Source organism: Eretmochelys imbricata, chromosome 21 (genome assembly GCF_965152235.1).
Source record: "Eretmochelys imbricata isolate rEreImb1 chromosome 21, rEreImb1.hap1, whole genome shotgun sequence".
NCBI classification, from domain to species: Eukaryota; Metazoa; Chordata; order Testudines; family Cheloniidae; genus Eretmochelys; species Eretmochelys imbricata.
The window spans coordinates 17,128,413-17,269,934 of NC_135592.1; the positions used below are offsets into that span (position 1 = coordinate 17,128,413).

Consider the following 141,522-nt stretch of genomic DNA (forward strand, 5'->3'; position numbering starts at 1 on the left):
TGGAGTGCATAACTCCTACTGGAATCAGGGCGGTTAGGTGCTTTTGAAAATGTCACTAAGCACCTCTATACATTTTGAGGTGCTTAAATCCCTTTTGCAATCCAGCCATTGGAGCCTCACATCTCCCCTCTGCCAGCAGGCCTCCAAGCGTCATTTCCTTAGCTTCCACATGGAGAAGCAGAGGCACAGAGAAGTTGTGACTTGGACACAATGGCAAAGGACAGCGCTGGCGGAGCTGGGAACAGATGCCAGGAGCCTGGTGATAAGTGCTACCCGCTGGGCCACACTCCCTCCATTACAGAGCACCATCAGCCTTGGGAGGATACGGGAGGAGTTCCACTTTTTGGAAGGGCCAGTGACAGCCAGTGCTGAATGGAAGCATGGCTTTATTCCACAGCCCCATGAGGCAGTGAGGGCCACTGGCTTTGTATGGTACCTTGGTCATGTCCCCTCACTGCTCCAGGCTATGTTTTCTCTGTCTGTACCATGCGGCATCTCTAATTTAGCCCCTTCCTGTTGGAGGATCACCAAGTGCTTCATAAGTGCCAATACATTAAACTTCGCAGTGAGAAGTTTCAGAGGAGCAGCCGTGTTAGTCTGTATCCGCTAAAAGGAGAGGACTTGTGGCACCTTAGAGACTAACAAATTTATTTGAGCATAACCCTTCGTGAGCTACAGCTCACTTCATTGGACGCATTCCTTAATTTGACTCAGTGATAACTAGGTCTAACAAGTACACTATGATTTTAAGCAATTAATGTCTCATTTCAATTATATATGTTAACAAGGTATAAATAGGGTCCAATTTTCTTGCACAGTAATGGCTGACGTAGCCATGGCACTGTTAAAACCATTTTTGCCATAACCATTGTATTGTCCGCTCAGGAATGGGGATTACAAAGACTCAGTGTTGGCCCCTCTCTGCTCCCATCGGAGTTAATGGTAAAACACCCATCGAGTTCAACCGCTGAGCACTTCTGAGAAATCTCACCCTGTGGCCTTTTGAAGTTACAGACTCATCGACTTCAAAATCAGAGGGGCCCAAGGTGATCATTTAGTCTGACCTCCCGCCCATCGAAGGCCTCAGAACCTCACCTACCAGCTCCCGTAATAGACCCCTAACCTCTGGCTGAAATCATGCTCAAATCATGTGCTCAAATCATGATTTAAAGATGTCAAGTTACAGAGAATCCACCATTGATACTAGTTTAAACCTGCAAGTGACCCATGCCCCACACTGCAGAGGAAGGTGGAAAAACTCCAGGGTCTCTGCCAATCTGACCTGGGGGAAAATTCCTTCCTGACCCCAAATATGGTGGCAAGTTAGACCCTGAGCATGTGAGCAAGACCCAGCAGCCACACACCTGGGAAAGAATCCTCTGTAGTAAATCAGAGCCCTCCCCATCTTGTGTCCTGTGTCTGGCCGCTGGAGATATTTGCTGCTAGAGTCGCAGATTGGTTACATGCCATTGTAGGCAGTCTCATCACACCATCCCCTCCAGACACTTATCAAGCTCATTCTTGTGTGGTGGAAAAATTAAGCACGTGTTGTGTTTGGATCAGAACCAAGCCTGAGGCTCCTTTAGTGATTACAAGCGCAGAGGGGGTAACAGCTCTAAGTAGCTGCCCTGGGGTATACAGAAAATACAGGAGCTTATATTGCTGAAAACCTCAGTTTGTCAAACCCACTTCCTTCAACAGCATTTTCCTTATTTGGCATATAGTGCAAGTTTCAACAGTAGCTTTGCCTTAGTTGGAGTTTAGCAAAAACAAGTTTTTCCTGTGATTGACAGGTGTTTTCTCTGCGGTTAATGGGTTTTTTTCTAACTTCTAGCGGTTATGGTTACATTCCTTAAGCTGTGCTGTTTGCAATTGCCTCTTAATGGAATTTTCCACACTTTTTATGCTTCATATACACAGTTAGCTTGACCAAAGTTTTAGGCCTACTTGGGAAGTTTGGGCCAGTTTGGGTCCACTGAATTTTCCTCCACATTCCCCCCTTTTGGTGCCTTTTTGGCACCACAAATTGGCCTTAACCTTCTATAGCCATGAGCCTGTTAATTTTTTCTTTTTGTCCTTTTTTCACCCAAACTGTGCTTCACATTTTATTTACAATCAATAGTGCCACCTGCTTCCTTGCGCCGAGGTTGGCAGGTCTAGTGCTGGACAGGCAGTGGGAGATACATCTGTTACAGCAACAAGAACATAACCCTATGCTGAACAGCAGTAAAAGCAACAGCATTCCCATGGTGATAATATGATGCTGTTGGGGTTGTGTCACGGAGTATGGGGGAGTCCAGGCCCTGCACCCCTCTTCCTGGGATTCACTGAGACTCTCAGCCAGCCAGTAAAACGGAAGGACAACAGGACAATAGGAACACAGTCTAAAACAGAGCTTGTGGGTACAACCAGGACCCCTCAGTCAAGTCCTTCTGGGGGAGCAGGGAGCTTAGACCCCAGCCCTGGGGTTCTCTGCATTCCACTACCCAGCCCCAAACTGACTAACACCCCCAGCAGGCTCCCTCCTGCAGCCTCCGTTCACATTCCTGGGCAGAGGTGTTACCTCCCCCTCCCCCTCCTGGCTCAGGTTACAGGCTCTCAGGTCTCCCACTGAAACTCCCCTGCCACATTCCCAGGTCAACACTCCCCCCTTCCTGCTGCGTCACAGGTTGTTGTTTAGCTTAGTCACAAAACACAATACATTCGTCTGGGTACAGGCAGTATAAAAGGCATTCTTTTTGGCTTGATATATATTTTGGAGCATGTAAATTTGTCCCTATAATTTGGAACCTTTAATAGGAGTGAAAACAAATGCTGGAATTGGTTAGGTACTAAAGCAGTCCAGTTAAAGGGTATCTGGAACCTAAGGGCTAATTGTAGCATTTTATCCACAAGCCAATGAATGATATGATTGCCTGCAACTGTGGTGAGATTAAAATGTACATTATTTAAGGTAGTGGTCTTAACATGCACACAGCCATAATTAGCTTGGAAAAGTAGATGTCCTGTCAGGGTAGTCCCGTGTCCCATACCCTCCCAACAAAAGTTGTCATGAACAGTGACAACGTTTCCTAGTTATAGTTTATGTACACACTGAAGTTGAGGAGGTTCTAACGGCCAGAGTGTCCATTGGCTTTCAATCCCTACCGAAATGTTGGGCGTTACTCCAGGAGCACTGAGTACGAATCGGTTGGGCATACCAGGTTGTTCAAGTTCCCAAATGTCTTGGTGAATTATTCAATTCCACATGCATCCTCCTCATGCACCTGGCAGGATTCGGTAGGTGGGAGCCCCTACCCCTCCAACCAGCCCGTATGCTTGGAAGGAGCACTGTGAACCTCTGCATCTCCATTCAGAAAATCTCCAAGCATGTTGTCACGGCCACAGATTAGATGGAACTCCTGAGGTGTTTGTATGGGTAGTAGGCTACGCCTGATGTGCAAGATCCCTCTGAATGGCCATGAGCTGGTGATTCAGAAAACCCTGAACCTCCAAACAAGCCGGATCCCACTGCAATGCCTTTCCAGCATTGGTGATACCCAGTACCATCTCTGTTACTAGCTTTTGGATCATTGAACTAAGGGCGGAGATAATGTTTAATTTACCAACACTAGCCTGAACCTGTGCTAGCTCTGCTCCAGCAATAAGGCCCATGGCTTTTTTAACTGTCCTAATTTTTTCTTATGTTGCTGACCTTTATAGAGATTCCAGATTGCAGCTACGCTATTTGCACCATCCCATAGGTGTCCAGCCAAGTCTCTCTTCTTTTTAGGGGAAACCCAGGTCCATTGCTGTGCCAACCTAATGGCAGCTTCCTTTGAACAATTAGGATATATAGAGGTAATCTGAAAACCAGATAAGGGTAGTGTAAATTTTATAGTCCCTAGTGTAGCATTAATTACAGTCCATCGAAACTCCAACCCATCTTTCTTTGTTGAAGTATTGTACCACATTTGATGTCTGAACACCCTCATATACTCTTGAGAGGCCTTAACATCAATATCATAGGACGGGGTGTACTGCAACATGGTACAGTTTAAATTATTAGTTACTAGGACGTTTTCAGTACAGGTAATTTTTTTTCAGCAGCAGAACAAACTTTTTGGGTATTTGTTTGATTATTTACCAGTTGGGAGACCAAATAACAGTAAGGGCCTCCTTTACCTATTATGCTACAAACTCTGGGAATGGCCATTATGTCTGTTGTGCTATGGGCCCCATCAATTTTAATCTCTGACTTTTGGGGCTCGGTTGCAGTGATATCATATATTTCAATTTCTACCAACCCATTTGTTTTTTACTTTATTATTTGCTTATATGAACTATTTTGAACTTTAAAAAATATTTTTTTAACAAAACTTTAGTAAATTACTAAGATGTGAAGGCCTGAGCCATTGGATTTCATTAGAATATACAGTATTATTTGTATTAGGGTAAATTTTAGGAGTTGTCACGGTTCCTTCCCCACTCTGAACTCTAGGGTACAGATGCGGGGACCTGCATGAAAATCTCCTAAGCTTATTTTTACCAGCTTAGGTTAAAACTTCCCCAAGGTACAAACTATTTTACCTTTTGCCCTTGGACTTTATCACTGCCACCACCAAACATCTAACACCGGTTACCGTTTGGAAATGTCTTTCCCCCCAAAATCCTCCCAAACGTTACACCCCCTTTCCTGGGGAAGGCTTGATAAAAATCCTCACCAATTTGCATAGGTGACCACAGTCCCAAACCCTTGGATCTTAAGAACAATGAAAAAGCATTCAGTTTCTTAAAAGAAGAATTTTAATAGAAGAAAAAGTAAAAAGAATCACCTCTGTAAAATCAGGATGGTAGATACCTTACAGGGTAATTAGATTCAAAATATCGAGAACCCCTCTAGGCAAAACCTTAAGTTACAAAAAGACACAAAAAGCAGGAATATCCATTCCATTCAGCACAGCTTATTTTGTCAGCCATTTAAAGAAATCAGAATTTAACGCATCTCTAGCTAGATTACTTACTAAGTTCTAAGACTCCATTCCTGTTCTGTCCCCGGCAAAAGCATCACACAGAGACAGAGCTTTGTTTTTTCCTCCCCCCAGCTTTTGAAAGTATCTTGTCTCCTCATTGGTCATTTTGATCAGGTGCCAGCGAGGTTACCTTTAGCTTCTTAACCCTTTACAGGTTAAAGGGTTTTTCCTCTGGCCAGGAAGGATTTTAAAGGTGTTTACCCTTCCCTTTATATTTATGACACACCCCATAAACCACAGATATGGTGAAATGCTGGCTGGGACTTCTTCCTGGAGCTCTAGGAGAAAACAGAGTTAATAAGACACATCCACCTCTAAATATACTACCAAGTATATAAAGACTAACAATATTTTCCATGTCTCAAGGACGATTTTAACCAGTTGATTCTGGGAAACTTTCACGGGAGAGTGCATCAGCCACTTTGTTAGAAGCTCCTGAGATGTGTTGGATGTCGAAATCAAAATCTTGGAGAGCTAAACTCCACCGAAGAAGTTTTTTGTTATTTTCTGTGGCGGTATGAAGCCACTTCAGTGCAGCATGGTCGGTTTGCAGGTGGAAACGCCGTCCCCAAACATATGGGCGTAGCTTTTCCAGAGCGTAGACAATGGCGTAACATTCTTTTTCACTGACTGACCAGTTGCTTTGCCTCTCAGACAGCTTCTTGCTGAGAAACACGACAGGGTGGAATTCTTGATCTGGTCCTTCCTGCATTAAAACTGCTCCCACACCACGCTCGGACGCATCTGTGGTTACTAGGAACGGTTTGTCAAGTCTGGGGCCCTTAGTACAGGGTCAGACATGAGTGTCGCTTTAAGCTGGTTAAAGGCCTTCTGAAACTCTTCGGTCCACTGAACGGCATTTGGCTGTTTCTTTCTGGTTAGGTCTGTCAGTGGGGCAGCGATTTGGCTGTATTGCGGTCCAAATCGTCTGTAATATCCAGCCAAGCCTAAGAAGGATTGAACCTGTTTCTTTGACTTTGGGACAGGCCATTTTTGGATAGCATCCACTTTGGCCTGTAGGGGGTTTATAGTTCCTTGACCCACCTGGCGTCCAAGGTAAGTCACCTATTTGACACTTCTTAGCCTTAACAGTTAGTCCTGTCTCCTTTATGCACTCGAAGACTTTTAGTAGATGCTCCAGGTGTTCTGCCCATGAATCCGAAAATATGGCCACATTGTGAAGGTAGGTGATTGCATATTCTCCTAATATGGGAGAGGGGCTTTGACCTGGTCTTGGGGTTTTCCCACTTTTTGGCATACCTCACAAGACCGGACATAGGTAGAAACATCCTTGCCCATTCCCTCCCAGTGGAATGACCTCCCCAAACTGTCATTGGTCCTGTTCACCCCAGCATGGCCACTAGGATGATCGTGGGCTAAGCTCAAAAGCTTTTCCCGGTACTTAGTTGGAACTACCAACTGTCTCTGAGGATGCCAGTCTTCCTGGTGTCTACCAGAAAGAGTTTCCTTGTATAAAAGTCCTCTTTCTGAAACAAACCTGGATCGATTAGAAGAGCTGAGAGGCGGTGGGTTGCTCCATTTCGCCATCCAAACTCCCTGGAGGCTTTCATCTAATTCCTGTTTGGCCTGGAACTGTTCGCTTGATGCTGGAGACATCAGTTCCTCATAGGATTGTGGACATAGGCTTGGTCCCTCTGGAAGCGATGTAGGGGATGGGGCTGTTTCCGTTGACTGTGAACCGCTCTCCGCTGGGGCACTATGTTGGGGTTCAGGCTCCGAGTGAGCCTCTTGTGTAGGGTTATCAGCTGCTGCCAGTTCAGGTTCGGTGGGGCCCTCTGGTGTTGAGGTTGCGAGCATTGGATTCAGTGCTGGCAAAGGGTCTGGTGCTGGTTGTTCCACCGGTTCCGGTTCCAGTTCTGGCTCTGTCTGGGTCTCTGGGACTGGATCCACTACTGCTGTTGCAGACATTGGCCTGGGGTCCGGGTCCACCACCTCTGACCGGGTCCTGATAGAAGTTTCCAGAACAGAGCTAGGCCTCACGGCTTGTTTAGCCTGGCTGCGGGTGACCATTCCCACCCTCTTGGCCCGCTTCACATGATTGGCCAAGTCTTCCCCCCACAGCATGGGGATGGGATAATCATCATAGACTGCAAAAGTCCATGTTCCTGACCAGCCCTGGTACTGGACAGGCAACTTGGCTGTAGGCAAATCGAAAGAGTTGGACTTGAAGGGTTGAATCATCACTTGGATCTCTGGGTTGATTAAATTGGGGTCCACTAAGGAAGCATGGATAGCTGACACTTGTGCTCTGGTGTCCCTCCATGCGGTGACCTTCTTCCCACCCACACTCACAGTTTTCCTCCGCTCCAAGGGTATCTGGGAGGTATCTGGGCCTGAGGACCTCTGGTGTGATTCCGGTGCAATGAACTGTAATCTGTTGGGGTTCTTGGGGCAGTTCGCCTTTACATGCCCCAGCTCGTTACATTTAAAACACTGTCCAGCTGACAGGTCACTGGGGCGAGGTGGGTTGCTGGAGAATGGGGTGGTGGGACGATAAGGTGTCTGGAGGGTTCTTTGGGAGGGCAGTGCATTTTGATGGTACTTGTTAGTAAGCACAGAGCCCAGCCCCTGGAAAAAAAAACCCACCACACCACTTAACTTCACATTTCCAAGCGCGGTCCCCACAATTTTCTCCCTGCCAATTAACAATACGTTGTCTTTTCCACTAGGACCAATTTTTAATGTCTTTTGTAGTCAGGAATTTCTGGACTTTGGTGGTAGAGCGAGTGGAACAGCCGTGGTTTAGCATTATGCAGGGGAGTGGTTACTAGCACATCACCCTGTAATGGTTTGGTTCTTTTAGCAAAGTCTAAATGCACAGTAGTTCTGTCAGTGGATAAGGAAGAGGTTACTGGTTTTTCACCTTGTCTTTCACTCCTGCTGTCCGGAAGGAGCAACAATGCCAGAAGGAAAGATAGACCGATCATCATTCGGAGAGCCATTACAGTGAGAAACATGGGCAGGTAGCCAATTCTCGGCACTTCACAGAGGTGTTGATAATTAACAGGACTTGATAAAGGACTTTCAGCATGGGGCCAGGGCGGTTTCTTGCTGATTGACCTTTATGTAGATCCAGTCTCCTGGTTTCAGCGAGTGGAAGAGATGCTGTATATAAAAAGACCTAACACATTTTATTAGTGCCTGACAATAATTAAGCATTGTGCCATCCATTAAATGACTGTCCATCTAAGCCAGGACCAGTAGGGGCGCAGCCAGTAGTCGCATTGGGTGCCCTGTCAGAACTTCATGAGGGCTGAGTCCAGTCTTTCGATTGGGAGTGGCCCTCATATTCATTAATGCTAATGGGAGGGCATTTGGCCACTTTAAATTTGTTTTAGCACAGATATTGGCCAGTTAATTTTTCAAAATCCCATTTTGATGTTTTATTGTCCCGGCAGACTGTGGGTGGTGGGGGCAGTGGAGATTGTGTTGGATCTGTAAAGCTGCCATTACTTGTTATAATTTGTCCAATAACATTAGGTCCACTATTAATGTTGCTACTCACAGGTGTGCCAAATTGTGGTACAAAATCGTTAAACAAAGTTTTACCACAGTTTTGGCATCTGCCTTTTTACAGGGAAAGGCCTCAACCCAGTTGGAAAATACATCAACTAAACTAACACACTTATAATTACAACATTTAGACATTTAAATAAAATCAAATTGAATATTTACAAAAGGTTCCCAGGAAGCGGGATGTGCTGCCTGCCTAACCTTGACAGCTTGACCAACACTGTGTTGCTGGCAGATTACACGCTGTTGCCAGTATTGCTTAAAATATTCCTTTCTTTACAAATACCCTTGCTGATTGCAGGCAAAACTGAGGAATTGCTCCCCATATTTTTATAGGCAGGTCAGGTTTTAATGGTTCTATCTTTATTATTTAGGTGATTTACATTAACACAGACATTTTTGGCTTGCTTTTGGATTCAAAGTTATCAGCTGCTTAGAGAATTTGTCTTAAAAGGACACAATTAACTTTTAACTTTTGCTTTTAAACACACATTGGTTTGAAAAGGAAAACACGACTCATTTTGGCTCCCCTCTGGCAAAGTGACCGTTGATTACACAGAGCCACCTTAAGACTTAGTTTGAGGTACTGACAACACCTCTTATATGCTATTTGTTACCAAAACAGATATAAAATCTTTTTCCATTTTCCTGCCCTGCTGCAGCCCCAACTTTGGTCTTTATTTAAAAGCCTTTTAAATCTTGTAAAGTATTAAGTCACCTTAAGGAGTAAATGCTAAATACCAAAATTAAACAACACTCGTTTCTTTTGTCTGGCAAAAGTATTTTTTGGTTTTACAATTTTAAAACAACACCAATTAATTTTAAACTTAAAAAACAAAGATTGTACACACCAGGAGTGTTTTTTTTAGCTAATTTGCCTAACTTGTTTATAGTTAAATGGTTTTACTTAAATAACCTTTTGCCTGGATTATTTACAGAAATTCTTCCAGAAAAATTTGCCCTCTCTTCAAAGGAATGGCTGCAAAGAAACCAAAAGTTTTCTTTTCATAAAACCTTCTTGTAACATTTGTACAGAGTTTCACTGCGTAATTTTCTCCAGTAACTACAGGGTTAACTTCTCACTTTCTTTCTTTTAACTTGCTCAAACTGCGGTTGCCTGTGTGTCTGGGCAGGATCCTTTTTTGTTGTTGCATTATTTCTTCCCATGGGCACAGGCATTGTTTCACTACCAATTTATCGAGGAGAGTGGGCTTTTTGACTAACCCCCCTTTTATTGATTTATACCCACGTATTTACATACACACACATTTATTTTTTATATCTAGATGCATTTTATTTAAGCATTAAGGACCTTAATGCTTTATGTCCGGACTTAATACAACCTTTCCCTTATTTGAGGCGGTAACAACCCCTCAGCACAGAGGCTTTGCAGGAAAGGATGGTAGCAGGATTAGGGACAACGGGAAAGCTAGGGAGTCCAGCAGCATTAACAGCGCGGTAAAATGAGGGCGTTACACTCAGTGACCGTAGGAATAATGACTCCTTGCTGAATGCAGGAGGTAAGAACAGGCTGGGTTTTCCCTTGGCCTGTTTTGATAGAGGGTACTGCTGCACCTCGGGAAGGAGTCTTGCTGGGTTTAGGCGAATCTTAATGGGTTGGGCAGACCCAATGCACCCAACCTGGTTGGCATGATCGGCTCACAAGGCGGGCGACACCTTAGCCAGCAGCTCCTGTTGCAACGAGGAAGGGCTGGGGTCGGTCTTCTCCTGTAAACTGCCAGGACCTCATTGTGAGCGGGATCAGGCACGTCCAGATACACACCATTTGGGGTACAGCAGATTATATAATTTAATTTACACAGCAAGTAAAGGTTAGCAGGTGAACAAGGGCTTAGGAGGAAAGCATGCCGGTCAAACAAGGGATCGATAGAAACAGACAGAGGTGAAGAGACGGGGTGGGGAATAAGAATATTGTCCACCCCTACCGCTTTCGGATCGACCAGGGTGGTAGGTATATTTACTGTATCCAATGACCCATTTGCTTGCAATAGTAACACACGCCATCACTGGGTCCCTAGGGGAGGTGGACAGTGGGGACCTAGGTTTGGCCTTCCCCTTCTCCCCCTGCAATGGGCAGCTATTACAGGGTCCCTGTATGGTCTGGAGCTGGAAGGTAGTTTTAATGTGGCTGTGAGAGTATTTGGGTTTTATTTCAATTTTTATTTTTACTTTGTTTACAGGTGCTAATTTTTGCTCCAGTAGGCTGTCCTTGGGCAGGCTGAGAATTTTTATTTATCAGCTTTTTTCTGATTTTATTTAACCCTTTTTTTGGTTCTGGCCTGGATTTTGCTTGGGCCACTGAGCTTTTCCACAAAGGCAACTCAGTGTTTGCCTAGGCATGACCCCTCATAGAAGCTGGTTTAAATTTGCCCATGTGGGGTTATAACAGTTTATAACAAATTAAAAAAAAATAATTGCAAATTAACAGGGTCCTCTCTTATTTTTGGAAAATCTGTAAGTAAATTATACAGTTTCCGTAGGAGACCAAGGCGCATGGGCAGACACCGAGGTCTTATGACCCGAAGCACCAATGCCCGGGAATTGGCGCAAGGGGAACATTTTCTCAGTACGGGGAGTCACTGTCTGAGGGGTGAACGTAAGGGGCTTCTGTTGCTTAATATTTTTTGCTGACTTATTTGGATTTAAATTCTATGCCAATTTTCTTTTTCTCTCTTTTAATTCTGTTGTAAGTTTCTCCTGGGAGACGCCTTATTTGAGATTCATTGTGCTGGGGGTTTTTTTGTTTGTTTTTTCTTCTCTTTTTTCATGCCTAACACTGACATTGGCCAGAAGCGCACTTCTCAGGTGCACAATCTTGTCAATCTTGTCAAGGTCAAAGCTGTCCGTCTAAGGGAAACCATAACTTTAAATTATCCCTATCCCTGGTATACCAATTTCAATTTTTCCAGAAACTTGCAAGTGAACTAGTGTGTGCCTTTTGACTCACCGGCCCCCATTTATACCTGGCGAGAGGGGAATCCCCTTGGATCCCCCGGCCCCCAGTGCTGCACCTGGCGAGAGAGGAAGCCCCTTGGATCCCCCGGCCCCCAGTACTTAACTCAATTCACTCGTCACAGTCACACACGGAAGGTTTGTTTAGGGCCTCCACGACTGTTCTACAGCCCCCCCTTTAGCAAAGAGCAGCGGCTGGCGCCGCATACTCTGTCGCTTCGGGCGAGGTGCTCAGACCAGTCAGTGGCTTTGCAAACCGCCTTCAGGCGGGAACCAGAGACGGGGAGGAAAGAGTGTATGGAAACAGACCGTCCGAGGATGGAAAGAATGGGATCACACACTCCTAGACCCAGACAGGCCCCTCTCTCGCTGGGTGCTGGGGGATGGAGGGGGGAACTGATCAGGGGGGCCCACCGATCAGTGCAGAACACCCGCTATTTTTCCCCCATGGGTGCTCCAGCCCCGGAGCAGCCCGGAGTCGGCCCCACTGCACAGAGCTGCTGAGGATGCCGCTCCCGGCTGCTGAGCAGGCTGCGGCAGAACTGGAGGGAATCACAGAACAGGCCAAGCGGGCTGCTGGTGCTGCGGGAGGGGGAGAGACTGCTGTGCTGTGCGGAGCTGGGGGATGTTCCCATCCCCTGGGGACTGATGGGGTGGTGTCCCCCTCCCCCAGAATTGATGTTCAGGCTGCTGTCTGAACTTAAAGACTGCATGCTGACACTCTTCCCAACACTGTCTCTCACACACCCCCAACACACACACACACTGTTCTCACATCCTCCCCATCCGTCCAGGTGAAAAGCGGCTGGCAATCTAGTAGGATGCCCATGGCATGATGGGATTGAGAAACCTGCATCATGTGATGCCGTCCCTCCCCAACGAGGCATTTCAAACCTTTCCCAAGGCACCCTGCAGCCAGTTGCACAGTGGGATAGCTACCAACAGTGCACTGTTCTGGGTCGATGCAAGAGCTGCTACTGTGGATGGGCTTTGCCGACACAAGGAGCATAGTGTGGACGTGTAACAGAGGTTTAATTAAAGCGGTGTAACTTTTCTCAACAAAACTCTACAGTGTAGAAAAGGCCTTAGGGACATCAGCACATGTCCACCCCTCAGAATGCCATTGGTAACTAACTGACGTATGTGCTAATGAACTAGAGGCAAAAGGAGTAATAACCTGTGGGAGAAGGGCACCCCAGCATTAGTAGGGTGATGAGCTACCAATTAGGAAAAGAGGAGAAACTCCTAGTGATCATGCCTTAGGCAGAATGGCATCAGCATAACACAGTATAAAGCCTGCGTGCAGCTCTTGGGACGTGTGAGGATGACGACCATGCTGATGGAAACGAGGAAGGTGATACTAAAGACAATGATGTTAGTAGTTGCTCTCTGGATTCTTTTCTGGCCTGCCTAATTATACTTCTACACTTGCCTGACCAGAGCTTCTGCTCCTTTCTATTTTCCTCACTTCCAATTTTAAAGGATGCCTTTTTGCCTCGCACCGCTTCTTTTACTCTGCAGTTTAGCCAAGGTGGCAGTTTTTCGGTCCTCTTACTATTCTTTTTAATTGGGGAGATACATACAATTTGAGCCTCTATTATGATGTTTTTTAAAAGTTTCCATGCAGCTTGCCGGCATTTCACTCTTGGGACTTTTCCTTTGACTTTCTCGGGAAGATTAAGACCATGCCGTCACCAGCACAAGCAGCTGGAACTCAGGACCCCCACTGCAACTATTTTCATACATCCCTGGTCATTAAATCAGAAACCAAGGGCCCAGGCCTGCTTCTATTCAAGTCAGCAGGAGTTTTGCCATGACTGTGCTGGGGCCCAACCGGAAGAGAAGGGAGCTGGGTGCTGGAGGATGGTTTCCATGCCAGCTGCAGCAGCAATCTGTGTGCAGGATGCATTCAGTTGCTCTGCACGCCTCTGCTACAGAAGAGCTGGGTTCGAAGCAGTGCATTTCAGGGGACTCAGCGCTATCGCTCCTACTCTCCCAGGCCACCAGACAAACGTCAAGGGCGAGCACCTGTGACTGGGGAGAGCCATGTCTGACATGCACCCCACATGGCGGCTAAAGCCAGGCTTGAGCCAGGACACTCCTGATCTGCCACACGTGGAGAACGCCCTCAGACCTTCAGGAGGAGTGAGCTGTGGGCAGGGAGGGCCGGGAACGGCTTGCACAGAGCTGAACGCTGCGTTAGGGCTGGTGGGACAGCATCATGTTAAAAAGCATGTGCACATGTGTGAGTGCTTTAAAATTAAAGGAGCAAAGGATCCATCTCTCATTATGCGCACGAATAGCCCCTAGCACGGAGGCCCTGAGCTCAGCTCGGGGCACGGCCGTAACACACTCCTCAGGATTGTGCGGTGAGGGACAATCTGGAACAAGCACCCAAGAGGACCAAGAATGACAAAAGCCGGGCTGCAGCAGCTTAAAGCGCTCTTGCTCTGAGACTTGTCATCAAACGAAGTGGAGCGGAGGACAGCTGTGGCCGCGAGTTACACTGATTAACACCAGAGACTAATGCCATACTCAGCTCTCTGCCTGCAGCCTGGGCTCCCTCCTGCAGGTCAGCGTGAGCGGCATGGGAGTGCTCAGCGCCTGGCAGCAACAGGACCTAACTGCAGAGCCAGTTTAGCCACGTCACAGGCCTCAGGAACCAGGCTGCCGTTGACCGCAAGGCAAGTGCGCCCAGGCCAGCGTGCTGTGGCCGCCGATAGAAACGGAATCTTCCTGGGCGAGTTCTTTGGAGAAGACAGACTCATCTTCCAGCTCAGCAACCCCCCTTTGTTCCCCACTGGGACCTCATTAACCCAGAGCGCAGGAACTGAGCTCATTCACACCTAGTGTTCACTGAACTGACTCATTCTCCTGCCTTCCACCCCACCAGGGAACAGCAGCACCGTTTATGTTCCCTCGGGAGGTCAGTGCTGCTGAACTCCCTCCTGGGGAACAAACATCTGATTTGCCATGGAAGTGAAGCAATACACTCTCCATGATACCACCTGAGCAGCACAGGATAATCCCAGGGTGAAATCAGATGCATATAGAAACAGACTAATAGCCAGAACGTAGCAATATTATAGTATAGCATTTCAAGAGCTCCCCAGACAGGCATCATGGCTCAGTGGCTGGGGCGTGGCACCTAGATCAGGTGGTACATAATGAGACCCTAACAAAGATGCAGTGTATGCTAGCACAGGAGTTCTTTTGCCAGTATAATTACACTACCTCTCCAAACGACATAAACTCTCCTGTCCAAAGGTAGAAGCTGCTATACGCTGTGTCCCCCCAAAAATGGAGATTTTGCCAGTGCAGGTATGTCACTTCAGGGGCATGATGTTTTCACAGTCCTGACCCACAGCTAAGCTGACAAAATGCTGCCATGTAGAAATGACCTGTCTCATTGATTTCTGCCGTACACGCTTCGGGGCAGGGCCTGTCTCGTACCAGCCTGCAGACTTTGTACCAATGGCACCAGTTTGGCTGGCGGCTATATACAGTTACAGTGGCACAGAGATGCCTTTTACCAGGAGATTCTGTTCTATGCCGGTTCGCATGCCATGATCATCACTGGAGTATGTCTGACCGCCTTCCAGCTGTGCACTAAGCAACGTGGCCAACATCTGTCACACCGTTCGCTCTCTGATCCGCCCCCTGGGGCAGTATGTGCTGTGGGGCCATGTTTTGGGGGGATTTTAGGAGGGGATGTTCCGTTTTTAAATAGCCACATTAACACAGAACTAGAGCAGAGGTGGCAGGTCAGAGAACCATGCTTCACACTTGGATCAGAAGGTGGGAAGGTTTGGGGAGGCCCTTCACTCCCAGAGTTTTGTTCCACAGCCTTGGACCAGCCTCCAAGGAAATGGTGTCTCCTGCAGAGAGACAGATTCAAGTTTCAGGCCAGAGGGAGCCATGAGATGATCCATTCTGACTCACCTCTCACAGGGCACCCTTCGCTGGCCTGCAGAGCATTACACTGGGCTGGAGCCGTGGAGCTCGGAGACTCCCAGGTCAGACAGGACCCTTGTGATCCTCTAAATCGACCGCGGTTGTCATCGTAGAGTTCAGGCTCTTACAGCTACCTGGGCCCAGGCCACGGAGCCCCATGCAGAGAAGGGCAGAGGCCTGTTCTCTGGGGAGCAGAGGTAGAGAACAGCGGACAGGTGAGATGTGCTCAGGGGAGCCCGTGTTGCTGAGACGTGCTGCACGGTTCTGGACTAGCTGGAGTTTCGTCAACGCTAAAGGCTTCCTGCCCAGGTGTAGCATGTTGCTGTACCCCAGCCAAGAGGAGATAGCTGATACAGCTTATTCCCTTTCCCCTGCAGGGGTTCCCAAACTTCAGCGCACCCCAACCCCCTTCTGACAACCAAAAATTACTACAGGGCCCCAGGAGGAGAGACTGAAGCTTGAGCCCACACAGCAAAGCTCAAAAGGCTTCAGCCCCAGGCAGAGGGCCTGTAACCTGAGCCCACCCCCCTCATAGGTGCTAACTTCCCCTCTAGCCGGGAGGGGTTTGACCCCCACCCATGCCCCCAAGCTCCAAGCCCCAACCCCCCACCCTGCCTCTTTCCACCCTGCCCCCACTCCACACCCTGCCTCTTCCCCACCTCCCACGAGCACACCTTGACCCCACTCCTTCCCCTCCCTCCTGGAGCCTTGTACTTGCCCCCAAACAGCGGTTCACAGCGGGCAGGAGGCGCTGGGAGGGAGGGGAAGGAGGTAGTCAGCAGGGCCACCAGCAGGTGAGAGGCGCTGGGGGGCGGGGGAGGAGGGGAGTTTGGCTGCTGAGCACCCGCTCATTTTTCTCACGAGCCCCGGAGTGCCAGGCCTGAAGCCCCCAAGCAATGGGGCTTGAGCTTCAGCTCTGGCTCTGGGCCCCAGAAAGTCTAAACCAGCCCTGGTGACCCCCTTCAAATGGGTGTCACGACCCCTGTTTGAGAACCGCTGCTTTACAGGAAGTTATAGTGACCTAGCCACCTTTCTCCTGCTCTGACTATACCCACGGCAGGGGGTGTCTATCTGACTGCAGGGTAGAGCTAAAGCACAAACATGGGAGTAGACACAGCTATGTGTGCACACACGTACAGCACCTTGCACACTGGAGGGGTCTTGATCTCAAGTGGGGTCGGTGGGTGCGACTATAATAAATTCACACTAATCTACCCCTGTAAATGATATTGAAAGCAATCCACCAACACTACCCCGGAGCTATCCAACAGACAGAGGCCAGGGCCCAGGCTGATACTTCTCGCAGAGCCTCCAGAAACCCAGCGTCACCCCACCCACCCCAACGAACTGGACAAGGAAACGTTCTTGTCCCTCACTCGTTTTTATTCACATTTGGTAATGAAGCTGCTATAGAATTAGGGGCAAATCTAAAGCTACAGCACATACCAGAGACCAAAATTCTTGTCAAGGCTGGACGAAGTGAGTGAGGGGAGGGGCAGGCTGGGGGAGCTCCTCGTTTACCTCGCTAGCACCTGCCCCAAAGAGCTGACGGTGTGTTCTGCACTCGTACCAGGCCTGGCACATGGGGCTCCTGGGCGCTACCATAACACACGAGAAGAACCAGATCATACGGCCTCTCCCGCAAGGGCAGGGCCAGGCCCTTGATTTATTGCTAACATCACGGTGCAATAACGCCTAAAGAATCACATTTTAAAGCTTGACGGGACGGTGACAATCAGCAGATTGAGCTCCTGCAGAGCGCAGCCCCGGGAGCCCACCACCTATTGCTGCATCCAGCCCCCCGCCTCTGCTCGAGCCAGGCTGGGCATGAGAATCGACAGCCCTGGCCCCACGGAACTTCCTGTCTAGCACCAAGACAGCCCAGCCAGGCTGAGGCAGCAGCTTACCCCATACAACAGGATGTGCTTGGTTCTCAGCCAGTCAGTCCCACCCTGCTGGCTTCTTCACCGCGTCTGGGAGGCCGGGTGTCTACAGAGCCATCTGGGGACGGCACAGTCTGGGGTTAAGAGCTAATCCAGCGTGTGCAATATTACACGCCCAGCAGCCATGGGGACTGAACCTGGGACCTCTGGCCCTACAGGCAGTAGAGGCTCATGCTTGAGTGATGAGGCCCAGCTCACCCTCTCTACGTGCCGCCCAGGCACATGAGAAAGGGCCCGGAGCAGGCATGGGCACATGTAGCTAGGACGGAGAGCGTCAGACCTTCTCAATGTCTTCCTCGTCCCAGCCCCATCAGCCCCTACCGCGCTCCTCCCTTGCCACCCGCAGCTTCCATCCTGGCCGTGTCTGTGGAGCACCTTGGCTAGAGACAGCACCCCGTCCGCCTCAGGAACTTCCTCAGCCCGGCCTGACACTGGCTGGAGAGGCTGAAGCAGATGATGGGATTGACGCAGCGGTTGGCGTAGGCCAGCAGGGTGGTCAGGTTGGACGCCAGGTACATGGGGCCTGTGGTGAGCAACTCGCCATCCTTCATGAGGAAAACCACCAGCCAGTAGGGGACCCACATAACCACAAAGGTCACCACGGTGACCAGAGCCACAACCGTGGCACGCCTGTTAACCTGGAGGCTGGAGGCTGTGTGGACGGCCAGCCCCCTCCTAACCCACAAGGTGAAGATGATGCTGGAGTAGCAGAGGATCATCACTAGCATGGGGGGAAGGAACGCCATGCCCCCCAGGAGCCTGAAGTAAAGAGACAGCTGCTGCTTGGGCATTTGGTTCACGCAGTACGTCTCCCCCTCCTTCTCCACTGTTGTGTAGTGAATCCACAAGGGGATGGAGAAGAGGAAGCTGAGTGCCCATATAAACACGCAGGCCCAGCCGATGAGCCGCTGGGACACAGCCAGGGTGCGCGTGGGGTGGATCACCGCCATGTAGCGCAGCAGGGAGACTGCCAACAGGCTGTAGAAATCAGCAAAGATGATGGAGAGGGACAGGCTGTTGTAGGTGACGCACACCACGTAGCCCAAGCGCCAGGTCTCAAAGAGCACGTTGCCGAACATCACTGGGACATTGTAGAGGAAGAAGAGGAGGTCCAGGAGAGCAATATTGACCTGCAGGGGCCCAGTCAAGCGGGAGAGGTGGCTGGCACCGGTTCTCATGAGGTCTGGGATCAGGACCAGGAGCAGCAGGACATTCCCAGGCATGCCCAGCAGGAAAATGAGAAAGTAGATGGAAGCAAAGAGCCTCCTGGATTGGAGGAGGAAGAGGTCACTTAGCACAGAGCTGGAGCTGTTCCCTGCACTGGAGTTGGAGGTCATAGCAACGCTGATGTGCCTTGTCAAGCGGAGATCAGCTGCAGCAGGCCCTGTCATAGAATTATAGAATCTCAGGGTTGGAAGGGACCTCAGAAGGTCATCTAGTCCAACCTCCTGCTCAAAGCAGGACCAATCCCCAATTTTTTGCCTCAGATCCCTAAATAGCCCCCTCAAGGATTGAACTCACAACCCCGGGTTTAGCAGGCCAAGGCTCAAACCACTGAGCCATCCCTCCCTGTCGCTCTGTTCTGGAAATCAAAGGGCAAAGTTAGCTGGGCATTCGGCACCTCTGGGCTCCTCTTCACCTGCAGCACAATGGGTGCAGCTGTGATGCATTAGTGAAGACGCTACTGCTCTCCCATGGATGGCACTGTTTACATCGGGACGAGGTCGGTATAACTATCGCGCCGGGGGGTGGGGGGGGATTTTCCACACACATCCCCCAGCCATGTGGTTATACCGCCATACGTCTGTAGTGTAGACCAGGCCTCAGAGAAAGCAGCTGCGCTAAGGTACAGTGCTCAGAGAACTGTCCGCAGCACTGCTCCCAAGAGGAAAATACGGGGGGTTGGTGCACGGAAGCTGGATGAGTAACAAGTTCACAGAGCAGCCTGAGAAATTCTGACCCCCAGAAACAAAACTTCCAGCTTCCTGGGGACAAAACCACTAGAAAGCCAGGCACAGAGGGAACAAAGCTCCCTGATGGGAAAGCCCTGTAGGATCCCAGAGCAAATACTAATCCCCCACGGTTTCTCCAGCGGGGATCTGTGACTGCTCAGGGAACAGAACCCAGGCCTCCTGCTTAGCTGGAGAGCAAGGCAGCCTCTCAGCTGACACCCCGGGAGCTGTAGTTCCAGGCCAGCGGTGGATTCATAGCACTAAGAGCCCAGTAAAGGCAAGAGCAGCTGGATAATTTCAAAGAGGCAGATTTAATTAGAGTGACCACTAGAGAAACGTACTGGGGGTCGGGGAGTGGCCTCGGAGAACAAAATACTCAAAGCACGGCAGGAAAGTGGGAGAAGGCGCAGGAGCCCAGTGTCCACGGCTGAGGGACGGTGGCTCTAGCTGTGAGTCCAGGAGGCCAGAGACCCTCAGGTTCTGCTGCGCTCGGGAAAGCACCCAGAAGCTCTTTGGAGCAGGGCCGGTTTTGCCTGGGGCCTTGTCCAACACCAACCCTGTTGTTGCGGTTAGTGGTTATTTCTCCCCGCTAACCTCCACGTGTGACTGTCTGAAGGGTAGACAGGCTCCCCGAACTCCAGCACCCTCCCATGGGCAGGCGGCTTTGCTCACCAAGAAAGAAGGACAGAATGGGGAGCAGGAAACTTCCCTCAGGACAGGGGGTTGGTTCAGCCAGCGAGCTATGGTCTGCGGCTGCAGCACAGGAGCTGAACGCTCTAGTTAGATGGCAGCTTCTCGTTTGGTCACCGGGCAGATTCCCCCACGTCTCACTGGAATCACGCTTTGCATGAGTCCAGACACTCGTTCTCCTCCACTACATGTTGGCCTTGCCCGACGGGCCTGATCCTGCTCCCACCGAAGTCAGGAACTGAACTTCCGTGGTGCAGGAGCAGGCCCGATGTCGGAGTTCCCAGCACACCCCATCCTGCCTGCATTCGAAACACAGCTCTGCAAACCCGCTCCTCTGTGCGTGGCTCCTTCTGCAGTGTGGAGAGGTTCCCAGCTCCCTGGCCTGTGAGCTGGGAGCCTGTGGTGTGTCCAAGCCAAAAGGACTCGCCTCTCCAGCACACGTGGGTGCCCCTTGCAGGGAACAGCTGGATGAAGCTGCAGTCCCAGGCAGCTGCTCTTGTCTTGACCTTGTCACTTTCCTGAGCAAACCCCTGCTAACTAATGAGAGACAATTTATAAACTCAGCCAGAAAACGCTCAGGAGGCGGCAACACCCCTGCTCTGCCCAGGGCTGCCCATCACAGTCCCTCTGGCTGAGCAAACAGTGCAGAGATCAGCCACAACGCACAGACGGTCAGCCTGGCGGAGAGACTGCCTGCAAACTGTGGTGAGCAAGGGGGCTCTGCCTACTTCTGCCACTTGTTCTGAATAACCGAGAAGCAGGCTGAAATCGACCCCCTGGATCCAGCCACCACTGAGCTTCCGGGGAGTTTGGATCCAGATTGGAACCCACAGTCCAGCCCAACGCGCAGCACTTGCTGTTCCGGAGGACATAGCGTCACCACGGGGGGCTGACGGGGAAGGGGCCACATGAGGCACACACTGAAGCTGGGTAACAAATTTTCAGTGAACATAAATATTGCCCAAAAGTGTATTGTTCAAAAATCCAGGGCAAATCTGGGGAATACATTCAACCCCCCCTCCCTTTTTTTTTTTTTTTTTTTTGCATTTTGGCCACTGACCCGAAAAGTCAGTTGTTCACTCGGTGGTCCCACAACTGTGGTCTGCATCCTGGGCTGTGATACAGCGAGCTTGCCCGGAGCAGTGCTGAGAGGCCGCTGTGCTCACAGAACCAGTCACACCCACTGCGCTCACCCCAAAGACTTTCCATTGGTTCTTTCTTGCTCAGTTAGTTCCCCTGCTGTAGAAGGAAGCTCGTTCACACTGAATGTACTTGCTCCTTTCCGAATATGAAGCCATAACGAGCCAGGAGCCAAAGAAACCTCAGCCTTTACTGCAGGTGTAGGTTTATAAGTGGTTGCTCTAGCAGATCACAGCCCTTCAGTGGGACCCAGCCGGTGCTGAATACAAACTCTGACAGGAGGCAATCTGAGTGGGACCTGGCCTAAGCAACTACAACTCCATTGACTTCACACCAGCACCACCTGCTTGGGCCAAATGGGAACTGGGCCCAGCTATTTCCATACAGGATCGGGACAGAGCTTAGCCTATTTAAAGGAAGAGCAGGGATTTCTAAAGCTTCCCGTTCACGCAGGGAGGTGCAACTCAAAAATCTGATGCAAGAGCTGGGCTCAGTCAAGTGACTAAGTACTAAGGGTCCATGCTGGCATACCGGAGTCCTGGTAAGTCCATGGCTGGTGGCTGTTTGTCCTGTCGTCACAACACTGGCTTTTTCAGGTCCATTACGTGTAGTTTTGGAAGTTGTTCCAAATACTTTGCCCTTCTGTAGAGCTCTCCACCTGCAGGTCTCAAAGCATTTTATAAAGACAAACAACCTCAGCATCCCCAAATGGGAGATATTCTGCCACTCTTAAAGATGGGGAAATGGAGACAAAGGGAAAGTTAATTTCCTCAAGTTCACATGAGTCAGGGCATAACCCAGCAGTCTAAACTCCCATTTTCCCTGATCCAACCACTGGACCATACCCCTCTCCCAGTACCAGGAATGGGAGCCAGGACTGCTGGCTCTGGATTCACTCCTGCTGCTACCACAACAGGGAGAAAGACTTTTGTGTTAAATGGCCGCATTTTTTTTTTATACTTCTTTCTTATGTATAAAGAGCAACTTTATTGTTATTCCTGCTTTTTAATACACTAAAAACAGAACAAATCAAACAATCTGATCACTTTCTCCCCCATTGTTTTGCCAGAGGACCCCTCAGAGAATCTGAGAACTAGCAAGACTGGGACATTGCATGGGCCTAGAGCCAGAGCAGTGGAGAGAAGGGATTTTTATTCAGGCTGTTTAACACTCCAGCATTAACAGTTTTCAATCCAAACCCATGCCCAGTCAGTGGAGATCCGAGGATGCTGAGCTCCAGTTCTCTGCTTCTCCAAGCAGACCTCCAGCAGCAGCAGGGACAAGATTTGGTATTTCTAAGTTTAAAACAACCACAGCCTGAGCAGGGAGAGCTCGGAGGCCTTCTCCCTCCAACACAAAGAGCAGCCGCGAAGCGCAGGCTCTGCCGGACCAGGGCGTGTGGTCATGTCTCTGTTCCAGTAACAGAGCTCCTTGCAGGGCTGGAAACGCACACAGGTTTTGCATGCAGGAGCTAATTTTTGCCTTTACCTGCCAAAGCCCCAGTCTGAGGCTGTTGGTTCAAACGGCGTGTGGCGGAGACAGAAACTCGGAAACATGGCAGGGTCCCCCAACACCAAATAATCACATCCCTGAATCCTCAATCACCACCTTTCTTCCGAGCTGCTTTCCACCCCCTGAGAGCAGGTGTCACTGGTTAAATCTGCTAAATTCCAGCCAGAAAGATTTACTGGCAGACCGCCTGTTTCATTAAGATGGTGTTTGCGTTCACCAAGGCCCTAAAGACATCATTAAAGCCTCCAAACACCGTCCATCTTTAGCATGGATCATCAAGAGGCCCCAAAGCGCTTATTAAAAGCTCTCACCTCCACAGCCAGGAAGGGCGAGCAGCCTGATGTTGTGGAAGGTGTTACTTGTACTGCCTGGCTCATGGGAAGCATTTTCACAAGTCCAGGCTGCTTGGATTGATTTATGGGTGTGCAGAGCCCGGGAGCAGCTGTGGGGAAGGAAGGGAATAGATTGCAAGGATTTGCTGCCCACCCCATGCCAATTGCCAGGTGGGACGCAGGCACAACTTGCTGCGGAGAATGGAACAAACACCAGCCTGGAGTGCTGTTCCCAATCACGGCACTGCCCAACGGGGCAAGAGGCAGCAGAGAGACTGGCTGGGATGGGGATGCACAGAGCAGAACACGCCCGCTCCTATGGCCAGTGCAAGGTCTGTGTCAAAGTAATGCAGATGGCAAGGTTTGATAAGCAAGCGCTGTGGTCACATCAGCAGGAAATAAACACCTGGCTTTGAAGTCCCTTTGTCCAATACAAGGCCTCATTTTCGGTCTCACTGAATTAAGGCCAGCAGGGACTATGCTGAAGGTCCTGTCGGACCTCCCGCATGGCACAGGCCAGAGCCAGTCACCCAGCCGCTCCTGCACTGGAGGGAATTGTTCTCCCCTACAGATGGGATCGCCGTTTGGGTAGTCTAGCGACTTGTTGAACAAGTGTGTCTCCCCAAGCTCCGTTTACAGACTCCAAGCAACTGACCCCATCCCTGCCTACACCGCTCCTGCAGTTAATCACCCTTGAGAAGTTATGTCTTCTTTCCCATTTGATGTTAACTTCATCTGGGAGTGGAAGCCCCTGGATCCTGCTAGGCTCTGGGGTGCTCAGTTACAGACCCTGAATCACAGGTAACGTCTCCCTGGGTATCACTGGCCAGAAGAGTCATCTCTTAACCGACTCGAAATTAGACTGAGCTCCCACGCCTCCTGAAGTGCCTGCTGGGAGACCCCATCCCCAGCCTTGCTGGGTGCCAGAGCAGCTCAGTGAATGCTGAGAAAACAAGAATGAGATTGCTAACATTTGTACAGCACCTAGCACAATGGGGTCCTGCTCCACAACCACCGGAACTCAGATCCAGGGGCCGGTTGGGTCTGAGCTCAGGTGGCTAGCCTCCGCCACTGCCTACTAGCACAGGTCTGTCTACTTGGGCTGGGAGGCAGCTACCACAATACGAACAGGTTCTGAAAGAGCCCATAGGTGTCTAGTGCACACAGTACAGGACCACCGGTGCCTTAGGGCAGGGACAGTCTTTTTGTTCACCTACACGGGGGATCCCGTCCCTGAGCAGGTCTCCTAGGTGCGACAGTAACAAACAAATGGCAGTTCAGCAGCAGACCACACCAGTTTCCATGCTGACCACGCCTCTTGTGGAACTGGCTTTCTACAGCGCACAGGGACGTGGTTCGTACAGTGGCTGCACAAAGCCCTGGGCCCTTCTGTCAATAGGTTTTCAAAACACGAAAGTAGCTTTTCCTTTCAAAAGCCCTGGGGAGTTGCCCAGGGACAAGCTGCCCTGGGGAGTCGTGCAGTGGGCTCCTGAGTTAGACCCTGGAAGGGGAGGGGCGGAATGGATCAGTTCTGGCCTCTACACTCACCCAATAGCCACCTGCTTTGGTCTGAGCCCTCATCAGACTCCCAACAATTCCCCAAGGCCTCCAGACTAGTGGCCTTGGCCCGCAGCGCTGTGATGCAGCAGGGAGGGGGGAGTGTTGACCTGGGAATGTGGCAGGGGAGTTTCAATGGGAGACCTGAGAGCCGGTAACCTGAGCCAGGAGGAGGAGGTAACACCTCTGCCCAGGAATGTGGACAAAGGCTGCAGGAGGGAGCCTGCTGGGGGGGTTTAGTTTCAGTTTGGGGCTGGGTGGTGGAACGCAGGGAACCCCAGGGCTGGGGTCTAAGCTCCCTGCTCCCCCAGAAGGACTTGACTTGTACCCACAAGCTCTGTTTGAGACTGTGTTCCTATTGTTCAATAAACCTTCTGTTTTACTGCTGGCTGAGAGTCTCAGTGAATCCCAGGAAGAGGGGTGCAGGGCCTGGACTCCCCCACACTCCATGACAGGCACAGCCTCCCAATGCCCTGCTCCCAGGCTGCCTGCCTCAAGGGCAAGACCTCACTGCTTTTATGCAGCTCCCCTTACGGATGGACGCCAGACATGGAAGCCTGCCTCTCTCTGCAGGGCAGAAGGATCATGTGAGCAAAGGAAGGGGAGTTTTTCTGCCACTGGTAAGACAGAGAATCAACAGGACTAATCAACTGTACATTTTATTGACATCAGTGCATTCCCAGAGAAGTGCATTAACCAGGGAAGTGGCCACCGGAATAACAGACTTACTGGAGCCATTAAGAGGGGCACACGGCAAATAAATTGGTTAGTCTCTAAGGTGCCACAAGTCCTCCTTTTCTTTTTGCGAATACAGACTAACACGGCTGTTACTCTGAAACCTATCCCCTGACAGTGTGTTACAGGGGCTAGTCACGTTCAGAAATCAACCTGGAGCTGGTGGGGGAGCTGGGCCTGGGAGAAAGCAGCTAGTGTTTGTTACAGTGCCCAGGGGTCTGCTAAGGTGTGTCGCTGGGCCAGGTGGGAGAGGGCACTTTAGAAGAGTCTAGCAGGAGCCAGCCCCTCCTGCTCCCACAGTAAGGCAGTCCACAGAGCAGGTCACATAAATTCCATTTGATTTTTATTTCTAACCCAAATATTGCAAATATACAGAAAAATCCCAGTACAAAGTCATTCCCCAGCCCTGACTTCTCTCTCACCAACAGATGTTGGTCCGATAAAAGACCCCCTCCGCACCGTGTCTCTCTAGTATAAAGTTATACCCCAGCCAGGTTTGTTTACAGAACACTCCACACACCTTCATCCCGTCCCGTGTGCCTTCCCTGGACCTGGGCCCCGAGGTACTCTCCATGGGAGGGCAGGGGCTCTGGCTTCAGTTACATGGGGACATAGCACGGGCTGGCTACCTGGCACAGCATCCCTGTGTTGATCTGCCCTACAGCCACGCTGGTAAACCAAGGGTACGGGGGCAGCATTGGGCTTAATGCCACATGACAGCAGCATCCCCAGGGAAGTGCTCCGGCAGCAACCATTCAGCAGGGACAGAGCTGCAGCATTATCAGTGCGCTTTGCTCAGGGAGAGGAAGGCTGCTATTGCATGACACAGTGAGGCCACTGGCACGTGGGAAACGCACCATCGCCCACCAGAAAAATGTAATTTGTCTCTCCCCAGGGCTGCCTTCACCCCGTTGGAGCACGAGCTTCCTGGGGGGCAGGTGCTCTCTGCGCCAATGTACCACGTGCGTAATGAACAGCAAGGCTGATGGGTTTGGGGGCAGGAAATAGGGAAGGGGGTGTGCAAAAGAGAACCACAGTGTTTACCAGCTTCCTCGACAGCCTGTAGATGAGAATGCTCCTTCAGAACAGGCTGGTCTCAAAAGCATGAGAATTCGTAGCCAGAATTTTCCATTCATGCAGCCGACCAGCTTATCCCCCAAATGCTCTGCTTCCGTTTCCCCTCGAAGGCTGGCACCTGGAGCGCTAAGAGCCATGGCCATCTGATTCTGCCCCAGATGTCTGTGCTGAGACAGTCTGCTGGAGACTCCCAGAGACACAGCACCCACCTCTCATTTATTCTTCAGCCTTTGTTCCCAGCTGGCGAGGAACATGGACCTGAACCTTCTCCTGGAGCTTTGGCCAGCTGCGGCTATTTGGCTGCTAGTCAAATTCTAAGGGAAAAAGCTCCCCAAAAACTCATTCTTTAAAAAGAAATTTTGCTAAACCAAGTCTGGGAGCCAGAAACGCTCCAGGCAAACAGGCTAAGCTACTTCTTTCCTATTCTACACGACCGGACGGATACGGGGGGACGAGGGTAGAGTTGGGCAATGTGTTGCCCAGGAAAATGCACCCAGATCTGCCTTCACCACCGAGCAGCCTCTCTCTTAGCCAGACAGCATCCGCTCCCTTACAACAGGCTACTCCAAAACATAGCACAGCTTCGGAGAGCAGCCTTCCAGCTGTACCCAGGGAAACAGCGCTTTCTAGTGGCCACAGGAATGGCATGGCTCTGCCTGTAAGTTTTTAAAGGAAAGCCCCAGGGTAACAAGAGTTCGGTAGCTTAGAGCCAGATTTCTGTGAAGGTATTTAAGGGCTGCTCCACTCCTTGTTGCAACACCTAACTGACTTAGGAGCTTAAGTCCTATTGTCTTTCAGTGAAACTCAGGAGCCTAAGAGTACATCTACACTACAGTGTAAGCTCAGGGTTCGAATTCAGGCTCAAGCTTAACCCCCCTTTCGTCTACACACAAATCACGCTAACCCAGGGTTTGGACCCAGGATCCCACAGTGGTGGAGTATGAGAGCCGGAGTCAAGCTGGGACCCAGGGTTCAAACCCTATTACTTTGCAGTATAGACACAGCCCCCCTGGGCTCACGCTCCGGGAGTCTGCCAAAAGCACCCACTATCCTGCGGGCCAAATTTATTTTGTTCCTTGGACAGTCATGTTTTCGCACGCTGCACCACGAACACAGAGCTCCAGTGGCCACGGTTAAGGAAGGAACTGGGAAGCCTGGGATGAGGGTGGCTGGACTCAGGCCTGCATACTGCAGTAGATGCTGGAGCTCAGGCTGGGACCCAGGGTTCAAGACTTTGTGGGGTCACAAATGAGTGTAGACACTCCAGCCCTACGTCTGCCAGACAGACCCCAAGCTCCCTGGAAAACATTATGCTCCTAAGTCAGCTGGTGCTGCAACGCTGAGCAGAGCAATGCCTAAGGCCCTGCCAAGGCTGGGACTTAGCAACAAGAAGAGTTGCAATAAATGGGTTTAACATGGCCAAGAAGAGCCAAGTCGAGGGGAAGCTGCGAATGGGACAGGGACCTGGACAATTCTAGACAAGCCCTGGCTCAGTTCAAATAAGCCAAGTTTGAAAAATACCAGTCCTTGAGACTCCTGTCTCCTGCGGGCCTGGGGTCGAACGGTGCTCCTTGCATCTTGGCCTATGCTGGGGCCTAACAATGCACCGGATGAATGGCAGCTCACTGGGACCCAGCCCTGGAGAACAAACACCAGTCATATCTGTCAGACTGTTCTATACATTCACTTTTTATCACCCAGCCCTCCAAGTGCAAAGGCCAACCAGACACCCCCTCCGCGATCAGCGGGGCAGCATCTATTGCAGAGGACAACTGGACGTTTAAAAAGGGACATGGACACACTGCGCAGTGTACTCGGCCGAGTGGAACTGCACCTAGAGCAGCAGCTTACAGTTTGTCAGGCGACATCACACCCGAGCGCGGTACCGCTGGGAAGGGCAGGGCACTGAAGATCCTGTTTGTAATTGCCAGAGTGCCTGCAAGCCACCGCCAGGCCTGGCCACATCAACAGCAGCTCTAGGAGCTACCAAAGAGCTGGTTTCCTATCGCTTTGGGGCGGGGCGGGACAGGCAGATGTTCGAAAAGTAGGAGCCTCTCTCTTCCGCCCCCTTAAACGAAGCCCTGGGGCTCTTCGCCAGAGCACTGACATTTCAGTGCACAGATCCACCTGGAACACGCTTCCCACCGCCCTGAAGAACACACCAGCACGCAGGAGATTTATTCCTACCAAGTTTTCTGCTGCACTTATTCCTAGAACTGAAAACAACCCCTTTCCTTCCCCTGCTGCTACCGCCGGTGTTTGCAGACACAGTGCTTTCCCAGTTCAGTGCTTTGGTTCCACAAGGGCCAGTCACAGCAGTTACTCCTGGGGCGGAGATGAACTCAACTTTACGCGCTGCGTTGGTTTCATCCAATCACTCCTCTGATGAAGAAATCCGAGGCACCCGCCCCCCTCGTTTTGGCACGTGGCCCTGCGGGGCGCTGGCTCAGCGACATGCTGTCCTGGCGGGAATCCCGAGGCCTGCCCACGCTAGGTGAAGTGGTGGTGGTAGGCCAGTGCCGGCAGCAGCTCTGCCCAGGCCACGCCGAGGCAGAGATGAGCCCCGAGGGGTGACGCTGGAGTTAAGAGCCTTCTCTCTGCAGCAGGGTGAATTGCACCTTTGTAATGCTTAGTGCTTAGGGAAATGCTGGTTTCACCTTCCTATTTAGTCTTCCTTAAAAACCAAAAAGCTGGAAAGAAATCTCATTACAATAAAGACAAATTAAGCCCGCCCCGCCCGCCCCCACCGGCTCTGGACAGTCTCAAGGGAAGCGGCTGGAGCACGGAGCTCCTCGGAAAGGGACCCAGGCAGCCAGCGCGGAGAAGCGTGGGCTGGAGGAGGCGGTTGCTGTTCTGCAGATCTGTGGCGGCGTCCAAACCCACTTGTCCCAGTGCCAGCGAACAGCGGCGTGCCCCTACTCCAGGAGGTCCTGAGGAGAGAACACGAGTGCTCAGCCCTCAGGGCAGACAGCGCCAGAGCCTCCCCCATCTCAGCCTGATCCCAGCCCAGGACCACTCCCCTCCTGCCCTGGGAACAGGAGAGAATGGGACACCCCGCCTGCTGCCGTCCCCCCATGCTCAGGAAGCCACAAGGCCACTGGGAACACAGCACTGTGTGAAGGTCTCAGCCTCTGTGATAGCTTGGATGGTGGGCGAAGCCACCAGGACAGCACAAGCCGGCTCCTCGGCCTGTCGGCCCCAGGACAGACATCCCGTTATCGACAGGATGGGCACCACTGCAGTGCAAGGTTCTCACATGTGCCATGTGGCTTCCTGGGCCAGAGGGCCTGGGGGTGGGGGTAGTGTCCACTGTCCCGCTGCGCTATTCTCTCAGAAAGACCACCTAGGAACAGGACTGGGACGGACTCATTTCCTGCAGGCCATTCAGCCCACATGGGGGTGGCTTTCAGAGACACTTGTGAACTAGCCCCGACGCATCGAGGCCGAGTGGGAGACCCAAGATCAAGTATTCTTCAAGCCACTGAAGACATTCCAGCCCACCAGCTGCCCCATTCAGAACTCACTGGCCTGCCCCCCCAGCCCCCCAAGGGCTCCTTTGGCTGGAGCTGCTCCCCGGCCCGGCTCAGGGCCTTCATTCTGCAAGCAGGCCAACCCCAGCAGTTCAGCCCTGACCAGCCTGGCCTCCTGAAGCCTGGGGATGACACAGAGGGAGGAGGTTCTCCAGCGGCAGCCCTACGTTCCCTTTGCTGGTGGCTGTGGGCTGCAGGACTGCTCAGACAAAGGGGCATTTCATATGGCCCTGACATTCAGCCCCCCACTGCACAGGAGCAGCATCCATTTTTAACCCCATCCCAGCTCAAGCCCTGCTTCCCCAGGACACCGAGGACGTGCCGTGCTCAAGCGCTGCTCTCTGCTGCATCTGCATCACCTGCCAATCACCTACCTCATCAGAATCGTCGTGGTAGCCCCCTTTATTTGCAGGGCTGGCTGCCTCCAGAGCATCAACCCCTTCCACCCCATTCGCCTCTGCATGCTGCTGCAGGACGGAATAGCGATGGACCAGGAACCTGGGGGTGGAGCAGACACGGGGGTCAGGGACACGCCATGCTGTCTTTCGGCACCTCTGGCATGTCAAACAGCAAGACCTTCTAATGCCCTAGGAGCTTGGGAAGGACAGCAGCCAGCACTGGGGGAAGAATTCCAGGCCTTTACGATGCCCCGTACTCTGCAGTGGAATGGTTAGTGACTGCAGACAGGACACAGGAGCTGCTTACCACTAATGAGCTTCGCTTAACTGAAGCTGGTGGATGTCAGAGCCATCTCAGGATATGCCTACGCTGCAGTCTGCGGTACAACCACTAGCAACATGAGCAGGAGCCCGGGATCTCCGACAGCCCGGGCCGGAGCCTGTGCCACCGGACGGCACTGCTGCTTTTGGCCAGGGAGCTGCACTCACACTTTGGATTGCAGCACGGCCGACCCTGCTGAGGGGGCAAAAACCCAACTGGCTTCAAGACTGAGCTGGGTCAGTTTATGGAGGAGATGGTGCGATGAGATGGCCTGCGATGGCATGTGGCCCATCGGTCACTGGGCTGGTGACGGGACACTAGATGGGGAAAGCTCTGAATTACTACAGAGAATTACTTCCCAGGTGTCTGGCTGGTGGGTCTTGCCCACATGCTCAGGGTCTAAGTAATCACCAGATTTGGGGCTGGGAGGGAATTTTTCCCCAGCTCAGATTGGCAGAGACCCTGGGGTTTTTCCGCCTTCCTCTGCAGCCTGGGGCATGGGTCACTTGCAGGTTTAAACTAGTGTCAATGGTGGATTCCCTGCAACTCACAGTCTTTAAAGCATGATTTGAGCACATCAGTCACTCAGCAAGGTTCAGGGGTCTGTTACAGGAGTGGGTGGGTGAGTGAGGTTGTGTGGCCTGTGACATGCAGGAAGTCAGACTAGATGATCACGATGGTCCCTTCCGGCTTTAAGATCTATGAGATATGTAATACTTCACACAGAGCGACTGCATGTGAAACCCCTCCCACACCTCACCTGCCCCCACAGACGTATTTCTTAATGATCAGGACTCCAGCTATGATGGTGAGGAGCATCACGCCCACAGCAGCCAGGATTACGGGAGCGGAGCTGGACGCAGCAGACTGCAGAGAAAGAGAAAAGCTTTACTACATTCACAACACATGAAACTTAAACCAAGACTGCTCCGGTACCTGGCGTTTGTACAAGAACCTTGTAGCCCCAAGGATCCCAAAGCTTTTCACAGCCTGGTATTGGCTCGCTCCCCACATGGTTTGCTATCACCTACCAGCTGGCTGGGAGTCAACAAGTTGCTTGTGCATTTCCTCTTCAGGTCCGTCACCTCACGGCTTGGACTCTTCCCACCGCTACATTTGTCTCCCGGGATCTTACGGTACCTGGAATGTCAGGGAAGAAAGCACCTGCAGGACCTGATGATCAGGAGGGAGCTTCCCAGGCCAGCTCAGAGATTGCCCGGCCATTCCTGGAGACATCAACCCCACCCCGGGATGGGTAGAAAGTGTGCAGAGCAACGTGGTTTCCTAGCCAGGATCAAAAACTGCACCCAGACCTGCTGGGGGATTTCCAGCCCTAACCTGCCAGGGGGCCAGAGGAACAGCCTCCTGAAGCTAGGCAGGCTCCCCTGAGGTCTGGCTCCGTGACCGACTGCCCGCACAAACAGCACAGGGCCAGCAGCAGGGGCATCCGTATCCACATCCATTCTGTGTGCCCAACGCTGGCCTCCAAGGACCAGAAGGGCAGTTTCCCATTCGAATATGCTACAGCAGCACTTGTTCCAAAGCCCTGGGGCCAGGCTGGGAAGTATCATCATTGCCCAGAGCAGGAATTGGTGACACAGCCTGGCACAGAACCTAGGTCCTCCTAATTCCCACCCTGTAGCCCTACACACTGGGAGTACGGTGCCATGGTAGCACCAAGATTTATCCCCCTGCTCCCAGGAGTCCCTGACACACTGCTGCTGCTTCTGCCCCTATCTAGGGCTAGTGGTTGCTGAGCGAACCTGTTAAAAAGCCACTTTACCCTCTAGTCTTCAGCAACTCCTGCCTGCCATAGAGACAGAACTCCAGGTCGTGGCCCTTCAGCTCCGGCTGCTCCACACAGACAGACTGGTTTTCAGGGCGGAAATAGCCAAAATCGCTGCAGCGCAAGGACAAAAAGCAGAGACGGGCATGAGTGACACACTGAGCGATGGCTCGGGGGCCCTTCACCTAGCCGGCTAGAGCGTTAACACAGGCAGTCCTGGAGCACCTGCAGCGGACTCTTCTAGCCAAGTGGATACAGGCTGTGCCAGGCCTGCGGGTCAGCTCTTGGCTAGGAAAGTCAGTGTCTGGTTGGGGGCCCCCACCCCCTAGTTATAGCATGGCACCATGTGTGGTGCATTCCGAGTGGGTTTGCCTTCACCAGGCACTGGAGCGGGATCCCTACGCACTAGCTGATGCTCTGAGACAAACCCTACGCGCCGACCGGGCCAGACGATCCACACGAGCGGGTCCCGCGCAAAGGCAGCTCCTACGCCACCACCAGAGTCCCAGAGGAGCACGCCACCCGATGCAGGGCCAGTCTAGTAACCTCAGCAGAGCAGATGTCGCCCCTCGCCATGCAAGGCGAGCGAGCCTTTGCTCGCCATACCAGAGGTAGTCCTCCAGCGTGCACGGGCAGACAGAGGGCTGCTTGATCATCACGTAATCCCGGCCATTCTGACAGACAGATGACTTGCGGAGACGCAGGTATTGCTCCTTATAGCCCAGAACGCAGCCATCAGTGCGGCTGCCAGGCTCACTGGAGTGAGCCAGCCAGACAGTATAGTCCTCCTCCTCACCTACGAGAGGGGAAAGGCGATCAGACTCCGGGCACAAGATGATGTGATTGAGAAGACAGGAACTGACCCTGGGCAACAGCTGCCAACCCCAGAGCTACGGGTCACAGGGCTGAAAGCAAGAAGAGGAGTGTGGCCATTCCAGCCCATCCTCCTACAGAATCGGGCACAATGAAGCAGGACAGTCTGCCCACCCGCAGAAAAGGCAGTGATGGGTAATACCTGGGGGCACTGGCAGGGCCATGAAGGGGAAGAGATTTTACACCACCTGCTTTAGCCAGCATCAACCACATTCCTTTCCGTCAACACTAAAATCTGCCCTGAAAAACCCTAGCAACATCTGCAGGGTTTTGACCGCCTGGTGAAGTCATTTGCTGTCAGTGGACCTCGGGATACTGGTAGGGAACCCTGGTTACCAAGTAGCCTACAGGAGTTAGGTGAGCCTACCCCTCATCTCACTGGGGAGTTACAGGACAGTGCATGAGATTAACTCCAGGAATCCCTGATTTCTATCCTGGCTCTGTTGGCCGTGGGTGTGTCACTCCCCATCACACCCATCTCAGAGGAGCTGTGAGATCTAGCACATTGGGAAGATTCAGAGCTCTGCATCGAGCACGGGAGACTCCTCTCATTTATACAACCCTCAGGACAACCAAGTGTCCAAGATGTTCCCATGGCAGCATCGAGCAGAGGCTCTCAGTGGGGCCGTGCAGCATCACTGCATCCTGTTTTACCGAGGGGTCTGGGCCTTGCCCAAGGTCACACCACGACTTGCCCAGTCGCCTGCTCTAACCACTAGCAAGAGGCAGGCACATTAGAACAAAGCCCCCTACACCTCCATGTTCTCCACACCAAGCTGAAACCCAAGGCGGTGCCTAGGCTCGGCACAGCTGTGGTCACGTTTCGGGAGCGAAGGCTTGTACTGAAGGAGGGCAGCGCAGAGGTGGGTGAACAGCAAGTTCCATTGCACGCTGCCCCTGCATTCTCAGCCACTAACTGCGTCATGGAAGTGGTTGGGATGAAGCTGGAGGTGCTAGCCACCGGTAATTGGGGCTTTTGGCCCCCTGGAGAGGTGTGGGAGTTTGGGCGGGCGGGTTAAGCACACTGCCTCAGTGTTCCTGCAGCGACCAGCAGTGCAATGGTTAATGACAATACTTCCAGCAGCCAGCTGTAGGTTCCAGCGCTCGCACCCAGAGCTAGTCTCACGGCTGTTGGCAGACTCTGCAGCATTTCACGCTCTGTTCACGGTTTCACCACAGAGAAGCCACAGAAACAAAACTCTAAATGACCGCTCTGTGCAGGAGCGCAGTGCTCCAGCAAGGGAGTCACAGCATAGGCCCTACCCCACCGGAAGCAGCAGCCTAGGGCGGGGCTGCTCAAGGAGCTTTCTAGCGATCTACAAACCAAAGGGAACATCCAGGAAGGGAGGGAGGGGCATGTCACTAAGGAGTAGACGTGGGAATAGCAAGAGCGTAGGGACAAAGTCAGGAAAACCCAGGCAAGGAAGAAGTTAAAACTGGCAAGAAATGTTAGACACAACAAGGACGGTTCTACAAATACGTCAAACTAAAAAGATCAATCGGGGACAGAGTGATCCCCGCTGCTCAGTGGAGCTGGTAACGGATTATAAGAAAGCAGAGCTGCTCATTGCCTACTTTGCTTCAGTCTTCGCACAAAAACCAGCCTGTGGCCAGAGGACTACCGAAGTTATCCCAGACAGTAAAGGGGAAGGGACGCAGATCGGGATAAGTAAGGAACATGTCAGATCTTCTGACAAATCTGAATGAATTCAAGTCCACAGGGCCAGATGCTATTCACCTGTATCTGTAAACTCCTGGATGACAGGAGAGGTCCCGGAAGACTGGTGGAGGGCCAACTGGTGCCCATCTTTAAAAAGGGGGGAAAGAAGGAGCTGGGGAACTTTAGACCAGTTGGCCTGACTTTGATACCTGGGAAGCTGGTAGAGCCGTGTAGAAAACATTCCATTTCCAGCAACCTGGAGGATGAGGGTGATCACCAGCAGCCAGCCTGGGTTTACCAGGAACAAACCCGGCCAAACCAGCTTGATTCCTTCTTTGACAGGATAACTGGTTTGGCGGATGGGGGAAATGTGGTGGACGTAATATACCTGGACTTCATCAAGGCTTCTGACACGTCCTACATGACATTCTGAGAGGTAAGCTAGAGAAATGTGGGCTTGACAGAATCACCATTAAGTGGATACATAATTGGTTAAAAGAACCGCAAACGAAGAGTCACTAGTAATGGAATGAAATCAGATTGGACGGAGGTCTCAAGTGGGGCTCCACAGGGGTCTGTTCTGGGTCCGGTGTTGTTTAACATCTTTTTATTAATGACCTCGATGTAGGAATAGATCAAGTTTGTGGATAACACAAAGCTGGCCAGGAGGATGCGGGGGGCGTTGCAAACACTTTGGAGGATAGAACTAAAATTCAGAGGGATCATGGTAAATTGGAAGACTGGGCTATGGACAACAAAATGAAATTCGACAAAGACAATTGTGAGGTGCTACACTTAGGGAAGAAAAACCAAATGCACAGATACAGAATGGGGGCTGTCCGGCTTGGCGGCAGCACTGCTGAGAAGGATCTGGGAGCTGTGGTGGATCACAACCTCAGCATGAGTCAGAAATGTGATGCTCTTGCAAAAAAAAAAAAAAAAAAAAAAAAAGCGCAAATGCAATTTTAGGTTGCATTAACAGAGGCACGACATGCAAGTCATGGGAGGAGACAGTGCCGCTCTACTCAGCGCTGGTTTGGCCTCAGCTGCAGTACGGTGTCCAGCTTTGGTCACCAATGTCTAGCAAGGATGAAGAGAAACTGGAAAGGATTCAGAGGCGAGTGACAAAGATGATCAGAGGGATGGAACACAAGCCATATGAGAAAAGGCTGAAGGAACTGGGTATGTTTAGTTTGGAAAAGAGGAGATTAAGGGGGGACATGATAGCAGTATTCAGATACTTGGAAGGCAGCCATAAAAAAGACGGGGAAAAGTTGTTCTCTCTTGCCACAGAGGGCAGGACAAGAGGCGATGGGGTCAAACCACAGCACAGCAGATGTAGATTAAACCTCAGGAAAACCTTCCTAACTATAAGAAGAATAGGACAATGAGACAGACGCCTAGGAAGCTTGTGGAAGCTCCTTCACTGGAGGTTTTCAAAAGGAGGCTGGAGTTGTGTGTCTGGGATGGGTTAGACCAGGGGTGTGCAAACATTTTGGCCCGAGGGCCACATCTGGGTATGGAAATTGTATGGCGGGCCATGAATGCTCATGAAATTGGGGGTTGGGATGCGGGAGGGGGTGAGGGCTCCGGCTGGGGGTGCAGAAGGGGGATCAGGGCTGGGGCCAGAAATGAGTAGTTCAGGGTGTGGGAGGGGGATCAGGGGTGCAAGCTCTGGGTGGTGCTTACCTCAAGCACCGCCCGGAAGCAGTGGCATGTCCCCCCTCTGGCTCCTATGCAGAGGCATTGCCAGGCAGCTCTCCACACTGCCCCGTCCACAGGCACCGCCCCTGCAGCTCCCATTGGCCATGGTTGCCGGCCAATGGGAGATACGGGGGGTGGCGCTTGGGGCAGGGGCAACATGCGGAACCCCCTGGCTGCCCCTACGCACAGGAGCTGGAGAGGAGGACATGCTGCTGCTTCCGGGAGCCGCGCAGAGCCATGGCACGTGTGGAGCAGGGCAAGCCCTGGATCCTACTCCCCAGCAGGAGCTCGAGGGCCAGATTAAAACATCTGAAGGGCCAGATGCAGCCCCAGGGCCGTAGTTTGCCCACCCCTGGGTTAAACACAACAACAAGTCCTGCATCTTGGCAGGGGGTTGGGATTAGCTGACCTTTGCAGTCTCTTCTAACCCTATGATTCTAGATGGGACCAAACCATAGGAAATCTGGGGTCAGGGGATTCCAATTGCTGCAGCTTAGTTTGGATTCCTGCATGAAATCCCACAAGCATGCCCAGGAGTGAAGGGGAGTAGCAGTGTGATGTGTGCAGTCTATAGCAGAGAGGTACAGCTACTCTGCAGCAGCCTCTCTGGAGAAGATGTTCCCCTGTTATGAGGGCTGAAACTCCCACCTCTTCCCCAGTCTGTATCACTCGTCTGAACGCGGCTGTACTCATCTGCTCAGATTGCTCCCCAACTTTGCCCCTCTTAGCAGGCAGGCAGCCCTTCGCTACCCCCATCTCTGTATGGAAAGGAAGGAAGCAAGAGATGCTCACAGTTCCTGCTGAGGAGACGACTGAAGTCAATGGTGTAGGAGACCCACTTGCGGGGCAAGACGGAGTCTCTGTAGCCCCAGAGGCTTACGTTCATAGATCTGGCTCCTGGCTCTGACGCCAGACCCGTGAAGTAAACGGGCTCCTTGGAGAAAGCGTACTTGTGCCAGCACTGGCCTTCATCCGTCGAGAACCTAGAGAGAAAAGACTTACCATGAGGAGCTGGATTCACAACCAAGGAGAGACCAGGTGGAACTTTCTGTGACCCCCTGCTACATTCAAAGGCGAAGAGGGGTGGAAAGACAGGCTTGCGCAGACAGGCATGAAGGCCCAGAAGGGGGAGCTTACCGACAGAGTGCCAAGCACAAAGCCGTATCTGCCCAAAGGAGAGGGCTCCTTCCCCTCTCAGCAGCCTCACTCCCATGGAAGATCCTTTGAGCAGCTGCAGAACAAGGGAGGGAGGGGAAATCCCAAGACCGACAGCAGCCTAGTTCCTCCCTCAGCACCAATCGATATGGACAGAGCTAAGCTGACAGCTCACCAGAGCCTCCCAGAACCAGAGAACAGACCCCCCTCCCACCCCCACCCCCTTTAGCAAGTGGAGCTCAGGCTTACTTAATCACATTGATCGGCTCGAGGCTGTGCTCAATGGCTACGATGATGCCCCCGGAGTCCAGGATGGCGTAGTGATGTGGTCCTTCCAGCACCCGTGCCCAGGTATAGCCCCCATCATCCGATACGTAAACGTCTGGGCTCACCACGGAGATGGCATCCCCCACACTGCCTGCAACACGGTGCCCAACACCACAGGGCTTAACACAAGTCCAGGAAGTGTCCCTTCCTCGGGGGCAGACTGAGACTTACTTACTTTGACCTTCCCCTGCCCCGCAGCCTTGCTCTGTAGGAACAAGCAACTCACCCCAAGTGGATTAAACCTGTCACTTGCCAGCCCAAGGCCCAGAGGATGGATCCTGAGAGTCCCCTCCTGCTCCGCCCACATAACCCCTCCACTTGCCCTCTCCCTGTGTTGGTAGCAGTCGGGTCCGTTACCGTGAGCGATGACTGTTCCAACCACATTGGGCTCGGACAGAGGCAGCATGGGCACGTTGTGATTCAGGGAGATGCCGTACAATGCGTAGATGTAAAGGCTACACTGTAAACAACACCAAAGAATCCAGGTGAGGAGACAAGACGACACATGGGGGGGAGGGGGTCTTCCTGGCATGTTCCCACCAGCATCTCAGCAAAGCCCAGCTCAGGTTTGCGCCCACCCTGGGCTACTCAACTAATGTAGAGCCAGGGATCTTTACCTGCTTCTGCCATTTCCATTTTGTGCGAGGCACAGACCAACTACACCGGAAAGGCAGCCATCTGCCCCCAAAGACACCCCACAGCCTGGATTAACACATTTTGAAGTCTTGGCTGGTGTCGCTATTGAACTTTACTTTATTACACATCTCACTCACGCTGCAGGATGCCAATAAACTGAGCAGAAAGTCGCCACACACAGGCCTGATGCTGCAGTATCTGGGCTGCTAGCCCTGCCACGGGACTAGGTCCCCTTGGACTTGCACATGGGAAGATGCAGGGGTCTTAAATAAAAGACTGCTTACAAAAAATGAACTATGGGGCCAAGTCTGCCCTGCCTGCATCCCAACACATGGCAGTGCCCCACACCTGAGCCTGGCTGCCCCGGGACTCATGAGAACACAGTGTGTCTGGCAGAGACCCCAGACAGACAAACCTCCTTGTTCTTTGCTGCAGAGTTACACTTAGCGTTGACAGGCGTCCTCAGCGGCAGCCACTCACCGCCCTGGTCGAAGGTGATCACCGACTGGATGGAACGGTCTGGAGGGGAAGGGGAACACTTGGTGTGAAACCCTCAGTGTTTTGTATTCCACTCAGCTCACTCCAACTCAGCCCTCCCACTGAAGACAGCAATACGGTCTGACGGGACCCTTGTCCCGGTCCATCGAGCAGACATCCTACCCCTGCGAGCCAGGCAGCCTGGCTGCAGCAGCAGATGATGAGTCGATTTCTCCCTGGCAGCTGACCACATATATTTCTGCTGCACCGTTTTCCCAGTGTAGAGCGCTCAGCTACACTGCACTGAGGAGTTTCTCTCCAGCTGCAATCACTCCACTGACTCTGTTCCAGTTCTAGTAGGACCCCAAGGACTGGTTCAGTAATGGGCCAATAGAAAGCTCCCCAGTTACACCAGCAGGATGTCCAGAAGACAGCAGAGGCGAAGAACCATCCTTGCAGACAAAGGAGGAGCGTGCAAGTTTCAAGAATTTTTAAAATTAAGCCAGCCAGGCTCCCTCACTGCTCTGCCTTAGAAGTTAGATTGGTCCTGCATGGCACAGGTAGTGTCTGTTCACTGTATTAGCTCATACTGCCATGGACTACTCGCCTCCCTTTGTGTATCACTGTACCATTTCAGCTAAAATTCAGACACGCCAGTGAGAGCGCTGTTTCGCCTCCCAGCGACGCCCCACGGTGCCCACTTACCTCCTCCCCCCGGGATGTGCCTGCATAGTGCCATAGACTGCTGAGCAGCACTGAACCCCAGCGGGGCTCTGCCGACAACCTGATGCTTTCAAGTCAATGAGTAGAGTCCTGTGTATCGAAAGGTCTAGGTCTCGCCCCCGCTCCCAGCCAGAATAAATCTGTCCAGACTTTTGGAAACCAACTCAGGCTCTTCTCTAAAGACCTCCGGGCTGAACCCAAACTTGGCCATTTACAGCCCTGCAGGAGACTCACACGTGAGCAGAGAAAGGGTGTTGGACTGAAAAATTTTGCACCTAGGGGCCAGCTGCTACTTTACTCCTGTGAGCAGGCCCACCAGCATCAATGGGAGCAGGACTGGGCTCACTGACTTCAATGGGGCTACTCACATGAGCAAGGATGGCATGCTATCCAGCCATGTAAGCCAGGCCCACGCGAACCCTGCCGACAGTGTAAGGGTTGGACTCAAACAGGAGCAGGCAAAGGACAGCAGAGATACACCCCATCCTTCCTGGGCCTGGGTGGGCCCCAAAGCATTCCTGAGGCCTGGTGCAGACCCCTGGAGAATCACACCCCCCAGGAACAAGGAGGGGCATTCAAGAGAAAGGTTCTGGCTTGACTGATGCTTTACCCCGGGCCCTTCCCCGGTGCCAGGGCTGAGGGTTTTGCTCTAATGCAGCCATCCTGCTGGGCGCAGCCCATCCCCCAAGAGCGGGCGCTTGCCTTCAGAGAGCACACTGGTGATATAGACGCCCCGCAGCGAGGTCACATTGGTGAAGTCCGTTTCACTCCCGATGCCAGTGTAGAGATGCCGTTCGAGGGACTTGGAGTATATGAGGCCTCGATCGTCTGAGGTGTAGACTGTGCCGCACCCAGTATCTGCAAGACAGACAGATGATACAGCTCTGGAAGAGGAGCAATCAGATAGTGCCATAGAGGTTACCAGGCCAGGGAAGTTTCCTGGTCACACCCGGACTCAAGCCTCCACATGCCAGAGTCGCACCTTACGCTGCCCGTGCTGACACAGCATCGCATCAGCGATTTATCCCCATTTCGCACGGCGGGGGCGGTGGGGGCAGAGAGAAGCAGCAAGTCCAGAGGAGAAGCAAAGGGGGCCCACGAACTCCAGCGCTCACGTGGTGTGATGCTGCCAGATGCCAAATTCTTTGCTTCTACTTACAGCTGGCCTTGGAGACAGCACTTTCACCCTCTGCTTTGCCAGGAACGATGGCTCAGCGGTTAGGGTGCCCGACAGACCATGGGTAGGTGTACAACAGGGATAACAGCCCTGCCCCAGGGAGGCGTGAGAGGATAAACCAACAACAGTACTCTGGTAACAGGGCCGTCTGAGCAAGGGTCTCCCTCTGTCTGAAGCCCAGTACTGATTCCGAGCCCCTTAGTTTTGCCAAATCAAAACCAGTGCAACTGAAATGTCACAGGCATGATCGTGTGCCAGGGACAGCTTTCCTGGCAAGCCTGAAGCCAGACAGTGGCGCAGAAGTGAGGATTACACTCAGCAACTCTCAAAGCCTGCAGCCTAGAAAGCAGAAGTTTGGGTTAATCTGCTGCTCTGGAAGCCTGGAGCCTTGGAGGAATTTGCTGCAGAGGGATCTGGGGGGAGAATTTAAGTATTTACATGTATCTGACAGGCAACTTCATGTGACACATACAGCTATGGCACGGGGAGAGTGGCAAGGAGCGCAGATCCCTCGATCCCTGTTCCATGCGGCCACAAGCCTGATGTGGCTCTCTCCATGACTAGAGAACGGGCGGGCAGGGAGCTACATTGGGTGTCCAGTCTTGACACTAGAAAGGAAGACTCCACAAAGGGACTGGTCTGAGAAGGAGCAGGGCCGTCTGCAAGCTCTGCCGGGACCCCCAACACTGAGCAATTCCTGAAGTCTTAAACAATATTAAGGTAACCTTAACTCTGCCCTTGTATCACTACTCACAAGACAGTCCTACTTTCCAGCAACAAACATGTTGACTGCGTCAGCGACTCTGAAAACTGACTTGTGATCTAACTGGCCTGCTTTGGTCTTCTCCTAGTTTGCATTGGGGAATTTAAACTGAAGGGCACTTGTCTTTCCATCACTACAAGCTGCTCTTAACCTCCAAGACCATGAACAACTGCAGAGAAAATAAAGGAGACTGATGCACTTTTCTTCATCAAAGCAGGCTGGATTCAGGACCATAAGATTCAAAGGACAGATATTTCAAATGTCGTGCCATAGTGAAAGATTTGGCACAGATAAGGGGATAATATTTCTAAGGGAATAAATTTAAGGCGTGGACCAAAACTTAACTTAAATGATGGCGTGCAGGGTAGCGTGGAAACCACATGCATTCAGACACGCAACGTACAAAACCATAGTGTTCGCACAGGGCTATGGTATTCCCACAGCCACGGGCTACCAGGTATTAGAGCCCTTGCTGAACTCTCCTTCAGAACGCTGCCTCCTACATGGAATTGCAGTGGGTATACAAGGGAAATCAGTGCAGAATGGGACAAAGTTACGGTTGTTTCTATACTTAGAACATACAGGCAGGGGATTTACGTGAGTTATCAGCTTGGCTTTGCATTTCTAGGCTCTTAGGGTTTGCTATCAGAAGACTACAGTGTTCTCTTGAGTAGAGATTTACAATCAACTCCAGTTGATGAAGCACTGGAACTGAAATTCGGATCTATTCAGGCACACACCCGTCCACCTGCCCTCTGTCACTCACCTCCAGGGTCATCCACATGCATGAACACCATGTCCTCGTTAGCTGCCAGGATGGAGAAGAACTGCTCCTGACCCACAGATGGAAGCTGGGCCATATTCCAGGTCTCCCCTTGGTCAGTTGAGACATGGATCCTCCTCGTATTGCCCTGGAAGGCAAACACAATCTTTATGCTGCACCACCAGTGACTATCGTATTCAAGCGTCCGGCAGTGCCTACGCTCCTGGGGCCTAGACGGACCAGAGAGGGCGAAAGGGAAGAGAAGCAGGAGCGAGAACAGTCCCAGTACTAGATCAGGACACAGGAATGGGATAAGCAACTCTGGACAGCCACATGCTCATTTATGCCCTGGCCTGTTCCCAGCCCCTTAAGGGACAATCACATTCACACGGACCCTGCACCCACGAACCCAAACCAGGGCATTTATCCAAACCCGGGCCATGGCCTCCCCCATGGAAACAAAGAAAGGCCGTGACTTGTGGACTCTCAGAGCCACCTGGAAGCCGGACAGAAAGGAGTAAAGCAAATCTCCTACCTTCTCCGTCACCACGGAAGTGAACAGGAAGCGACCTCCCAGGCCAAACGAGTAGATTTTGTTTCCTATGGTCTTGAAGCTTTTGCCAAAGTCACTGGTTTTCTTTAGCTCCAAAAACCCAAGATCAGTTTCTTAAGAGAAGGAAACGAGAATTCATGTTGCTGCAGTAGAGGGGGGGAGAGGGACACTTAGGCCAGGGCTACAGAAGGAAGAGAAGTTGGTGTAACTACGTTGCTCAGGGGTGTGAATAATGCACCCCCCTGAACAAAGCAGTTAACCCAAAGGCTCCAGTGTAGACAGAGCTAGGTCAATGGAAGAATTCTCTGGTGACCTAGCTATCACCTCTCGGGGAGCTGAACACCCACGCTGGCAAGAGACGCTCTCCCTTCGCCATCGGTAGCGTCTTCACCGACCCGCTACAGTGTTTTAAGTTTTGTGAGGGTATTACGGCATCATACTCTCCGTGATCGCTGGAGAGCACCTGGAGAATTGTGACCTGTAGGACTTATACATTTAAACAGACCGGAGATGTAATTTACATAAATTGTTTAACCTGTAAATCCAGGCATCTAAGTCACCTTATATGGTACCTGGCAGGAGGGGGACCACAAACAGTTGACAGCTTTCAGAATCACATGTTAAAATAGCCACCGATTAGCTTTATACAACCTCCAGAGCATTTGAGCTCAGGACCATTCACTGGCCTGTCCCCAGCTCCTTGGGCAAACTAGTCAATTGCTAACAGCTGATTGTTTATTAAGGTGTTTGCAGAACATGAAGCTGAAGGGAAAAGGTTTGTGAAGTCTCTGGCCTCAAACACATAAAGTGGCTTTGATTCTCTGATACTGCCCAACTGTTGGAACCAGGGAGTACTTACTGCAGGAGTCATTCAGGTAGGTGGTGAAGAAGATGGTGGTGTTCGGGCCCCTAGAAACAGACAGGAGGGAGGAAAAAACCACGAGTGCTTAGAAAGCTGATATCAGGAAAGCGGATCAACAGCTGCGTCAGACTGTCTGAGCTGCAGCTGGAGGTGTATCTGCAGCTTGGGAGGCAGATCTGCACTAGCTGTCTTCTAACTCGCACTGCTCAGACAGCCAGGAAGACGCAGCAGTGCACACACCCAGAACACGTTCCCAGAGTCCCTGCCAACGGGTTTTCTCTGCTGCTTTTAGCGGCCCTAGTGATATTAAAGCTAGCACAGGCATGCCCACGTAGGCAGCAATCACACCCCCGATTGCAGTGTAGCCATACCCATAATTGTACACAACATGGGGACACAGGTGAAGCCAGACTCCCTGAGCAGGGACAGCCTGTATCCCCGTGGTATACTGGGATTCTACAACACATGCACCAGCGAGGACTGCTACAGGCCTTTCAGAGACGTGTGGGTCCTTTTGCTCAAAAGTCTGGGGAACATCCAAGGGGTTTGTGAACTGCAACCAGATACCATCCATATTGCACACACTGGCCCTGTCCAGGTAGTCACTGAAGGACTAGCTTGACTAGATTCAAGTAAGTTTGTGATGAAGCTTCTACTTATCAGAAGCAGGGCTGAGACCTAACAAACTCATGGCACCCAAGCCCATGGTTCCTAAACTGTTCCAGTCTGAACTGAAAGCTACTGGATGCACGTGTCATCTTGGTATCTAGGACCAGAATGCTGAATGGTATTGCTGACTCCAAGGGGTTCAAAATCCAGCAAGACTAAGCAAACTGGGATTCAGCTCCAAAAAATCCAAGGTCCTCTCACCTTTTTGGTGCCCTCCCTCCCTCTGTAGCAGCCAGGAAGGAGGATTGTGGGCATCCATAAGCAGAATCTGACATGAGTGGGTACAGCACAGACACACACTAAAGAAGTGAAGCAGCCAAGCAGGAACTGGAGTATTTATTAGACTGCTAAAGGTCTAAAGGAAGTGTGTGATGAACACAGACACTCAGATAACCCCAGTAAGGAAGGGTGGCTGGCCAGGTATGGGGAGGCTCCAGATCAGTCAGTCAGGTGAAACCAGTCAGGCAGGTTTTACCAGATGAACCCAGCCAGAGGCCCGTGGCTGTGTGCAGAGTTCTAGATACTCCATGTGAAAAGAGTGGAGGCTTCCATTGAGGGAACACTCAGTCCATGCTTTCCCGACCCTTAGAGAGCAGTTTGCTGCTCCTGATGGAAGAATCTGAGTCCAGGACACTGCACTGTGGCAGGGAAGGCTCCCCAACCCTCAGTGGGATGGGACACTTATTTCTAAATCAAAGCGTATTAAACATGAGTGGCATGTGCCCCTCATGCTGTTGGGCTTCCTCTATGGGAAAAGAGGGGACAGAAAAAGAGCGCAGGAGCATCAGTGGAAGAGCCACAAGCAGTGTTGAGCAGCTCCTGCTTTCCTTTGGCGGGAGAGCTTAGAGCAGCGGACACTGCGTTACCATTCGGCTACTCACCATTTTGCCAGACAAACAGCTTTGTGGATTTCTTCCCACTTCTCCCCAAAGTTCCTGGACACCCAAAGACTGTTCTGAAAAATTCAGTAGTCAGACAGGATTGCTGGTTACTGGCTGTGTTAACTCTAAGGCTTCAAATAGCATCTGGCCTAAAAAAATGCAGAGCCAACCCTCTGAAATGGAACACACGTCAGGGCTTCTAAATACAAGGCCACATAACACTCCCTGGAAAGTACTGCCTGTAGGTTTCAGACTCAGGAATAGAAGTTCATCCCCCAGAAGCGTAAAGGGCTAAAGGACACAGCAGCTGTGATTTGTCATTCTTCCCCTTGTGGGATGCTACCACCCGACCCCACCAGGTGTCGCTACAGAACTCAATCCCAGGACATCTCTCAGCGCATTCTGGGCGCTATGTACGAAAGCGGAGACAGGGGGAGTGGGACGCGTCCGGTCTCTTACTTCGGTGCTGAGGAGCAGCAGGTTGTCGGAGTTCTGCGGGTGGTATATGACCTGACTCTGGGGCTGAAAGGGGAGATCTGTCTGAGCAAAGTTCTTAGCATAATCAGACGATCTAAAGATCTTTCCTCCACGGCTCCCTCCAGGCACAGGCATGTCCCCTGTCAGAATCACCTAGACAAGGAGCAAGAGGGAGACCAGGTCAGCGAGGGTGCACATGCCTTCACTGCCACAGTCAGCCTCGGCCACGTCCCCCGCGCCGGCTGAACTGACCTGCTCCAACACAATGGGCAATGTGTGGCTCACTCAGCCCCATTTCCCTGCAATGGGATCAGAATGTGCATCTCCTGGCAATGGGGCTCCAAGTGCTTCACAGGCTCTGGCTAAGCCCCAGAGAGATAGGCAGACAGGGAAACTGAGGCACAGAGCTGTGATGTGACTTCCCCTCAATCTCCCAGCAGGTAAATGGAGTGTTGGGAGCAGTACCCAACCCAGGAGCACACCACCATCCCTCCTCTGAACACCAGTCAGCACTGCCATGTGGAGAGCTGCATTTCAATGAACAAAAGTGCATTGCTATGCAGCATGAATGCAGCCCTCATGAAGGCCAGCTCCATCCCTGACTCAGGAGCAGTTCAAGGGAGTGCATGCTGTCCAAGAACACATCAGCAGCTGTCTCCTACCTTCCCCGAGTTCTCTGGTCCGATGGCCATCCCAAGCTCCGTCCGGATGAAGGTGTGGTTAATGAGCTTAGTGATGTCTATGAAAGTTTTTCCATAGTCCTCGCTGAGAGGAAAGAAAGTAGATGATGACTCTTTTAGAACAGTGGTTCTCAAGCAGTGGTCTGGGGCCTCCCAGGGGGCTGCGAGCAGGTTTCAGGGGGTCTGCCAAGTGGCACCAGTTTAAACTCGCTGGGGCTCAGGGCAGAAAGCCAAATCCTCACCGCATGGGCCTGACGCCCCACCACCCAGGGCTGAAGTAGAAGTCTGAGCAATGTAGTTTTGCGGGAGCTCATGTGCTGTGGGGCCCTGGGGAACTGCCCTGCTTGTTACCCTCTAATGCTGGCCCTGGCTTTTCTATGCAGAAAACCAGTCGTTGAGGCACAGGTGGGCTGTGGAGTTTTTATAGAATGACGGGGGAGCCTCAGACAGAGAAAGGTTGAGAGCCCCTGGTCTAGGAGACACCTTGGGATGCAGCACAGGTGTCACTGATGCTTCAGGGACAACTGCTGGGATTAGAGAGCCTGAAAGAAGGGATGTCCTGGGCAACTCAAAGCAGCTGCTCAGTGCAGCTACCAGGCAAAGAACGGAAGCATTCCATGGAAAATGGCCCCTTTTCCAGCACTCAAGCTAGGGAGGAGCCAACCTATAAGAGTTCCAATCACCCAGGACCAGGAACAGCCCAAAAGGGAGTCACAAGACCCCCCAGACCAGTCCTGCATTGCTCAGCTCCAGCCTACAGGCTCCTTCCCCCCAAAAAAGGTGTTTACCCAGGACTGAGAATATTCCAGTCTCCAATGAGCTCTAATCCCCAAATCCTCTGCATCAGTGCAGAGGCGTCTGGGAAGCAGTGAGTACTGCCCATGAAGAACCAGGGCATGATTTGGTAGAGGGGAGTGAGTGACCGGGCACCACACACCAGGATCACCGAGTGCTAGCTCTTCACTGGCATGGAAACTGTCTCAGCGACTGAACGCCCAGATTCCCAGAGCAGCTGAGCAGCCCAGAGCTGTTCTTGTCACCCTGCAGCACGCCCACCCCACTGGGCTGGGCAGTTTCTTTGCATTCCTCACACTCTCCCAGGCACGTCAGAGGAAGAGACAAGATACACCCAAGCCCTGGCAATTATCCCCACTCGAGGCATCGCCCATTCCTGTACGGCAGCCCAGCACCCATCAGCAGGGGTGACACAGTGGAGTGATTAGGCACCAGTTTAGAAGCCCTGCCTCCCCCACCACACCCCAAGGAGGCTGCCTGAGCCTGCTGGCAGCTCAGCCTCCCTCCAACTCCTCCCCCAGTGGCTACACCACCTTTACGGCTGGCCGCGAGTGAGCTGCAACATCAGGTCGGACAGCCAGACGATGCAGCTCGCTAATCCACTGAGTTAATCAAATCAGCTGCATGCATCTGGCACCGGGGGCCTCACCTCCTGTAGAGTTTGGACTGCTTGAAACTCACGAACAGCAGCGGTAACTTGAATGTGGTCAGGACAAGAATAACCTGGCCAAAGAGAGTACCAGAGAGTCAATCCTGGGGAGGGCCATCAGGGAGAACTCATTAGCAGCCCCTCCCCCCACCTGGCAGTCTGTGAGTGCAGCCCTCAGATCACCCCCTCCACTGGATTTACTGACCCTGGGAAGGGGGTTGACAGCCCCTTAAATACCCCGCCTCAGTCCAGTCACTTAGTGCTTTGACCAACCCTCCACGCCACTCTTACCCCTCTCCCAGGGAGAGTGGCTTTAACAGCAAGACAGGGACTCACTGGCCAAAAAGGTTTGTATTTGCCAGGGCGGGAAAGGAGTCTGGTGGTGAGGTACCCCCAAATCGCAGGCTGTGTGTGCTGTTGTCGGACAGCCATCTGGCCTCCAGCCAAATGCAGGGGCAGGTTATTGGCTCAACCCACCTTTCTCAAGAAACAGCCAATCCCAATGTCTTTAAGGCACCAAATGCCACAAGCTAGTATCTACAGATGGGTTTACAGGGGTATACGGCACCTTCACCTTCCAACAGGCAGCCACTTCTAGGGTGGAAGGCACCAAGCTATGGACAGCACAACGCACAACACTGATAAAAGGCGGGGGTGTTGGCCAGGCTTTAGGACACACCATTCACCCCTGAGAAGGGCCGACGGATCTTTGATGTCCACTGCCCAGACAAGACCTTGGGATGTAAGGTCTTGCCTCGCAGGCCCACACATGGGGAGGTTGAGGAGCTGAACCAACTCTGCCAGGGCTTGAGCCAATGATTCCAGGGAGACTAAGAACTTCAGACATGGGCTTGAGCCTCCAAGCTGCTCTGCGAGAGCCTTGTCCAGGACGCAGTGGGTGAGGGAGGCTGGCTGCCTCAGCAGTTCTTTCCTGCAGGGGCCCACAGGAGTGTAGGTTACCCTGCCTGATAAAGACAGCCCAGCCCTGCCCTGCCTGGAGCTGTAATTTAGAGGGGCAATTCCAGGGGTTGGAGGAGCAATTCCAGGGGTTGGAGCTCGACAGACAAACCCTCCGATGCCAGCTGCTCAGCAAGCAGTGCTGGCTGTGAAGGTTTCCTTGCAGCAGCTCCCTTGCTCCATTTTCAGACACTTCTAATGAGCGTCAGTCACACAAGAGCACAGCTCAGCAGCATCCCACTCCTCAAAGGCCTTCCATAGATCCCAAGGCCTGAAGGGATCACTGCAATGTTCCCTCTAATTTTTACATCCATGTGTGGAATTAATTTTGTTATGTGCACCAATATGGAGGTGATGAGTGGCGGGGGTGCAGAAGGGGGCTCAGGGCTAGGGCAGAGGGTTGGGATGCGGGGCTTGAGGGCTCCTAGTGGGGGTGCAGGCTCTGGGGCAGAGGGTTGGGGTGTAGGGGGTGAAGGCTGTGGCTGGGGCAGAGGGTTGGGATGTGTGGGGGGAGCTCCTGCTGGGGGTGCAGGCTCTGGGGCTCAGGCAGAGGGTTGGAGTGCAGGGGGGCGGGGTGCACTGAGGGCTCCAGCTGGGAGTGCAGGCTCTGGACTGGGGTTAAGGATGAGGGGTTTGGGGTGCAGGCTTCCCCAGGGAGAGAGAGGACTCCCCCCCCAGCCCTTTCTTGCTGCAGCAGCCCGTGGCCAGGGGAGAGGTGCCTCTCCCCGCCACAGCCCTACATGCCCCTTACCTCTCTCCTCTGCAGTACAGGCCCCAGTGACTGCATGCCTGCACAGCCCTAGGGAACTTGGGACCACTGTGATCCTCCAGTCGGACTCCTGCACAGCACAGGCTAGAGACCTGCCCCCCAATCACTCCTCGAGCCCATCTTTTAGGCAAACTTCCCATCTGGATTTAAAGATGGGCAGTAACGGAGAATCCACCACGCCCCTCGGTCAGTTGTTCCAATGGTTAATTACTCTCGCCATTAAAAACGTACTCCTTATTTCCAGTCTGAATTTGTCTAGCTTCAACTTCCAATTCAGACTGCAAGTAAGGCATCTATTTTGGAAGCTGGGCTCTCAGCGATGCCATGCCGGGACATCAAGATGGATTTAGCATCAACGGGCCACAGGCCGTCTCAGTGCAGCAGGTGAAGGAAGAGGAGCACATATCCCTGCCCCACCCCCGAGGCTAACAATGGGGCCGTGTAAACCCTCCATCCCTAGCTCAGGAGGAAGGAGCCCTGCTGGCCATTTCTTACCAGAGCAAAAGGGGGCAGCTCCCCCAATCCGTCAGGGTCAGACAACGCAACGCTCCCCCTCGAATCTGTCTAGACCCTTGTGCTGCATCACCCCTGTAACACCTGGGTACCTTCCACCATGTCTGCTGCCTGCAGTTTGTTCTCTCCCCAGAGGGTAGAGTTTAGTTAGGGGGTGGGGGGGGTTAATTTTAAAATATTTATTTTTATTTCTATGTATTTAAATGTTGGGCCCTCTGGAGCAAGACAGAGCCAGATACAGCAGCCAATGGGCAGCAGGCCCTGCTAACATAATGGCAGCCACGGCCTGCAGCAGCTGCTGCAGAAGGGGTCTCGTGCTGGTCTACATGCAGGTTTGTACTGAGAGTTAAAGTAATGCAACCCTCCACGGTGGGCAGAGACACATCAGGATAAAGGTGTCCTATCGGCATAGCTCATTCCTGTAACTGTGCCGAAATAAGCGATACCAGTCTAAGCACAGTTCTACCAACATAACTGTACCCCTGCTGTAGGTTGCGCCCCTGCTGTAGGTTATGTAGATTTGTGCCATTTTTAACTATAATGGCTTCTACAGTAATTTAGCTGGAGTGTTAGACCAGCCCCCACCAGGGACCTTCCTAGGCAGGATTAAACGTATGGACACGCAGAACACTGGAAGTGTCCAAGAGTCAGGAATGCTTGTGCCCAAGGTTCAAGGTCAACACTGATTCCAGGAAGTGAAGTCGTGCTTCCCAGCTGCCTCTCCAGCTTGCTCACCCCCTGCTACTCGTCATTTCGAAGGGTTACCTTTCAAAGCCCGTTCAGATCAAATGCGCTACTTACTCCAGTGCTGTCTCCAACCCAGGAGAGTGATACAGTGCCGCTGAAGTCATCAAAGACATACTGCAAGGAAAAAGATCGGAGTCACATCCAAACTTCCACGCTCCACATCAGGCAACAAGCCCCTTTACTTCCTGTCACCAGAGGGGAGAGGATCAGGAGGAATTTGATCGGCATAGCGGAGTACCCCCTGGTTACACACCATCCCAAGGCAGTAATAACCACCCAGCCGCCAGCCAAGATTTGTCCATCCCACTGGCATTTCCCTCCCCCTCATCACAGGTTGCCTGGGGTTCCCTGTGCAGTCTATTGCTGAATCAGTAAAGCCAGGAGACACACCCCACCAGGGGCTTTTTCCCAGCTTCATGCTCCCACAGGTGGCTTCCTTCACTGACCCACACACATCGCCTTACATGGGATGTTACTGAAATGCCCGGTGGATTTTTGCCACGCACCCTGTGTGTGACAACTCAACAGAGTTTGTCTCCTTAGAAGATCTCATGGGCAGGTGTCCCGAGTCCTCCTCTCTCGCTCGATACCATCCTGCCCCTTCGGTAGTTCAGGTAATGCTGGGCGGCTTGTGCTGGGCAGGCAGAGCGAAGCAGAACTCATGCTTTGTGGGCCAAAGGTGCTAAGTTCAACCCCCACCGACCACCTCTCCAAGGGGCTGATGTGCTCATGTTTGAACTGCAGAGCCATCTTGTCTCTACCCCCAAAGCTTTACAGGGGCCTTTCCCCTTAGCACTTGATACTCATCAGCGAAGTTACTGCAATGTGGAAAAAGCGTAGTCAGGTTCCCCTTGTGTCTGCCCTTGACACACACGCACAGGCATGACAGCAGCTCTGCTAGGGGAAGCTGATTTCACTTTTGGTTCTGCTGAAGTGCAGATGCTTGCCCAGTGTGGTCACCCTCACCTAATGGGGTTTCATTGCTAAACCAGGAGCCAGAGCCCCACAAGCGTCATGAAGCCAGAGATCGTTTACAATCCAGCCCTGTGAGAACACAGGAGTGAGCAGCTCAGACTGCTCCCAGGTCCCACACCCTCATGAGTTAACAACAATGCTGCTCCTATCAGGGAGCGCCCCAGCAGCCAGCTGGCATCGAGAGGGGCAGTAATGGCTGAAAGTTAAGCAGAGCTGGACTCTTTTCCTGCTGGACATTACTAGTCACCCGTAAGAGCAGCACCATGCTGACAAGAAACACACTGGTGCATTCACTTGGCCTTGCAGAGCAGTAAGACTGGGCTGTGCACTTTATCACGAGCACTAGAGTAAACAGTGCAGCCCTGCCAGCCTGCAAAGGCATCTGCATCCAGACAGCATTTTCCACAGCTCCTGCTGGCTACCAGGCAGGATCACAGCAGAAGGTGCACAGAACGCTCCCGCTAAGCAAGGGGACAATTGGACCTGGCTTCAGAAGCCAAGAGGGACTCCAGAGAGACGAAGCTAGCAGAGCAGCGATGCTGGGATTTGGCTCACTAGCGCCATGTTAGTGCCAAGGAGGAACCTGGCAATGCAAATATTCCCCTGAGCAGAACAATAAACGCCATCAGTGCCCTGCCCTGCAGTCTCAAAGGTTGCCTCATAATCTGTTCACAATCTCACTACATTTTGAGGCTCTCCATGTTACAGCTCAGCAGGCACTTACGCCATAATCCTAGATCAATGGCTGAGCTGGATAGGACACAGATCGAGATCTGGGTTGCAGGCAGAGAAACCTCTCCCCCTCCCAAAGCAGTGACTCCGAGACACCTGTGCATCTGGGAACAGGAATCCCAGCATTCTACAGGCAAAACCTGGGAGATGGCCAGACAGTCATGATGGAAATACACCTGGGACCTTGTAATGCTCTGTTGTGAGAGGCCCTCAATACCTTGACTGCAACAGGAGAAGTGCTACCAGTTTCAGCCTCAGGCATCCAGTTACCTTTGCTGGAGGGGGTGGGAGGGGAAGAGAGACCAAAGTAACACCTTGGGGAGAGTGCAGAATGCCGTTTCTTCACAGCCATGGGCACCTTGTGGCCTCAGTGGTGCAGGGGCGGGGCAGTACCAACACGGGTACTGAGCTATGCCAGACCTGTGCAAAAGGGAGGCTCCTGGGGAGACCAGAAGGAAGACGAAGGGAGACAGGGAGGCTGTGGAGAAGGCTCTTGCACCAACAAAGAGCTGGACCAGAGAGAGCTGATGCTATACAAACAAGAGGAGCAGAAGACAGAAAATCCAAGACGTGGGCTGGAGCGACCCCTTGGAGCATCACTAGCCTGGGTGACTCTGAAACAGACCCAGAACAATGCGGAGTTTGATGCAGTCTCACCTTTTGGAGTGTGCAGGAAGGGGCTGATCATGTGCTTGAGTGGAGGAAACTGGGACTTTGGGAGACAGGGGAGGGATTTTTCAGAAGACAAGGAGCGAGACATGGAGACACACATGGGGACTTGCCACAGCCAGGGATTGGCCCAGTGAGTCAGGTGAAGGAGGAAAGTTCTGGACAAGAGAGAGGGGTGGCAGAGGGACTTTCCGAGCAAAGGAAGGAAAGAGGAAATGACATGTACAGCATAAGGGGGCAGGGGCTGGCCCATCCGTTCAGTGGCGTGTCAGGGTAAGGGTGGTGGGTATGGTACGGTGCAGACAAAGAGCAGAACCTGTGAGCTGCAGAAAAGGGGAGAGCTGTGCCCCTCCTCCCCTGGAGCCAGTGCGGTACTAATGGATTCATCTGAGAGACACCTATTACCATCTCATTAAAAAAATGGAAGAAATGTAAATTAGCTGTGTGCGTAACAGATCGGACCGGGGATACCAACGGGGGTTACAGACATGCCAAAGTGAACGTAATCCAGACAACATAGGGGCTTTGAGTGGGAGGAAACCCAAGGGGGAAATTTACAAATGATTGGCAAAAAAATCCCTGCTACCAACCACCTCCAAACATGGAGGCTGACTCTGCATCACTGTCCTAGCCATCCCTAACCCCAGGCAAATCCGCCTCCTTGCTCCCCTCCTCCCAGGAGGGAGCAGCTCCATAAAGATACTGCTTTGAGCCAGATGGGGACCAGTTCTCTGAGAGCACCGAGGCACTCCCCTGACACATGGCTCAAGCACACAATAATCCCAACAGGCTTCCTAACCCCCTCCACTTCTGCCAAGCAAGATCCGGAAGATCTTCAGCCAAGCAAGATCTGTTTCCCTGGGAATGAAGTTGTGCTTTAATCTTGCCAGGCCTCATGCTATGAGGCCACAAACCATCCACTGGACGGCCGTGTGACAGGAGGCCACTCGCTATACAGCAGTGTAAAAGACCTTGCGTTTTCAGCCGACAGGTCCATCAGTAACCAAGCTTCATGGTAGCATAGCCCCCGCTGCTCAGTCTCTGTTAATAAAGGATGATTTTAACGGCGTTACAGCTCCTCTTCCTGCAGGAACGGAAGAGATGGGCTTAGCATTTAATTACAAGTACACGGCAATGAGTTCTTACTGCTAGGAGGGGCTCTGTGGAGAGCAGGCCTCCCACCTCCTACGAGATGACATTTGGCCCACGGCAGGGGTGCAGGCGCTGAACTAGGAACTCCAGGAGTGGCAGCTGCAGCAGCACAAAGAGTTTGCTGTCTAAACGCAGGACTCTGCACGAGAGAGGCTGGCACACCCGGCGATATCACCGTGCTAGCAGGTTAGTGGGCGGATTCAGGGCTTGCTTGACTAGAGGCAGGATAGACCCACTCCTCTTAAGCAGTCAAAACTTGCTTACACACAACTCCTTAGCACAGGTGCTGGCAACTCAAAGGCATTTCACGTCAGCACTGACCATCCCTCAGGGAGGCAGAAGGAAAGATACTTTGCACTTTGTAGGTGATCACAGAGTGTTTAACAGCTAAGCCTCAACACCACAGTGTACAGGGAAGGAGCATGAAGAGATCTCTTCCCAGGGCACTGAAATTGCAACCACCTCTGGGACGGAACATGGCAGCTGTTTGTTATTATACAGTCACAGCTGGAGAACCCGACCAACCTCAGCATCTCATTTTGCTAAGCACCACACAAACAGCCCCTGTCATGCAGCGCTTGCACAACAGCCCATGCGCAGCCCCCTAGGCCACGCTGCCTCTTACATATAAGGCAACAAAACACTTCGCTCCCGAAGAGGTCTGCCCATATGGCATGTTTAACCAGAAGAAACGCCTGCAGAGGGAGGAGGAGTTGTTATTACTCTGCAAGCCAGCTGGCAGGTGCTATGCACGGACTTGGCAGCTAAGGCAGGAGAGCACACAGGCTGATGCTAGCCTCGCCTCACCCCTCCCTGGATTTGCAGGTGTACTCCTGAGCTAGGAAGTTTTCAAACCCTTCAGGAGGCAGCCACACATGGGCACACGTTTCAGCATCTGATCAGAGAAGGAAACCCCAACAATCAACAGAATTAAACCCACTGGCCTCTCCTCACCCGGACTGCCGCTGGGAAGCTTTGGAGCGGACATCCCAGTAGAGCGAGAATCCCAGGAAGAAGTGTTGCTGCAAGACAGAGCTGTTTAATGCAGGCAGCAGTCTGCAGAGGGTTTGGGGATTTACCGGAACCGGCCTGCGCGAGGAGGGGATGGAAGGAGGGTCTTGTGACATCTGACTTGGCCAACTAGGGAGCAGCACTTCAGCTGTACAGAAACTGCAGCCAGGCCTCCCTGGACTGAACATTGACAGACCCTCTTCCCCCCCACGGGGAAGAGACTATATTCCCTACAGATACACACAGTCATACCTGAGATGTGGGGCCTCTCAAGCATAAAGCAGAAGACTCTGGGAGGAGAGGACCCTCAAGGGCTGGGGGAGAGCAAGCTGAACAAAAAGAGAGGCTGAGAGCTGTGTAAGCCCTGGTCTACACTAGGACTTTAGGTCGAATTTAGCAGCGTTAAATCGATGTAAACCTGCACCCGTCCACACGATGAAGCCCTTTATTTCGACTTAAAGGGCTCTTAAAATCGATTTCCTTACTCCACCCCGACAAGTGGAATAGCACTTAAATCGGCCTTGCCGGGTCGAATTTGGGGTACTGTGGACACAATTCGACAGTATTGGCCTCCGGGAGCTATCCCAGAGTGCTCCACTGTGACTGCTCTGGACAGCACTCTCAACTCAGATGCACGATTGTCTGCCGTTGTTCTGACGCAGAGAGGTGCGACTGACCACATGGCTTACAGGGTTGGCTTACAGGGAGTTAAAATCAACAAAGGGGGTGGCTTTACATCAAGGAGTATTTCAGGCAGGACTTCATGGAGGGTTCCAATAAGAAATGGTGCACCTAAGTTATTGTTCTTTTGGAACAAGCAGGTTGGTCTGGCCTCTGATTGATACATGGCTAGATTTACCTCGCTGCACCTTCTCTGTGAGTGATTGCAATGTGACCTAGAGGAATGAGTCCCCTAGACGGGGGGCGGGGTTGCAAATGAGTACAAAACAAATCTGGTCTATTTCTTGTTTTGATACACTCCATCTATCTTTTACGTCTTTGCCGGCAGCAGACAGTGCAGAAGGACTGCATGCCATCCACATCCCATGGCTGCTCGGCAGAAGATGGTACAAGAGGACTGCTAGCAATCCGTATCACCTGCCTGCTCACCATAAGACGGTTCAATAGGACTGACTGCAGGACTAAAGAGAATGACCTGGTCAAGTGACTCCAAATTTAGTCCCTGCGCCAATGTCTGTCCAGCTGCTCCAGGCCGACGTGGCCAGGAGCACCTCGGACACAACGATGACGGCTACCAGTTGTATTGCACCGTCTGCTGCCACAAGGCAATGGGTTGCTGCTACTGTGTAGCAATGCAGTACCGCGTCTGCCAGCACCCAGGAGACATACGGTGACGGTTACCTGAGCGGGCTCCATGCTTGCCGTGGTATGGCGTCTGCACGGGTAACTCAGGAAAAAAGGCGCGAAACGATTGTCTGCCCTTGCTTTCACGGAGGGAGGGAGGGAAGGGGGGCCTGACGATATGTACCCAGAACCACCCGCGACAATGTTTTAGCCCCATCAGACATTGGGATCTCAACCCAGAATTCCAATGGGCAGCGGAGACTGCGGGAACTGTGGGATAGCCACCCACAGTGCAACGCTCCGGAAGTCGACTCTAGCCTCGGTACTGTGGAAGCACTCCGCCGAGTTAATGCACTTAATGCCCTTAGAGCATTTTCTGTGGGGACACACACACTCGAATATATAAAACCGATTTCTAAAAAACCGACTTCTATAAATTAGACCTAATTTCGTAGTGTAGACATACCCTAAGAAGATCCCAGATTTCACTCCCTCTTCAGGAGTCCAGAGGCCCATAATAAAAGTGTAAGAGCTATGGCTCGCTCTCTAGTCTCCAACAGGCACGATCCATTCTATCGCAGATGGCTAGGACAAAACACTGCCAGCCCAAGCAAACAAATGCTCATATTCTTCTCTGGGCTGAGACACCATGTTATTTAACAATGCTGATTTCTGACACAGCCTGTTTCTTTTAGACACGAAGTGCTTTTTACATGCCCACAGAAGCTATGCGCCGAAGGGGGAGAGGATGCAGACAAAGAAACAGGAATTAGCTCTGTTCCCAGCTCTGTCACATACTGGCTTTGGGCAAGACACTTGCCCTCTCTAAGCCTCAGTTTCTCAACTGTAAAATGGGACAAAACTGCCTGTGTTACAGGGAGGTTGGGATGCTAAACTCAGTGTTAGTAAAGGGCTTTGCCAACTCTGGAAGCCCAAGAAGATTTTTAAGTCTCACCACCAGCTCCAGACAGAATAAGATGACAGCAGATACACTGTAGAATACCATTATACCATAGGGCACATCCACCACAAAGGCAGGATACAGCACCCACAAATGATGTAACATTACATTGGGATTAAATACCCCCAACATGTCAGGAAGAGTAAGGAAATGAATCCCAACTTTTGATCCTACATCAGGTACAGAAGAGGCCGATAGAAATGGGCTTAAAACCCAAGGCAAGTCAGTTCACAAGCCTGGTGAGTGATAGGACTTCGCCACTAGTTGCTACAGAATCTAAGGTTTCAGAGTAGCAGCCGTGTTAGTCTGTATTCACAAAAAGAAAAGGAGTACTAGTGGCACCTTAGAGACTAACCAATTTATTTGAGCATAAGCTTTCGTGATGCATCCGATGAAGTGAGCTGTAGCTCACGAAAGCTTATGCTCAAATAAATTGGTTAGTCTCTAAGGTGCCACTAGTACTCCTTTTCTTTTTACAGAATCTAAGGCTTTGGTCCTTATGGTTGTGAAGAAAACCTTCCAAATGTGAATTCCATGTAAAACGATGCAGTGCCTGTCTTCCCGAGTCGGCAGACAGTGCCTCTACTTCTGCTCATAGCTTTGCCAAACAGCAGCATGAAATTAACAAGAACGCTGAGAATGCTGCGGTCGGTAGGCAAAACTGACCAGGATCATCACTTCTGGCTTTAGAATCTAGGTCTCTTTCTTCCAGCACCTGCTAATTTAGAAAGCTAAAAGCAGAGGCAGACACTGGAGCTGCTCTTAGGGGAGAAGGGCTCAAAGAAGAGGCTGGGGAAAGAAGGGGAATAGTAGGGACACTCCCTCCCCGGCTTGCAGGAGCCCAGAAGCTCTGTGGGATGAGTAGAGGAAACCTTTGCCCTTCCAAGCAGCCAGGAAGCTCACCTATTTGAGGCAGGTATGGTGTGAGGGGAGGGAGGAGAGATAAGCCTGCCAGACACAGTTCTGCCTCTCAGGGGATCCCCAAAAAGGCAATACATCTCAGGTACAGAATTAAACCACAAAGAAAAACACCAAAAGTGAAACAAACATCTGCTAAAGCCGTGAAGGGAATAAGGAGAGACAGGAGGGATACAGAAAGAACCAAATAATAGGATTTTCTACAGCAGATTATTAATGCAACAGCAGCACTGAATTGCCCGGCTATAGTTAAGGGCCTGTTACAGTTTTGATTCTATGCCCCTGTGCTCATGGTCAGTGGAGCACAGGTTCCTGCAGTACGTGTACAGGTGCAATCTTTGGAGAAATTGCACTGTACCAAGTCAGTGAACTGTGGCTCTCAGATGACTCAGGGGAAAGGGGAATGATAGATGTCTCTAAAAACCCACCACCTGCTGCTGCAGAGTTCCAAGGATGCACCAAGGTGCGACAAGACTCAGTGCCTCAGACCCTTAATCTCACGGGAGCGGCAGCACGGGCCCCTCTGCCGCTCACTCAGCATCAGAAGAGTGACCTGTTTGCAATCTCACTTTGAAAGTCAGGGAGAAGTTACAATGCTGTTCAGGTGAAGACACATCAAGGTGTTTAACACAACATTGAAGGGTTCTCTGTCTTCTATCTATGGGCCTGCTATAGTGCACAGACTAGCCCGATTCTGTCCTGCTCTGACACATGCAGGTAAACCAAGTGCTCAGACATTAAAGATACCTCTCTAACTCCAGGCAAAATGCGTTCCATTATCCCCATTCAATAGAGGGGAAACAGAGGCACCAACCTAGGAAGTGACTTACCAAAGGTCACATTGACATTTGCCATATTACACACTCAGGTGGCAGGAACCTGCTCGACACAAACTTAACCCCTCAGCTCCTGGCTGTGCAGGCAAAGACCAGCCCACAAGCGACTCCCCCCCCATCCCGACTGTATGCAGAGATTTCTTGAAGGCACTAGGGGCAATTAGTGCTGGAAAACAAGGTGGGAGGGCCAGCTTCAGCACTCCCGCCGCCCAAGACAAGGGCTCCCTCGCTGCAAGAGGAGGAAGGTGAATCGCTGTCCTTGGGGCTCTGCTAAGAGGCAAAGACCAAGGCAGCTTGGGAGTCCCCAAGACCAGGCAGGCATGGCTGCCACAGAGCAGCGCCCCCTATTCTGGGCAGGGTAAGATCATCAGCGGCTGGGGGGGGGGCTCTGTCTGCCCCCGGCGTTGGCGGGGCGGCCGGGGGGGGGGCACTGTCGGTCTGTCGGCCCCCCGGCGTTGGCGGGGCGGCCGGGGGGGGCTCTGTCGGTCTGTCGGCCCCCCGGCGTTGGAGGGTCCCGGGGGGGGCTCTGTCGGTCTGTCGGCCCCCCGGCGTTGGCGGGTCCCGGGGGGGGCTCTGTCGGTCTGTCGGCCCCCCGGCGTTGGCGGGTCCGGGGGGGGCTCTGTCGGTCTGTCGGCCCCCCGGCGTTGGAGGGTCCGGGGGGGGGCTCTGTCGGTCTGTCGGCCCCCCGGCGTTGGAGGGTCCGGGGGGGGCTCTGTCGGTCTGTCGGCCCCCCGGCGTTGGCGGGGCGGCCGGGGGGGGGGCACTGTCGGTCTGTCGGCCCCCCGGCGTTGGAGGGTCCGGGGGGGGCTCTGTCGGTCTGTCGGCCCCCGGCGTTGGCGGGTCCGGGGGGGGCTCTGTCGGTCTGTCGGCCCCCCGGCGTTGGAGGGTCCGGGGGGGCTCTGTCGGTCTGTCGGCCCCCGGCGTTGGCGGGTCCGGGGGGGGGGGGGGGCTCTGTCGGTCTGTCGGCCCCCGGCGTTGGCGGGTCCGGGGGGGGGGGGGGGGGGCTCTGTCGGTCCGGGGTCCCGGCCCCTCACCTGGTAGGTGTTGTTGCCCAGGACGGGCTCGAACCCGCGGAGCTCCCGGCAGCCCGGCTCAGCCGCCCGCCGCCTCCGCAGGAGCCCGGCGCGGGCCCCCTCCAGCCGGCCGGGTGCGGGCAGCAGCAGCAGCAGCAGCAGCAGGAGGGTCCCGCGCAGCGCAGCCGCCCGCAGCCCCATCGCCACGAACCAGCCCGAGCCCCGCCAGCGCCCGGATCCCGGCTTCGCCGCGCCCCGCCTACAGCCACCCCATTGGGCAGCACGCACCCATCTGCCACGTCTCATTGGTTAAAGGAAACAGCAGTCTCCGCTCCAGGAAACAAGCCCCGCCCTCCCTGATGGCTCTGTCCCTGTTCGTGTGGCCGCTCGAGCCTCAGACTTCTGATTGGCTTCATGAGCTGTCCGTCTCTACCCTCGCAAGCTCTCACACCGTCCCCCTAGCAACGTAACGTGGGCCGAGCCTGAGCAGACCCTTTACCTTCTGATTGCTTCCCACGCCCAGAGGTGGGCACAGAACCCGGGCATCCCCGGCCAGGCCTTGCCCTAGGCCCCCTCCCTGCCCCCGGCTGCGGCCTCAGCGGCTTTTTTTTTGCTCCAGGCTGGTTCTACATTAGTAATAGACGTAGATGGAGCCTGCCAGCACGGCTGGCTGTATCACCACTCCCCTGACAGTGGTTTTCTTACAGCTCCAGCTTCTGGAGTCAGGTGAATGTGCGAGTCTCAATGAAGTAATTTTAAAAGTTTCTAATGATCCTGGCTGTGGACAAAGTTGAAAAGGGGGCCCGGTAGCTTAAACACCAAAAGGTCATTTTTTTAAAAATGTGTTTTTAAAGTCTTTAGTTTAAAATATATCTCAAGCTTGTTGAGTGCTTTGTGGTAGCAATGCTGGGAGTAGCTGGCCCTCTGAGCAGTTCAAGCCATGGTAAATTAGGCAGGAACAAAAGTAACCCCAATTCCAACCCACAATGACACCATGGCACGAGTGGAAAGCAGCTTCTAATTACAGGTGTGGATTTAGCAGGATTAAACCGATGTCTGCTTGCAAAGGTTAGAAAACATTATCACCTAGAATCTCAAATTCCCATGATTCTTTACATGGTTTAAGGCACATGCCCTTGGGCAGTGAACTTCACCCTCTACAACAAGACAAGACATTGCAGGGATCGTGGGGACTGGAGAATTAGACTGAAAGTAAGAGAAGGGGGAGCCTGATGGTGGATGAGAACACGGAGACGGATCCAGGCCTAGGCAAGTAGCATGATGGAAACAGGAAGCCAAACACTGGAGGCAAAAGGATCAGTACAGCAAGAAGATGACTAAAGAGATTTTAAAGGAATATGGTAGGCAGAATTTTCCAAGTTGCATTCCTGTATTAAATAAATCAAAATTACACTTACATGTCAAACACATTCCAAAAGGATCCCAAGAAGTTTAATAATGTTTTTAACAAGGAGTGCCTAATAGAGATTTTCTTAGAATTTCTAAAATCAGGAGTCAAAATTTGGAGAGAAGTCGGCAGCATGGTCTGATCTTGAAATATCTCTGTTCCATTTTCAACCTATGCAAGCCACAATTTGAAGTCTAAGCAGGGCACCTGAGTTAGTCAGAAGAGTTTCATATGGATCCTAAAGCAATCCTATTTAGTAACTTCTGTGAGTTGTTGGAAGAAAGCCTCGTCCACCTCATCCCCCTGGGCCGGTGGTGTATAGCAGACTCCCACCATGACATCACCCTTGTTGCTCACACTTCTAAACTTAATCCAGAGACACTCAGGTTTTTCTGCAGTTTCATACTTGAGCTCTGAGCAGTCATACTGCGCCCTTACCTACAGTGCAACTCTACCCAGGCCTTTTCCTTCCACGGGGAGGATGGACGAGAAGACCACTTGCGCCTCAAACTCCTTTATCCTTCTTCCCAGAGCCAAGTAGTCTGCAGGGGATTGGTCCTGCTTTGAGCAGGGGGTTGGACTAGATGACCTCCTGAGGTCCCTTCCAACCCTGATATTCTATGATTCTATGATTCTATGGAGGGGGATATGAGAGCACAAATGATTTGACATGCGAGATTAGTAAACCAGTAAATTTGAATGAAGGGATGCAATATAGCACTACATAGAAGGAATGTAAAAAGATCCTATCTACTAATTAAAATTATGGAAAAGATGTTCAGCGTCTCTGCCTCCTCCAGCAGTGAATGGACATACATGTTTAACTGGTTTCTCTTCAATGCCTTTTAAGCCCTCTTCTAGCATAAACATTTTGAAATGTTTTTCATTCTGGGCTATAATTATGCCCTTACAAATCCACATTTAAAACGTTATGTAAGATAGTTGTACCATGTCCACACACATACGCAGTCTGAGAATCCTAGAAAGGAAACCAAACCTCAGGTCCTGCAGTGCAATGCTGCTGTTTGGAGTGCCACTCCACCCCCACACAAAAACTTTAAGTGCTTTTTGAGGGTAAAGAGCAGCTTTGTAACAAATTAAGCTCCAACTCCATGGCAGGGGTCATGGGGAAAGTAAGACGAGTCAGAACCCACCAATGGAATCATCAGAGAGATAAAAGCTCCCCCTTCAGCCAAAGGCAGGTATGGAGTTCACAGCTATTCAGATTAAGGGAAGGTGCAAAGGAGAAAGTTCCTAACCCAACTGTATAATACTCACCATCTTGAAAGCTTTATAGTGACTAAGCCTCATAACTATGCGGAAGTGAGATAGCTTATCTCACTTTGGCAGATATGTAGAAGTCAGGTTAAGTAACTTTGCTTTGCCCAAAGCCACAGATTAAGTCAGCAGGCAAACAGATTAAAAATCAGCAGTTTCTGGATCTTCATTTTGTTCTCATTCCATATTCCCTAGCAAATGAGAGGGGGGCTGCAGCCAAGAAAAGAGCTTAATTTTATATCAGTGTCATCCCATTTTTCCAGGCATTCATTTGGATTTCATGTTTTAAAAATATAAGGACAAATATCTGACATTTCTACAACTGCCTGAGAGGCACTGTGTATCACCTGAGTAGTGCCATGGGAAGACTGCAAAAAGAGCCCAGATGAAACTCATTTGCAAGAGAGCAAAATCTATTATTCCAAGATGCCCTACTTGTATTTGACTTGGCTGACTTGCAACAACTTCAAGTATTTAGTATTTCTCCCTAGAGGGATCAGAGATCAGAACACAAAGCCTTGATTTAGTTAGAATACCATGGCAGGATCACATGATAGTTGGTACCAGTAAACAAGTGATTAGGATAGGATATAAAGGACATTTCTTTGTTTTGAGTCCCACCCAGGGAAGATGTGTTTGTTGTATTTTTTTTTCCTAGAAAAGTCAAGTCAAAGGAACAGCACCATCTCCTGTAACAGCAGGATTCTTCTTGTCATATACCACGGCTAATTGTACAACAGTTAAGAACCAGAGAAGAATGGTACTATAAAGGCAACGTGCTGTTGCCCATCATATTAACCCACGCCATGGAAACACTAGCATTGATCTCCAGATATCTGAATCCTATATTTCTTTTTAATGGGCAAGTTTCAGTGGCACTGACCTTTGAGATTATAGATCTGCAGACAAGGCCCATGAGGAATATGCATGGAGGTAGAGTGGGATTGGGAGTCAGAAGACCTAGATTCTATTCCTGGCTCTGCCACTGGCTGTGACCTGGGGCAAGTCACTTCACTTCTGTATCTCAGTTTCCCCATCTGTAAAATGGAGCTGAGACTTACTAAAATCTACAGATGAAAAGTATGAGTCAGCGATTATAATACTCAGGTCAATGAAGCACATATCTTGTGATGGCATATAAGGGCAATCTGGCCAATGACTACTTATACCACACAATCACTAGGATTATGGTAGACGAGGCTTTTCAGCTCAGCTCAGCAGCTCACCTAGGAGAAAGACAACTCTGAATACAAATCCTGCACCCACGTCAGCTGCCATGCTTGTGGCATTTACAGCGGCTTGGGTGAGAGCGTGGGAAAGACACTGTGCAAGCCTCTCTCACTTAAACCCCCATTCATAGTGCTGGTTGTTCAGCCAAACTCATTTAACTCAATGTAATCAACTTACCAAAATGCTGTGGTGATGGGGGACAGGCAGAGGATGCTGCTGGCAGTCCTTAGTCACAAGACTGCACGCAGGCGGCCTTACGGTGACAGTCGTTCTCCACAGCGTAGGGCAGATATGGAGCTCATCCTCCTGAGGTGACAGAGCAGGCCTTTTTGGAGACTTTAATGCTCCTGTGGCAGCCAGTTCTGACATGGGGAATAGGGTGCTAGGCCATCATGGCATTGGAAGGTCAAACTCCAGCAGCCAACTATTTCTCTCCAAGTGTGCCAAGTTCAATCTCACCATTACCAACACAGTCTTCCAACAGGCCAAGACAACATGGATGCATCCCAGATCAAAACAGGCACATGATGGATTATGTAATTGTACAGTTTAAAGACATTAAAGATGTGCACATCACCTATGCTCTGAAAAGAGCCGAATGCTGGTCAGAGCATCGGCTTGTGAAAAGCATGTCGCTACACTTCTCAGAGTCCCCTAAAGACACCATAAACCACCAGAGATCAATGAGCTGCCATGAAAGACCAACTTTGCTTGTTTGCTGGGGAACAGACACCAGAGACTGCATTAGCTGAGGTATCAGAGAACTCCACAGACATTGAGGCAACCAGGCAGAAGCTCAGATATGTCACATCCAAGGTATTTGGCTTTGTAAGGCAGAAACACCAAGACTGGTTCAATGACTGACTGTGAAATAGACTGGCTAGTGGAGACTATGCACATCACACACAAGTCCTACATTTTGGATAAGAAATCAGCAAGGAAGGCCTGGTAGCATCAGGCCAAACACTGCAAACCTGATGAAGAACCACTGATGGGAGCGGAAGGCTCAAGAACTGCAGAAAGTTGCTGACAAGCATGACATGAAGACCTTGGGCGCTAAGAAGGGCACAAAATCCAGTGGTACAGTCACTGTCCTTACAGCTGATGGTAACCGGTTGCTCACATACAAAGAATATTCTCTCTCGCTGGGAAAAGTACATTGATCATCTCCTGAACTATGTCTGACAATGCCACTGACTCAGTCCAGCAGTGTCCTGGCCTGGAGGAGCTGCCCATGTACCTTTCTTTATATGAAGTTAAAGGCAACTGTCCTCAGGCAAGTCACCACACCCTGACAGTGTCCACCTGAAGTGTACAAATGTGGAGCTGCCCACCTATCAGGAAACCCACCAGCCTTTTCAAGGTTCTATAGGAACAGGGTATGGTGCCACAGGAGTACAAGGATGCTTTCATAGTCCATCTCTACAAGAGGAAGGGAAGCACATCCAGCTGTGACAACTATCGCAGAATCTCACTGCTGTCTGATCCTCATTCGGGTTGTCCTCCACAGGCTTGTCTCTCACCTACTGGATTCAGTCACTGCGTGGCTTTGGTGCTGGCTGTAGCACCAGGAATGTGACTTTTTCAGCCTGACCAACACAAGAGAAGGCTCGTGAACAGAACAAGAACCTGTACATAGTGTTTGTGACCTAACCAAGGCCTTCAACACAGTGAATTGCAAGGGCCTTCTTAAATGTGGCTGCCCAGAGAAGGTGATTGCTGACATCTGCCCATTTCACAGTGGCGTGATGGCCAGCGTGATGGTGTGGTGACTCAGACGCCTTCCCCATCACCAATGGCACCAAACAAGGGTGCATAATGGCTCCCATTCTCTCTGCCATTGTCTTTTCAGCCGTGCTCTTGTTCGCGTTCCAGGACTTTGATGGAGGGAGAAGAACACATCCAGTTCTGAATGGATGGGGGGGTCTATTAAATCTACAGCGACTCAGGGCCCACATCAAGGTAAACAAACAAACAGCTCCTGTTTGCTGACAACTGTGCCCTCATTGCAAACACACCCAAGGGCATTCAGCTTACCGTGAACTGCTTTACCTATGCCTCAAAATGCTTTGGTTTTACAATCAGCCTTTACCCGCCAACACCAGACCATCAACAGCATGAGCACAATGATCCCATGGTCACAACTAACAATAGACCCCCTCAACTTGGTCAGGAAATTCTGTTACCTGGGTAGCACACTTTCCAGCAATGCCGTGTTGGATGAGGAGATTGGCATTTGGCAGGCTCACCCACAGGCTCCTCCAGAGGAAGCATGGAGTCTGCATCAGAACCAAGAGAATCTACCGTGCTGTTGTACGCACCCCACTACTCCATGGCTGTGACACATGGACATTGTACTGATGCCACATCAAACAAGTGGAGAGCGTTCACCATTGCTGCCTAAAATCCATCTGCAACATCAAGGGGTACGAAAGGAGCCCTGACATTTAAGTCCTTGAGAGGTGTCAAATCTCTGGCATCGAAAGCATGCTCATCCAACTTGCTGGGTCAAGCACCTGGTCTGCATGGAGGTTTCCTGTATATCAAAAGCAGTTCTCTACAGCCAACAGAGCACAGGAACCCACTCTAAGGGTTGACCTATCCTTAGATATAAAGACACAATGAAGGCCAATCTCAAAGCATGCTAGACACTGAAATGTGGGAACTTGTTGCACTAGACAGACCTAGATGGAGAGGTCAGTGCCATGAGGCTGTGTGTCTGCTTTTGAGGAGTGGCATGAGAGATCTCTGCAGGAGAAGAGAGCATGTCATAAGGCCAATGCCTCAAACTCTCCCCTCAACAACCGCTACACTCGCAAAACATGCAACCGTATTTGCAAATCCAGGATCAAACTTGCTACCCATGTGCGAAGTCATAAAACCAAATAAGCCCAGAGCCTCCATGAACAGTGGATACAGGTACAAAGCAATAAAAATTATTAGGGTTATGGAATAGCTTCCATACAAGAAGAACTTAGACTGGGACTGTTCAGGTTAGAAAAGTGATGACGAAGGAGGGATATGATAGGGGTCTATAAAATCACAACTGGTGTGAAGAAATTGCCCTGTTCCACTCATTCCCTCTGAAGCACTGGCACTGGGCACTGTCAGAAGACAGGATACTTGGCTAGATGGCCCATTGGTCTGACCTAGTATGGCTGTTTTTATAACTAACTGCTTACTTTTAAGTCCACAGACAATTGGCTGATAAAGTCCAGCCTCCCACTCTTGCTACTAGAAAGAGATGATGCTGGGATTCCTATAAGGGTGCTTTCTGGACATTGCTTGGGGGTCCACCTTATGTGTCTGTTGCTGTTCGATTTGAAACTTTCATGCTCCCAGCAGTTGGAAGGATGAGTTTTCCCTCTGCCTAGCCTTCTGGAAGGCGAGAGAGGGCTCTGCTACTCTAACCTTACCCAGCCTCCGTTATGAGATCTTCCTCCTGGCTCCAACAGCCCCCTTGCCTCCCTTTGCTGCTGCTCAGACCATTCCCAAGCAACAGCAAAGAAAACTGACCCAATTCTCTTGGTGTTTGGACTTCCACAAGGTAAGGAATAGAAACAGTGAAATTGATCCGTCTTGTCAATTTCATGCTGTGGCTTGAAAAAGCTAAAAGCAACCATGAAATTAATGCTGGAGACAGAAACAGCTTCTACTTCAGAGTCACAGTGGAAAGGTTTTTCAGAGGCATAAGAAGACAAGTTTTCTGTTTCAGTCAATTTTGCAGAAATTGATGTCTTAAGTATTCCCATTTGCCAGAGCAAGTTTCCTTCTCTGCACTGCTCAGAGTCTCTCAATGCCTATATTAAAAAATGCTACTTCAGTTGCTTATTTCACAAAAAACAAAAAGTTTTAATTTCTTCATTATGAAACTGTTTAATTTTTCAAAATAGGAAGACAAGGTAAAACTACAGGTAGATCCACCCTCAACCGTATGCAAAGGTTTAAAGAGCCACCCACTCAACAGAACTGTAGTCACAGGCCTCTACTGGGAGGAACCACCACGTAGCTAATTTCCTACATTCTGAAATAGCATTAGTAAAATAAGACCTTGATTTCACAAGGACAAACTTTTTGGGTTTGATGATTAAGGAGAGCTTCCTTTTAACAATCCAATACACATGGATATCAATCACAGTACCCAGATTGTGCAGTAGAAGTTACAGCTCCTTTGGTTAGAGAAACTAATGCTGTGCTTTATTCAACTGGGAACAAAAGTAAGACAAGTAAGGGGATAAGAGTCACACTAGATAAGCAAAAAGGACACTGATCTAAATGACAGGTCACCAGAAATAAATGAAACTAGGCTGATTGTTAACAGGACAATACTGCACCCATATATCTCAAAGCAATTTCACATCTGGAAAATGAAGTCACTCTTTGAAAACTGACTATGAAAATAAAGTCACAGGCATTTGGTATGTTAAAATTCATTTCCAGTTAAGGGTATAAGTATCCTACCATGCTCTTTGGTCCTACTTTTAAGGCTCCTGTTAAGAAAATGTCAAATCCAGTTATTGATTTCACAACCTTCAACAGAAGTCAAAACTACAGGCAAGCCTTGGACATATGAAGGAGAATGGGTGAGATGAATCTGGATGAGCAGGGGCCTGGATGCACTGGATACACAAAGGGGGATTCATCTCAGGTAAGTGACATTGGATCAGATGTTTGAGTACAGATAGTATGTCATTACAGCATTCTCCACAAGAGGGAGCTTTGCCATTGGAGTTGCCAGAAAGGATCTCCCCCAGAGTGGGTGCTGGAGGTCGGGCCATGTCTGGGAACACCAGACAATGCTGTCCAGAGAAGCAGTGTGCATAGCAGTGCAGGGAGAGCAGCTTTATTAGGGATGCCTGTTTGCAGAACATATATTAGGTGCAGGGCTTTCTGTATTACCTTGCAGCAGTTTAACAGCAGAGGTCATTCTATACCTGCTCTGCATCTCCCCCCACCCCAGAACTCCATTACAAGAAAATCAAGATAAGAGTAACAAAAGGATTTATTCTCATTTCCTTACTGTAGATTGTTTATGTACAGAACCTGTAAAAAAAACCATTACAGCCTTCTACAAAGAGCAAGCACATACGCTGCTGGAAATAAAATCATGGGTACTCGAAGGAACTGAAAGAAGTCAGTTCGCTTAGAACAGGGAACAAGGCTTTTGAGGGAGTCTCTCTCTCAAGCTCCTTGTTTTTCAGATATCCTTGATGACTTCTTCAAGCTCTTCTTTTGTATACATGTGAAACTTCATTCCGGGCTCCACCGTTGCAAGCTGGAAGGAGAAGAAGAAAGGGTTCAGTGTAACTATTTGCCTGCATACGTGAGGAAGTGACAGCACTGGGCATGGAACAGAGAAACTGCCAGAGATGGAGCAGCTGTTCCTTCTCAACTGCCTGATCCGCCAGCCCAGCGAGATCGTTCCAGCCTGTAACATGTTCTTTGATTCCCTAAAATAGCTGCCTGCTGCAGAAATAACTTCTAATTGACTCAATCTCCTCATAGTAGCAGCAGCTCAGGGAAACATCTACTGGGAACGCACAGGTTCAGCTGCTTCTCCCTCTGCAGGGACAGACTGGTTCGCACTAATTCTTAAACAGAAAACTTCGGGGCGGCAGGGCAAGACAAGCTGCAGTTCAGCCAGTTCCATTTCTAATCAGGCCCAGGCAAACATCTTTTGGACCACCATCTTCAGGAGGCAAGTTTAGAGAGCCAGCTTCCCTCTTCTGTAATAACCAGGGTTACAAGCCCTGTCCTGTTACACAGGCATTCTAAAAATGAGGCTATCAACAACTCAAATCATTAGGGGACAATTTGTTAATACTGAGCTTGAGTATCTTTGGGAAATTGGTAACCAAAGAGGCCATTTGCATCAAAGTCATTACTTCAAATACAGACCTGGTCAGTAGTGAACATCTGTCACTGCCCTCTATCAATCAGCTGTTTAGTGGCTCAAATGGAGATCGGAAGAGGGCCAAGGATTCAAGGGGACCTGGGCTGAGAGGAAGTTCACTCTCCCGGAAGTGACCCCAGGAGAACAGGACAGAGGCACATTATCAGGGCAGGGCATGGATCTCCTGATGCTGTTTGGATTCAGTTTCTAGGGCAGATAGCCTGGAACCTTCATGGACCAAGCACCAAAATATTAAGAAGAAATTGGAAAAGGAGCAACAGAATATCTGAAAAGCCATTTAATGGGGCTGACATGGGAAGACAGCGGTAAAGAACAGATGCAGTGGAAGCTAACAAGGGGGACTGGGGAGCACCTGTGGTTGCTACCGTACGTGGCACAGAACATTCATTCCTTGGACCGCCCTGGGATGTACTGAGTTCTGGAAGTGGGGCAGAAGTCTTCACTCTCTGGGGAATGGGGAGTATGCTACTGCCACACATCAATGGAAGAGGAAAGACTGGACACAGAAGTGCAGAACAAAAAGGACCCAAGACCCACATGACCTGGAGCTTCCATTGGACCCCATGCGGCACTGCTTTGTGGTCACCCACAGGGGAGCAAAGAATGTCAAAGATGTACAAGGTGAAGAGTATAAAAATAGGTCAAGAACTTTTAAGGCCAACATTTTCAAAATGATGAGTATTTTGAGTGTCCAACATGGGACACCTTAACCAGACCTGGCTTTCAGATGGCAGGTAGTTGGCACTTTCTGAAAGACAGCTCTGTTTACGGAGTCTCATGTCGGGCACCTAAAATCACTAACTGTTTTTGATAGTTTTGGCCTAAGATACCGGACCCACTTTGACTGGGTAGTCCTTTAAGTACAACTCTACCATGCCCCCTCCCACCCCCCCCAGACCACTATTCAAAGACACTAGTAGTGAACGACAAAAATTTATCCAAACTCTAGACCAGTGGTTCGCAACCTATTTACCATTGTGGGCCGCATATGCAGCTCTCTGTGTGTTATGTGGGCCACACCCACACAATACATACACACTATCTGTATGGCCCTGAGGATGTCACATGGGCCGCAGCTGTGTGCTGACTGGGCCACAAGCAGCCGTGGACCACGTGTTGAGAACCACTGCTCTAGATTTTAAGACTTGTCTGTAAGGAAAGAGGTTAAATAAAGGGAAACAGTCACATTGAAAAAGCAAACTTTTGGAGAGATATTTCAGGTGCTGCACTGGTTCCTGAGCCCTGCTGTCAACGTATATTTTTAACTGTTCCTTTGCCACATTCTCACGTTGTTTTTCTCCACCCCATTTCCGTGAAAAAAAAACAAACAAACACACAATGTGTTGTCAAATGTAAAAAAAAAAAAAAAAAAAAACAACAAACCTTAACTCTCTCTTCGGTTTGCTTTCTAGCCTTTCAGATATAGTAACTAAGTCAAACATTCTCAACTAGAAGGGTGATTTCACTATACAGTGCCCCTTTAATCCTCAGCACACTATTCTCATACTTGCGAATACAGACTAACACGGCTGCTACTCTGAAACCTGTCATTAAACCTGATAGTGATTCCTCAATGCATACAGAGCTATGCTGAAGACAGTTAAGCCGTGTTAAATGAGGACCTGAGATAAGTATACTGTACACATTACTCTGCATGGATTTCTTCACACACTGTACTATAAGTCAGTCATCCAGAGGAAAGCTTCACTGACCAAGATACTGATTTGTAAGATAGTAATAATGAGCAAACATGCTTGTAAATGTGTGGCCCCTTACTGGGCACCCCATTGTACCCTCAGGGCAGCCCTGTAAGTGGCCCCTTGCCTCAGTTTCCCTCTATTCTGCAAATAAACTCAGTACAGCCTTTGGAATACATAAGTAGCCCTTTTTGCAGTTTTAGTTTATTAGAAGTCCCACTACCTACCACAAACCAAGATGCCCCCAGCACAGTCCAAATAGCACATTTGTCCCAACAGTCCAACACCAAGTTCAGCTCTGGCATTTCTCAACATGCCCCAGCTCAGCACCTCTAGCTGGGGTTTCTCTCCACCCTTGTTCCTTTTCAGATATAGTTCCAGCTCTTGCCTGGAGACATCAGCAGACTCACCCATCCGTCCTTCAGCCCTCTCTGGCTCTCCAGTTCAGAGGCATCACCCTCTGCTGCTCTCAGCCTTTAGCACTCTCTGACCAGGGGAAGTTTGTAGGTGCCCAATCTCCGACTGCTTTCTTGCCTTCTGCTTTCCCCAGCCTGATCTGGCTTCATGGGCATCTCCTCCCTGAGCTCTCAGCCCAGCTCTGCTCTTCCTCTGAGCTCCGTACTCTCAAGCCTCTGGACTCTCCCATTCTAAACTGTACCTCAGGATTCTGACCTCTTGTTTATAACTCTGGGAGAAGCCTCACCCTCATTACACCAAACTAGAGTACACCTGGACTGAAAAAGGAGAGCTGAGTCCAATTTTATTTAAGGGGCTGGCTACCCTGTTAAAATGCTCATGACTTAGTCCTTGCTAATTGGAACATTTCTGGGGATGGCACAAGATTGTGCTCTGAGTGTGCAAACGCAACCTGGCATGTTCTCTTCCATCTTTCCTCTCTAGGACAGCTCAGTTTGTCATCTCAGAAGGGCTCACTAGCAGCATTTAATATTAGACACAAGCAGCACATCTAGCATCAGATGCCTATTGCTAGTAGCTTTTGTTGCAGTCATTAAACTTCTCTCCTATTGCTGGTACTGTTCAGGAATGGTGCTTAGGGAAGTTTACTGGACTTCAGAGCATTTATACTGGACCCAAAGTATTTCTGTGCTTTAGTAGGTTGTGCAATACAAAAATGTAAAATCACGTCATTCTGATCATCTTGCTTGGCTTCCCCACCTACTCCCATTACAATTTCAGCAACTGATCCTTCAGACTGCCAGAGCTAAGGGACCTGCAGCTCACAACTCTGAGAAGTCAGGCCCCAGGCATCTCAGGGTGGGCAGTCAAAAACAGAGGCACCCAAAATTAGAGTGTGCGCCTATTACTTTCAGCCTGAAAGTTACTACCTAGAGACAGCAGCTGTTGAAATCACATCCGTAACTGAAGAGACAGAAGAGCAACTTAGTAGTCAGAATGAGGTTGTTATAGAATCATAGAGGTTGTTATAGAATCATAGACTATCAGGGTTGGAAGGGACCTCAGGAGGTCATCTAGTCCAACCCCCTGCTCAAAGCAGGACCAATCCCCAATTTTTGCCCTAGATCCCTAAATGGCCCCGTCAAGGATTGAACTCACAACCCTGGGTTTAGCAGGCCAATGCTCAAACCACTGAGCTATCCCAATTGCCAGAAATAGAAACAAATGTTATACACCAGCCTTGATCAAAAGAAATCTATTCACCTACCCTTTACCATGATGGACAAAAAGAGGGAAAAAATGATTTTTATTTGCCCCACAAAAAAGTGTTAGCATGTCTGAACCAAATTACATTTAGCAAGGCTGCTGCTCATCACTGGGAAGTGGCGGTTAACACAGACTCTACATATTCATTCCCAGAGATTTGAAGTCTGGAAAAACCATCTCTTTGGTCTTATTTTTTTGCACTGATCCAAGACTAAAAATAGTAAGTCCTGAAGCTGTATAATTTTCATTCCTTGGAAGTGACAAGAAAGGATGGCAGTGGGAAACCCTAAAAAAATTACCCAGCTGGCATGACATGTCCATTCTGGCAACTCTTGAAATCTTGTGTTAGTGCTCTTAGCAGGGGCCCCCCCTTCAAGGTTTTGGAGAGTAATACAAAGTCAAGCCTAGCCACATTCAGGGAGTGTTGCAGGATTCAGATATTTACTCAGACAAGCATTCTCCAATTAGCAGGGCAGAAGAGCCCAGCAATACTTTCCCAAGAGCCCAAATCAAGATTAAGGATTTCATTCTTACTTCAGGTATGACACACGGAGTTATGTGGCAACACACTGATATTATGGCAATGAGCACATTAGAAATGTATAGATGTTGACAAGACAACAGACAAGAATCACCACCTCAGGAAGAGATTGAAGGCTTAAGAATTGCAGATTGGCCCTTGTTTTAAAGTCCCCTCATCCCAGTCATTGCTATTTTGACAAATATCTAAAACCAACCCTGACCTAGTATCAGTTGAGACACCCTAAGGAGATACTTGCTGTGCAGCCACAGAAACTTGGATCAGGGAAGCAGGACAGATTTTTCTTGTAGTCCAAATGCTGCCAACTCCTACAGCATTTGTACAAGGAAGAACAAGGCAGCAGCACATACCTCAATGTTAGTTGCATTCAGTTTCTCCTCCATAACTTGCTTTAGGATGATGAGGGATGACTTGATCGCTTCTTTCAGTGTCATTGACTGTTAAATAAAACAAGCCAAAAAAAAGTTAGCCACTCAGCTTCATTGTTTAGTTTCTCACACACACCTCTCTAAACAGTCCTCTGAAAAAGAAAATCACATCCTCTCCAAAAGTCGTGTCCTCCCTCTGTCCTGCTCCAAAATATCATATCAAGCTATCAGTGGCAGCAAATCAAAATGTCATCAAATTATATATATTACCAACACTGCACTAGTCAGGAATGTAGTTCAGGTAAGGCAATAACTAAATTGCTGGATACATTGTTTCCCTTTTTGTGTGTAATACTGCAGATCTCCCCTTCTCTATGTTATCGTTTTACAAAACTCAAATCAGATCTCCATCACAAAAAAAACACGACACTAATCAGGTCTCATTTATTACATCTAAATTCAGCTGCTTGGTCACCTCAACAAGGCTGTCTTAGGAAGTCCCCACCCAACACCGTCTTTCTAGTTATAAATCACCAGGGTTCCTGTTTCTCACTGAATATTATTTAACAATTCTGAAAAATTGGCCTCCGTATTCACAGAGCTCTTCATGCTCTAACCTGTGAGGCCCCCCATGAGCCAATGTCCAGAGCCAATGATCTATGCGATACCCAAGAACGGATGACTAGCGGTTATCAGTTGTTGGCTGTGTGCGTGTTGTACTGTACTGGCTCCGACCAGATCGATCCAAGTCTGCTGTTTGGATTAAATGCCCAAGGAAACCACAGACTCGGTTCAGTGGCACAGGGGTTCAGCCAGGTGTATTGTTTACGAAGCACAGTCCTAGCGCCTGGTAGACTCTATGGCAGCGTTTCTCAAACGCTGCCACCAGCGGATTTTTCTTCGGCCACAAAAGCCTCCAAAGCAGGTGGAGAATGGGGGAGCAAAGCAGTGGCCTCTAACTGCAGCATCCAGCTGTTGCTCCTGAATAGCCGTTACCAAGAGCAGCAAGATGCGCTGGCTTGGTGTTTGTGCTGGTGCCGCCAGAAGGGATCTGCACCCTGCAGCCTCCTCAGGGGATGCGGGCAGCGCCTCTGGAGACACGTGGGGCTGATGTGCATGGCACTGGAGGTGGCTGCAGCGTTCAGTTGCTGGTGTGCTCCCCTGGGCAGCTCCCCTGCTCCTGCCCGGGCAAGGCAAAGGGAGCCTGGGACTCCACAAGCGGCTGGTGAGTTCCTGACCCACCAACTTGATGCCGGCTCTCACTGAAGGGCTGCGGGAGGCAGGGACAGAGAGCCCGGTTTTTCAGAGCAGCCACCAGCAAGAGTTGGTGGCCACACTCTGAGGCCACCAAAATATTTGTTGTAAGAACCCCTGTTCTATGGAGACACTTAACACATGTATACCCATTACAACGGACACAGCTCAGCGAGCAGGCATGACCTTCTGCTCCCCTCTAGCCCAGACAGAGGCACCCCCTCGGCAATCCCTCTTTTATACACCTATACAAACAAGTTACATATTGCCTCTCTGACGTGGTTAGTTACCACCCTTTAAACGTGTACCTGTTGGTTCGATCAAAACATCTCTATCCATCACACTGTCAACCTGAAATTATCTTTAGGAGGGGTCAGCGTGTCCCTGTATCGTCTTGGGGAGTGTATTTATACCATAACATGGTATCGGGGTGCTCTGGTACTACCCTTCTGGATTTAGCCCCTGTATCTAGTTTCCCCACCCATGAAGTGGGGGTAATACCTACTTCCCAGGGCACTGCAGACATCAGCTGGCTAATCAGTGGGTGTAATTCTGAACTCATTCCGTTACCTTGTGATAAACCTCTTGCAGGGAGCTCTGTGCACCTTCCGAGGCAGACCCAATTGCTTTGGCATCACACTGCACAAATGTCCCAGAAGGGTCCATGTGAAACCTGCCAGGAATACAGGTAAGAGTGTCTTATGCCACTGCATTGCAAGGGGTTCCCCAGAAGATTCACAATAATGAAACATTCTCTGCAGAGCCCAATTTACAGCTGGAAGTTAAGGACTCATCGGGTGAAATTTAGAGAGTAGCAGCTTGCCTGACATCCTCAGGCAGAGGCTCAAGGTACATGCTATGTGGCTAAAGCCAGCATCATCCTGTATGGCAGATTTGAGGGGCTGCTGAGACAAGATACATCAGCAGCAGGTAACTCCTGCTGGCATTTGGAGAACAAGACAAAATTCAGACCAAGATTCCAAAGGGGCTGAAGGGTCAAGAAATGCCCTGAAGCAAGTGCCAAACCCAACAGACAACCAGGGTATCCAAATTAGAATTAGAGTTGCACCCCTTTCTGTCACTATCGCTCACAACCCTAGCAGAAGCATTTCACATGAACAGGATCTTTCATTATTCTGACAAGGACCGAGGCCATGGTTACCCAGAAAGACAGACCTTCAGCTCCAGATTCTTTTCACTGTGCTGTTCCTCCCACTGCATTCATGGAACTTCCACCCCCCACCCCCACCACTCCAGGAAGGTCTGGATCTTGGAAGCACGTTGAGTTTCTGGTTACAAGTGCTCCCACCCCCTCCCTAAGGAATGATATAGCAGGCTCCAGATATTATGTTACGAGTGGTTCTGCTAGTCCTTTGGGGAAGGGTAAGAAAGATCTTCCCCCCTCACTTTATTCTCAACTTTTTTTTAAATCAAACTTAAAATCAGGGTTTACTGCAAGCATCATATTCTGTTCCACAATGAACAGGCAACCACTGCAGCTTGTTGCATCCCAGGCACATACTGAGATAAGCCCAAGATGTTGATTTCTATGCAATTCCCTATTTCTTGTCTAATCAGACTATCTCGTGGTGCTTCAGGTAGAAGCCCCGCCTCTTCCCAAGAAGAGCATGAACCAGTGAGAGAACTGAACTTACAGTTGGGGTCCTTTTTCATCGACTCCTCCGAACAGCAGCGCTACACCAAATGGACGAGACTGTAACAAAACCACAGGAGGGTTGAGAGAGACCAGGACTGTTAAGGCAAAGGAAATCCAATGGTTTTACAATCAGAAAATGTCCTGTGCCAGCACCTACTCACCATAGCACCAGGATCAGCATCCTCCTCTCCAAACTGCAGGGCTAGGTTGGATACGGCCTGTGTCACGCTCTCTACTGTCATGATTTCATTGTATGTAAACCAGTGATTCTAGGAGAAGATAATACAAGGGCTTGACCCATCTGTCCCTTTCCAAAAGCCAGTTCTTGCGCATGATCCTCAATAGGACACATGCAAAAGCCAATGCTCTGATGGAATAAAAGGGTCTCAAAGTTAATGGGCCTGCCATGTAGCCTTGTGATGGTGCTCTGCATTGCCATGCGGGAGACTCATAAGAATGGCCATACTGGGTCAGACCAAAGGTCCATATAGCCCAGTACCCTGTCTTCTGACAGTGGCCAATGCCAGGTGCCCCACAGGGAACAAACAGAACAGCTAATCATCAAGTGATCCATCCCTTGTCACCCATTCCCAGCTTCTGGACTCCAGTTCCATTCCCTGACCTGGCAGGAGCTTGGGGCATTACAAGGGCAGTACATTCAATCACAAGATGGAGATAATGCAAGGAACGCTCTGTATTGCTCAGAAGTGACATCCCAAGCTAAAGGACGTGTGTCTGTGACATGGGCCTCTCAGAAGAGGAGTATCTTCATGGCCTGGTTTGGGATGGGAAAAAACGAGTAATTTGGAAATTATACAAATTCACAAGGGCTTCTTTCAGAAGTAGTGGATTGGTCCCTTTACTAGTTTGCTGCTCCCTTAGGGACACCTGATACCCTGGGACACTACCAGGGTGATTGCAAAGTCAGTACATCTTAGAACTACACTCAGCTGAAAGGAGAGAAGGATTTCACGTTACTCTAAAAGAAGGGGAGGAACAGTGCTGATGTGTCTTTATCCACCCATACCAGCTCCGAGTCCCCCAGGAAAAGCTCCTCTACAACAGAATTTAATGCAGTTCCTTCTTCATACCAAGCTCTCACTACTAAAAAGACCAAAACAAACAACAAGTGTGAGTGAGAGTCAGTTCTGCCAAACACCTGTGAAATTTCAGCTTCTGGGCTTGGCTCCGAGTTTCTCCTCCTGCTCAGCATTGTTTGCCTTTGCTACCCAGGTCTGCAAGTGCCAGGACCATCCAATTGGCCAGAAAAATAATCTATTCTCAGAATCAGATCGTTGTTTTGAGATACTAGAGGAAGCTTTACCTGTGTCTCCACTCTTGCTTTATCAATTAAAGTCTTTGCATCAGCTATTAATCCGCTCATGGCACAGCCTGAAACAAAGGGGAGAGAGTGTGACAAATAAGTTCATTTATTAAGTTATCTACCACTTTTGTCCCCAAAATGCCCAAAGCACTTTACTAGTGACATAAGTACTCCTTCACCCACTGGGCCAAATGTGGCTCCTGTGTAACAGCATTCAGTAACGCTATACAATAGTTTAGGTCAGAAAGTGAAGAACACTGGATGCAAATGGAATTGCCAGATAGGTAATATTCTACTGCTCAGCTAGATGGCTAAAGCTATGGCTTATCAGGGCTGATGCCTGGCATTCCGATATACAGAGCTACGCAAAAAACCACTACTGCAGCGAATGGACAAAGGAACCGAATCTGAAACCTTGGAAGAGAATCCAAGGCACTAGCCAAACCTGCTGGAAAGAATAAAGTCATCCTCCCCCGAAAAGGGGGCTGGCTGCTTCTCTGTTAGCTGGCAGTGGCACAGTAAGAGGTCTGAGACAGCAATCAGGCTCCACAGGGAGCCACTCACCAGCTTCCTGAACATAGGTGGCATAATGTAAGGGTGAATTAATTAGTGGCTGGGTAGCACAAGGCAGCCAGAATTTAGGCTGGGAACTTACTAAACGTGTGAGAGTGAAGGGCTGGGGTGGGAGGACCTGTGGGGCTATTGACCAAAAATCTAAGTATTGGAAAAGTCACCTTTCTGCCTGATAGCATTTGATATGCACACAGAATGCCACAAAGTTGCACGTTTGTAGCTGGTTGAAATAAGCGGCTATAAATAAATTGATCCGTTCAACCTGTTATACCACATGGCGTCTGGTAGCTGTGGAAAGGGCTGTATTGTAAGAAAGCAGAGGAGAAAGGTTTTTTCTGGGAATCTAGCCTGTCTCTTCATGAGCAGCACAGCCCACACCAATTCTTATCACTTACAAGAGTAGTGTTTTGGAGAGCTCTAATTTTTTAAGCGGACATATTTTAAGCTGCCCAATCAATCTTCCTTGGGCCCCCTGCAGCTGCAGTAAGCTGCCTTGAGCACAGAGGAACAGTCTAACATTAGTGATCCAACCAGTGAGCTCCCAGCACAGACACTGGCCTGGGATCAAACCTTTACATTGCAATAATTCCCTACCCTCCCAGATCTAAATTTGGGGATGAGTTTTCATTAGGGAGGTCAAATAGGAAGAGCATTTCAGCTGCTGCTTCCTGCTCCTGCAACTATGTCCTGCTGGCCTGGAGCCTGGAAAACCAGTAACCAGCACCCAGTATTTGCTGGGAGTTGCTTGTTCATTCCCACCCAAGAAAGCCATGTGAGGGCCTCAGATGACTTCAGAAACCATGTTTCAAGACAAGTCTCTCATGAAACTCTTCTGGAGAAGCTTTCATTACACGTCCAGGGCTGGAAGGATGACACAGGCCTTACCACGAGAAGGAACAAACCTGCATTACTCTTACCTATATGAGAATCTATTTCTACAATTTTTTCAATACTGCTGGGTTCCATAAGTGAGGAGGTGATTCTCTTCTCCACTGCCAGGCAAACACCTTCTGATGTCTGAATCCCAATGGCTGTGGAGCCAAGCTAAGAACACACACACAGTTACCACCATCACACGTAATCTACAACAACATTAGGGTGCCTACACTTTGGTATCTAATCTACACAAAATGAGGATGCTCATCTTGACCTACATCATTTGTAGTATCTCTACCCCGCCCCCGAATGATGCCATTACTGTACTACAACATCAGTAGCAGAAACAGAGTCTGCATATACTAATGCAGGGGTTCTCAAACAGTGGGTCAGGACCCCAAAGTGGGTTGCCAGGGCTGGCGTTATACTTGCTGGGGCCTGGGGCCGAAGCCAAAGCCCCACCGTTCAGGGCCAAAGCCCGAGGGCTTCAGCCTTGGGTTGCAGGGCTCAGGCTTCGGCTTCAGCCCTGAGTGACAGAGGTCAGGTTACAGGCCCCCGACCGGGGTAGGGCTCGGGCTTTGCTGTCCTCGCCCAGCTGGGGTAGCAGGGCTCAGGTTTCAGTCCCCCCTCCTGAGGTCATGTAGTAATTTTTGATGTCAGAAGTGAGTTGTGGTGCTATGAAGTTTGAGAACCGCTGCACTAATGTATCTACAGTTATGTACCTTCACAACAAATACAGGATAATGCACAGTGAGAGCTAAACTAAGAGGGCATAATTTGATCTGGGAACTGAAGTTAAGCTGCTCAGGACGTGCAGTTTGAAAGTTAATCGAGACCCAGAAACCCTCTTGCAGATTAGTAATTAATCTCTTCCCTGAGCTATACCATAATCTCACTGAATTTTTTTTTTAATTTTACAGATTAAAAAGAGCTTTGTGAATTTTTTTTTTGCAGAACAAAATTAAAGTCAGATGCATTGATTTCCATGGATATAAAATGGGATATAACGAATATTTGCAGATTAATTTTATTAGTTTAGTCACTTTTATTCTTTCCTTTGCTGTGAAATCCCTTACTATCTGCAGAATTTACTTAGGAGTCTTCACCAAGTGAAAGAGAGGTACTTTGCACTCTCACCAAATCCTGCTTTTCATGCCTTAATTACTGGATCCTCAACTCCCCTGTGAGATAATTAAGTATTACACTCCTCTGAGAGACAGGGAAATGGGCATAATGAAGTGAGGTGACTGACAAAGGCCACACAGGGCATCAGAACTGGGATTAAATCTCAGGAGTACTTGGCTATCAGTTGCCTGCTCATAACTCTAAGAGCTTGCCTACACAAGGAAGTTCACTTGTATAACTATATCAGTAAATTTCCCCATGTAGACAAGCCCTAAACCATGCCACTGTCAAATGCACACAGGAATTCCCTAATTTTGGAAGTTGCATCATATTCACCTGCATGTTTCTCAAAGACTGAACCACCTGGATCCCTTATTAAGTATATACCTTACTTGAACCACATTCAAAGCTTTGGCTGTAATTATGAAACAAAATATGATTGTTTGAGGTACTGCAAAGATTGCATTACCAACTGCCCCAATTTATTTCCCTGTAAACTGAAGGATCCCCCTGCACTCCCAATACATGGAATAATGTACCAAACATCTTAAAGGCAATATTTGAGCTGCATAAATCTAATTCATTTCCAGGCTTATTGATGGAACACACAATAAAGACAAGCAAGTTTATCCTATGGATTAGGTTTCAGATTTATTATATGTATTTTATGAGCAATATGAATGCATCAACACGCTGACTACTAGAATGCATTTAAGAGTTCTTGCTTCCAAAAACTTGATGAAACTGAATAGCTGCATCTTGCCTGCTCCTTGTGGCCAAAGTGTTTGAGTGGAAAATAGTAACAGAGAAGATATTCATCTACGTGGACCCTTAACGTTAATCCCTAAATAGAGGCTATCGAAGAACCTATAAAAAAGGTTTCTTTCCTCAACGCCACTTACACTAAAACCCTCTGCATCAAATTTGGAAAGAAACTGTTGGTTTCTTCATATATTAGAAAAAATACACCTCAATTTCTCAATTAATTTAAAACACATCTTGTGCATGAGCAATGAGACAACTGCATCACTTGCAATAGAAAGAACATTCAACCATTATAAACAGGCACTCACAAACCCCAGGTTTCTTTGGCAATTAGCCAAGAAAATAAAGGTCATCTAGTTAACATAGAATAGAGTACAGTTACAATCTGGTAATCTTTGAGAGGGGTGGTATGTGGAAACTACACATCCCAGAATGCAATGCTCCATTAGCCCAAAAAGGTTCAGGGCATCAAATGAATATTTTTAATTGAAGCTGTAGGGAGGCATTTAAGGAGGTAGAACATAATTACTCAAATAAGAATTTGGTTTATATGTTGGAGCGAACACCAAGTCTCAAAAATGCCATGGGATCTTTAATAATCTCAAGTGTCCAGGACACCCCCCACACAGTTCTAACTACATTTGGCAGTATGTTAACATTCAGTAGTTTCCCCAAGCTTTTGCTGAGTGTGTAGTTTTGGGGAAGAGGTCTTTCCCCTTCCCCCACTCCAGGCTGTGGTGTTCTTAAGTGTTAACTGACATTCAATTCAATTGATTATACAATGGATTTTGCTTATTAGCAACCTCTTAGTTCCCAGTAAAAATTGCTGCTACCCAGAAGTTGCCAATAAGCAGAAGGCTGGTTTTGCGGGGCTGCAGCCAGGGAACAAGCACTGGACAGCCCGAACCCCCGGTGTCAGGACAGAACGCAGCCAGGAAAGCAGAGGGAGAGGTACTGTGCAGCCTTGTGTGGCCTCAGAACCTACACTCTCCATGGAAAGCCCCAGCATCTGGGCTGAAGTCTCCCTACTGCTGCGCAGCCCACAGCCTCCCCTCCCAGCCCACAGTGCCAGGACTCTGGTAGGGGATCCCCCATTAGGCTGGGACGTGGGCACCCCAGGCCACTATGAATGTGGATGGCAGTTCCTGGTCACAGGCAGGTTTGTGGGGCTGCAGCCAGAGAAGGAAGCACTGGGACCTGCCGAACCCAGGTACTAGTGCTAGGGCAGCACACAGCATACAGACGTACTGTGCTTCCTCAAGCGCTTCCTTTCCTTTCTGTAGCCCTGCAAACCTGCCTGCAGCTGAGGTCTTTCCTCCAGAAAAAGTTGTTAATAAGTGGCATGCCTGTTGCCAGTATCCGAAGCCCATGATCATCAATGGAACAGGATTGGCTCTCAACTGCAAGATGTCATCAGGATTACTATTAACCAGCATCACTGTATGAACACAAGAGCTCCACCAGGTAGGGTGTGTGTGTGTGTGTAAAAAAAGGGAACAATAAATGATAGAGCACTGGTTCAGTCCTCACTTCAAATGAAGAGTCAACTACTGAAATGAACAACAGGACTTTTGTTAAGAGCTCTCCCATCCTTAGTGACTAAGCCCAATCACAATTGGGAGCGTATGGGCTACAGATAGCAATGTATCAACAATGGCTGAGGTTTGCAATACCTTGATAGCCTCGATGGCATATTCCACCTGGAACAACCGCCCCTCTGGAGAAAAGGTATTCACACCCCTGCAATGAAAAAAATCAGAGCTAGAGAAAAGGCCAAAAACTTAAGGACAAACATCAGAGAAAATAGTTCCTGGTTCTACTCTGCAGAGGGACCTAATGGCACCAAGTCAAGTCAGCTGGTAATGCAGAACGATGGCATTTTAGTCAGTGGCTGGATATGTTTATAGATGTTCCTCATCCAGCAGCATGACACCTGTATATTCAGAAAGCGAACATCAACATGGCAGATATTGACTAGAGGGATGTAGACCCATGAGTTTTAAAAAGAGGAAGGAGTGAAAGAGTAGCAGGGACTGGACAAAGAAGCAGAAGATGCCCTAGAACTCCAGTGGGTCCAATTATAAATGTGGGGAGAAATGCTCCAAAGGATCTTCCACAAGCAGATACCAGAACAGCCACTGGACTCTAAACAGTGTATGCTCCTATTGGCTCAGGAAGGCTATTGCCTTGCTTATATTTAGCAAGAGTTTTTCCCACCTACATAGCTACCACCTCTTGCAGAGGCAGGAGTTATTAACCTGACAGGAGAGCTCTCTCCCGTTGGCTTAGAGCAGTGGTTTTCAAACTTTTTCCTCATGACCCAGTGGAAGAAAATTGTTAATGCCAGTGACCCAAAACAATTATATTTTTTGACTAGAGTTTTCATAAAATCATAATATTGCAATACATTCCAGATTAACCCCCTTTACATAACACTAGACACTACCCTTAGTAAGCCTACGGTAAGGAGTGTGGGAGGTGGCCCAGGGTGGGGCAGAGGGTGGGGTGTGGGCTCTAGGGTGGATCTGGGGATGAGGGTTCAGGATGCAGGATGGAGCTCAGGTCTGGGGCAGAGGATTGGGATACGGGGGGAGGGATGAGGGTTCTAGCTGGGGCCAGGGATTTGGGGTGCACCAGGCAGGCCCAGCCCTCCCCCCTGCCCCCAGCAGCTAGCTCTGGGAGAGGGACCTGCCTCTCTCTCCCTTTGCCGGCTGCCAGCACCAAGCACAGGCCTCTCTTCCCTCTGCACGGAGCTCCAGGGAAAGGGTCCCTCTCTCCAGGCCGGCAGCAACAAGCTCCGGGGGAGAGGCTCACAGCAGCCCTCCAAGCCCCAACTTGCTACCCTCCCCAGTTCCCATCCACCCCCTACCTCTCTCCTCTCCAGTTCCCTGCTGTGCAGCCCTATAGAGCTGCTGCACAGCAATGATAGTTATAATTTGAATCAGCAAAGCGACCCAATGCCTGACATTCCGCGACCCAGTAATGGGTTGCGACCTGTACTTTGAAAAACTGCGGCCTAGAGCGCTACAGTGGTGCAGAAAAGGTACTCCTTTTCTTCTTGCGGATACAGACTAACACAGCTGCTACTCTGAAACCTGTCAGAGTGTAAGAGTGCATATGCAAATTCACATTTGCCACATCCACGCGAATAGCTTAGCTCATGATTACATAGTGACCCAAACTTTCTGAGAGAGTAGTTTTTGTTTATTTGCTTTGATGGCAGTTTTATAACCATGCAAAACATAGTGTTCGGTCCAACTAAAAATGGAACCAAAAGCCTGAAAACTCAGTCACTCTGTGACTAACCCAGCCTGCTTCTTAGGCCCTGCCTACACTATAGTTCTGAAAAAAGAAAAGGAGTACTTGTGGCACCTTAGAGACTAACCAATTTATTTGAGCATAAGCTTTCGTGAGCTACAGCTCACTTCATCGGATGCATACTGTGGAAATTTTCCACATACTTTCCACAGTATGCATCCGATGAAGTGAGCTGTAGCTCACGAAAGCTTATGCTCAAATAAATTGGTTAGTCTCTAAGGTGCCACAAGTACTCCTTTTCTTTTTGCGAATACAGACTAACACGGCTGTTACTCTGAAACCTATAGTTCTGAAGTTGCAAGCCAGACACTAGGAGGTCTAACATGAGTAGGTAGGCCTCATGTACTTGGGTCAGGGAAACTATATTAACACTTTGTTAACAACCATCATATTGAAAGCAGATTGAGCTATGGCATAGACAGGGCCCAAGTGTTTGGAAACAGCAGTTAAATTACAATAAAAAGGCACAATATGTGGAATTAGGGACAAGGCTACAACTACTCTACAATTATCTGTCTCCAATAAGCCTCTTTCTTGTAATGAAGTCTATGGCCACCTGTAATTGTAGTGTGGACAGAGCCAAAATGGCTTTGCTAACTTGGACTCTACTTGGTTACTGCTGCTTTACGTCTGACTTTTAGCCATACTGCAGTACTATTGGTATTTAATCTCAAGAGACTTCAGGGAGAGTTGGGTGCCACGAGTGGAAAAGGAGGATGCTGTAGTGGGATAATCTGATGGTGTTCCTTTGAGCGCGACATCAAGGGCACATCTTTACTTTAGCACTTTAATGTGGCTTGGGTAGTCACAGCACAGTGCTGGGAAAGAGCTCTCCCAGCGCTATAAAAAAGCCACCCCCACGAGGGGAATAGCTCCCAGGGCGGGTGCACTGTCTACACTGGCACTTTACAGCGCTGCACCTTGCTGTGCTCAGGGGGGCGTAAAGTGCCACTGCAGACAAGCCCCAAGTTTCCTACTTCAGAGACATTAAGGCTGGGTGGCTAAAGCATCCTTTCCCATTCCCCAGGGCCCCCAAATGCTGGCCACCACCAGCGTGCTGTCAATCAGGCCCCAGAGTGATGACACAGCGGGGTCTGTCCTCCCCCACTAAGGACCCCGGCTCAGGGCCAGGAGCAAGGGAAGGAGCCCGACCCAGGGGACTCACTGGGAGCATCGCCCCCACGGACACCGCCAGGGAGCAGCCCAAGGGCAGGACCCGGAAGGGGGGATCCCCCGCCGAGAGACAGCGGGAGGCTGGGCGGGGGCAGAGAGAAGGGAGCGGGGAGGCGCAGGGGGCAGAGCTCCCCGCGCGGAGGGGCGGGCGCTGAGCGGGGACCCCCCGCAGTGCGGGGACCCCCGGCGCGGCTGAGAGGGCTCGGCGGGAGGGGTCGCGGAGGCTGGGCCGGCCCCAGGCCCCGGCCGGGCTCCATGACGAGGCAGATGCTGGGGCTGGGGCTGGGCCCGGGCCCGGGCCCGCGCCGGGGCGGGCCCGCCCTCGCTCACCTGTCGTACTCGGAGCGGGTGAGGAACATGGCGGCGACGGGCGCGAGGCTGAAGGCCGGTGCGTGCGGGGCAGGGAAACGCCGAGTCCGGGTCCAAGTCCCACGCCAGGCCCGAAACCTCCAGCGAGCGGCCCTGTCAGCAACCGGCTCCGCACTGCGCCTGCGCGGCCCTGCCCCCACCGCTACCCAATTGGCGAAGCACCCTGAGACGTCACCATGCCCTCGCCAATAGGCACCCGAGGCGGGATCCCGTCTTACTTCTCTGCGATTGGTCAAGAGCTCCCTTGCCAAGCCTTGATTGGCTGCTGGTTGCCAGGGTCTGAGGAGTATGCGGATCCCGCCCCACTCTTCAATCCTTGCGATGGGGGAAGAACCCAGACGGTAATGAGGGGGGAGGGGCATCAGGTGTTAGGAGCGGGCAGGCACAGGCCGCGCGGGGGAGGAGCTGGGCCCGGCAGGGAGGGGCAGGGGCAGGGGCAGGGGCTGGGCCCACCGGGGAAGGGAAGTGGGGGGTACTGGGCCCAGCAGGCAGGGGCAGGGAGGGGGCTGGGCCCACCGGGGAAGGGAAGGGAAGGGAAGGGAAGGGAAGGGAAGTAGGAGGGCTGGGCCCAGCAGGGAGGAGGCGAGGGCGAGGGCTGGGCCCACCGGGGTGGGGAAGGGAAGGGAAGGGAAGTGGGGGGTACTGGGCCCAGCAGGGAGGGGCAGGGGCAGGGGCAGGGGCAGGGAGGGGGCTGGGCCCGCGAGGGCGAGGGCTGGGCCCACCGGGGAAGGGAAGGGAAGGGAAGGGAAGTAGGAGGGCTGGGCCCAGCAGGGAGGAGGCGAGGGCGAGGGCTGGGCCCACCGGGGTGGGGAAGGGAAGGGAAGGGAAGTGGGGGGTACTGGACCCAGCAGGCAGGGGCAGGGAGGGGGCTGGGCCCGCGAGGGCGAGGGCTGGGCCCACCGGGGAAGGGAAGGGAAGGGAAGGGGGCGGTACTGGGCCCAGCAGGCAGGGGCAGGGGCAGGGAGGGGGCTGGGCCCAGGAGGGAGAGGGCGAGGGCTGGGCCCACTGGGGAAGGGAAGGGAAGGGAAGTAGGAGGGCTGGGCCCAGCAGGGAGGAGGCGAGGGCGAGGGCTGGGCCCACCGGGGTGGGGAAGGGAAGGGAAGGGAAGTGGGGGGTACTGGGCCCAGCAGGGAGGGGCAGGGGCAGGGGCTGGGCCCAGCAGGGAGGGGGCTGGGCCTACCAGGGAAGGGAAGTGGGGGGTACTGGGCCCAGCAGGGAAGGGGAGGCGGCAGGGCCCAGCAGGGAGGGGGCTGGGCCCACCAGGGAAGGGAAGGGAAGTGGGGGGGTACTGGGCCCAGCAGGGAGGGGGAGGGGGCAGAGCCCAGCAGGGAGGGGGCTGGGCCCACCGGGGAGGGGAAGGGAAGGGAAGTGGGGGGTACTGGGCCCAGCAGGGAGGGGCAGGGGCAGGGGCAGGGGCTAGGGGCTGGGCCCAGTAGAGAGAAAGCAGCAGCAGGGTGGAGATGGGGCAGGTGCAGTAGAAGGGGCTGAGGCCAGCAGGTCCTGAGTTCTGTCGCTTCTGCTCTCAGTTGGGCACCAGGTCTCGAGTAACCAGACCAGCGTGGTTGTAACCTCTGCTCCCAGCACTCACTACTGGCCACGGGGGGGTCACTGGGCACAACTGGTGATTTCATGACAAGTCTCACAATGGTTGTGTTTTTTTGTTAAAGTCCCACCTGCAGAGATCAGGAGATTGCATGAGACTCTCAGCATTCATTTTAAAAAAAGATTTCTCCCGCACCCCCACTTTGTTGCAGCAAAAATCTTCAAATCACAAAGTGAATGCACCCTAGCAGCTCTAAAAGCAGAAGGGAAAGAAAAATACTCCAAAATGTATTATTTTTTAAAATATTTTTAAAAATATCATGATGTTTACATGAATCATGATTTTAAGGGGCCTCAGTCATGATTTCTGAATGCCTGAGATTGTCAATATTGCAACTGCACCACAAACACCAGCATCCATGAAAACATTGCTGCAGCTACACCCTGTGCAGCCACTGCCTGCTGCTGTACTCACCCTCTTCTGTTGTACACACTGACTCCTCATACTGTGCAGTCTGTACACACAAAACTGGCCTTGTGCTGTAACTCATGCTGGTTCTCAAGGGCTGTGGATTCCAGACCACACAGCTTTTTGTCCTAACACCTTAGCACTTGGGGACACACTGGTCCCACCATCGTCACCTCTCCCACCGTAGCACCCTGGCTGCTCCACAGCTAATCTCCCATCTGCAGAGCTTGGATTGCTCCAAACTCCTTGTGGCTCTTGGGATGCTCCAAACCAGTCAAGAGTGAGATGTTCACTAGGATTTAGCCCAAAGATTCATCATTAAGCCCTCGTCTACACTAGGACTTTAGGTCGAATTTTAGCAGCATTAAATCGATAGGAGGAGGGGTAGCCTTTACAGAGATCTGTGATGCTGTACAGAATAAATAATTAAGTACAAATCACAAACTCTGAATTATCAGCACTGCTGGTAAACCACCTTCAGACCTCTGTAAATCTCAGATTTGCTGTTTTGCAAACACTCCGCAAACATTATAGGTTTAATTGTTTAGAGACTGATTGAAAACTGAAATCCACTTGTGAATCATCTTCTCCTGAATGTACATACAAGTCCCTGGAGTTTACACCTGTGAGATATTAACTTATGGCTAGGGCCCTATCAAATTCATGATCCATTTTGGTCAATTTCACGGTCATAGGATTTTAAAAATCGTATATTTCACTGTTTCAAATATTAAAATCTGAAATTTCAAGTATTGTGACGGTGGGGGTCTCAACCCAAAAGAGGGTCATGGGGGGATTGCAAGGCTATTGTAGGGAAGTTGAGGTGTTGCCACCCTTACTTCTGCACAGCTGCCTTCAGAGCTGGCTGCCCAGAGGACGGCTGCTGGCCAGGCACCCAGCTCTGAAGGCAGCACCGCCACCACCAGCAGCGCAGAAGCGAGGGTGGCCTGGTATGCGGGGGCGGGTCGTCGCTTTTGGAGGGCACAGAGCCAGCCTTATGGGTGGGTGATGTGGGTGACTGCCCAAGGCCCTGTGGTAAGCAGAGTGCCATGGTTTCCCTGCTCCCCCACAGCCAGTCCAAGGCCCCTTAAACTCCTGAGAGCTGGACCCACAGCTGGGTAGGGACAGGGCTGGGGGCTCCTACCGTGTGCCAGGCTCCAGCTGCTAGTCCTGGCTGGGCTGCTGCTGGCAGTGGTGCTGCCTTCAGAGCTGGGCTCCCAGCCTGGAGCCGCGGAGCTTCCTGCAACTGGGGTAGGTTCCCGGAGGTGGGTCTGACCCAGCCCTGGGAGCAGACCGTGCAGGGTAAGAGGAAGTCCCGTCCCTCCCTAGCTGGGCTGGGACCAGAGGCTGGAGCCTGGTGCATGTTAGGAGCCCCCAGCTGGGCACCCCCAGCTCTGCCCCTCCCACACTCTGAGTACATGGGCTAAAGGGGCCTTGGGCTGGCTGTGTGTGTGTGGGGAAGATGACAGCACCCCCCTGACCAAGAGGCCCTAGGCAGTTGCCCACTCACCCACATGTAAGGCTGGCCCTGTCCCCTCCAAAGGTGATGACCCCACCATATGGTGCAACTCTCACTTCTCCGCTGCTGCTGGCAGCGGCGCTGCCGTCAGAGCGGGGCTCCCAGCCAGCAGCCACCGCTCTCCAGCCGCCCAGATCTGCAGGCAGTGCTGCCGCTGGCAGCATTGTACAGTACGGCCACCCTCACTTCCGCACTGCTGCTGGCAGTGGCGCTGCCGTCAGAGCGGGGCTCCCAGCCAGCAGCCACCGCTCTCCAGCCGCCCAGATCTGCAGGCAGTGCTGCCGCCGGCAGCATTGTACAGTACGGCCACCTTCACTTCCGCACTGCTGCTGGCAGCGGCGCTGCCGTCAGAGCGGGGCTCCCAGCCAGCAGTTCTGGAGCTTCCTGCAGCTGGGGAAGGTTCCTGGAGGTGGGTCTGACCCAGCCCCGGGAGCAACCTGTGCAAGGGAAGAGGAAGTCCCGTCCCTCCCCAGCCTGTCCAGGACTAGCAGTTGAAGCCCAGTGCACAGCTGGAGCCCCAACCCTGCCCATCCCCTACAATAGCCCGATTTCACGGGGGTAGATCAGATTTCATGGTCCATGATGGGTTTTTCATGGCCACGAATTTGGTAGGACCCTACTTACAGCTTGTGTTATACCAGGGCCCTCCAGCACAGCTGAGTCAGCATCTTCTCTTATTTTCAGGTGGTCTTAGTCCGTGAACTTTAATGCTAGACATAAAATCCACCTTCCCCTTAAAGTCTGGACGATCCTGAGGCCTAGGGTGACCAGATAGCAACTGTGAAAAAACGGGACGGGGTGGGGGATAATAAGCGCCTATATAAGAAAAAGTCTCAAAAAACAGGACTGTTCCTATAAAAATGGGACTCTGGGCACCCTACGGAGACCTCTTCTCCTTTTACTCCCGTTTGTTTGTGGATGTGGTGCTGTGGAGCTAAGTTCCCTCAAAGCTGCGTGGCCGGGTGGCCGTGCAGCAGCCAATTAAGGTGCTCAGGGCTGCGGCGGGAGAGATGCGCTCCCCCAGCGTCAGGTCTGCTGTGGCAGGGAGTGACGCCAGCCCAGACAGTACTGGGTTTATAATGGCGGCAGGCCCATGCTCAGCAGGGGTCCTGGTGGCCCGGCCCGTCGCTCCAGTGGCCACAGCGCTGGCTCCTCTCCTCTCCAGCCCCTCCAGGCCTGCTGGCCGAGGGCTCCTCTCCTCCCGCCCTCTGCCCACTCGCTCCTCTGAGGGCTCCTCTCTCCATCCCCCGCCCCCGTCACCAACAGGCAGCAGCCTCTGGCTGCCGGCCAGTGATGGGGGGAAGGAGGGGGCGGAAAGGAGCCCACAGCCACTGCTGCTCCTCCCCCGACTGTCACCGGCGGCCCGGACTGCGGACAGACCTGCTGCTGCCAGGGGAGATGCGCCTGTCCCCACCCAGCCCAGGTGCTGCTGGGGGGAGTCCTGGGGCAACCTGAACCCCAAACCCCTAATCCTCGGCCCCAGCCAGAGTCCTCATCCCCGTGCACCCCAACCCTCTGCCCCAGCCTTGAGCTCCCTCCTACACACCGAACCCTTTGATTTCACCCCCGCCACATGGATTTGGTTGTGTGCACCAATACGGAGGTGATGTGTCACACATCACCTCCATATTGGTGCACATAACAAAATTCATTCCACACATGCGTTGGGAAAATTAGAGGGAACACTGCTGTGGACTGTACTTTTGGGGCCAGATCCAACTCAGATTTATGCTGGATTTTGTCAACACGAATGCAGGCATAGGGTCCCCAAGGTCAATGGCAAATCCATTGGGGAGGAGATTGCATGGCAGAAAGTGGCCCCAACCTCCCCTCCTCCATTGCAACCCAAAGAGTGAGCAGTCTTGGTTGGGAAGCCGACATATGCAAGGAACCCGAGGGATGCACAGAAATAGCCTCTGCAAGCAAAGATCCTTTGGAGCCCCTGGCTGGAATCAAAACTGCAGTGATGATGGGTGGAATTAACCCAGTGGCTAAATTCCTCCCAGGGCTGGGGGAGGAGGGGCAGGTTGGTGCAGAGAGCTGTCATTTCAACCTTCCTAAGCCAGCTTCAGTGAATCTTCCCCTTGGTGTTTTGCATATAATTAGAATATTATAATAGGATATATTTAAATATTAGAGGTAACTGTGATGATGAAAAAAACATTTGCTCACACCTTCTGCTAGGGAGTTTCATGTGTCTACACCAGCAGTTTGCACCACTCTCAGCTTGTGTTGTTTTATTTATAAAGTTTCAGAGGATCAAGAACAGGGGAACAGTTGGACTTGAGGCAGGAAGATGCCTTTGAATAGAAATCCATCTCCTGGTGTTTATCTCAGGCATCTTTGCCTTCCCAAAGTAGTTATTTTGTTGTGTCTCACCGTCACAACAAAGGGGAAGGGGTAAATCCAACCAGTGGGGTTTATCTCAGCAGAGACTTAGCATTTCCAAAGCCAGTGGAGTATCTCCTGCATGCCAGGACTGTCTGCCTGCATCTGCAAAGTGCCAGGCAATGCAACAATCACACAGACGTGTTAGAGATGGAAAAGGCCCCTGAGATTATCTAGCCTCAATCCCCCACGCCCAGCCAATGCAAGAGTTTTTCCCTACAGTATATTCTACACTATACAGATGTGTTGTATTCTGCAAACATAGTTGGGTGAAATTTAAGCAACCCGCCACTATAGTTTTCGATACAGAGCTAGAGTGGGATTAATAACTAGTAGGGAGGGCAGGGTATAGAGACACAGGTTGAAAACTGAGACGGACTTTATGGCTTGCAATAAATCAGTGGCCATCCAGCTCTTCGCATTTGTCATTATACTGTGCACTGCAACCCGTTTACTGCTTCAGCAGTGTTAGAACTCAAATCTTTCTGCTCCAAAAGCAAAGGCCCCCTAATATGTGAGATAAGGGAAAAGCTTCATAAACTATTCCATTTTTCGGCCTAGTAAATGCATAGTTGAGCAGTTCTGATCCTGTCCAGCAGAAGGCAACGATTAGACATTACACACAGTTGCCATTATGTTTCAGTGTGATTGACTAGGCAAGATATCCTTAGAGAAAACCAGGCAAGGTGCGGTAAAATCAAGCCCTAGACTAGCGTGTCTACACTTACGTTAGGCTGCTGGTTTTACCATAAGAAGAGGAAAATGACAATCTTGCTGGCTTCCGAGAATCTGTTGGGCAGGATTTTGAAAGCCAATAGAGACGCTGATGTTTAAAAGGGAATTTTTCACGCTAAGGCTGAGGTCACTTCACAGCAATGCAGTTGTCAGGGGCCAGCCTGCAGCAAAGCCAGTCTCCTGCCAAACGAATGAGCGCAGTTGGCCCTGATAGTAGTTGTCTGATTGACTGAGCCACCTGACAGGCTGCAGCAGTCAGCAGGTTGATACTTAAACTCAGTAGTAGCAACCTTCTAGTGGCTGCTCCCCGTGCTCCTTGCCTGTGGCTGCACTTGGTCCTATCCCTTTCTGCAGTCCTGCTCCTGCCCCAGCACCCCACTCCATCCTAGCTTCTGATTCCCGGCTCCGATCCTCAGCTATGACTCCTGACTGTGACTCTAGCTAATCCTTCAGCTTTGGCTTCTGGCTCCAACTCTTGGCTATGCCTTCTAATTATGACTTTGGCTTATTCTTGGGCTTAGGATTTGGCTTCTGACTCCTGGCTCTGACCTTTGGCTTCACTCCAGCACCCCATCCCAGCTGAATTCAGCTTTATCTGGTACGCTGGACGGTTGTTCCAACCATTAGGCTAGCCTGCCTGCAACTTGGTCATTGAGAGTTTGAGCAGCCCAAAAGATTGAACAAGGGTTGGCAAGGGGCCAGACTGCCCTTCAGATGGATTCTGTAAGGGCAGCCCTGCAAGACATTGTGGGAATTCTGTGGACCCCGTAGGCTCACTTTATGGTCCTGCAGGTACAAACTGTAGTCCTACAGCCATCCCACCTGTGTTTGCTGCCTCAGCTTCTAGGGACCCAGAGATTCCAGTGCTGAATAAGTTTGGTGGGGACCTTGGAAAGTTCTGTAGTTTCATGAACCCATGCCAGCTCCTGTTTATGCTATGGCCCCAATCATTCTGTGCTGACCAGACCTGAGTAGGACTTCGTATTAGTCTACTAAGCGCGGAGGCCCTGGCCTGGGAATCTCCTGTCCTGGAGGCTTCTAGCCCCCTTCTGGGATAATCTGAAGAGTTCATCTGAGCCATGGTGATTGTGTTTGACTATCCAAATTGTGTGGAATCCTCCAAGAATGTGCTTCAGGGGAAACAGGTCAGTTGTCAGGGAAAGAGGTCAGTTGCTAAGTTTGCCGCAGAGTTCCGGTGCCCAGCAGCAGAATGGAACGAGACAACGCAGTGCTACTCCTTCTGACATGCCCTAAGCAAGGAAATCAAGGATGAGCTGGCATGGGTGGAGCTGCTGTCTGTCCTGGACGTGTTGGTCAAGCTGTGCATCAGCATTGACAACCGCCTGACTGAACGCTGCCTGGGGAGACAGTCAAGTTCCTGGCATGTTCCACAATCTTATCACAGGAGCCCAGGCTGATCTGCCAGTTTGGCCCTGCCTCTCTGACGTTGTGAAGGGCTGGTGTCATGCTTCAGGTTTATGCCTGTACTGTGGGGAATCTGGACACTATGACATGGGATGCTCTAAGAATCGGGCCATGTTTTGACCAGAAAGACTCCATGCCTCAGCCTCAATAAAAGCATCTGGACTGAGGCTGTGTTCCCTTCCTTACTCCAGAATCTTAAACCCCCTGTGTTTATTGGTAGCTTGGCTATGGATGGACACCATGCCAGCACCCGCCAACTGCCACCATGGCTACAGAATCCCACCATAGCAGAGGGTAGAGCTGAGGGCACTCAGACTCGGGGCCCTCCAACAATTTCATGGATTTAGACTTTGCCCAGGTTCACAATATTCCATCTCAGCACAAGAGCAACCCTGGTTTGATGGAGTCTCTTGATGCATTCTCCCCTCTCCTCCAGCCTGGTTACATATTAAATGGCGCCCTTGATTGTTACCATGCTCCAGAGTACCAGGAAGGTTCTACAGTTTGGTCTGATCTGTACACTTCACTCCCCTGTCATCCTTAGCTCGCCACCCATGATCCACTCATCTGCTGGGGTCCAGGAACCATATGCTTTGCATCAAGACTTTGTTGTCAGCTTTGCTTCCCAAAACCATGTTCTGGACCAGAAATGCCCTTTGATCTCCACCATCTACCTGTGAATTCAGTGACCACAGGAGATACTCTGAGGGCAGCTGCTGCTGTTGCTGTGACCCCTTCAGTAGCTTCAGGAATCCTGGTGAAATATTGGGATCATGCTAATGTTTTCGATAAAAAGAGACCTGATACCTTGTCATGCTCCAGTCTTCTTCAGGGTGAAAAAGGATGGTTCCTTGAGTCTCTGCATTGACTATTGAGTTCTGAACAAAGTGACAGTCTGAAATTGCTACCCCCTTCCACTTATTAATGAACTATTTGAGTACACTCAGCCAAGATTTTTATTGTTGGAACTTTACGGGGTCTACAACATGGTCTGAATCAGAGAGGGCGATGAGTGGAAGACTGTTTTCTTCACCCAGTATGGACATTTTGTATATCTAGTTATGCCTTTTGGATTTATAATGCTGCAGCGACAGTTCAGCATTTTGTCAACAATATCTTCTGGGACATACTGGACTGGTTTGTGGTTATTTATTTGGATGATATTCTTGTTTTTTCTGAAAACCAGACCCTGCACAAGCAACATGTATGCCATGTTCTCAACAGATTCTGCCAAAACCATCTCTACTCCACACTGGAGAAATGTGAGTTCAACAAAGGTGCAGTTGTGATCTTCAGGTATATCATTTCCCCCAGAGGGCTAACAACGGTCACTCAGAAGGTATCTGTCATCTCTGGGTGGAATACCCTGAAGGATGTAGGCGGTGATCAGCAGTTTCTCAGGACTGCCAGTTTCTACATGCATTTTATCTAAGGATTCTCTCACCTAGTAGCCCTGATAACTGTGCTTCTCCAAAAGTGGGGTCCACTTCTTCTGGTCAGTAGATGCAAACTGTGCATCTGATCAGCTAAAGAATTTATGTACCTCCAGATTGCCAAGCTCTTCACCAGAGGCAGATGCTTCAAGCTTTGTTGTCAGAGCCACTCTGTCACAACATACCAGTCTTCGTAACCAACTCCATCCCTGAACCTTCTATTCAAGAAAACTAACCCCTGCTGAGAAGACTTATGATATCTGGGATAAGGAGTTACTTGCAATAAAGGTGGCATTCAAAGAGTGGAGACGTCATGTACTAGAGGGAGCTCAGTTCCCGGTCCAGGTTCTTACTGATCACAAGAATCTGGAATATCTCTGAACTGCTCATAACCTTAACCAGCACCAGATCAGCTGGTTGCTTTTCATTGCAGTTTTGACTTCTCATCAGCTACCGCCCTGGATCACAGAATGGGAAGGCAGATGCCCTGTTGTGCAAGGACGAATATGCCAAGTCAGACATAGCTCCCTTGGCTACCATTTTATGCCCATCTAAAATGGGCACAACAACCTGATTGCCCCTGTTTCCCCAAGACCTCCTGGCTATTAAGATCTGTCAGACCCTAAATCAGGGGCGGGCAAACTTTTTGGCCTAAGGGCCACATCGAGTTTCCAAAATTGTATGGAGGGCCGGTTAGGGGAGGCTGTGTTTCCCCAAACAGCCAGGCGTGGCCCAGCCCCCGCCTCCTATCTGACCTCCCGCTCCCTATCCTACCCGGCCTGCTTCTCGCCCCCTGACGGCTCCCCTGGGACTCCTGTCTCATCCACCACCCCTTACTCCCTGTCTCCTGACCACCCCCAGACTCCCCACCCTTGACTGCCTCCTGCCACCCCATCCAACCCCTCCCCTATTCCTGACTGCCCCGCCCCCGGGACCTCTGCCCCATCCAATCCCCCTGTTCCCCACCCTCTGACCACCCCGACCCCTATCCACACCCCCGCCCCCAACCACACACCCGAACTCCCCTGCCCTCTATCCAACCCCCCCCCCATACCGCGCCACCCAGAGCACCGGGTCAGGCCGCGGCTCTGCACTGCGCTGCCCAGCAGCCCAGAGCATTGCGCAGGTGGTGCGGCGTGCTGAGGCTGCGGGGAGGGGGGACAGCAGAGGAGGGGCCAGGGACCAGCCTCCCAGCCAGGAGCTCAGGGGCTGGGCAGGAGGGTCCCGTGGGCCGTGCCGTAGTTTGCCCACCTCTGCCCTAAATGCTCCAAGTATTCTGTCCCGTTCGGTTTTCATTTGAAGGAGGGTCTACTTCGTCCTGGAAGGCGTCTTTACATCCCACAGGGCCATCCCCGACTCAAGGTGTGTGCAGCGGGGTCGTATTGGAAAACCCAGGAAGTGGGCGGGCGCAAGCCCACCCACTGCTAAAGGCCCCTCCCCCAGCCTAGCGGGAGGGACCACTGGACCCAGGGACCAACTGATTGCGGGGGACAACTAATGAAAAACAGGGATCGGAGTGAAGGTCAAAGGTTCAAAATGAGGATACCGGATGGGAACACCAAGCAGAGAGCCCCGGACAGCGCCCACTGCTCCTCAAAGCTGTCAAGGGAGCCAGCGGACGCTGCCCAGTGGAACTCTGCCCGGATGCGTAAGACGACGGAGGAACAGAAATAGGCCCCGCAGTCACAGAGCACCCCCTTGTCCAACATCCTCCTCCTTGTGTTATAGATGGAAATTTTGGCCAGAGCCAGGAGCAGGTTGACGAGGAGGTCTCGCGTCTTCGTGGGGCCACGGATAGGGTGTGCAAAGAGGAAGAAGTGTGGGGAAAAGTGCAGCCAGAACCTCAACAAGAGGTTCTGGAGGAGCCAGAATAGGGGCTACAACCTGGCGCATTCAAGATAGGCGTGCGCCAGGTTCTCCCTCATGCCGCAAAAGGGGCAGGCCTCAGGTGTAGGGGTGAACCACGCCAGGTGCATGCCCGTGCTCACGGCTCCATGAAGGAGCCGCCAACTAATGTCCCCGGCGGGCCGTGGGACCAAGGTGGAATAAAGGCTGGCCCGCCGGGGCTCCTCACCCTCTTTAGGTGGAAGATAGTCCCGCCATTTGGTGTTGGGGCGGGACACAAGGGTGAGAAAATGCAATATATGGAGCACAAGCGTGTACAGATGGTTTCTGGGCATGGTTCGAAACCGGACCGGCTGCAGGGTATGGAGCTGGATCGGAGTGTGGGAACGGGGCAGCTGGGGCTCGCAGAACAGGGGCCCAAGAAAAAAGTCCAGAGGGCCAGGGGTGAGGGGTGGGCGGGGAACGCCCTCTCGCAGGGCTTGCCGCAGGAAAGCGAGAGAATCGGGTGACAAGGCGGCCTTCACCTCCTGGAGTACGCGCCTAGGGGTCGGAAGGGTGGAAAGCCCCATGCGTCGTCAGAGCTCGCAGGGCATCACCCAGTCCCCCCTGTATTAGTCCAGGAGGTCTCTGACTCTGGTGGTTTCTGCCAGGACCAACCTCTGACACACCGAGGGAGACTCTGCCACCTGCACATGGAGATCGAGGTTGTGTAGCAGGGGCTCCACGAGGAGGTCCGCTCCCTCGGTGGCCACAAATGACCTGGTCGCTGAAAAAAGCTTCCAGGTCCGGAGGAGGTCCTGGCAGAAGACCGGCAGCTCAGAGAGGTCTCGCGGAAGGCCTCTCAGATGGAGAAAAAAGAGCTTCCAGTCATATCGGAGCCCTTGGAGGCGGCGGAGGAAGGTGTGCACTGACGTGCTCCATGCCGGACTACCTGCACCGTAAAAGAGCCTCTGCAGGGCCTGGAGGCGGAAGACATGGACCTGGCTGCGCAAGCAAACCAGGCCCTGTCCTCCCTCCTCCAGGGGAAGACTCAGAACCCCTGCAGAGACCCAGTGCAGCCCCGGCCAGAAGAACCCCAGAGCCATCCTCTGGAGCCTGGCCAGGATCCTCGGGGCTGGGCTCAGGGTGTTGAGTCGGTGCCAGAGCATGGACAGGACCAGTTGGTTCAGCACCAGCGCCCTCCCTTGCAGGGAGAGACACTGGAACAGTCCTGTCCCTCTCCGCAGCCGCTCACCCGCCCTGGCCTCCAAATCCTGCCAGTTCTCCGGTGGAGAAGGATGCGTGGCGGATAGATAAACGCCAAGATAGAGAAGCGGACCCGCGCTCCACCGGATGGCTTGAAGCGCGGATGGGAGGGAGCTTGCCTGCCACCCGTCCCCGACCACCAGGCCAGAGCTCTTGACCCAGTTGACCCGGGCGGAGGAGGCTGCCAAGTAAACGGCCTGGCAGGCCTCCACCCGCACCAGGTCGTCCGGGTCCTGGACCACGAGGAGCACATCGTCGACGTATGCCGACAGGACCAGCCGCAGCTCTGGCTCCCGAAGCGCCAACCCCGACAACCTCCAGCAGAGGAGACGGAGGAAGGGCTCGATCACCAGAGCATACAGCTGGCCCGAGAGGGGACACCCCTGCCGTACTCCCCGCCTGAAGCTGACCGGCTCGGTCAGGGTCCACTTGAGCCTGACCAGACACTCTGCGTCGGTGTACAGCACCTGGAGAAAGCTCACAAACTGGGGCCCGAAGCCGAACGCCCGCAGGGTGCCCAGGAGATACCCGTGGTCCACCCGAGCCCCAGCGAGAAGGCCTTCGCTCCAACCCTGTAGTCTGTGCTGAGGAGCGAGACGGGGCGCCAATTCCATAAGTCGCGGAGGTCCCCCTTCTTCGGCAATAAGGCAAGCACGGCTCGCCTGCCCGAGAGAGGGAGGACCTTGCTTTGCAAGGACTCGGCCCAGACGACGACAAGTCACTCAGTCCAATAACCGACCTCCTCCACAATGCCTCACAGCAGTCTTCCTCCTTCTCGACGAGGCAGCAGGCCTAGGAGCACCGTCAGCAGCAACCGGGCAGCGTCCAGCCAGGTGAGGACCCAGGCAGAAGGGGTGACAACGGCGGTGGTGGTGGTGGGGTCCTCACTTCTCCTCCCTCCAGAGGGGTGGGAATAGGGGGGCAGGCTGGCAAGGCCCCCCTTCCCCACAGCAGCAACAGCAGCGGCTCCCACAAAGGGGCCTAGCTAGCAGCGGCCCTCCAGGGAGGGAGGCAGAGAGCTCCAGCCAGCAGCAACAGCCCAGGGACGGAGGGAGCTCCAGCCAGCAGGGCAGCCCAAGCAGACTGACCTCTCCCTGCTGTAGCGGGGGGTGGCTACCCGCTCCCGGCCCAAAGGGGTTCACAGCCAGCCCTGGGAGAGGGCCGGGGCTAGGAGCCTAGGCGGGGCTGATTGGGGGGCAGGCTCAGCAGTGGCCACGCCCCAACCAGGCTGGGCTGGCCTTACGAAGGGGCTGCTGGGCGGAAGCTCAGGAGACTCTCTCTAGCTCTGAGAGGGAGGAACCTGGCTGCAGAGACCCAAGCAGGGCATCTAGATTGGAGCAGGGCTGGGAAGCTCCAGCCAGGAAGGCCCCAGGCTGCGGCCTAGCATTAGGCCCAACAGGTACTGGGGTGGCAGGGTACAGCCCAAGGTCAGACAGAGGCAGCAGGTCCAAACCCAGCCTTGCCTGGGATGAGTGGCTTACGCTGCAGTCTGCCCCAGGGTGCGGGGGCTAGCTGGCGACTGGCGGGAGCCTACGACTGAGGCAAGGTAGGGATAGGGGGCAGGGGTTTCCCGGGGAGGGGAGACCCTGCAAGTGATGGGTTACTGCCAGGGGGCAACACCGTGGTGTACAAGGGGCACCGGGTCTGGGAGGGCCACAGGGGCCCGGTGTAAGCGGGGCACTGGCCTGCAGAGGGTGCTCCAAGGCTGGAAGTAGAGCTAATTCCCAGGATACCAGCATGAGGCGCCGCAGGGGTGAGTCCCGCACGCTTACAGTGTTAAAGATGGTTCCTTGGTATTCTTGGATTTCACCCTAGAGTTACCTCACTCCCAGGATTGCACGGTCATCCTTGTCACCATTGAGCTCCTCACTAATATGGTGCACTTCATTTCCATTTGTTCTCTCCCTACCACCCAGCCATGCCACCCTTTTTTTAGATTATATTTTTCGGCTCCATGGGATGTTGACTGGAATAGTCTCAGATGGAGATCCACAATTCACTTCCCATTTTTGGTGCAAACTCTTGGGAATGGAACTGCTCGCCTCCTCAGCCTATCACCCACAGAAAAAGGGGCTGACAGAACAGTTGGACCAGGCCCTCGAACAATACCTCCACTGTTTTCTCAATTATTGTCAAGATGATTGGGTCACTTTCCTGCTATACATAAAGTTTGCATACAACAACTGCACCCATGCATCCATCCATAGGCCATTCTATGCAAACTATAGTTTTCACCCTTGCTTTCATTCAGCAGCACCTCCAGCCTCCCTAGTCCCTGCTGCAGCAGATCTAGTTGCCTATCTTCATTGGGTCAATCAAGAGCTTACTGAACACCTGGAAGCTGCCAAGCAGGTATACAAACATCATGCAGAGCAAAACCACCAAGCCACACTGGCTGTCTGTAGGAGACAAGGTCTGGCTGACCTCCAAACACCTCAAATCCACCTGTCCCTCAGCCAAACTGGACCACCAGTTTTTGACCTATTTAAGATCACGGAACAAGTAGATAGCATTTAGACTCCAGTTGCCAGAATCCTTGAAGGTCCACTCAGTTTTTCATGTGTCCCTTCTCAAACCCTACATGAGAAATTCTTGTCCTGGCTGCTCTGCACCAACCCCACCTCTCATAGATGTCCCAGGCCAACAGGAGTATGAGGTCCATGATATCCTAGACTCCAAACAAGTTTGAGGCAAACCCTGTTATCTGGTGGATTGGGAGGGTTATGGATCAGAAGAGCGATCATGGGAGCTGGTAGAAAACATCCAGGCTCCAGAACTCATACGTGTCTTTGACCAGAAATACCCCCTGAAACTAGGTCCCATGGCCTCTCGGAGGCACTCTTGAAGGGGGGTACTGTCAGGGGCCAACCTGCAGCTGAGCCATTCTCCTGACAGCCTGATGAGTGTAGCTGGCTCTGATAGAAGCTGTCTGACTGGGTCACCCAATCAGCAGTAGGAGTCAGCAGGCTGATACTTAAGGTCAGTAGATGCAGCAGCACTCCAGGAGCTGCTCAATGTGCTCCTTGCCTGCAGCTGCCCTTGGTCCTTTCTCTCTCTCTAGCCCTGCCCTAACTCCAGCCGGTACCTGCTCCCAGGGCCGGTTCTAGGTTTTTTTGCGGCCGCAAGCGCGCCAAAAACAAACCAACCAACCTCCGGGCACAACTGCCGAAGCAAAAAAAAAACATGCACGTGCTGGGTTTGCTGGTGCCTAAAGCCAGTCCTGCATGCTCCTGCCTCAGCACCCCACTCCACCCTGACTCCAATCTCGGCTACGCCTCCTGACTGTGACTCTGGCTTCCCGTTTGGCTTAGGCGTTGGCTTCTGACTCTTGGCTCTGACCTTTGACTTCACTCCAGGACTCTCCTCAGCTGGATTCAGCCCTAAATAGTAGGCTGGACTGTTGCTCCAACCCTAAGGCTAGACTGCCCAGGACTTGGCTGTTGACAGCAGCCTCTCCACCTCCAGCACTTTCTGCCTTGGGGTGCAGCATCTGATATTAACACTGAGCTGAATCTGCTTCAGAACAGAGCTATCTACAAAACCTATCTGGAACAGGACAAAAATCTCAGCACATTCCAAACGTTGAGCTAGATTCTGAGCCATGCCTCTCAGGAGCCATACCTCAGGAGGTGCAGCAAATGCCTGCCTGCCTAGGCTGCAGCATAAGTTAGAGTAGCCCTAGACCCTGTTAACATCCACCTAGATCTCTGGCTAGCTGCACCTTCCATTTCAATGATCAACGCTTGTGATATTCCAAGGCTACCTTTGGGAGGTTATAGATTTACAACCAGCAAGAAGGGGCACCAGATCAGCCAGCATGTGGGACATTTCATCTACTGGATATACCCAGAAGAACATGATTTTCCTTTCATGTCACCCCACTAATTGATGAAGGTTTTGAGTTCACTTTCCCATTATCCAGCCCTGAACACTGGTGGCAACAGCATCAGAACCAACTGCTTCCTCATCTCTACTCCAGGAAGGATGCTGTAGGCACACTGAGACAGCCCAAGCTCCTACCCTGCACCATTCTTCACCATCTGCACAGGGTGGGTTTGCCGTAAGTATAATGGGGTGGAAGGCCTAGCCAAGGGAGAAGGCCCATAACAGAGTCAAGTTATCCCCACTGCTTTGAAGTAACAAGTTTAGCTAGATTCAAACTGGCAACCTAGCTATGAAAACCTCCAGAGTCTGTTAGCAATTCCTTGCACCATCCAGACCTCCTCTTTGCAATGATTCTTATAAGAAGAGAGCTGTTGGTAGTCCACAGAAAACTCGGCCAAAATCCAGCAGACAGTACAGCTGTCATAGTCCCGCTTTCAGAGCCTAGCTGCAGCAGGTTTGTCTACACTAGGAAATTAACCTCTTGCTGACCATGGACTTCCTCAGTAGATGCAGCTGAACAGTATTTAATCCTGTTTATGCAGGTAGTTAAACTGTGTTCAGCACCAGTTCTGCTGTACCACTATCAATAGCGGTAAATTTCCTAGTGTAAACAAGACTTAGGAGAAGGTACTGCAAGCAGTGAGACAGGGTGGAACTGCTATTTAGGGAGCCTGGTAGCTCTTTTCTTTCACAGCTTATGCCTGTTAAAAATTGCCTTCATGAAAAAGAAAGTTGGGGAGATGAGGGTCTTATTTCTCCCTAGATAGTATTGTTGGTGAAACCTGCTGATAAGAACAAGAAGTTTAATATGGTGCCATTCATCTCATAGCTCTGTACAAACCATGTACCTACACCACTGAAAAGCAGCCATCTAGGGTTGCCAGGTGTTCATTTTTTGACTGGAACACCTGGTTGAAAAGGGACACTGGTGGCTCCGGTCAGCACCACTGATTGGGTCACTAAAAGTTGGGTCAGCAGCACAGTGGGGCTAAGGCAAGCTCCCTGCCTGCCTTGGCCCCGTGTAGTTCCTGGAAGCAATCAATGGGAGCTGCAGAGACAGCATCTACCGGAGTGTGCAGAGCCCCCTGGCCCCTCCGCCTAGGAGCAGGACATGCCGGCCATTTCTGGGAGCCGCCTGAGGTAAGCACCACGAGGCCGGAGCCCGCACCCTGAATCCCCTCCCTCACCACAGTCCTCTCCCTCAGGTCAGAACCCCCTCTCGCACTCAAACTCCCTCCTGGAACCTGCACCCCAAAACCCTTATCCCCGGCCCCATCCCAGAGCCTGCACCTCAGCCAGAGCCCTCACCCCCTTCCACAGCCCAACTCCCTGTCTCAGCCTTGTGAAAGTGAGTGCGGATGGGGGAGAGCGAACGATGGGGGGATGGAATGAGCAGGAAGCAGGGTCTTGGAGAAGGGGCATGACGGGGGTGGGGTAAGGGTGTTCAGTTTTGTGCGATTAGAAAGTTGGCAACCCTACAGCCATCTCTAGTGTGGAGGACCACTGCCAGCCAGTACACAGCACCCCAGAGGAGGAAGGGGAAATTTTAATTGAGGGTGGCAGGCCAATCCCCGATTCTTCCAATCAGTGCAATATATTATTGTCATCCACACAGAGCAGACAAGGCCAGAGAATCAAAGGTCTCTGGTAAAACTCAGCATAATTCCTTTTGAAGGAATGAGTTATTGCACTGGAATTCGACCCTGTAGCTTGTAGGAATGTAGATAGTCCCTATGCATTGCTTAGCCCACTATCCTGGTATAAAGCCTGCATCTGGGCCAAAAGAAATCTGATGAGGTTCAACAAGGACAAGTGCAGAGTCCTGCACTTAGGATGGAAGAATGCCATGCACCGCTACAGACTAGGGACCGAATGGCTAGGCAGCAGTTCTGCAGAAAAGGACCTAGGGGTTACAGTGGACGAGAAGCTGGGTGAGTCAAAAGTGTGCCCTTGTTGTCAAGAAGGCTAATGGCATTTTGGGCTGTATAAGTAGGAGCATTGCCAGCAGATCGAGGGATGTGATCATTCCCCTCTATTCGGCATTGGTGAGGCCTCATCTGTGTCCAGTTTTGGGCCGCACACTACAAGAAGGATGTGGAAAAATTGGAGAGAGTCCAGTGGAGGGCAACAAATGATTGGGGGCTGGAACACATGATTTATGAGGAGAGGCTGAGGGAACTAGGATTATTTAGTTTGCAGAAGAGATGAATGAGGGGGGATTTGATAGCTGCTTTCAGCTACCTGAAAGGGGGTTCCAAAGAGGATGGATCTAGACTGTTCTCAGTGGTAGCAGATGACAGAACAAGGAGTAATGGTCTCAAATTGCAGTGGGGAACATTTAGGTTGGATATTAGGAAAAACTTTTTCACTAGGAGGGTGATGAAGCACTGGAATGGGTTACCTAGGGAGGTGGTGGAATCTCCTTCCTTAGAAGTTTTTAAGGTCAGGCTTGACAAAGCCCTGGCTGGGATGATTTAGTTGGGGTTGGTCCTGCTTTGAGCAGAGGGTTGGACTAGATGACCTCCTGAGGTCCCTTCCACCCCTGATATTCTATGGTGGGAAAGTGGGTTGGTGGGACACTTACTATGTTTGAGGAAGGATGTAGTCCAGCACTTAGGCCTAAAGCCTAGGGCGTGGCAGGCCTTTAGAGTTCCTGCTCTGCCAGAGACTTCCTGCCTGAATCCTAGAATCTCAGGGTTGGAAGGGACCTCAGGAGGTCGTCTAGTGCCACCCCCTGCTCAAAGCACGCGCAAGTCACTTACCCACTCTGTGCTTCAGTGTCCCATTGTAAAATGGCACTTCTATACCTCACAAGGGATGCTATATAGATAAAAAGAAAAGGAGTACTTGTGGCACCTTAGAGACTAACCACAAGTCCTCCTTTTCTTTTTGCGAATACAGACTAACACGGCTGTTACTCTGAAACCTGCTATATAGATAGATACATTAAAGATTATAAAGTGCTCGCATATTATAGGAATGGGGGCCATATAAGCTTGACCTTAGACAGATCAAGCAACCAGAGTGACAGTCACACCTAGGCGGAGGATCAATGCAAGTCTTATGTATTATTATTTAAATCCTATTTATGCCCTTAGAAGAAGACTTTTTTACGTATGCATAGCCCTTCTGATGGCCCTCTGCACGGGGGTGGCTTTCACTCGGCAGTAAGCAGTGACATTTCAGAAACTGAGTTGAATCCAGAGACCAGATCACCAACTGGAGTTTTGGATCATAGCCTCACTGCCTGTGGCTGAATTTATGAGACAGCAACCAGAGCGGATGTGGATAAAGGCTTCTCTAGTGATGATTGCCTTTACTTTCCCGCTCAACCGGCAATCTGTGCTCTGCTTGTGCTTAGTTGGTGTCTTGAGACTGCATCTATTAATGAGTCAATCTGAAATGCATCCAGAAAGGCACCATCACTGAAACACCAGTTCCTGATCTGCTTACCGTTCCTTAGAGAAGATGAGTGGTTAGCTAGTTACTGTTCAGATGTGTGGCTGTTATACTGGCATGGAATGAACATGGCCAGGCAGAGTGCAGGGATGTGCTACAGTTATTAAACACTGGATGGTAGCGTTTGCTAAAGGCAAGTCCCAGAACTCTTGACTACCGCCTTTGGAAATATATCAGTCATGTGGGTGCCCACAACAAGACTTCATTTGGAGTTGGGGATGCTCAGCACCTCTTAAAATCAGGGCAAAGATATCTCAGGTGGGCACCCAAAATCAGGGGCCCCACAGGAAAATGGACAAGTCACTATGACTTAAGGCTGTGTGTCCGTCACGGATTCCATGACTTTCTGTGACTTCCACAGTGGCCGGGCAGCCACTGAGTTGGCAGCAGCAGTTTGGGTACATGGGAGGAGGCTCAGGGCTGGGGCAGGAAGTTGGGGTATGGGGTGGCGCTTATCTCGGGGGGGGGGGGGAGGGGGGCGCTCCCTGGCTCCCACTGGCATGTCCCTGCAGCTCCTAGGCAGAGGAGCCAGGGGGCTCCGTGCGCTGCCCACACCTGCAGGTGCCACCTCCACAGCTCCCATTGGCTGTGGTTCCCGGCGCTTTTGGCGGGAGCAGTGCGCAGAGCCCCCCCTCACTGCCCCTCCCTCTAGGAGCTGCAGGGACATGCTGGTCGGAGCTGGATAGGGAGCCTGTCAGCCCCAGCAACCGCGCTCCCTAGCATTAATAGGGGTTCCAGGCTGCGCGCTGTAGCCCGCCTCCCCCGCAGAACCATGGAAGTCCCAGGCTGCCCTCCCAGAGCACTCGCGTCCCCCCCGGCCCAAGTGTTAGGGGGCTTACTCCTTCACCCACTTCCTTCCCTGGTCCTTCTCGCATGAACAGAGAGCAACAAAACCCGAAGTCCAAAGGTGCAAACAATTCAATGTTTATTGGGGTGAACTTCCAGCAAGCATGATTCCAGTTTCCTTCCTTAGTGTCCCCCTTCCCAGCTCTGACACCACAGAGCCTTGCCTGTGTCCCTGTTCCCATTCCTGCCCTTAGCCAAACATGATTCCAATTTCCCCACCCCCGTTCCCTGTTCTCATTTCCCCCACCCACAAAGCCACCCACTTCCTGATTGACAGCAGACTATATAGTAAAACTTGAGTTCTGCTTTTCTATACCTTAACCAATCATTTTCCTGAAATTTAACTAACCAATCCTAACATATTTTAACATGATTATGTAACCAATTATATCCCACCACCTTAATTAGTTTACACCCAGCAAAATTAATTATACAGCAGACAGAAACAATGACAGAACCAGACAGAGACCATGCAAATAAACAATAGCAAAGTGGGAACTATAATGACAAAACAATACAGAAGTGAGGATTTCACATCCCAGCTATTGATAAGTGAAAAGAAAAGGTAAGCTTTCGCGTGCTACAGCTCACTTCATCGGATGCTGTAGCTCACAAAAGCTTATGCTCAAATAAATTGGTTAGTCTCTAAGGTGCCACAAGTGCTCCTTTTCTTTTTGCGAATACAGACTAACACGGCTGCTACTCTGAAATCATTGATAAGTGAGTTCTTGCCAGACAGGATGCTATCAAACTAAGTTTCCTTTTACATCTTCTAGGCACTTCCCTTTCTCTGGAGGCGATTGGCATTATCAGGACAGGATTGTATCCTAACAGCCCCATAGCACCTTCTTTCAATGTGACTAGTTTGGAATGTGAGGATGTGACCGGTCGCTTCCCAGTTTATGGCTGCCTCTGTCGCTTAGCCAAAGGCCTTAGCCTAAGCACAGGGCCTCAGACTGTCACAGTGAGAGAAGGCTCTTACACCGGCAGACAGTGATTTTGATTCTTTCTTTTATACCTCTATAACTAGCTAAGTGATAAGAATACACCTAAATTCTTAAAGACTAGGCCTTTGCAGACAGGCCTGAATATCTATATCCTAACACCAAGTTTTAGTTAGGGGTATATAGTAAAAGTCATGGAAAGGTCACAGGCCGTGAATTTTTGTTTACTGCCTGTGACCTGTCCATGACTTTTACTAAAAATACCTGTGACTAAAATGTAGTCTTAACTATGACCAACAAGGTCACACAGCAAGTGGCCTAATTAGCATTAGAACACAGAATTTCTGGTTCCTCATGTGCTCTTCGCATACTTCCCTAGGCTTCACCCAAGGAGTTTGACACAGTACAGAGAGCTTTAATGAGAAGGCTGAGAGGTGATTTGATCACAATCTGTAAGTCCCTACACGTGGAGAAGTAGAGGACTCTTTAATCTAACCGACAAAGACATGACAGGAACCAGTGGCTGGAAACTGAAGCTAGACGAATTCAGATTGGTAACAACGGACCTACAGATGTGGTGGTTTCTCTTTCATTTGAGTCTTTGGATCAAACAGGGTGTCCTAATAGATCTGTTCCAGGCCAGCCAGAATTTACTGGGCTAGATGCAGGAACCATCTGCCGAAATTCTCTAGCCTGCGTTGTGCAGCAGGGCAGACTAGATGATCATAATAGTCTCTTCTGGCTTTCAAACCTGTGACTCTCTGATATGATTGCTTCCTGTTGTATATGTGAAAACTGGATCCTGGAGTGGCCTTAGGCCTCAGAACTTTTTGGTCCAGAATGCAGTTATTAATAAGTTAATCCGACACAGCTTTATGTTTTTACTTATTATTGCAGTGGGCTCTCATCCTGTCACCTCAGGGCTCTGATTGGGTTGTACAGAAGGCAGTAGCCAATCAGAGTACAAGGATTTGTATAGTCAGAGTATAATTACAGTATTTTCTGGCTCATGGAAGGATTCTGGATGCTTCACAGAGACATAGTAAGTCCCATCACAAAGAGTGTGTGATTAAAATTCGAGATGTGACTCAGTAAGTGGGGGTGACAAGCCCTGGAGAGGTGATGAGGTGTGGAAGGTTTCAGTCACATGTTGCCATCGGTACTCAGAATGGGCACTGGCATGTTCTGTTGGTCTGTTCAGATGGTTCACTTGTGTAGTAGGTTATTTTTCACTGACCAGAACCACCCCGATAGATAGATACTGAAAAATACCTGTGCTCTGATTAACTGAGGGCCACTACAAGGATTTCCATGCTGCATGACTGCTAAAAAATAAGTGTGACATAATTATACAGATCAGAATCTCTCTGCCATTCAGACTCCTGGGAACTACATAATTGAGAAGTAAGTGTGCAATTATGTGCCAGTTACTGCATGGCATCCCTGAACTCTGGCTGGCTGAGAAAATTCCCAATTCTTTATGGTACCTCATACATAGGAAGCATCTTTTAAATTATGGGAGGAGAGTTTTAAAACACAGATTTATCCTGGTGCTGCCACAGATTTGTTGTATGACATTGCTGATTCACTTCACATTGTTGTGCCTTGGTTTGCCCATCTGTAAGACTTACCCTGTCAGGGAATAGTGAATCTTATAGAGCCTGGAGATCTTTGGACAGAAGGTGCTATAGGAATGGAACATATTATTCTCTAAGTAACCGTTTGGGGTTATATGGTGCTGATACTTCACACAGCATGAAATTTACCATAGCACAAGGTTTACACCCCCCTAAATCCCATGTAGGCAACCCTGCTTAAATGGGAATCAATAGATTTAAAGCCAGAAGGGACCATTATCATCGTTCGCACAGGGGTAAATTTTACTGACACACAATAGGAGTCACCTGGGATAAATGGATGAGCCAGCTTTCAGATATGATGACGCTCCTAAACATGGCTTCCTGTGAACAAGGGAAGCATCTAACCTTCGCTCTCAAGATATTATGTTGGATCTTGTCTACGCAGAAATAGTGTATCTATCTTTCATACATGTTTATGTTGCTACATTCTGATCTCATCCCCCTGCCCTCCAGACACCAGCAGAAGGTGGATTTATATGTTGTATCTGGATGTTGCTTTTGTTTTCACACTTGTTTGTGAAATGATGTTTCTCTCCTCGTGCCTGATCCAAAGCCCAACTTAAGTCAATAGAAAGACTGTCATTGACTTCAGTGGACTTTGAATCAGGCCCTTACACATCTGATCCTCAGACCACTACCTCCACTAGTAATAAATACTGAGTAAATCTGCATTCCCAAACTTTTAAACAAGGCAATGTTTATCTAAAAACAGTGGAGACATGCTGATTCTAACCTTATCACTGAAATCTTCCTATAAATATTTATTTATTACTCTACAGACCCAAATGCACCTGAACCACAAACTAAACCATATTTAATATTAAGGGCCTGTGTATTCTTCATGCACCAAACATTCCCATAAAAATGGCCAGACTGGGTCAGACCAAAGGTCCATCTAGCCCAGTACCCTGTCTTCCAACAGTGGCCAATGCCAGGTGCCCCAGAGGAAATGAACAGAACAGAAAATCATCACGTGATCCATCCCATCACCCATTCCCAGCTTCTGGCAAACAGAGGCTAGGGACACCATCCCTGCCCATCCTGGCTATTAGCCATTGATGGACCTATCCTCCATGAACTTATCTAGTTCTTTTTTGAACCCTGTCATAGTCTTGGCTTTCACAACATCCTCTGGCAAGGAGTTCCACGGGCTGACTGTGCATTGTTTGAAGAAATTCTTCCTTTTGTTTGTTTTAAACCTGCTGCCTATTCATTTCATCAGGTCACCTCTTGTTCTTGTGTTATGAGAAGGAGTAAATAACACCTCCTTGTTTACTTTCTCCACACCACTCATGATTTTATAGACCTCTATCATATCCCCCCTTAGCCGTCTCTTTTCCAAGCTGAAAGGTCCCAGTCTTATTAATCGCTCTTCATATGGAAGCTGTTCCATACCCCTAATCATTTTTGTTGCCCTTTTCTGAACCTTTTCCAATTCCAGTCTGATGCTTCAATGGGAGATTAGGGCATGCCGGAATTGGAGGGTCTGGCCCTGAATGATTGTTTTTATTTTGGCTACCCACTTGTTCTTCTTAGTCATTTTTTGTCTATATTTTTGTTATTGTTTAAAAAGGGCATCATAGCACTTCACGAATATTTATGTATTAATTGTCCCACACCCCTCCATTATTATTATCATTATTGTCACCATTTTACAAATGGGGCAAACTGAGGTGCAGAGAAGGGAAGGGACTTGCATGAAGTCCAGAGAGCAAGATTCAGGAAGAGAACCCAAAAATCTTAACTCCAAGTTCCCTGCTTTCACTTCTAGAGCACATTGCACTCCGGGGTAGAACCCAGGACTCCTGTTGCCAGAGCGCTGCACTACCCACTAACCCTCATTCCCGGCCTGGACGAGTTTAATGCTCTCAGGTGACATTGGTGAAGCTATGGAGAGTAAGCCATCTGATTTGATCAAAGACTCCATTCCTTCCTCCTGGCAGCACCATCAAGGCTTTTAAGTTCTGTTTCACCCCCAGCTGTGCTGTATAGGTAGCAAGAGAACTTCATAAAAAGCTCTTTCCCTATCATCAGTTTCTGCTTGTATAGATTGCTGAGCCCACCTTCCCCACTTGATTCATGCTAGCTCAAAACTAGTAGACACCTTACTCTGTTGAAGATCCTAGCTCAATCTGCTTAGCTATTCTAAAGCTGCTAGTGAAACAGTACATTCCAAAATACTGCATATGACAGATACACATGTCCACCGTTGTGTGCATGGAAATTTTATGGCTAAGAAACTATAACTACATCCCAGGTGCTCAGATATCAAGATGATGAGTGTGGTATAAAGCCTCCATAGATAGATTAGTCTAGACAACATCAGTATTGCATAAAACCAAATGTACTTTAACTGCCCATGTGGTGTACAGGTGCAACCTTTTGCCATTCCAGTTGGCTACAGTGTGGAAGCCACCTGCATTCAAAGCTAGCCTTATGCCTCCCACACAGATGCTTTTAACAAGTGTGTGGAGAGGAAGGGGGGAGGTTGGATGCTGTGATAATTATTTAATTAGCATGCCAAAATATTAAGCCCTATTTTTTATGCAATGGATTTAAAAGCAGGAGCAAAGACACAGAGCTAGTTAAATATAAGCACACTTGGAAGGATTGTGCAATATTACCACTCATGCAATGTATAATACAACTCTATTATAGACTCAGAGACCTTTCTACCTAATGCACGTATGTACTTTGCACTTGCCTGGCTTGAATAGTTTATCCTCTCTGGAGAAGGGTTTGGAATTCAGGACTTGGCCTAACCTCTCACTTGCACCAGTTTTACATCAACAAGAGAGATCGGAGTGAGACCCCCAGCAAGTGGTGAGAGATCAGGCCTTCAGATCACCCTATTATTATGTACAGAACAGCTAATTTAGAGCGTGTTTAGAGGTCTGTATCACTCACTAGTTTGAACTACTCTCTGTTTTTTGAGGAGAAAACATGCACAAATGATAGCATCACCTGTAAGTTCCAAGTTATTTTGTATTTCCCAGTAATACACAGTGGACTAAGATTTAACTAATGAACTAATGAAGATTTAACTAATGAGAGAATAACATTCATTCCTCAAAGCAAATCTGAGACCACCTCACTCCCATGTCATGACCCCATGCCCTTTCTCAATGACTCTCCTCTCTCTGATCACCTTCTTCCCCTTTGCTTGGAAACTCCATTGATGTCACCCTTTGGAGAGCTCCTACTTCATTTTAAAACAGCTGCTCCACTGGGACGCTGATACCAGCTGCCTGTTTTTTCAGTCTTTGCCCTCCTCCTCCCAGCAATTGCAAACTCCACTATCCCAGCTGCTTCCCCATATGCCCTTGGCTCCACCCCCTCCCCACAGTCACGCTTTGGGGAACGTGGAAGAGGGAAATAGCAAGCAGAAATAAATATTGATGGTATTTAGGAAGTGGCCATCACTGTATAGAACCTAGGCACTGCTGGAGACAGCAGAATGAGTCGTGGGCTCAGACATCATGACATTAAGGCCCACACTTGCAAAAGCGGCTTCTCATTTTGGGTACATCATTTTTGAGAGCCCAACTTGAATCCTAGAACCAGATTTTCACACATGCTGGGTACTCACAGCTCTTATTGACTTCATCTGGAGTTGTGGAGCTTGGGCATCTTTGAAAATTAGGTTTATAGGATGAAAGCCTCACCCCATTGAAGTAAATGGGAGTTTGCCATTGATTTCAATAGGGCCAGGATTACGCTCTGTCTAAAGTTGAACATTGGAGATCACTGGCTCTAATTGCCTTTTAAATTTCAGCTCCTGGATTTTGTGAAACCATTTCTGCAAATCTCTGTTGATCTCTGCTTTTCACTTCCTGTCCCTAACTTTTTAACAAATCAGATCTCAGTTGTAGATTTAAACCAATAAGCCAGGCCTTTTCTGTGCGGCAGATAGGGGAAGTTATTCTGCATCAGTAGTAAGAAATGGACTCTCTGAGACCGACTAAGCACAGATCTGCCAAGTCTCACTGATTGGGGTGAATCTAATTCTAGCTGGTTTTAATTTTTCCTTTGTATATCTCATTGGATTTAGTCATTTGCAGCCACATGTTCAAATCCATCCATGTGCAAATCCCCATGGGCTAGATTGTATCAGCAGGAAGAGGGGGGGAACCCTTTTCTGAGAGGCTGTGGGAAGGATTGTATTGTTGGTGAAGCCCCATTGTAAGAATCTGGATTTGCAGCTGGGGAGGTGGCAGGGGTAGGAAATGAACCCTCCCCATGCCTTGTTCCCCGTGCATAATCTAATCTTTCATGCTACCATAATCCCATTTCAGTTAATGCTACCATCAGTTAACGCAGGTGCTGCACTTCTCCATGCCATGGGGCTCCCTTTAGAGGAAGCTCTGAGAGTGCATTATTGACATGGGAGTGTTCTATTGGCCCCATGCGGCTCTTTAGCCAGGAGATGACCAGAGTGGTCTAAGAGTTAGAGTTTAGCAGTGGTTTTCAAACTTTTTGTATTGGTGACCCCTTTGACACAGCAAGCCTCTGAGTGTGACACCCCGCCCCTAAAAATTAAAAACACATTTTTTAAATTTAACACTAGTTTAAATGATAGATTTATAAGTTTATGGTTTAAAATGAATTTACCTTTTCTCTTTTAAATTAAGACTACACACGTTTTAATCAAATTATTGTTATAAGCAGAAAAGTTCTCTTTTAAATTGTTGTTGTTTAATACTGGAGCATGCGAAGAAACATTGTCAGTATCACTTTTCACAGCAGACTTAGTGTCCCATTGCCACCCTTACTTCTGCACCGCTGCTGGCAACAATGCTGCCTTCAGAGCTGGGCAGCTCAGGGCTCCTACATAAGTCTGTTGCGACCCCAGTTTGAGAACCCCTGATGTAGAAGCACAGGGCCTTGGGGAGGCTGGATGTGCTTGGGGGAGGATGGCATTGCATTAGTGAAGGTCTGTTTCTGAAAACCTAGGAAGTCACCCCCATGCAGACAGACAGACTATTTTGAAGACTTAAGTGATGCATACCCTTAGCGTGTACTGGCCCTGCATTTCACTCTGAGACTAACCCATTATGCCATGCTGGGCCTCCCCAGCTCACAAAGGGAAGCTTGGACAAGCCTTAAGGGGATGATGACATTCTTGAATTAAAGACAAAGAGCTGGGCTTGGCTTAGAACAGCCTTTCCTTGCAATAGGGGAGATGGATTCTGGGGCAAACAGCAGAGGCTGTCAGCTCCACGAGCAAGTAGGAACTGGGACACTGCGACTGGCACATAAAGAAACCACTACTAGCCTCCACCCTTTTCCACCTCCACCTCCATTTCCCACCCCATGGTATCGTAGCTTCCTGTTGCTGGGTCTGCATAAGCACTAGCATCAATCCTTGATTCTCATCTGTTTCTCTTTCTCAGACCAGCTCTGGTCTGACTGCCTATCAGCGAGATCTGTTACTAGTGAGGAAACAAGTTCAGATCCACCACACTGGGAGACAACAAAGCCTCTACATTGGGGAGAAGAATGGCCAAGAGGGAACCACCACCCCAGCAGTGCCAAGGTAGGCTCAGTAGGGACTGCAGGCTATGGGATTCTCTGCTGGCACAGAAGAAACCTGGTGTTCAATGAACTGGGGCATAATGACTTGCCATTAGAGGGGGCAACCCCCTGTCATTCCATGGGAGAGGAGAACAGTCCATCAGAGAAACAAGGCTGGCAAAACTCCATGAAGTTCTAATCCCCTGTGCAGCATATTCATATGTAGAGGACAGTCGGATCGCCAGCATAAATCGGGGAACTGGGAAATTAGGGATAAAGAAAGCAAGGTATAGTGGTTAAATCAGGGACCTGGGAAGCAGCAGAGCTAGGGGTGCTGAATGGGTTATTAACCAGGAGCTCACAAACAGGTTTGATGGGATCACACCCATCCATGCTTTCTTTATGGATAAATGGGAGGAGTGCCTTGAAAATATTTTATGTGGTAACATGGGTCCTAGTATGGAAGAGGCTGGGCACCTGACTGTTCTTGGCTGTACAGATTTGCTGAGTGATGTTGGGCAAGTCATTTCCTCCCTTCCTGTCTCAGTTTCCTCATGTGTAAAAACAGGGATAATAATGGTCCTGACCCCACTCAGGGAGGCAAGAATATATAGACAAGAGGGTTCATTTGTTAATTCACTGACAAAAAACTTTGTTAACACAGAGTTCAGTGAGACGTTCTCCTGGTGTTATCTGGACCAGTGATCTGCTAGGTCACTCCAATCCTCGACTCTGGGAGCCAGCCTTACCCTGCTCTGCTGTGAAAACCCCCACTCCTGGGCTGGTCATGCACGGCCTCTAGCATAAAGAAAAGGAGTACTTGTGGCACCTTAGAGACTAACCAATTTATTTGAGCATAAGCTTTCGTGAGCTAAAATTGCTTATGCTCAAATAAAATTGTTAGTCTCTAAGGTGCCACAAGTACTCCTTTTCTTTTTGCGAATACAGACTAACATGGCTGTTACTCTGAAACCAGCCTCTAGCATGTAAGCTGCTCCCAGCTATGTGAGTGAGCAGTTTTGGCCAGCCACTGCTTGGATTGTGCAATCAAATGACATTAGTCATTATCTCCCATCCCAACCCTAGGAACCTCCGTCTTGCAGTGTCCAGTTATGCCTGCTGGACACTGCAAGCTTATATGAGTTAGTCAGTATAACAAAGAAACTGATACATACCAGACTTGTTATCCCAAGGGGAGTCTCTGACATGCTTTAGACCAAATGCAGTGCTTCAGGTAGAATAAACAAACACATTTATTAACTACAAAAGCTAGATTTTAAGTGATTATAAGTCAAAGCACAAGAAGTCAGATTTGGTCAAATGAAATAAAAGCAAAATGCATTCTAAGCTGATCTTAACACTTTCAGTGCCCTTACAAACTTAGATGCTTCTCACCACAGGCTGGCTTTCTCTCAGCACTTCATTCGCTTGGTGGTGATGTCTTTAGATGTAGGTGGAAGAGAGAGAGAGAGGAAGAGCATGGCAAATGTCTCTCCCTTTTATCGCGTTCTTTCTTCCCTCTTGGCTTCCCCCCTGCCCTTGGAGTCAGGTGAGCATTACCTCATCATAGTCCTAAACTGACCAAGGGAAGGGGGGTGGCTCAATCGAGAGTCCAACAGATCCTTTGTTGCTGTCTAGGCCAGTGGCCTTTGTTCCTGTGAGGCTGGGCAGGGTTTGTCCCATACATGACCTGATGATGTGTGAACTGCCCCTCTGCTCCTGGAGAGTTTTGCCCGGGCTTGTTTTAAGCCATGAGGACACATTTTCAGCCTCATAACTATATACATGAAATTACAACCTATAACATTACTATAACAACAATGCTCAGTGCATCATGAGCCTTCTAAAGACACCTGACATGACAAACTTTGCATTGGATACCACATAATCATAAGGATGAACATGGGGGTGCAGGGTGTTCCCCCCGAGGTACAGAGCATCACATTCAGGTTGCTGAGTTTCAGAATGTCAAGTTCAGTGACACTCAACCCTCTGAAACCCAGGAGATGAAGAGTTGAGGTACACACCAACATAACCTTAACTCTGCCCCCTTGGAGCTGGCAAAAGCTGCTGGGAATTACCTGTTTGCCCTACAGCTGCATTCCCTGTTTGAAGTGTAGCTGTACTGAATGGTGGAAGCATTAGTTGGAGCAACTTGACTGAGCTCTGATTGTGATATGAGGAGATCAGGGAGGCCTCTATGGGGGGCTAAACTCCTCTCACCCTCAAGTGTGTGACAAAAGGAAAGAGGCGCATGTGTACCTTAAGGCAGAGGTTCTCAACCTTTTTTGTCTCTGAGGCTCCGCCAACAAACTATAAAAACTCCACGGCCCACCTCTGCCAGAACAACAGGTTTTCTGCATATAAAAGCCAGTGCCAGCATTAGGGGATAGCAAGCAGGGCAACTGCCCAGGCCCCATGCCACATGGGGCCCCGTGAAGCTACATTGATCAGGCTTCAGATTCAGCCCTGGGTGGCAGGGCTCAGGGCCCCGGGCTTCAGGGCCATGTGATGGGCCTTCAGCTTTCTGCGCTGGCCCCCAGCAAATCTAATGCTGGCCCTGCTTGGCAGACCCCCTGAAACCTGCTCATAGCCCCCTAGGGAGCCGCATACCCCTGGTTGAGAACCACTGCCTTAAGGGATCCAGTATGCCACATGTCAGCACGCAATTCTGTAGGTTATGTCAGTAGCAGTGCACAAGGGTCTTCTTGCCATGGGATTGTCAGCAGAGAGGAGGAATATGAGAGTGGTCTGTGGGTTTAATGATGGATAGCTGAAAATACAATGTTAGATGGACTCCTGGGAGTACAGGTGAATGGATTGCAAAAGGAAGCGAAGGGGCTGTAAAACTTAACAAGTATGGGGTTGTTTCTGGGGAGTAGGCTTGGCGTTTGGGTGTAGAACAGGGTGTAGGTAGCTCCTGATCAGCACTGCTCACATAAACTCAAGTTTTGCCTTAGCAAAGAGAAGGTGCTTGACTCTGTGCTACAGCTGTCATGTGCCCTTATTCCCTCAATGATATGCACTGTCTGCAAAGGCAGAGTACAAATATGGCTGTTATGGACATACTGGTCATCGCTCAAGGAGGGTAGCATTAAGGTTGTGTGGACACATGCCTCAAAGCCTGTATTTCCTGGTTTTCAGAAGTTTATGCTTCAAATACCTTTATTCTTGCGTTACTGGTTTTGAGAGGTTTGAGTTTTGCTGAACTGTATGTTCTGGAAGGCCTACAGAGCAATCTGAACTCTGTATTAATTATGTTTATCAGTGAATTTCCTAGTTTTGTTTTTTTTTAATAGAAAGAGAAGTGTTTGTTGTAGGAGTTTGTGGTCATTTAGGTAGTCGTAGTTATCAGGTAGGTTTGTAGTTGGTATGCTTCTGTGGCTAGGTAATAATTATACCTAGCTCTTATATAGAACTTTTCATCAGTAGATCTGAAAGCATTTTACACCATTATCCCTATTTTACAGATGAGGAAACTGAGGAACAGAGAGGTGAAGTGACAGGAATAATCCCAGTCCAGTGGTTTCTCCAGTAGGCCATAGTTGCTGTATGAGTCCTAAGTGCTCTGTCCCACTCCCATATGTGTACACTGTTATAGTGCATTGAGGATAATAATCATCCTTTTAAATGTTTGCAGTGTATAGTTGCTGAGGGAAATCACAGATGTGGTCTATAGCCTAAATTCTTGAGAGCTTTATTATGTGGTGGTTACAGTAATTTTAAGCCCATGAGAGGAAAGTGGCGTGTTTCTTCTTTACTATCCCTTCCTCCTTCCTTCCCCCATTCTTCGCTCCTCCTGCCCATTCCCATTTATCCCTCTCTCTTCCTGCAACCCCCAACCCCTTTTCCCACCCACTCTTCTGCCTCTAGTTCCCGCCTCCCTCCACCAACCATTCACATATATAATACATTTCCTTTTCAAACATAGTTTGAATGCCTTCTGAATTATCTGATCTGCTGAGATTACATTTCCCCAAAACAATAATAATGATTAAAAAACAAAGTAACAAACCTGGAGAGATGTCAATTTTAGCAAAATGTTTACACTTCATTCTCAGATTTCTGATAAGAATAGGTTTCAAACTTAAAGTGGCTGCATGTTGGTCAGTTTTCAGTGGCCACACTCCCTGAGGCTATATGAAGGCTAGCAGCTCTCTTGGCTAGTCTTTCGTCATGTGTGCACTGTAATCTGTTCAGCATGTGAGTGTTAGGCTCATGCCTATCTGGTGAGTTTAACTCCTTTTTTAAATATTGTTTTCAATATTGCTTCCCCAAAGGGGCTGTGAATGCCATGCACTAGCTGGGATGAATGTTGGTCCTGAGATCATTTTGGGGCATGATCAGAAACATGTTTTGAGCCCCAGGTCTGAGCAAAAAAACAAAAAAATGGCAGAATGTGTCAACCTTAAGAAATACTTTTGTGTAGGGGGGTGCTGTATCTTGGGAACCCCATTCTCAAGGCCCCAGTTTTGGCACAGTGGTTCTACCCTGCGGTCCCTTGAAGCACACCAAGTTACAAGGCAATGCCAGTAAGCATGCAGCTTTTAGAGCATTTGGAAGAATTGTCCTTTAAACAGGAAGGGCTCCTGACCGTGCACAGTGGCGGAGCACTGGAGACCCTCCCCGGAACTTCGAAGGGCTCCGACTGCAGCGGCGGGCACGGAGCGGACGGAGAGATGAGCGATACAGGAACGGGGGAAAGCGCTGGTAGCTGGTATGTGTTAGCCGAGAATGGCTGTGCCCCAGCACAGGGGTGCACAAGGGGCTTGGAGGTGACAAATGCTCCTGCGCACTGCCTGGGGGCGGTGGGGAAACTTGACTGTGTGTTTGCTTTAGTGGCCAGCCCCCAGGAGGGGTGGGTAGGGCTAGACCCATGGCGCTGCTGGGGTCTAGTCTCCGCTAAATTCCCTAATCAGTTAATTGTGCAGTAGAGAAAACGGTTCATCCTAGCCCATGGGTTCGTGCCTGTCCCTGGTTTTCATCGGGGGGGATGCAGGGCGAGGGCCCCCCGCGGGCCCTGGCGGGCGAGAGGCAGCCCCAGCCTGGCCCTGGCCCTGGCCCTGGCCCAGGCTCTCCGGCAGTGCCGCGGGCAGGGGGCGGAGGGGCAGGCGGGGCTGGGTTTTGGTCCCCACGTGACTCCGCGAAGTTTCGCTGCGAGTTTGACAGAAGTTTGAATCGCGGGCTCGTCCGGCCGCCAGGGCGGAGCGCAGAAGGCAGCGGCAGCAGCAGCCGGCGGCGGCCCCGGAGCAGCGCCCCCCCGACAGCCCCCTCCGCGCCTGGGCTGCCCCCCAGCCCTGCTCCCCGCAGCCCACCGCCCGGCAAGGGTGCGCTCCGCCCGGCGGCGCACACGGCGGCCGGCCCTGCCCGCAGCCTGGACATGTCCGAGCCCACCGCCGCGGCCGGCCACAAGGAGCCCGGGCAGCAGGTACCGCCCCCTCCCTCTCCCTCTCCTGCCCCTTCTCTGCGCTCCCCCGGCTCCTCTGGGCTTGGCTGACCCTAGCTCCCCGCCCTTGTCTCTCCCCTGCAGGGCCGGCGGCTCTTCGGGCTGCGCTGGGGCCGCCTGGAGGAGCCCCTGGGCTTCGTTAAGGTGCTGCAGTGGGTGAGTTTGCTACAGAGGCTCTTTCTATTTCGGTACCAGCGAGCGACGTTCCTGCAAAGCAAGGCAGCGCCGGCTGGCTGGCTGCGGGGGGGCGGCTCTTTCTGGGGGCGAGTTCTTGGTGAGTGGGGTATGGGGTAGGGTTAGAGGAGGGAAGGAGCTGGGCATGCGGTGCCCCTCCCAGGCAGCCCCTCTGTGTGCAAGGAAGGTCTCCGTTTATGGGGAGGGGTATGGGAACTGGCCTTAGCCCTGCTCACGTTTCACTCGGGGGAGAGGGGGGGAAAGCTGGCTGCCGTGGTTTAACCTTTCCAGAGCTCTGATGCTGCACATACCAGGCCTCGGTGGGTCCCTGAGCTCGCTGAACTCTCCTCTTCCGCCTCCCGCGGGAGAGACTGGAGTCCTGCACTTATTTGGACCCCAGTACTTAGGGCTTGAGTGTGTGGGAAACCTTCAGACTGCTTGAGTGTGTGGGAAACCCCCCTCAGAACAGATCTGTTGTAGAACAGCCTTCTGCCCCCTTCTGAGCACTGAATCAGGTGGTAATAGCTGGAGTTGTCTGCTACCGCACTGTTGGAAGTGTGTTCCCAGGGCAAAGTTGCCATTGTTTGATAGTCGGAGTCAGTCTCCACTCGGCCTGTGTGCATTGTCCAAAGAGCTTTACGTGTACTGACTCTGCCTGTCTAGGGCAGGATGCTGGGAGCCAGGACTCCTTTAGGTTCTATTCCTACTGACTCTCATGGGACCCTGGGCAAGTCATTTCACCCCCCTGAGCCTCAGCATACCCATCCATAAAACGAAGATACCCGCCCCCCTTCTCAGCAGTGTTTCGCCAAGGCCACTGTGAATGAAACAGGCCATAGAAGAATGTAGCGTTGGTGTTCTGAATAACACCAATTATGATTTCTTATGTTTGCAAAGGTAACTTTAAAAGGCCTTCTGTCTGAATGAGGAACCGCAGCACTAGCTAGCATATCTCATGGCACATCAAGGGTGCTGCATTTGTTTCATGCCTCCATGTGGTGACGGAACTGTTCAGCATGTGTTCGTGGTGTGCAGGTCACACTCTTGATCTGCCAGGATCCAGGGAGCCTGTACTTGGTGTATGGTGTGCCATGTATGCAGCATTCAGCTCCTCTGTAGCACTCTTCATCCAGAAATCATGTCACAAAGGTAGGGGAGTGTCATGGCCCCTGTTTTACAGCTGGGAGAGTGAAGCAGACAGGGGAGGTGATTTGCACAAGGTCACTGGCAGGGCTAGGAATAGATACACATTGCTTATCCCGCCCCACATCCTCACCCACACAGCCTGAGAAGCTGGCTGTGACTCTGTTTACTTTGGGTGCACACCTCTAGGCTGACACCTTCCCAAAGTAGCTCTGGTTTTGGATCCCTCTGTTTTTGGGAGCCTAACTTAAGACACTGGGAGCCGGACTTTCAGAGGTGCTGAGTGTCTGCAGTCCTGACTAAAGTCAATGGGAGCTGCTGGTGCACAGCACCTCTGAAAATTCAACATATCCCAAGTCAAACACCCCAAAAGAGAGGCATCCAAAATCAGTGGATGGTCTCACAAACAGCCTCGGTTCTCGCTTAGTCAGACCTGAGAGGTGCTGAGTACCCATTGGAATGGAAAGTGCTTCAGCATGCTGCAGGATCAGGCCCTTCAACCAATAGTAGCAAAAGGGTATAAATCCTGGGGAGGGAAAGAAATGATACAGGGCAGTTCGAAGGGACATAACTAGGAGGGACACTGAACAAAGAAACTTAAGCTGAATGCAGGAAAACCAGGGTAACAAAGGCAAAGATCCTCAAAGGTATTTACACTGTCAGTGGAAGTTAGTAACCTAAATACCTTGGAGCATCTGGGTCAGAGCTCTTTATGGCATAGAGTCTTAAGTTAAATGGTGGGAGAAATATGCTGGGCAAAGTACTTGGGAATATACAGTACAGAACAGTCCCGCGCTGGCTGAGAATGGACGAGGCGACATAAGATGACGTCTGCCCCTGACTGCTGTGATTTTCTGCCTGTTCTGTTCAGGATTTGGTTACATAGATCAGTCCTTTATAGATGAAGTGGGAACCCCTCAGTCTATTCAGCCTACATTTTCATTCTCTCTCTTGTACACTCGCAGAGAGTTGTTTTTTCTTCCTGTCGCTTGTGGGAGCCAGAGTTCAGGGTGCATGAACTTAACCAGAGCTGAGTGTTTCTGCATGAGTTACCAGAAAACTATTCAGAAGCCACATTCATCCCCCCCGCCAGTGGAAGAGAAAGAGAAATTCAACTCAGAACCAAGAACAGGAAATGTCATTTGAGACTCATAACCATTTCCTGCATGGATGAATTACACTCTCATTACAGGGGGGGAAGGCAAAGAAAACAAGACATCAGTTTATTGGTCGTGTAATTGAAAACTGATTTTGGTTTAGAGGCATAAAGGCCCCTGAGCATCATCAGTCGCCGGAAAGTGAATTAAAAGTTGCTTCAAAGGAAAAAGATCCTACTGGGAGCTCAGGCCCTCAGCTTCACAGTTCTGAGAGAGACATTCAGGTATTGGGCTGCATTTTGCAATGAGGCAGGAAGTTTGAGGTTCTTGTGAAAACACAGATTTTTCTTTTAATGAAGTCTCCGCTTCTGCCCATGCCACCTGCCCAAATGTCTCCGCATCAGCCGTTCTGGAAACACCAGCTTCTTTGGGAGGTTTCTGAACTGCTGATTCCGGGCTTTAGGGGGACAGGTGGCCCTGCTGCAAAATTCTTCCAAAGATACCAAGGAGCCTGCTCACCCATCCACATGGGCAGGTAATCCCCACTGAGGCCAATGGGGCAGGGGCGGGGAAGAAGAGTGTGCAGCTCTAGGTCTCGTGGGACACCATCCAGGTCCCTTATCTGCCTGTGGCAGTTCCCTTCCACACACCCCCATCCATTGTGCACCTCCCTCTGCCAAGTGAGGGCGGAGAGCCTCACGGAGTGCACACAAGCTGGCCAGCTCACCAGGGGTTAGTGAGCGATGTGGGGAAGGGAGCCAGTAAGAAGAGATCTCTGGTATGGCGCCTGGCCAGCCTGTGTTGCTGGCACAGATGGGCAGGGATGGAACAGAGGAGCTCAGCAGAGAGGAGGAATCCCTGAGAGCGTGGGCTGTCTATCAGCTGCGCTGGACGGTTACTAGTGCTGTCAGCTGTTTGATGGTGGGGATTAGGCCCCATGGAGCCCCGACAGGAAGCGCTGGGGTGACAGGTCTCTGGAATGGGGAAGCTTAATGAGCCAGCAACGTGCTCACTGCCTTGTGTGCTCAGGTGTCCTGGTGCCGTGCTGCAGTCAGTGGGGGCTGTCTGCCCGTGCGGCTCAGTGTAACCTTTGTGAGCAGAGCCCCGGGTGCCATAGTGTGCCCCAGGGGGAGGCATCGGCCCCATTGTCTCCAGCACTGGGACAGCTCTTGTTGTCTTTAAGCCATGATGCCTGTGTCAGTCTCTGCAGCTATTCTCTGCCCTTACCTACTGGTTTCTTAGCTGCTAGTAGTTGGAGGTGGGTGTGGTGCAAAGCAGACATGGATCCTGTGTAAATACCTCTGCCAACCTTGCATGTTGTCTGTTAGGGTATCTTCCTGTGCTGACCCCCCTCAGCCCCAGAACCTACAAAAGGCCTTGTTAGAAAGGAGAGTTATGGGAGTCATCCTAGCAGTGCTGTTGTTCCCTTCCCTGGCTGGTGCAGATGGGAGGTGGTGGTGTCTGTTAGAGCAGGGTCAGTGAGTTAAGACACTGGGGTTCTATTCCCAGCACTGCTATTACCTGCCTTTGTGCCCCTGGGCAAGTCACTTCCCTGCTCTGGGCCTTATCTCTGCCTTCAGTAGGAATCAATGGGCCAGCCCCACAGTTGCTGTAAACTGGTGTAGCTCTGCTGAAGTCAGAGCACTAGTCTGGGGGCACATACTAGTGACGGGGAACGTGCATCCGGAGAGAGGTTGTAGTGTCTGATCGCACCTCTTTGTCCCAGCAAAAGTGTCTGGCTCTCTCTGAGGAAGGTATATGCTTAGTTTGTATGCAACATAGCAAGCAGAGTCCCAACCAACCGAACTGGGAAGAGAGGCTGGCTCAGAGGATTGCTGGGAACTAGAGAACTTTCACTGCTAGGCTGCCAGCTTGGCCAGCTCCCGGTCAGGAGAGCAGTGAGTGAGAGCTCTGGTGATGACTCTCCACTGGTGGTCTCACTCCAGTTCCATATCACAAAACCTCTATCCCAGTTGGCACTGACTGGCCCCCTTACTCGGCCGTAGCCAAAATAGCTACGGAGACGGCTTCCGTCTCTCTCTGGGTCACAGCACTGCCTGGTCTTCTGTGAGGAAGAGATTGACTCCAGCTCCGCTTCTTCCTCCCCTTTCCCTGCTGCTCAGGGAAGTGCTCTAAAAGTGGTTGCTTGGGAGACAGGGGTGATCTGGAGCCGTGGGTTCTGTTTCTCCATGTTCTGCTTGTGTCGGCCTGTTTTGATTTCTTGTTACAAACGTTATCACTCAAGGAAAAGACCTTGCTGACTGGGTTTTCTGCTGGGTCCTTGCACCAGGTGACAGGGATGTCATATGACCATGGCACTACATTGCAAGTGCTGAGGATGTTGCTTTGATTATGATGTGTGGATGCGCCATTGTTATATTGTGTTGCCCCAACTAAACTGAGGACTATTTACCTGTGGTCACCGGGGCTATCTTGTAAATTTCAGAAGGCGCGATGAGCCCAGAAGAGCTACCTGCTAGCGCCTGTTGCTAGTTCACTGTCACCAGCTGGAGTCCCCCTGACTTCAAAACCTTTTGCTTTTCTCTTCCAGCTCTTTGCCATTTTTGCCTTCGGCTCCTGCGGCTCTTTCAGTGGGGAGACAGGGGCTACCGTAAAATGCAATGATGACCTGAAAGAGATGACAGCCATCTCTGTCCAGTTCGGATACCCTTTCAGGTAATGTGGGACCTTGCTGGACACTAACCCAGAGGATGCTTCCTCTCCAGAGTTACATGCCACTGGAGATGGTAATTAATCCATCAGAATAGACAGACTGGCCTGACACCAATGCTTGACTCAATGGAGAGATGTCTGTGAAGGGACCAGAACCCATATCCTATCCCCAGCTTCCCAGATGAGTGCTCTTCCCAAACCAGTACACTCTGACTTGCTTTTACTACCGTTTTAAAAAAAAGAAATACTTTCTGAGGCAATGTATAGTTAATCTGTGTAACTCACTGCTGTAGGATAGTGCTGCTAGAACAGGACTCTCACTGCAGGTTTTTCTTTCATTTTAATGGTACCTAAACAGAGCTGAAGGATGGCTGTTTAACTGCCCCTGTTGAAAAATGACTCCCATTTGGGCTCTCCTTGGGGTTTTGGAAACCCCTTCTGCAATGGGTGTGGGCAAAGGGAGGGGTGAGGGCAGGCTGGTATAGGTCTTAATTACCCAAAACTTACTGCAATTAGGAAGCCGTGAGGGAACGGATCCAAAGAAATGGCCTTTGGATGCCTGAAGAGTGGGGGCAAGTGGGCACAGGATGGACACTGCCTGATCCCACAGTGTGGCAGGGAAGTTGGTTCCTATGCCAGCTTATTTGCAAAGAGAACAAGGCATTTTTTAAATAAACAAGTGGGGAGAGCCAGCGAGAGGAGCTGCCAGCCTTCCCCTCCATGCTCTGCCGAAGCCCTTTCTATGCAAGGCTCCTATGGTCACTGAAGCCCCGTAACTCAGATCCTTAGTTGGTGTGAATCAGTTTATCTCCGTTGAAGTTAGTGGAGCTGCATCCTTGGACATCAGCATGTCTTAGCCCTGCTCTGAGGAGTAAATGGCGCCAGCAGCAGTTGCCTTGTCTCCCTAGGGCTCCCAGCATTGCTGCCGCCGGGGAGCTGAGCTGGGCTTAGCAATGTTCGAAAACTCCCTTTGCGTATAAAAGGGAGCTGCAGTCAGGCCACAAGATGGAAATAAAGTTATGTCCAATGGAGAAACCTCCCCCTCAGCCCAGTCCAGATCTCTTCTCGCCTTAGCAGAGCAGACCCCGCTCCTCAGGCCAGAGTCAGGCCAGGCTTTCTCACGCGCGCGCCTGCAGGTCGTGTGTTTTGTTGGTTATATTTTTTCTCTCTCTCCTGTAACACGTTTTGTCCAGTAACGTAGACGCCGACTCGCTGGAGATTTACTCAGGAATGCAGTGTTCTGTATGGGCCTGTCTTTCCTGCCCTCTGCTGGGTGACTTAGGGACCTTGAAAGCAGGGATAATCAATGCTTGACTAGCTTTGACTGCATCCTATTTAAAGGTGTATCCTCTCTGAGCATCTCCTGGAGACGGAATACCCAAGGGAGAGCCAGTCCATTATGGACAGATCTGTTCTGACCCCTTTAGCTCTCCGTCCAAGAGAGCATTTCAAACACAGACCCCAGAGCATAGGGAGCCCTTTGCCCAAGACAAGCTAGGGAGGCTGTATGACTGAGGTGAAACCTTTTGGACATCTTCAGGCTGCATTATATGGGTGAATGCACGAATAGACCCGGTGTCAGTTCCCACGAGAGAGGAATTTGTGCCACTATTATCTGAGGCAAATAGCGTAGCAAAGCGTCAGGTATTTGTATGAATAAGAGCAGCACCTTCAGTTGGTGTAGCTCTGATAATACTGGAAGGGCTTTTAGTCCTCATGGTTCAGGGCGTATGCTGATCACCAGCTGGGTCAGGAAGAAATTCGTCTTCCCCCTGCCCTGCCCCCCAGTATGGCATTTGAAACCAGGTATTTTTCTTAAAGCATCTTGCACTGGTCACTATTAAGAGATGAGATGCTGGTCTAGATAGATAAACCATTGATCTGTTCAGTCAAGCAGTTTCTCTGCTCAATTCTCTGTTGGTTGGAGGGCTCAGAGATCCTTTTAATCCGCTAATGTGGGTGTATGGAGAAAACCATCATAATTCAGAGGTGACTACTTTAACTCCTTGTAGCTTACAGGTGTCAATGTCACAGCTGTGAATTCTGAGTGCTATGCTATGGGCTGACTGCATGCCTGACTCTCTCTCTGGTGTCTCTGAATGAGCCCCTTCAGGAGTCAGGCCTCATGCCTTTACTTCCCTGGGGGTGGAATCACATGATTCTCTCACTCTTAGACTGGACCCTGTGCTTCAGCATCTTGTGTATCTACCGTACTTACCCTGACAGGTCCCAGTGGGTTCAGCACCAGTGGGTCATCCCTTCGGGAACCTGTGAGCAGTGGTTAGTACAAATAACCAGAGAGCCTTCTTACACCAAAGCATTGTTCAGCCTTAACAGTAGGCGCCAGGCATAACATGAGAGAGGGATTAAACAAGAAACCGTCTGCACTCAGCTGCAATGGATCTGTTATACTCCCATCATACTTTGCATCAGCACCTGCTGTGGGCTCATGTGTGGGCATACCCCCTAGGAAGCCTAGAAGGCCTGATTTCTTCAGTTCCCCCAAATGGGGTCTGTGTCTGTCTGCCCCTCCCTGACAAGGCGGAGAGAGACTTTTTAACTGTTTGGTTTCTGTTTCATTGGTTGGCTCCCAGTACTGGCAGAACAAGTCTTGTAACTTGGCTGGAGCCTGGAAATAGCAACTTCACAGTGAATAGCTCAGGCATCCTCTTCTAATGACTGGCTGGTTGCTTATCTGTAGCCGTTGTGTTGCCTTGCTACCTTTTCCTAGTCAGTCCTACTATTAAACTAAACCAATTCGTACAGAAACAACAACCCACCATAGCCAACAACCAGGTCACATACAGTGTTCGTAAATGATCACACGCTCCTCCCCCCATCCTGCACAGCTGTTCCTTTGCTCCCTTGGCTGCAAACTTGCAAAAGGGGCAGCTAGCCTTGGAAAATGTCCCTCAGTCACCTGTTTGGAGGTGCTGTAGGGAGAGGGAATATACTGCAGGATCCGTCACCCCCATTCCTGACCGCTGCTGAGGTCAGGAGGCAGGTTGCTGCAGACTTCAGCTCATGTTTCAGGTATAGGCCATTGCTGGAAGCAGGGTACTGGCATTGATGAGCCAATGGTCTGTTCCATTATGGCCAGCATTCGTTAATCCCTCAGCCACCCCAAAGCCAGAAAGGTTTGTCAAGCAGTAAGGAAGTCAAAGTGAGCACGGAATAGCCCCGTTTGTTACGGATCAGCAAAAAGGCCTCTTGGGTGAGCAGAAAAGAGGCCAGAATTAGATTGAAATCCAGCCTGTGAAGCTAAACTTATGAAAAGTGTGAACATGGCTATATCTGTCCACGCATCTCGGCCTGCCTGCCAACATTCGATAGCTATAAATAGAGGCACACCTCTGATCTCCACTGACTAGGAGCACTGCTAGGAGGCTCAGAGGGGGGAGAAATGGAGAACTGTGCTACTGAAATAACAGTGACTGTCCCAGCTCAATAGGGACAGTTGGCAAGAAGGCCTTGGGCATACCTCAGTTCCTCCTTAACAAGCGCTCTCACCATCAGAGCTCCTTTAGGGACCTCCAACATACGCAAGACTCCTGCCCAGTTCCCTACACAAGATGGAAGAGTATAGCTCTCGTCCCAGTCTGCTAAGGGCGCGTCACCAAACTCACACTCTGAGATGATGAACACAGGGAGAGTTTTAAGCATCTAGTGAACTTGTCCCCCATTTGATGGTCCCTGTTTGCTTGATACATTTCACTAAGTGGAAAGCAGGCTGCTCTGTTTCACTGTGCAGGTCAGGTCCTCATCCTACATCCTGACGTACACGGGCCGAGCTCAGTGGAGCGTTTTCCATTTAGACCTGCTCTGACCTGGCCCTCACTTTCTGCTCAGTTTCCAGCTGTAGTTCTGGGGTACTAGCCTGGTGCTGTTGTATTCAGCTGCATGAGAGTGCAGGGGGAGAGTCAGGTCAAAAAGAAAATCCCTCTTTTCCTTTAAAGTCAAATTCAGTGGGAGGGGTGATTGGGCCAGAAAGTTTTTCACCCCTCGGTGGCTGTGTCATATTCAGCGTCGGAAGGTGGTGACGGAAAGTTACCTGTTTTTGTATTGGGCTTGACTGCCACGGACAAAGGAGAGCTCACTGCCCCGGGCACGGTGCAGTCTTATCAGAGCGTACAGAATTGGAATGCTGGTGCCATCTGATGGCTCTTAGCAGCCTCTGTGAAATGAGTGGGTGGGTGTCATACCAGAACTGAAGTGACAAGTCACAAAATCCTTTCTAAAAAAGAAAAGGAGGACTTGTGGCACCTTAGAAACTAACAAATTTATTTGAGCATAAGCTTTCATGAGCTACAGCTTACTTCATCTGCATGCATCCGATGAAGTGAACTGTAGCTCACGAAAGCTTATGCTCTAATAAATTTGTTAGTCTGTATCCGCAAAAAGAAAAGGAGGACTAACACGGCTGCTACTCTAAAATCCTTTCTGTTACTGGCATGGATCGGCCCACTGCTGGCAGCCTTAGCAGAGAGGTGGTTGAATACCATGGTGATGGTCAATCTTATGGAAACCCGGATAGACAGAGTGGCCAAGGACTGACTGCTTTGGAATCTGAACTCACTCCTACAGTGTGTCTACACTAGCAAATCATCAAGGGGTAGTGCTGCTCCAGTGTAAGAGCAAGTGTAGATCGGACACCAGCATTTATACAGCCAGGGGCAGGGCTACTGGTGTAGATCAAGCCATAGAAGGGATGAGGCCCGTTGGCAGGCTGCAGTGTGGGGACCTTACCCTGCCACTGCCCGTACTGTTCTTGCTCTGTGGATAACTCCCGCCCATGACCCCACAGCCCCAAGACCACACTGTCAACCTCCTGCAGAGGCAGGCCAAGACAGCCGTCCATCTGTCCAGGAGGAGGAGGAGGCGGCAAGACAGTGCTCCTCGTTAGATGCATTTCCCTTCTCTGTGACTGTGGGGCCTTTTCCCAGGCCCTTGTCCTGCAGCCAGGCAGGGTTCCTATGGGTGCCATCCTCTAGCTCCTTGGACTCCTCTGGGCAGCAGCTGCTCTGCGGGGTTCTCTGCTCAGTGTCCCCCTCTGCATCACTGGTTTTATCCCATGACCTGCACCCCCCAATCCTGTTCTCTTGTCCCCCATACTCAGTCCACCATATCTGGATTCCATGGCCCCTCCCGTATCTGAGGGGGTGGGCCTTTCAAGGCTGCGCCCACCAATCCCAGCCTTCAGACAGGCTGGCTCCTTTTACCCAAGAGGGTGGATGTAGGTCTCAGCCCTTTCTTTCTCCTGCACTGCGCCTTCCTCCCTGCTAAATATGTCTCTCTCCCCACCCCTTTCTCTGTGGGCAGGTTATCCAGGATTCCCTTTGAGATGCCTCTCTGCGAGGGCAATGCCACTAAAAGGACTTTGCATCTCATGGGGGACTTCTCGGCCCCCTCCGAGTTCTTTGTGACCCTGGGAGTCTTCTCCTTCCTCTACAGCATGGCAGCCCTGGTGATCTACCTGCGATTTCACTCCCTTTACACAGAGAACAAGAAGCTTCCCTTTGCGGTGAGATCCCTGCCTTAGCCCCCTGGGCTGGGGTTTGTTTGGTGGCTCTTACAGCTGTGGGGCTTGCGCTAAAGAACCTGTGGCACAGGGCTGGGAGTTAGGTCTCCTGGATCTGATTTCTGGCTCCGCCACTGACTCACTATGGGACCTTGGGCAAGTTACTTCCCATTTCTTGGGAGGGGAAGTCAGAGGAGGCAGAGCTGAGCATCTGAGGGCTTCCCCCACCATTAAGCCATCATTCTGTCCCTGCACCCCTTTCCAGGATGGGAGTTCTCTCCCTGTGGTGCTGTCACGCTGGCAACGTGAGGAGAGACAGAGCTGACCCATAGCAGGCACTGTCCCCCTAATCCCGGCCAGGGTCAGCAGCCAAGTGATTAAGCCTTCAGCTCTGGGTGCTCGGTGCGAAGGCTGAAGGCTGTTTCAGAGCCAGGGTTCACAGATGAAGGCTGAAGGCCCCGCACTGGGATGTAGCAGGATGTCTGTTTGGTGCCTGGGGCTTCAGGTCAAGAAAGGGAGGCATTAGATGCAGGCAGCAAGGGCAGACTGAAGCTGTGCAATGCAAGCCAGGTGGTCCTAAACCCCTTTGCTTATCAAAGAACAGGGGAGTCGCATACATTGGTGTGAGGGCTTGGAACACTAGTGGGACCCGCCAGGGAATTTAGGGGCCTTTCTGGAGCATTGGGCCTAGATCTTTTGGAGTCTGCCTTAGTCCACCAGCCGGTGGGGCTGGGGCGGGGCTGGGAGGCTGGTCCCTGGCAGGTGGTGTTGGGAGGCGGTATAGGCCAGGTGGGCTGGAGGTCTTGGAGCTAGACGAGCATTCCCATCTCCATGCCTGGGGCTGGGGAGAGTGAGAGGAGCCCTGCTGTGCACCACACCGGAGCCAGCATGACGTTTCCTTCCCGCCCCCCAGGATTTCTGCGTGAGCGTCTCCTTCACCTTCTTCTGGCTGGTGGCGGCTGCAGCCTGGGGCAAAGGCCTGTCAGACGTGAAGGGGGCCACACGGCCGTCCAGTCTCATCGCCGCCATGTCCGTGTGCCATCTCAAACAGGCCGTGTGCAACGCTGGGGCCACGCCGGCCATGGGGCTGGCCAACATCTCCGTGGTAAGAGCCCACGGCCAAGCCAGCGCCACGGCCAAGCCAGCGCCACAGCTGCGCACAAGCAAAGGGGGCAGGGGACCCATTCGGCCAGATTTACACCTGGCGTAAATGCGCCATGTTCCGTTGAAATGAACGGCCCATTTACACCAGCTCAGGATCTGGCCCACAAGCTGCCATTTTTGTGACCACACAACTGGAGTAGAGTGCTGGTAGAGACGCCTCTTGGGCTGTGCCATGCCCTGGATGGGGGTAGGGGGGTTGCCAGCACCGGGGTTTGATCCAGGGACCATGAGCTGCTAGCACCCGGCTTTGTTAGCCAGAGATGGACCGGGCCCATCGACCTCTGTACATGGACTGTCTGCGCCTAGGGGAGATGGCCAGGTGGTGCTGTAGTTTAACCAGTGCGCCAAGGGCAGTCAGGGCGCCAGGAACTGCTCAGACACCCTGGTGTAAATGGCGCACTGGGTGCTGTCTCTGCACTAAGTGCATTGCCCCGAGAGGCAGTCACTGGCAGTGGATGTGTGCGCTCTGAGTGACTTAGCTACTTCTTCAGCACCAGAACGGGGTGCAGGCAGCAGCTGAAGGGTTGAGGGGATTTTGCCAAGTCCGCTTGGCCTCTAGGCCTGGGGAGCTAAGGGCGGTTCTCCATTGCCTGTAGCAGTAGGCAGCCTTATATCCTTTGAGCCCCCAGCTACCGGGGGGGCCATGCAGCAGAGCGCCGAGCCGTCCTGATTCCAGCCGGGAGCGGGGTGTGCACAGCTGGACGCACGCACGCTCCTGAGGCTGGCAGGTCTTGCTGCGAGTTCACTGATGGTAATTGTGCCCTTTGCTCTCTCTGACTCTCCCCTAGCTCTTTGGCTTCATCAATTTTATTCTGTGGGCTGGAAACTGCTGGTTTGTGTTTAAAGAGACCTCGTGGCACGTGCAGGCCACTAACAAGGAGAACTCTGCTGAACAGGGAGCCATCGACAAGCAATAAAGACCCTCTCTGCCCGCCGACCCCCCCCAAGACCTCCTCCCACCCTGGACAGCCGGTACCTTGTCACATACACGCCTTCGTGCAAGCTCCATCATCGTGTTGGCGTCCCTCCTGAGCATTCTGGGATGCCCACCTTTGAGTGACTGGCAGGCGGGAGTCCTGGCTCGGTCCCAGGTATACGTAACTTGTTGCAGGCTCCAAGGGGCTATTACACAACTCGTGGTTCTGGTAGCAGGGTTTATTATTTTTGTTAATATGTGTAATTTATTTGTTTCTGCGTTCCTGGCCCCCCAGCCTGCGGCTGTGTGGAATTGCTCTTCACAGCTGCTGTGTGAGCCTAAACCAATCAGGAGTTTAGATGCCACAGGAGGGGGTGCGGAGTCACTTACGGGTGAGAGTGGATGCACTGGGGAGACCTAAGACTGGGGCACTACAGGACCACAGAACACCCACTACTGCCCAAGCATGGAAAGGCAGAGGCTGTGTCATACCTACCCCCTACTTGATTAGGAACAAGGGAGACAGCCAAGAGGCCGAAAGGGAAGGTGGAGAATATGCTGTTTCTTGCTCCTGGGAGGAGAAGGCTGGTATATTTCTCCTCTTCCCTTCTGCCTGCAGCATTGTGTGTCTCCTGGAGGAAGCTGATGGTGGGTTTTCAGCTGTTCTTGAACTCCAGTTTGGCTCAGAGGGAGTCCATGCATTAGGCCAGATAATCTAGTGTAGCAGCAGCTTGATAGAGGGGGTGTGATCCTGCCCTTGCCAGACAGTGCTCTAGGAGGGCTTTCCCATCTTGGATCTCACACAGGGGCAGCACGGGGGGTAGGAGGTTCCTTACTCAGATCTCCAGCTTGTTCCACTTCCCAAGGCAGCCCTTTTAGCAGCTCTTGGTGCTTGTCCCCTCCCTGTCCTACAGCTGAGGAGCAGCCCCAGATTCCTCTGAAACCTCCTTATAAAACTTCTGAGTGTGCGTGAGTGTCCGCTCCAATGGCTCCCTATGGGGCAGCAGCAGGTGACTGGCCCTCTCTGGGGCCCTGAGCCAGAGAGCTTTGCTTGGCTTCTAGGAGACTTTTCTCGTAGCCGGAGGATCCACTGGCCTAGCTCATGACCCTAGACCCCAGGCGGAAGGAGCCAGAGCTGTGCTGTGCTGACATGGGCACAAGCAGAAGGGAGGCTTTGTCCAAACAGAGCGTTTAGATCACGGTCAGTGCCCATGTCTGCAGTAGCAATACCGACCCCTTACCCCCCTGGCACTACACTAGCTGCTACTACTAGTCCTGTCCCTGGAGCCCAGCAGCAACCCCTGAACAGTCCTGTCATCCCACCGGCCACTGGGGCACGAGGCAGCTGGCCCCAAGCCTGTTGGCATTGTAACAGCTGACCCCGCAAGGGGCTCTGTGCTCCCGGAGCCGCTGGACAGAATGGTAGCTTAGCATCCCAGGTCCCAAAGACAGCCCTGCTTTGTTCACGGAGAAGGGGCTTGTTCAGCAGCTGCTTTAGCGTGCTGAACTCTGTAAACCCCTCTGAGCTTCAGGGCATTGCTCTGCTGTGAAGGGGTTGCTGCCTTCCCTAGAAACAGGCAAGAGCTTTGGTTCAAGGGCCTGAGGAATCCAGGCTCCACGCTGACTCTTCGGGTCTTACTCTCTCCCTTTCCTCTCCCTGCCCTCCACGATGGGGGTGCCTCCTTTCTGCTAAAGGAGAGACTGATATTAATGGTGCTTTGTTTGCTGGGGACCGTCTGTTCAGCAGAGACCCAATTGCTGCATATTTTGTACATTTCCCCTCCACGGCAGCCAGGCTCTGGCCAGTTGTAGGGAGCCCTGTGGCGTCTCTGCCCCAGAACCACAGGGGACTGAGTCCCACAGGGCTGTGATGCCCAGTTCCCTGCAGCACAGCCCCAGTGCCACGTGCTGTGGTCCTCTTACGGTGGCCCTGGGATGCCCTGCAGGACAAAAGAATCGACCAATCTGTTGCTGGAGGGCTTCCCCCTCCCCACCCAGGCTTCCAGTCCAGCCGGCTCTGGGCCAACTTCTCCAGTCCTTGAGTTCCTAGAGGTACAAACCCGCATGTTTCTGGGCATAAGCCACCACTAGCTGCCAAGGGTCAGGAAGAAGCTTCCCTTGTGGCCAGGCTATTCCATAATTGTCCAGTATGGGTTTTCTTGCACCTTCCTCTTAAGCAGCTGATGCTGGAGACCAGATCCCAGACTAGGCGGACCACTGGTCTGATGTGGAACAGCAATTCCTACGCTCCCATGGTGGCTTTGAGGGTACCAGGACAACCAACCCACCAAAGTGCCACCGCTGCATTTGGTTCCTTCTGCTTTGCCTGTGCCCCTTTTGCTAATCTGGGGGGATAGTCAAAGCCGATCCCCAGCTGCCAGGCTCCGTTACAGTCAGGAAGTGACGCTGCTTTACGCGAGCTGAGGGTCTGGCCCCTTTGTGGATAAGCCACCGCAGGGACCTGTGCTGCTCAGATCTTCCAAGAGTCCAGCGGCCAACTGAGCTGGCGCCCATCCCTGCCACAGCGGGAGGGTGGAATGGCCGGGTCTTTATTTCGCTTATCCGTGATTAGTAATAATGGCTCCAGAACCTGCAGGGAAGGAGAGGGCACTTCTCTGCATTTTGTAACCTCCGCCCTCCTGGGAAAGCGGGGGCTGGGAACCGTTTCTACTGTGGGGCGTGCTGTGTTCTGCCTGTATTTATTTATTTGAAAGGGGAGAGAGAAAATAATACCTTTCTTTTTGCTTTGGTGCTAAGGTGGCACCTGCCCCTTTGCCCAGCACTAGGAGCAGCTCCTATGCCAGCCTGCAGCCCTCCCTCATGAATACCCCCCAGCTCAGGCGGTAGGCTCCAGGCCAAGGACTTCTCCTCATTGGGCCCTGCCCAGTGACAGAGATCCTAGAGGAGGGGGCTCCTGGGGCTAGGCGGAGGGGGAGGGACCAACCTTAGCTGGTGCTGACTTTGTGTTTTCCTGGAGAATCTCTTGGCTGTGGGTGGAGGCAGGCCTGATGCCAGCAAAGGGCCCTGAATGTGTGTGACTCTGCAGGGAGCGGGGTCATGGGGGCAGGGGGGAGGCAATTGCTCTTTAGCCCCTTTGACCACTGTTAAAGCAACTGATTGCAGCAGGAGTTGAGAAGGGGGCAGTGGCCCAATCCCGCGCTCTGCTATGTGCGCTTGGCACTGCCTGGCTGCTTCGGCCTCCCCAGCCCTGGATTACATTGCATGGTTTTCTGGTGCTTGTTGTTATGACTGAATAAAAAGTGCTGCGAGGATTTGTTACCACAAGGTGCTGCTCCAGGCCGGTTTCCTTTGCATTCCCCACCCTTCTCCAACAGTCACTCTCTACCCTGCTTCCTCCCGGTCCACAGGGCTCCTACAGCTGTCACACCTGCAGCCTGTGGTGGGCCGCCTCCTCAAGGGGCTAGTCTAGCTAGATAACAGCCTACTGTTACTGCCAGCAGATGCTCCCCTCGCTGGAGAGGTGCAGGCCTGTGCTGTTGGATTTGAGAGTTCTGGATGATAGCCTGTGGCCCCCGTGTCTCCCAGAGTGGGCTGGAGCGCAGTGGCCATACGTGTGATGGGCCCTGCACTACTCCAGGGAAGGGGTGGGTATGCTGCTTGGCTGGCTGCCTCCCCTGCCCCAAGGGAACAAGCCTGCACTCACCTCCAGGGCAGGTGATTAGGTGACCTAAGACAGCTTTGCTATTTGTTGCAGCAGTGTCATCTCTGACCAGTGTCTCCACCACCTGTTCTATTGCCCACAGCATCCAGGCAGGGAGGGCATATCGTACGCAGCCATAGCCACCCATATGCCAGAGTCGCACCATCCCCACTGACCTGGCCTGGGAATACACTGCCATCTCACCCACCACAACATGCCCCACGGATCAAAGGGGAAGAGCCCTTGCTTTATGTCTGACCGATCATGTTAGCAGAGCCATACAACTAGGAACTCCCCAGAAAGGGAAAATCGCCATCTGTTAAGGGCAGAGCAAATCCCACTTGGCAGATAGGTTGGGGTCATATTGGCCCCAACAAGCTGCTGTACCATTCTTTGCCTACAGGCAAGTGCCAATCAGGCAGGGTAAAATGCTTCCCTGCCTTTGAACACACGGGAGAAAATGCTTCTGAGCTGCTCCCAGCCCCAGGGTGCCCCATGGCTCAGCTCGAGCACCCAGGGAAAAGGCTGCAAGGGTGGGGTGGCCGTTGTTTCATGTTACTATGTACATCTCATGAGTGTACATGGCACCTAGAAAAAGGAGGGGCTGGATTGTGATCTAGGTTATACCGGAAAAAATCCACAGGAACTCGACTGACTTGGACAGAGTCACTTTGGATTTACACCAGCGTAACTTAGATCAGAAACTGGTCCAAGCTCTTTGTTGCCAGGATCTTTTGGTCTTGTGTTAGGCTGAAGCCAGGATAAAAGGGTGCTAGACACAGAGGGGATGGACATGGCAGTGCTAAAGAAGGGGATGCAGTTTCCTGTGGAGACTGAGTGCTAAAAGCACAGTGGCTTTCTTGTGGATCATCCTTCCAAACAAGGCTCATGGCTCACACCCAAATTCCTCCCTCTGAATCGTATTCAGTGCTGGTGTAGGTAGCTGCCTTGCAGCCAGTGAGAGATGGGCCTTACAGCCTTGGTTCCAGGTGCAGTAGGGACTCTGCAGTCAGTGACTGCCATGTGGATTCATTGTAAGGGCATTTGCAATGGCCATCGCTCTCTGCCTGAACTACACCCCAAATCTCCCTCAATTACCAGTGCTTAACAGGCTCTGCTGCATGTGCCCCTGGGCAGGCCTCACCTTTGCACACAGAGGAAAGGAGCCTTTGTAATGACCTGCCCAGACTGACAGGTGAAACTGAGCTGTGCAGGATAACGGACTATGCAAAGTGCTAATGATGCAAGAGGCTGTGATTTCTCCTAGGAGAATCTGGTCTCTGCACAGCTCCCACTGACTTAGGCTATGTCTGCACTACAGCCTATGTCAGCAGAACTTATGTCACCCAGGAGGGTAAACAAACCACCCCCGAGCGATCTGCGTTACACCGACAAGCGCTCGTGTGCACAGTGCTATGCCAGCGGGAGAGCTGTTTCTGCCGTTCGTGGAGGTGGTTCTATTATGCCAAGGGGAGAGTTCTCCCCCGTCGGCACAGAGCGTCTTAACCGGACGCACTGCAGGGGCGCAGCTGCATTGCTAGAGCTGGGCCGTGCACTGTTCGTGTAGACACACCCTTAGTTTAACCCTGGTGCCCGCAGTGCAGCACTGAGGCCCTTTCTCCCCCCAGCCCTGAGATTTCCAACCCCTAGGTGTATTCCCAGAGCTTGAATCCTCTCCAGGCCTTCAGACCAAATGTGGAACTAAAGCAGGTGGGCAGAACCCCAGTGAGACTGACTTATCTGTGTAATCTGATGGGAAGGGGCAGGGTTATGGGGGAAGGAGGATCTGGACACTGTGATCACAGCCCGCTAAGAGGAGTGACAGAGTCCTGGAGAAATATCGCCGTTTGGAGACTTTAGCAACAGCCCTTATAGGAGAGAAAATATTCATTAGAAAAGGAGCAAAAGTGATGGATGAACTCATTCGGCCGGCCGGCCGGCTGTATTGATTTCCACGTGGAAGGGAGAGAACTGGATCAGCACAGCACTGAAACAGACAAAAGCTTTCATGGCCCCCACGGGCCCCCTTGGCTGCAGTCCTCGCTGACCCCAGGGCGTCCTCTGTCACCAGGACAGGAGAGCCAGGCCAGCTCTGCTGGAGTCTCTCAGGCATATTGGTGCAGGCTTCTTACGGCCTCATCCTAGGTGATGGGGTGAGGCTGCAGGGGTTCTGTCACCCCAGTATCCTGATGGATGGTTTCTGCTAGACCCTGTATCTCGGGTCAGTGCCTTCTGCTTCCCTCAATTTCCCCTGGTAGTTTCCAGTGATACAAGATACTTCTTCACTTCCTGTCCGTACCTGTTGGGTGGTGTTTTCTATTGAGGAAAATAGAAAGGAACATAAACTTTGGCCAACCAAGTGTAGAAATATAATTAGGCAGGGCAAAAAGAATTTGAAGAGCAACTAGCAAAAGACTCAAAAACTAACAGCAAAAAAATGTTTAAGTACATCAGAAGTGGGAAGCCTGCCGATCAATGAGTGGGACCACTGGCACTGGACAATCGAGGTGCTAAAGGAGCACTCAAGGACGATAAGGCCGCTGCAGGGAAACTAAATGAATTCTTTGAATTGGTCTTCACTGCAGAGGATGTGAGGGAGGTTCCCAAACCTGAGCCGTTCTTTTTAGATGACAAATCTGAGGAACTGTTCTAGATTGAGGTGTTAATAGACGTGGTTTTGGAACAAATTAATAAATTAAACAGTAAGTCTCCAGGCCCAGAAGGAACTAAAATATGAAATTGCAGAACTAACTGTGGTATGTAACCTATCGCTTAAATCAGCCTCTGCACCACATGACTGGAGGATATCTAATGTGATGCCGATTTTTAAAAAAGGCTCCAGAGGTGATCCTGGCAATCAGAGGCTGGTAAGCCTAATTTCTGTACCAGGGAAATTGGTTGAAACTTTACTAAAGAACAGAATTATCAGACACGTAAATGAACGTGATTGTTGGGGAAGAGTCAACACAGCTTTTGTAAAGGGAAATCATGCCTCACCAATCCAGTAGAATTCTTTGAGGGGGGTCAACAAGCATGTGGACGAAGGAGATCCAGCCTGGACAAGGTCCCTCACCAAAGGTTCATAAGCAAAGTAAGCAGTCATGGGATAAGAGGGAAGATCCTCTCCTGGACCAGTAAGTGCTAACAAAAATACCAGGAAACAAACAGTAGGAATAAACAGTCAGTTTTCACAGTGGAGAGGTAAATAGTAGCGTTCCCCAAGGATCTGTACTGGAACCAGTGCTGTTTGACATATTCATAAATGATCTAGAAAAAGTGTAAACAGCAAGGTGGCAAAGTTTGCAGATGACACAAAATTACTTGAGACCATTAAGTCCAAAGCAGACTGCAAAGAGCTACAAAGGGATCTCACAAAACTGGGCAAGAAAATGGCAGACAAAATTCAATATTGACAAATGCAAAGTAACGCACATTAGAAACCATAATCCCAACTATACA

General features: G+C 51.0%; 4 protein-coding genes across 5 annotated transcripts; 1 reads left to right on the top strand and 3 right to left on the bottom strand.

Annotated features, from left to right (window-relative positions):
- Positions 1–17,796: 17,796 nt before the first annotated feature.
- On the bottom strand, positions 17,797–18,807 carry LOC144278195 (galanin receptor 2a-like). Its single transcript, XM_077839408.1, has one exon. It carries the CDS (start codon positions 18,805–18,807, stop codon positions 17,797–17,799), a length of 1,011 nt encoding a protein of 336 aa, XP_077695534.1.
- Positions 18,808–25,657: 6,850 nt separating this feature from the next.
- On the bottom strand, positions 25,658–61,030 carry SORT1 (sortilin 1). The gene is made up of 20 exons (XM_077839324.1): positions 60,851–61,030; positions 51,312–51,371; positions 48,272–48,345; positions 46,810–46,912; positions 46,130–46,300; positions 45,671–45,744; positions 44,118–44,167; positions 43,241–43,371; positions 42,709–42,853; positions 40,705–40,860; positions 39,218–39,321; positions 38,524–38,626; positions 38,089–38,257; positions 37,477–37,667; positions 33,054–33,243; positions 32,445–32,561; positions 31,693–31,801; positions 31,422–31,528; positions 30,316–30,439; positions 25,658–29,341 (listed from the first exon to the last, which is right to left on the bottom strand). Exons 1-20 carry the CDS (start codon positions 61,028–61,030, stop codon positions 29,327–29,329), a joined length of 2,373 nt encoding a protein of 790 aa, XP_077695450.1. The 3' UTR covers positions 25,658–29,326.
- Positions 61,031–69,729: 8,699 nt separating this feature from the next.
- Positions 69,730–87,507, bottom strand: PSMA5 (proteasome 20S subunit alpha 5). Its single transcript, XM_077839059.1, has 9 exons — positions 87,344–87,507; positions 84,196–84,262; positions 80,674–80,800; positions 79,184–79,251; positions 78,021–78,128; positions 77,858–77,916; positions 76,773–76,875; positions 74,931–75,017; positions 69,730–70,020 (listed from the first exon to the last, which is right to left on the bottom strand). Exons 1-9 carry the CDS (start codon positions 87,370–87,372, stop codon positions 69,943–69,945), a joined length of 726 nt encoding a protein of 241 aa, XP_077695185.1. The 5' UTR covers positions 87,373–87,507; the 3' UTR covers positions 69,730–69,942.
- A 33,437-nt stretch (positions 87,508–120,944) lies between these two features.
- On the top strand, positions 120,945–137,674 carry SYPL2 (synaptophysin like 2). 2 transcript variants are annotated; one of them, XM_077839370.1, is made up of 7 exons: positions 120,945–120,988; positions 121,473–121,699; positions 121,802–121,873; positions 126,683–126,807; positions 132,124–132,325; positions 133,236–133,427; positions 134,275–137,674. In XM_077839370.1, the coding sequence occupies exons 2-7, from the start codon at positions 121,652–121,654 to the stop codon at positions 134,401–134,403; spliced, it is 768 nt and encodes a 255-aa protein (XP_077695496.1). In that variant the 5' UTR covers positions 120,945–120,988; positions 121,473–121,651; the 3' UTR covers positions 134,404–137,674. The 2 variants fall into 2 exon arrangements, with proteins under 2 accessions (XP_077695496.1, XP_077695495.1); XM_077839369.1 differs by lacking the exon at positions 120,945–120,988 and having other exon boundaries at positions 121,443–121,699.
- The last annotated feature ends 3,848 nt before the right edge of the window (positions 137,675–141,522 follow it).

Coding starts and splice junctions, on each gene's coding strand:
- LOC144278195 (XM_077839408.1), bottom strand. CDS start 18,807: ATGACAGGGCCTGCTGCAGCTGATCTCCGCTTGACAAGGCACATCAGC.
- SORT1 (XM_077839324.1), bottom strand. CDS start 61,030: ATGGGGCTGCGGGCGGCTGCGCTGCGCGGGACCCTCCTGCTGCTGCTG. Junction 44,168..45,670: donor GCTGTTTGTCTGGCAAAATG/GTGAGTAGCCGA, acceptor GTCTGTTTCTAG/GGGCCCGAACACCACCATCT. Junction 32,562..33,053: donor ACGCTGGAGGACTACCTCTG/GTATGGCGAGCA, acceptor CTTGCGCTGCAG/CGATTTTGGCTATTTCCGCC.
- PSMA5 (XM_077839059.1), bottom strand. CDS start 87,372: ATGTTCCTCACCCGCTCCGAGTACGACAG. Junction 84,263..87,343: donor ACCCGCTCCGAGTACGACAG/GTGAGCGAGGGC, acceptor TTTTCATTGCAG/GGGTGTGAATACCTTTTCTC. Junction 79,252..80,673: donor AGAAATAGATTCTCATATAG/GTAAGAGTAATG, acceptor CCTTTGTTTCAG/GCTGTGCCATGAGCGGATTA.
- SYPL2 (XM_077839370.1), top strand. CDS start 121,652: ATGTCCGAGCCCACCGCCGCGGCCGGCCACAAGGAGCCCGGGCAGCAG. Junction 126,808..132,123: donor CAGTTCGGATACCCTTTCAG/GTAATGTGGGAC, acceptor CTCTGTGGGCAG/GTTATCCAGGATTCCCTTTG. Junction 133,428..134,274: donor GGCTGGCCAACATCTCCGTG/GTAAGAGCCCAC, acceptor ACTCTCCCCTAG/CTCTTTGGCTTCATCAATTT.